The sequence below is a fragment of the Theropithecus gelada genome, chromosome 13, assembly GCF_003255815.1.
Source record: "Theropithecus gelada isolate Dixy chromosome 13, Tgel_1.0, whole genome shotgun sequence".
Classification (NCBI taxonomy): domain Eukaryota; kingdom Metazoa; phylum Chordata; class Mammalia; order Primates; family Cercopithecidae; genus Theropithecus; species Theropithecus gelada.
This window is the reverse complement of record NC_037681.1, coordinates 77778873-77923051: the sequence shown is the minus strand read 5'-3', so window position 1 is coordinate 77923051 and position 144179 is coordinate 77778873.

Here is a 144179-nt window from a genome sequence, read left to right as displayed (position 1 = left end):
ACCTCTTTCTTCATAAATTACTCAGTCTTGGGTATGTCTTTATGGCAGTGTGAAAAGGGACTAATGTAGAGAATTGGTACTGGGATTGGGGCATTGCTATAGAGATACCTGAAAATGTGGAAGTGATTTTAGAACTGGGTAATAGGCAGATGTTGAAACTATTTGGAGCTTCCTAGAGACTTGTTGAATGGTTTTGACCAAAAAGTCCAGGCTGAGCTGGTCTCAGAGGGAGAGGAAGTATTTGTTGAGAACAAAAGCAAAGGGGACTCTTGCTATGCTTCAGCAAAGAGACTGGGGGTATTTTGCCACTGCCATAAAAATCTGTGGAACTTTGAACTTGAGAGAGATAATTTAGGGTATCTGGTGGAATAAATGTCTAAGCAGCAAAGCATTCAAAACATGATCTGGCTGTTTCTAAAAGTGTATACTCATATGTGTGAAGAAAGAGATGGCCTGAAATTGGAACATATATTTAAAAGGGAAGCAGAGCATAAAAGTTTGAAATATATGCAGCCCAACCATCCATTTTCTGAGGAGAAATTCAAGCCCTATGCAGATGTTTGCATAAGTAATGAGAAGCTGAATGTTAATAGCCAAAGCAATGGGGAAAATATCTTCATGGCATTTTAGAGATCTTCATGGAGGCCCCTCCCATAACAGGCCTGAAAGCCTAGGAGAGAAAAATAGTTTTATGGACCATATCTAGGGCCCAGCTGCTTTGTGCAGCCTCAGGACATGGTGCCCTGCATCCCAGCTGCTCCAGTTCCAGCAGTGATTAGATGTGGCCAAGGTGTAGCTTGGGCTGTTGTTTCAGAGGCTACAAGCCCCACACCTTGGTTACTTCCATATGGTGTTGGGCCTGCAGGTGTGCAGAAGGCAAAAGATTGGGAGTCTCTGCCTAGATTTCAGAGGATGTGTGGAAAAGTCTGGATGTCCAGGCAGAAGTTGGCTTCAGGGGGAGAGCTCTCATGGAGAACCTCTAATAGGGCAGTAGAGAGGAAAAAGTTGGGGTTGGAGCCCCCACACAGAGTCCCCACTGGACTACTGCCTAGTGAAGCTGTGAGAAGAGGGCCAATGTCCACCAGAATGCTAGATCCACTGACAGCTTGCATTGTGCACCTGGAAAAGCTGCAGGCATTCAATGCCAGCCCTTGAGAGCAGCCATGGGAGTTGAGCCCCTGCAGAGATATATGGGCGGAGCTGCCCACATATATGGGAGCGCATTCCTTGCATTCAGTGTGCCCTGGATGTGAAACATGGAGTCAAAGAAGATTATTTTGGAGATTTAAGATTTAATGACTGCCCTGCTGGGTTTTTGGAGTTGCATGAGGCCTGGACTGTAGCCTATTTGTTTTGGTTGATATCTTCCTTTTGTAATGGGAGTATTTACCCAATGCCTGAACTCCCATTGTATCTTTAAGTCACTAACTTGGTTTTTTTTATTTTACGAGGTTATAGGCAGAAGCAAATTGCCTTGTCTCAGATGAAACATTGGACTTACTTAGACTTTTGAGTTAATGCTGAAATGATTAAGACTAAGAGACTGTTGAGGAGGGATCATTGTATTTTGCAATGTGAGGACATGACGTTTGTGAGGGACCAGGGTGGAATGATATGGTTTGAATTTATGTTCCCGCCCAAATCTCATTTTGAATTGGAGGAGGGGCCTAGTGGGAAATGTTTTGATCATGGTGGTGGATTTCCCCTTTGTTGTTATTATGATAATGAGTGAGTTCTCATGATATCTGATGGTTTACAAGTGTGTGGCACTTCCTTTTTGCTATGTCTCTCTCCTGCTTCACTGTCATTACACATGCTTACTTCCCCTTTGCCTTCTGTCATGATTGTAAGTTTTCTGAGGCCTTCCAGTCATGATTCCTTTTAAGTCTATGGAATTGTGAGTCAATTAAACCTTTTTTAAAAATAAAATGCCCAGGTTCAGGTAGTTCTTTATAGCAGTGTGAAAATGGACTAGTACACCTGATACACATATGGCTACTCCCACTCTTTTTTAGTTTTTATTTGCATAGAAGATTTCATTCATCTCTTCACTTTCAGACTATGCGTGTTGTTATAGGTGAAGTGAGTGCCTTGTAAGCAGCATATAGTCGGGTCTTTATAAAAATATCCATTCAGCTAATCTATGTCTCTTAATTGGAGAATTTAGTCAATTTACATTTAATGTTATTATTATAGATAAGGACATACTATCATTCTGTTAGTTGTTTTTTCCTTGTTTGTAGTTCCTCTCTTTCTTACTGTTGCCTTTTTTGTTAAGGGATTTTCTCTGGTAGTATGTTTTATTTTGTTGCTTTTTATTTTTAGTGTATCTATTATATGTTTTTGCTTTATGATTGCCATGAGACTTACAAAAAAAATCTTATAGATATAACAACTCATTTTAAACAGATGGTTTACAAGTGTGTGGTACTTTCCTTATCTATGACCACAAAGAAAATAAACAAAGGAAAAACTAGAAAATGTTCTACACTTAAACTCCATCCCCCTATTTTGACTTTTGTAGTCTCAATTTTCATCTTTAAATTTTGTCTGTCTTAACAGGTTGCTATGGTTGTTATTTTTTAAACAGATTTGACTTTTTCTCTTAATGTTATAGATATGAGTGGATTATACACAATTACATTATTAGAATATTCTGAGTTTGTCTACTCACTTTTACTAGTAGTTTTATACCTTCAAATGTTTTCTTTTTCTACACTAGTGTACTTTTCTTTCACACTGAAAAACTCTCTTCAGTGTTTCTTATAAGGTGTGTCTTATAAGGTGTGTCATCCATTTTGTTAAATTTAGCATTCATACTTCTTCAAATCAGTATCTCCCATGAGTTCATTTTAATAACTGCCTGCTGTAATTTCATGTTTCCAATGTTATTTTATTTATCTCAGTATATTCTTTGTCCTCTATTTGAAACCTTTCTTTGGCAGGTCATTTAATTCAACCTATTCTAAATAATCAGATTCACTTGGCCATGGTGTCTCTGAGACCCTTGACTAATTGCTCCATCATTTCAGTTGCTTTTAATGTGAGAGATTCATTATAGCCATGTTGCTTAGTGCCCAAGATGGACCATCAGCATACTAATAGTTTCTGGCTTTTCCTGACTTCTGGATTCAAGTGAAATGCTACACCTAAAGGCACGTGTTACAGATTTTTAAGCAGCTGATAAAAAGTCCAGGTAACAAAACCTTGAAGTACATGGGGAGTTGACTTTTTTTCTTTTTAGCCTTAAGTTCTGGGATATATGTGGTACACAACGTGCAGGTTTGTTACATAGACATATATGTGCCATGGTGGTTTGTTGCACTTATCAACCCATCATATAGGCTTTTAAGCCCTGCATGCATTAGGTATTTGTCCTAATGCTCTCCCTTGCATTGCCTCCCACCCCCCAACAGGCTCCAGTGTGTGTTCTTCCCACTCCGTGTCTATGTGTTCTCATTGTTCATCTCCCACTTATGAGTGAGAGCATGTGCTATTTGGTTTTTTGTTGCTATGTTAGTTTGCTAAGGATGATGGCTTCCTGCTTCATCCATGTTTCTGCAAAGGACATGATCTCATTCTTTTTTATGTCTGCATAGTATTCCATTATGTATATGTACCACATTTTCTTTATCCAGTCTACCATTGATGGGCATTTGAGTTGGTTCCAAGTCTTTGCTATTGTAAATAGTGCTGCAAAAAACATACACGTGCATGTGTTTTTATAGTAGAATGACTTATATTCCTTTGAGTATATACCTAGTAACGGGATAGCTAGGTCAAATGTTTTTCTTGTTCTAGATCCTTGAGGAATCGCCACAGTGTCTTCCACAATGGTTGAACTAACTTACATTCCCACTAACAGTGTAAAATTGTCTTATTTCTCCATAGCCTCACCAGCATCTATTGTTTCTTGACTTTTTAATAACCACCATTCTGACTGGTGTGAGATGGTATCTCATTGTGGTTTTGATTTGCATTTCTCTAATGATCAGTGACGAGCTTTTATTCATATGTTTGTTGGCTGCATAAATGTCTTCTTTTGAGAAGTGTCTGTTCATATAATTTGCCCACTTTTTGATGGTATTGTTTGTTTTTTTCTTGTAAATTTGTTTAAGTTCTTGGTAGATTCTGGATATTAGACCTTTGTCAGATGGATAGATTGCAAAAATTTTCTCCAGTTCTGTAGCTTGCCTGTTTACTGTGATTCTAGTTTCCTTTGCTGTGCAGAAGCTCCTTAGTTTAATTAGATCCCACTAGTCAATTCTGACTTTTATTGCAATTGCTTTTGGTGTTCTAGTCATGAAGTCTTTCCCCATGCCTATGTCCTGAATGGTATATCCTAGGTTTTCTTCCAGGGTTTTTATGGTTTTGGGTTTTACATTTAAGTCTTTAATCCATCTTGAGTTAATGTTTGTATAAGGTGTAAGGAAGGGATCCAGTTTCAACTTTCTGCATAAGCCTAGCCAGTTTTCCCAGCACCATTTATTAAATAGGGAATCCTTTCGCTTATCTCTGTCAGGTTTGTTGAAGATCAGATAATTACCCTCTCTCACCACTCCTATGTAACATAGTATTGGAAGTTTCTGCCATGGCAATTAGGCAAGAGAAATAAGTAAATCATATTCTAATAGGAAGAGAGGAAGTCAAATTGTCTCTGTTTCCAGACGACATGATTCTATATTTAGAAAATCCCATTATCTCTGCCTAAAAAGTTCTTAAGCTGTAAGCAACTCCAGCAGTCTCAGGATACCATAACAACGTGCAAAAGTCACCAACATTCCTACATCAACAACAAACAAGCAGAGAGCCAAATCATGGATGAACTTCCATTCACAATTACTACAAAGAGAATAAAATACCTAGCAATACAGCATAAAAGGGACAAGAAGGACCCTTGTTTCCTGGAGCAAGAGAGGATGCACATAAATGGGAAAATATTTCATGCTCATGGATAGGGAGAATCAATACAGTGAAAATGGCCATACTGCCTAAAGTAATTTTTAGATTCAATGCTATTTCCATTAAACTGCCATTGACATTCTTCAAAGAATTAGAAAAAAAAAAAAAAACTATTTTAAAATTCACACGGAAGCAAAAGAGAGCCCGTATAGCCAAGACAATCCTAAGCAAAAAGAACAAAGCTGGAGGCATCACGCTACCTGACTTCGAATTATACTACAAGGCTACAGTAACCAAAACAACATGATACTGGTACCAAACAGATATATGGACCAATGGAATAGAACAGAGACCTCAGAGTTGACTTTTTTAGGTAAACATTTTATCAATAAGAGACAGAAAAAATCTAGCACACAAATTTCCACTCCCTTCCTTTATCTGTTGGTATATTTCAAATTACAGGCTTTACATGAGCTATCTAGAAAATTAAGTAGGAGTCAAGAGCATGCCCTTTGATGGCTTGCTGTCAAACAGTGGTCAGTGCAAAGATGCACTATATTGTATTTGCTTTTCATCCTTACCTACTTTATTTCTTTTTTCTTTCTCTTCTCTCACACTGCAATGGAATTGTATTTCTCAATAAGGCTTTATCACATATATCTATAAGCCAAAAAAAAAAAAAAAAAAATGCTCTGTTTTCCTGAAAGCCTGGGCTAAATCAATGAAGTCTTTCCAGAAAGCAGAATCTCAGGTTTGGGGCATATTTTCTAATCATGCAAAAGCAATAGAAATTCCAGTTCTCTTGTAAATGGAGTGGTAATCTGGCACTCAGTAGCATTGCAATACCTTAACCTTTCACGAGTGGTTAATTCAAGTGAGATACAAAGGAAAGGGAAGGTTTTGGGGAATCAAGTAGCCATGGAATAAATATTATGGAAGCAATAACTATAAGGATTGGAAAGTAAGATAGTTCTTTTTGAGAGGATTAGAGAACTTATAAAAGAAAAATAATACAAAGATTGGTTGATTGTTTCCTAGATAGCTAGAAGCACTCTGAAAATCAGGGTGCTTCCATAGCAACTGTAAATAACCTTAACTCCTACAGATTCAGAGTTGATATGCTGGAAATTCTGATCAAGACCTTAATATAAAGGTAGCAAATATATAGTTAAAAGGTATCAAATATGTAGTTACAAAGCACACCAAGTGCATAGCCTGGACAGGTCTCTTAATACAAATGAAGAGTAAAAAAAAAAAAAACTGGATTCTGAGTTCTATGATGGGAACACTTGAGTGGCTATGTCTGGGAATATTTTAACCTGCAAATTTTCCTAAACCCTCCTGTCCATATAAGCATTCTCTTTCTCCTTGACAGAGAAGAAAAAATCCTTTGAAGTGGAAATCATATAATGATTTCAACTGAACTATATACCTTGCAATATGACACTTACTCTTTTTAAGGAGGGCCCTACACCCCTCACTGCCTACAAAGAATGCCAAGTCTGAGCATTGCTTTTGCAGCAAAAAGTAAGTTAAACACTTGTTTAGAAAAAAGAAAAAAGTCTATAGTCCAAAGGAATCATAGATTCTCAAATTATACACAAGTAGTAACTAGGAGAATACATGTGGGACCTTGAGGGGTTAGAGTAATGAGAGTTGTTAACCATTTTCATGGTGTTCAGGATGAACACAGAAATCCAGTGAACCCACTATGCATGTGAATTGAGTAAGACAAAGTAAATAGAACATAACACGAGGAAGAAGAGTATCACTGACAATCCCAACATCATGCTTTCTGTCTGAACCAGAACGTGCTTCAAAATTAGAAAGAATTCAGTAGCATTCTAAGAAACAAACGAGTACCCATGTTACTTTCCTGCATTAGCTAATTGCTTATACAGACAATGAAGACATGAAAGAAAACAGAGGCCGGGAGCGGTGGCTCATGCCTGTAATCCCTGCATTTGGGGAGGTCAAGGTGTGTGGATCACCTGAAGTCAGGAGTTCGAGACCAGCCTGGCCAAAATGGCAAAACCCTGTCTCTACTAAAAATATAAAAAATTAGCCAGATGTGGTGGCAGGCACCTGTAATCCCAGCTACTGGAGAGTCTGAGGCAGGAGAATCGCTTGAAGTCGGGAGGTGGAGGTTGCAGTGGGCCAAGATCATACCATTGCACTCCAGCCTGGGCAACAAGAGCAAAAAAAAAAAAAAAAGAAAGAAAGAAAAGAAAGAGAGAGAGAGAAGGGAAAGTTATAGCAGTCTAAGTCTATTGTTCCTTTTTCTTTTAGTCCTTTTTTCTTCACCAGTAAATCAAAATTAGAGTTATTAGAATGTACACACATAAAAAAGTAAAATAAAGTCAAGTGTGTTTTGTGCAACATTTCTAGTGTTCTAGCAAAAGAGAAACATATGCATGTATGAGCTATGCAAACATGTAATTTTGGCCTGGCATGGTGGTTCGTGTGTGTAATCCTAGCATGCTGGGAAGCCGAGGTGGATGGATTACCTGAACTCAGGAGTTGGAGACCAGCCTGGGCAACACGGTGAAACCCCATCTCTACTAAAATACAAAAATTAGCCAGGAATGGTGGCATGCATCTGTAATCCCAGCTATTCAGGAGGCTGAGGCAGGAGAATCACTTGAACCCGGGAGTAGGAGGTTGCAGTGAGCAGAGATCTCACCATTGCACTACAGCCTGGGCAAGAGAGTGAGACTGCATCTCAAAAACAAAACAACAACAACAAAAATGTGTAATTTTAGAGATTTCAAATGAGTTATATGGTCTTATATTGGAATTTAAAGCTGTCATTCCACAGTACAAAAAAAGTGTGGCAAAAATCCATTGAAAATTTTTAATTTTTAGTTTTTCCTTACTTTGAATGGCATTATATAGCAAATAACCACCATAACAAGTAAAAGTCTAGGCTGCAGAAGGCAGGAAAAAGTCTATTTAGTGGCATTATTTTCCTTAAGTAAGGTTCCCTACATTTTCATTTTGCTCAGGACATCACAAATTATATAGTTGGTCCTAACTGTGTGTATACACACACACACTTAAGATGTATACATACTTAAGCAAGATATGTGTGTGTGTGTATACTTAAGCAAGAGGTGTATATATGTGTGTGTATATATATATGTGTGTGTTTGTGTATAAATATTAAAGGAAGTACCCATTTTTTCACCACTAAGGGTGCTGTCACCACCATTTAAAATGCATTTTCTAATATTTTCATCAATATCTATGAATATCTGCAGCCACCTGAATTTGAAAACATTTTGAGGACTGTTTGATGTGAAGTCTGAGCTGACACTAACATCAGAGACATGAAAAGCCATTTTCATCTTCCTAGTAGAGAGGGAGCTTATGAAGGGTAAGTATCATCATGATTTGGTATAAAGCAGTGGCCAGCATGGCAATGCATATAGTTTCTTGCACTTCCCTGCCTCACCTCCCCATTCCATCACTCACATTGCATTGCACATTACAAAAGTATTAGAATGTAAGTTTTCCCTCGAACTCTGTTTCACAGGGGACTGTGTTATGCACTGCTAAGTTTCTTGTTTGCCCTTCATGGTGCATAAGATTTCCCTGGTGACTTACTATTTTCAACATTCGGCTCATATTTACTTGCAACTTTAAGCTGTTGTGACCAACAGTGTTATCACTGGGAAAATGCTGCACCCTATGGTGTAGCTTGAGTCTGTTCCTCATGTTTAGGAAATAGGGTGACAAGAGAGCTTCAGATAAATGATACAGAATAGAGCTTTGTTTCAACCTTACGGAGGATGTAGAAGAACAAATTATTGAGTTTGGGCCAGCTCATCTTAATTTTAGTGACGCTAGGATTCAAGGATGCCCTGGATGTTTATCTGCCAACCTGGCTATCACAGTGTGGCATTCCTGCTTTCTAATTAACCTGTAATTAGACAATAAGATAGGCAATGATTTACATAGGAAAATGTGGAATGAAACAACAGAGGACAGAAAGTGTTTCTATCCCCATTTTCCATCAGTATCATCTCTTTTTCTAAGCTACTACTTATCTTCCACATTTTGCTCCCCAAAGAGGCTTCCTTTTTTTGTTTGTTTTTCTTTTCATTTTTAATTGTTAGATTCTGGGATATCAGAGCCTTCCTCTCAGTTCTGTGGGATAACTGGGATTGTAGTATGCAGAGAGGAGAGCCCACAGAGCTTTACAACGATGTAAAGACTTACATTTAAAATGTACAAATTCCAAAAAAAGAGAAGACATCCAGATAATTTATAATGTAATGCCGAGTTTGTTTTCAATTCTGAATTTAGCTTTAAGAAAGCTTATATTAAAATAAGCCTATTTTCTTGTCGTAGCTTCTAATTTATATAATTCATGATTAATTATTAACATATTACTTATGTTATTATGGCATTAGAGCATAATTTAATATCAGCTAAAGGAATGTAGATTACTTGATGAGTGCTTAGAAAGTTAATACCTGCCATATCAATATAATATTTTAGCAGAGAGTTAAATGCCAGAGGTTAAATGCAATTCTATTTCTATGTAAAGTAACTAATTAAGAAGTAATTCTTACTATATAATATCAAAGATTGAGGGCAGAAAACTAAAATATCTGTATCTCATTTAAAAATTTCCCAAGTCTCAGCATTAATGTGTGTTATAAACTCACTGTATAGAGAAAAACCATAATAAATACAGCAATCTTAATTTATAATAGCAAACGCTAAACTTTAAAACTGTATTCTGCAGAAAAGCTGATATGATAAATAAGAAAACTTGAAACCTTAACTATTGAAAATTTGAGACATCTTCAGTATGTAATAATTTTCTTTCCAAGTATGAAGCATGCACAGGAATTATAGCATCTTTTTGAACATCGTTATAGAACCTCAGTGTGATTTCTATCAATCAAGATCTTATGTTAGAGATTATTTTAAATCTATAAACATACATAAACTTAATGTAATGATAAAATTACTATAAATGCTATTAAAATGACCCCAAAATTTTGATTCCAATTTAAACTCTCCATCCTATCTATCCAGGTCCTCTATATACATTTCCGGTAACCACTAAACTACAATATTAATTTGAAATTAAATTTTCATTTTAGTATAACAAAAGCAGTTTGGAAAGGCATTAAACTCTTAAAACATCATTTTCTGAATTTCAGTGACAGACAGATACAAAAGAAGAGATTTTGAATTCTTGATTTTGTGTTATCTACTCATTATTATCCACAATTAGCATGTGCAAGTTGACGTTGGCTTTATGAAGTGCTGAGTCATCATACTATATAGCTAAACTAGCATGCAATTCTATTTAGCAAATAACTGGTTAAATTATTTTTAACAACTCGTGTTGTCTTTAATCAAGTGAGCAGAGATTTCTAAATGGCCATTACTTTAAGATCATTTGTGGAAAATAGTCAATCTGTTAAAAGATTATATGAATATAGAAATAAGAACAGTTCAAAAATAACACTTAGCTACTATGAATTGATCTATAGCTTCTGTCTTCCTCTAATTGTTGTGATTCAAGTCTCTGAAACGAATGAAAATTTCTCTTGCATCTAGAAAATGATCTTGAAAGATTAATGGACAATAGAAAATGTCAAAGGACTCAAAGTTCCTGACTTTTCTATGCCAACCTTAAAATCATCATCATCTCCTTTACATTGTTGTGTCTTCATTAATTTCACAACAAATTATACAATGCAATTGATGAAATCTTAAATTAATATCTAACTGCTGTTCACATAAATTTAAACGTTTCAGACAAGAGAGTATTAAAGATATTAAAATAGATGGTTGCATCACGAAAAGCATGGAATAAGGATCATAACTTTTCTATTTCCCATGAATATAAATACACTGTTTAGCTTAATATAAATTAAATACAAGAAAAAACCACCAATTTTGTACACTTTCAGTTCATGTTTAGACTGTTCTCACAGTTCAGAAACACCTCTATTGTTCTTAATAATTATATAGTTATGTCACATCACTGAGTATCTTCCGTGTGAGGTCTTTCTTGACTTTCTTGGACACCTATTTAATATTTATATTATTTTATATCCTCCATGAATATTTCTTAAACATTAATGTGCATACAAATAACTTCAAGGTCTTATGAAATACCGATTCTATTTTTATAGGACTGGAATAGGTCCTGAAAGTCCTCATGTCTAACACCTTCTCTGGTGATGTTGATGTTGCTGGTTCATGGACCACAGTTTAAACACAAAGGTCCTTCAGCATTTATAGCCTGAATGACAAAATTTTTCCTTTTTTCTTTTCAGCCATTGTTTCATATCCATTAAAAAAAACCCCTCTCAATTGAAATAACAAATTATTTGTATTGAAATCGTAGAAATTGTTTTAAAAATATTCCTGCATCCACTATTGTAGTCCTGAGCATATAATATTTGCTTAATAAAATTTGTGGACAATTTGAAAATAAATCAACAAAGTTTATTTATTTCTTCATTTAACTAATAATGTGTCAAATATTGTTTGAGATGCTAGGGAAAGCTTTCTAAGGAAACAGATAGGGTCTTTGTACTCATAGAGGTAGTAGTCTGCAGTTTAAACTTGTAAGTAGATGGGTTATTAAACGGTTTTTGATTGCACCAGTAACTCAAGCATCACCCACTGTGCTGAAAACACATTAAAGTAGACATACACTTCTGGATTTCCTCAGGTTATGTTTTAGTTTCTTACAAACACCTCACCTGTAGAAGAAGCAGAGCATTTCAGCAGTAAGAGAAAAATAAACTGATCTTGGTCAAAATAAAGAGAATATGAACATAGGAGTAAAATATTTAGACAAGATTATAAAATGTTGAAGAATGTATATGAGGCTTTAAAAGGTTATATACATTAAAAATATCATACAGTCAGAAAGATTTTTAAAAACTCACCTCTTTCTAGAGGCTAAAAGTAGAAAGAGCCAATACAACTGGGAACATTAACTTTATAGAGTAAATTTCTGTTTTAAAATGAGTTGTAAGCTTTGGCACCATTAAAAACCATTATATTCAAGACAACATGCAAATAAAATAAACAAAAAACCTTAGAAGGCATTTTATTATTGTAATGTAGGCAACTGAGATATTTTATATATTATTCTGAAGTTTGTTTCTTTTATTAATAAGAACCTCTTCCCATATATTTTATTTTTTTCTATTTGTGGCACTAAATACATCTCTTTATGTATAAAGCTTATTATTTTATATTTTTTAGACATTACCCTCAAAACTCAATTGGCAATCCTAACCACATTTGTCGTTTTCCATTTTTGTAAATATTAATGAATTCCTTAAAGGAGAACATGTTTGCATTAGTTTGATAGGGGTGCCATAACAAGGTACCATAGACTAGGATACTAAAACAATATAAATTTATTTTTCACAATTCTAAATGCTGAACATCAGAAATCAAGTTATTGCCAGAGTTGACGTTTTCAGAGGCCCCTCATCCTTTTTTCTCCCTGTGTCTTCACATTATCCTCCCTCTGTGCATGTCTGTGTCCTAAACTGCTCTTGTTACCAGAACAAGGTTCATATTAAATTAAAACCTATAAATGATTACATATTAACTTATTTACCCCATTTAAAGAACCTATCTTCAAATGCAGTCACATTCTGAGGTAATAGGTGGTAGGACTCCAACACATATATTTGTATACAAAATGTATACAACATATACATTTTTAGGGCAACACAATTCAGCCCATAAAACTCTTGATCAGATGCTTTGTATAGTTTTTATTATTTGCTAAAATTTGCCAATTTTGCTTCAACGATGTGGCACACATTTTATTCCAACCAGAAGTTTTTTCAGTTATCTCCCCATCTGTTTTTTAAAGTCATTTCTTTTTTCTTTTATGCTAATTGAACATTTGAGTTTGATCTCCTACCAAGTCAAGAGTTCAGACTTTATGCTGAATGTAATAGAGAGCTATGGAACACTGTTTCCCACCTCAGGTTGTCGCATTAGAAAGATTGTTGTGGCATTATGACAGGTTTGGCTGTGTCCCCACCCAAATCTCATCTTGAATTGTAACTCCCACAATTCCCACATGTTATGGGAGGAACCTGGTGGAAGATGAATGAATTATGGGGGCAGTTCTTTCCTGCAGTGGTCTTGTGATAGTGAATGAGTCTCAGGAGATCTGATAGTTTTAAAAAAGGGAGTTTCCCTGCACAAGCTCTCCTTCACCTGTCTGACACAATGTGAAACGTGCCTTTCACCTTCTGCCATGATTGTGAGGCATCCCTAGGCACACAGAACTGTGAGTCCAATAAACCTCTTTACTTTGTAAATTGCCCAGTCTTTAGTATGTCTTTATCAGCAGTGTGAAAATCGACTAATACACATTATGTTCAGGATAAATTGTAATGAGGAGAAATTAGAAACAAATATAATCTAGTTGCATAGCAATTGTCACCATCCGTGTGTTATGTAGTGACAAAAGAGGTGGTGGCAGTAGGAATGAGAAGAAATGGACTGATGTGAAAGCAGAAAGGAAGAAAAATAGTGATAGTATAAATTACATGGAAATGGTTAATTTGTTTTCTAAAACAAATTTTGGAATACATGATGACATGTGTTTCAAGAGAGCTAAGGGCTTCTGATTGCTTATTATAAATCATTAAATCTATTATTTTACCATGTTCTTACAATATATCTAGTTAGGAGTCCTAAGAAGGCATCACTGCTATTCAGTGAAAAATAAATTGGGAGAATATGTGAAATATAAAATGTATTAGTCCATTCTCACATTGCTATAAAGAAATACTGAGACTGGGTGATTTATAAAGGAAAGAGGTTTAACTCACAGTTCAGCATTACTGAGGCCTCAGGAAACTTAGAATCATAGCAGAAGGCAAAGGCGAAGCAAGGCCCTTTCTGTACAAGGCAGCAGGAAGGAGAAGTACTGAAAAGGGGAAAGAGCTCCTTATAATACCATCAGATCTCATGATAACTCACAATCACAAGAACAGCATGGGGGAAACTTCCCCATAGTTCAGTTACCCCACCTGGTGTCTCCCTTGATATGTGGGGATTTTGGGGATTACAATTAAACATGAGATTTTGGTGAGGAGGACACAAAACCTAACCATATTATTCCTCCCCTGGGCTCTCCCAAATCTCATGTCCTCACATTTCAAAACCAATTATCCTTCCCAAAAGGTCCCCCAAAGTCTTAACTCCAGCATTAACCCAGAAGTCCAAGTCCAAAGTCTCATCCGAGATAAGGCAAGTTCCTTCCACCTATGAACCTGTAAAATCAAAAGCAAGTTAGTTACTTCCTAGATACAATGGGAGTACAGGTATTAGGTAACTATACCCATTCCAAATGGAAGAAATTGACCAAAAAGAAGGGGCTATGGGCTGTATGCAAGTCCAAAATCCAGTGTGGCAGTTAAATCTTAAAGCTCCAAAATGATCTCCTTTGACTCCATATCTCACATCCAGGTCTGATGCAAAAGGTGGGCTCCCATGGCCCTGGGCCTTTCTGTCCTGTGGCTTTGCAAGATACAGCCACACTCCCAACTTCTTGGAGTTGGGACTCCAGGACTTCATGGTCTGGCATTGAGTGTATGTGGTTTTTCCGGATGCATGGTGCAAGTTGTTGGTGGATCTACCATTCTGGGGTCTGGAGGACAGTGACTTTGTTCTCACAGCTCCATCAGGCAGTGCCACAGGGGGGACATTGTGTGGGGGGTCCAATCCCACAATTTCCCTTCTGCACTGCCTTAGCAGAAATTCTCCATGAGGTCTCTGCCTCTGAAGCAAACTTCTGCCTTGACATCTAGGTGTTTCCATACATCCTTTGAAATCTAGGGGGAGGTTCTCATACCTCAATTCTTGACTTCTGTGTACCCACAGGCCCAAGACAACATGGAAACTGCCAAAACTTGGGGCTTGCACTCTCTGAAGCAACAGTCTGAACTCTAAGTTGGCCCCTTTTAGCCAGGGCTGGAGTGGCTGGGATGCAGGGCACCAAGTCCCCAGGCTACACACAGCAGTGAGGCCTTTGTCCCATCCCAGTACACCATTCCTTTTAGGCTTCCAGGCCTATGATAGGAGAGATTGCCACAAAGGTCTCTGACATGCCCTGGAGACGTTTCCCCATTGTCTTGGCTATTAACATTAGGCTCCTCGTACTTATGCAAATTTCTGCAGCCAGCTTGAATATCTCCCTGGAAAATGGATTTTTCTTTTCTATCGCATTATCAGGCTGCAAAGTTTTCCAACTTTTATTCTCTGCTTTCCTTTTAAACATAAGTTCCAATTTAAGATCATCTCTCTCCAGTTCAAGGTTCTACAGATTTCTAGGGCAGGAGCAAAATGTTGCCAATCTCTTTGCTAAAGCCTAGCAAAAGGTGACCTTTGCTCCAGTTCCCAATGAGTTTCTCATTTCTATCTGATATGGTTTGACTGTGTTCCCACTCAAAATCTTATCTTGAATTATAATTTGAATTGTAATCCCCACGTGTTGTGGGCAGGAGCTTGTGGGAGGCGATTAGATCATGGAGGCAATTCCCCTCTGCTGTTCTTGATAGTGAGTGCGTTAGTTCTCATGAGATCTGAATGGTTTTATAAAGGGCAGTTCCCCTGCACATGCTCCATTGCCTGCAGCCATGTAAGATGTGCCTTTGCTCCTCTTTGCCTTCTTCCGTAACTGTGAGGCCTCCCTAGCCATGTGGAACTGTGAGTCCAGTAAATCTCCTTTTTAAATTAAATTCCCCAGTCTGGTATTTTTTCACAGTAGTAGGAAAATAGACTAATACAGTAAATTGGTACAAGTAGAGTGTGGTGATGCTATTAAGATACCAGAAAATGTGGAAGCGACTTTGGAAGTGGGTAACAGGCAGAGGTTGGAACAGTTTGGAGGGCTCAGAAGAAGACAGGAAGATGTGGGAAAGTTTGGAGCTTCCTAGAAATTTGTTGAATGGTTTCGACCAAAATATCCAGGCTGAGGTGGTCTCAACTGGAGATGAGGAACTTACTGGGAACTGGAGCAAAAGTCATTCTTGCTATGCATTAGCAAAAAGATGGGAGGCATTTTACCCCTGCTCTAGAGATCTGTGGAACTTTGAAATTGAGAGAGATGGTTTGCAATTGGAACTTATGTTTAAAAGGAAAGCAGAGCATACAAGTTTAGAAAATTTGCAGCCTGATAAAAAAAGAAACTGCCAAAACTTGGGGCTTGCACTCTCTGAAGCAACAGTCTGAACTCTAAGTTGGCCCCTTTTAGCCAGGGCTGGAGTGGCTAAAAGGGGTGATAAAAAAAGAAAAACCCATTTTCTGGGAGAAATTCAAGCTGGCTGCAGAAATTTGCATAAGTAACAAGAGGCCAAATTTTCATAACCAAGACAATGGGGAAAATGTCTCCAGGGCATGTCAGAGGTCTTCACGGCAGCCCTTCCCATGACAGGCCTGGAGGCCTGGGAGGAAAAAATGGTTTCGTATCCTGGGCCCAGGACTTTGCTGCTTTGTGCAGTCTTGGAACTTGGTTCGTTGCATCCCAGCCATGGCTCAAAGGAGCCAAGGTACAGCTTGGGCTGTGGCTTCAGAGGGTGCAAGCCCCAAGCACTGGCAGTATCCACGTGATGTTCATCCTGTAGGTGAGCAGAAGACAAGAAATGAGATTCTGGTACCTCCACCTAGATTTCAGAGGATGTATGGAAACACTTGACTGTCCAGGCAGAAGTTTGCTGCTAGAGCAGAGTCCTCATGGAGAACCTCTGCCAGGGCAGGCTGAAGGGAATTGTGGGGTTGGAGCCCCCAAACAGAGTCCCCACTGGGGCACTACCTAATGGAGCTATGAGAAGAGGGTCACCATCCTCCAGAACCCAGAATTGTAGATCCACAGACAGCTTGCACTGTGCACCTGGAAAAGCCATAGACACTCAACTACAACCATGAAAGCAGCCAGGAGTGGGACTGTACCTTGCAAAGCCAAAGAAGTGCAGCTGCCCAAGGCTGTGGGAGCCCACTTCTTGCATTAGCATGACCTGGATATAAGACATGAAGTCAAAAGAGATCATTTTGGAACTTTAAGGTATAATGACTGCCCTATTGGATTTCAGACTTCATGGGGCTTGTAGACACTCATTTCAGCCCATTTCTCTCATTTGAAACAGGTGTATTTACCCAATGCCTGTACCCCGATTGTATCTAGGAAGTAAATAACTTGCATTTGATTTTACAGGTTCATAGGCAGAAGGATTATGCTGTGAACTTGGACTTTTGGGTTAATGCTGGAATAAGTTAAGACTTTGGGGTACTGTTGGAAGGGCATGACTGTGTTTTGAAATGTGAGGACATGACATTTGAGAGGGGTCAGGGTGGAATGATATGGTTTGGCTGTGTCCCAACCCAAAATCTCATCTTGAATTGCAATTTGAATTGTAATTCTCACATTTTGGGGTGGGACCTCATGGGAGATGATTAAATTATGGGGGTGGTTCCCCCATGCTGTTCTTATGATATTGAGTGAGTTAGTTCTCATGAGATCTGATGGTTTTATGAGGCACAGCTCCCCTGAACATGCTTTCTTGTCTGCATCCATGTAATAAAATGGCTTTGCTCCTTTTGTGCCTTCTGCCATGGTTCTGAGGCATCTCCAGCAGTGTAAAACTATGAGTCCACTAAACTTCGTTTTCTGTATAAATACCCAGTCTTGGGTATTTCTTCATTGCAGTATAAAAATGGACTCATACACCATCTGAGACCACCTCAGCCTTGACTTTATTGTCCATATTACTATCAGAATTTTGGTCAAAGCCATTCAACAAGTCTCTAGGAAGTTCCAAACTTTCTCACAACTTCCTGTTTTCTTCTGAGCCCTCCAAACTTTTCCAATCTCTTCCTATTACCAAGTTCCAAAGTTGATTCCACATTTTTGGGTATCTTTATAGCAGCACCACACTCAATGTGGTACCAATTTACCATAGTAGTTCATTCTCACATTGCCGTAAAGAAATATCTGAGTCTGGGTAATTTAGGAGGAAAAGTGATTTAATTGACTCCTTCAGCATGGTTGGGGAGGCTTCAATCGTGAGGAAACCTACAATCGTGGCAGAAGGTGAAGAGGAAGAGGCACCTTTTTCACAAGGTGGCAGGAAGGAGAAGTGTTGAGCAAAGGGGAAAGAACCCTTTATAATGCCATCAGATCTTGTGAGAACTCGCTCACTATCATGAGAATAGCATGGGGGAAACTTCCCCCATGTACTCAATTACCTCCACCTGGTCTCTCCTTTGACATGTGGGGATTATGGGGATTACAATTCAAGATGAGATTTGGGTGGGAAATAGGAAATGATTAGGAAGATGTTTTACAGTGTTTCACCTCAAAGTGACATTATATTTTCCAAAATGTAGGAACTTAGTAAGAGTAGTCCAGAAATTATAAACCAAAGAGTAGAGAAATCAGAAGACTTAGCTCTTAATGACAGGATACTACAGAAACAAACACACTGAATCTGAATCCAAGTTCTGCAATTTATTAGCTGTGTGAATTTAGGCAAATTATTTCATTTTTTTTTTTTGAGCTTTGATTTACTCAGTTGCAAAAGAAGAATTGTAATAGGTACTTAAAGGTGTTTTTGAATTTTATTAAATATTGTTTCTGAAATATTTAGAATGCACTACATAAATGATAGCTTTTATCATTAATATCATTGTTATTGGCACTGCTTCTTTCCTCACATTACTGATTTACACAGCCTATTTTCATACCTTCATGTAAGTTCCTTCATAGCAACCTTCTCAGCTGAAGCCAGTGCACACTCCAGCCCCAATCTCAGAGCTTTGTGCATACTTATTTTCACAGTGATTATCGTGAAAGCATGTTTAGGCTATAGGTAGACAGATGGTGTGTTTAGAATGCAGGAGAAGATAGGAGAAAGCCTTTCAACTAAGAATTCAATAGTTGAATTATTTCCTTGGAAAATTATTTTTTATAAGGTAACTCCATTTTGAAATGAAATGGAAGCTATGGTAGTGTTAACAACTGTGATGACTGCTTATACACTTGCTGGAATCCTTGCTACTACTGAAATATTTTTTCTCAAGTTTCATCACTTTGCTGAATCTCCTCGAAGTTATATCACCCACCAAATGATTGATAGTAATTATAGTCCTACCAGGTATAACTGAAGATAGCAAATGTTTTAATACCTGGATATTAATATAAATTTCCCAGGAGTGTTCATACATCAAAGAATATAATTCTGTAGGCTTGTATATTTAATTTCTGTGGATTCAGAGAATGGAATGGTAACTTTTTTCAGTTCTATGATTTTAGAACATCTCCATAAAGGTCATGTGTATGTGTGTGTGTGCGCGCGTGTACATGCACTCACATCATGGATAAATACATAGAAACTAAGTTAGGGCTATTTATTTGAAGAACTGGTAATGATTACTCGAATAGTTCAAGAATAGGAATTTTATTACTTGTAATTTGCCCACTAATTCCCTATTAATGTTACCAAAAACCAAACATAAAATGCTCAGTTAAAACCACAAAAGGCAGAACAAAGAGTAGAAGACAAAGATAGAAACATAAAATATAGAAAATGAATAGAAAACAGTAAAAGGTATAATGTTAATCCCAATATAGAAAACAGTAAAAGGTATAATGTTAATCCCAATATATCAATAGTCATTTTGAATATCAATCGTTTTAATGTACCAAACAGTAAGCAGAGATTGCTAGAGCAGATTTTCTAAAAGGATCCAACTCTATGTTGTCTACAAGAAAACCACTTTAAATACAAAGATTAAAAGTAAGGAGTCAGAGAAAGATATACATTTCTAGAACTAATCAAAATAAAGAAGGAGTAGCTGTATTAATTTCAGATAGAGCGGACTTTGGAGGACAGAAAGTTATCATGGATGAAAAGGGTCATTATATAATGATAAAAGGGTCATTTTTTCAAGAAGACATAGCAATCCTTAATGTGTATGCAAGTAACAACGGAGTGTCAAATATGTGAAGCAAAAACTGATAGAACTTCAAAGTATAAATAGTATCCACTATTATAATTGGAGATCTTCATACCCTTCTATCAGAAATGAACTAATTTAGCAGTCAGGAAGCCAGTAAGGACAGAGTTGAACTCAACAACATCATTAATTAGCTGAATATAATTGGTATCTATCAACTTATTTACTCCCCAAACAACAGAATACACATTTCTGTCTAGTTCAAATTGAGCATGAAAATGGGTCACATTGTGGACCATTAAACACATCTCAAAAAATTTAAAAGACTATATTTTATACAATGTATGCTCTCAGACCACAATGGAATTAAACTAGAAACCAATAACAGAAAAATCGCTGTAAAATACCAAAATTCTGGATGATTAAACAAGACACTTCTAAATAACACATAGATCAAAGTAGAAATATTTTAAAAATAAACACATTTGGGACCACATGGAAGAGAAAACACAACTTATTAAATATTGTGTGATGCAGCAAAGTAGTGATTAAAGTTTATAATATTGAATTTATATACTTAAAACATCTAAAATTAATAATCTAAGCTTCTTCTTTAGGAAACTAGAAAAAGAAAGGTAAATCCTAAGTAAGCATATGGGAAAAGAATTAAAATATAGAGCAGAAATCAATAAAACTGAAAACAGGTAATCTATACAAAAATTAACAAATTCAAGAGCTGGTTCTTTGCAAAGACCAATAAAATATTAAGCCTTACATGTATACATACTAATAAACCTGCACCTTGTGCACACGTGCCCTAGAACATAAAGTATAATAAAAAAATAATAATTAAGACTTTATCCAGGCCAATTATGAAATAAAGACAGAATATAAATAAATAATATCAGAAATGAAAGAGGGGGATACAATGACCAATCCTATGCACATTAAAAAATAATGCAGGAATATTGTGAACAACCTTATGCCGACGAATCTGATAACCAGGATAAAATTAAACAATTCCTTGAAAGGCACAATCTGAAAAAGCTCACTGAAGAAGAAACAGGCAAACTGAATAGTATTGTGCATATTAAATAAATTGAATCAATAATAGCCTTCCAAAACAGGAAGCATCAAGACCATATGAGTTTACTGGTGAATTCTACCCAACATTTAAGAAATAAATTATACCAATTCTCTATAATCCCTTTCAGAATATAGGAGCAGAAGGAATACTTCTTTTTTTTTTTTTTTTTTTTTTTTAATTTATTTATTATTATTATACTGTAAGTTGTAGGGTACATGTGCATAACGTGCAGGTTTGTTACATATGTATACTTGTGCCTTGTTGGTGTGCTGCACCCATCAACTCGTCATTTACATCAGGTATAACTCCCAATGCAATCCCTCCCCCCTCCCCCCTCCCCATGATAGGCCCCGGTGTGTGATGTTCCCCTTCCTGAGTCCAAGTGATCTCATTGTTCAGTTCCCACCTATGAGTGAGAACATGCGGTGTTTGGTTTTCTGTTCTTGTGATAGTTTGCTAAGAATGATGGATTCCAGCTGCATCCATGTCCCTACAAAGGACACAAACTCATCCTTTTTTATGGCTGCATAGTATTCCATGGTGTATATGTGCCACATTTTCTTAATCCAGTCTGTCACTGATGGACATTTGGGTTGATTCCAAGTCTTAGCTATTGTGAATAGTGCTGCAATAAACATATATGTGCATGCGTCTTTATAGCAGCATGATTTATAATCCTTTGGGTGTATACCCAGTAATGGGATGGCTGGGTCAAATGGTATTTCTAGTTCTAGATCCTTGAGGAATCGCCACACTGTCTTCCACAATGGTTGAACTAGTTTACAGTCCCACCAACAGTGTAAAAGTGTTCCTATTTCTCCACATCCTCTCCAGCACCTGTTGTTTCCTCACTTTTTAATGATTGCCATTCTAACTGGTGTGAGATGGTATATCATTGTGGTTTTGATTTGCATTTCTCTCATTGCAAGTGAGGATGAGCATTTTTTCATGTGTCTGTTGGCTGTATGAATGTCTTCTTTTGAGAAGTGTCTGTTCATATCCTTTGCCCACTTTTTGATGGGGTTGTTTGTTTTTTTCTTGTAAATTTGTTGGAGTTCTTTGTAGGTTCTGGATATTAGCCCTTTGTCAGATGAGTAGATTGCAAAAATTTTATCCCATTCTGAAGGTTGCCTGTTCACTCTGATGGTAGTTTCTTTTGCTATGCACAAGCTCTTTAGTTTAGATCCTATTTGTCAATTTTGGCTTTTGTTGCTGTTGCTTTTGGTGTTTTAGACGTGAAGTCCTTGCCCATGCCTATGTCCTGAATGGTATTCCCTAGGTTTTCTTCTAGGGTTTTTATGGTTTTAGGTCTGACATTTAAGTCTCTAATCCATCTTGAATTAATTTTCATATAAGGAGTGAGGAAAGGATCCAGTTTCAACTTTCTACTTATGGCTAGCCAATTTTCCCAGCACCATTTATTAAATAGGGAATCCTTTCCCCATTTCTTGTTTTTCTCAGGTTTGTCAAAGATCAGATGGCTGTAGATGTGTGGTATTATTTCTGAGGACTCTGTTCTGTTCCATTGGTCTATATCTCTGTTTTGGTACCAGTACCATGCTGTTTTGGTTACTGTAGCCTTGTAGTATAGTTTGAAGTCAGGTAGCGTGATGCCTCCAGCTTTGTTCTTTGGCTTAGGATTGTCTTGGCAATGCGGGGTCTTTTTTGGTTCCATATGAACTTTAAAGCAGTTTTTTCCAATTCTGTGAAGAAGCTCATTGGTAGCTTGATGGGGATGGCATTGAATCTATAAATTACCTTGGGCAGTATGGCCATTTTCACGATATTGATTCTTCCTATCCATGAGCATGGTATGTTCTTCCATTTGTTTGTGTCCTCTTTTATTTCACTGAGCAGTGGTTTGTAGTTCTCCCTGAAGTGGTCCTTTACATCCCTTGTAAGTTGGATTCCTAGGTATTTTATTCTCCTTGAAGCAATTGTGAATGGAAGTTCATTCATGATTTGGCTCTCTGTTTGTCCGTTACTGGTGTATAAGAATGCTTGTGATTTTTACACATTGATTTTGTATCCTGAGACTTTGCTGAAGTTTCTTATCAGCTTAAGGACATTTTGGGCTGAAACAATGGGATTTTCTAAATATACAATCATGTCATCTGCAAAGAGGGACAATTTGACTTCTTCTTTTCCTAACTGAATACCCTTGATTTCTTTCTCTTGCCTGATTGCCCTAGCCAGAACTTCCAACACTATGTTGAATAGGAGTGGTGAGAGAGGGCATCCCTGTCTTGTGCCAGTTTTCAAAGGGAATTTTTCCAGTTTTTGCCCATTCAGTATGATATTGGCTGTGGGTTTGTCATAAATAGCTCTTATTATTTTGAGGTACGTTCCATCAATACCGAATTTATTGAGCATTTTTAGCATGAAGGGCTGTTGAATTTTGTCAAAAGCCTTTTCTGCATCTATTGAGATAATCATGTGGTTCTTGTCTTTGGTTCTGTTTATATGCTGGATTATGTTTATTGATTTGCGAATGTTGAACCAGCCTTGCATCCCAGGGATGAAGCCCACTTGATCATGGTGGATAAGCTTTTTGATGTGTTGCTGAATCCGGTTTGCCAGTATTTTATTGAGGATTTTTGCATCGATGTTCATCAGGGATATTGGTCTAAAATTCTCTTTTTTTGTTGTATCTCTGCCAGGCTTTGGTATCAGGATGATGTTGGCCTCATAAAATGAGTTAGGGAGGATTCCCTCTTTTTCTATTGATTGGAATAGTTTCAGAAGGAATGGTACCAACTCCTCCTTGTACCTCTGGTAGAATTCAGCTGTGAATCCATCTGGTCCTGGACTTTTTTTGGTTGGTAGGCTATTAATTATTGCCTCAATTTCAGAGCCTACTATTGGTCTATTCAGGGATTCAACTTCTTCCTGGTTTAGTCTTGGAAGAGTGTAAGTGTCCAGGAAATTATCCATTTCTTCTAGATTTTCCAGTTTATTTGCGTAGAGGTGTTTATAGTATTCTCTGATGGTAGTTTGTATTTCTGTGGGGTCGGTGGTGATATCCCCTTTATCATTTTTAATTGCGTCGATTTGATTCTTCTCTCTTTTCTTCTTTATTAGTCTTGCTAGTGGTCTGTCAATTTTGTTGATCTTTTCAAAAAACCAACTCCTGGATTCATTGATTTTTTGGAGGGTTTTTTGTGTCTCTATCTCCTTCAGTTCTGCTCTGATCTTAGTTATTTCTTGCCTTCTGCTAGCTTTCGAATGTGTTTGCTCTTGCTTCTCTAGTTCTTTTAATTGCGATGTTAGAGTGTCAATTTTAGATCTTTCCTGCTTTCTCTTGTGGGCATTTAGTGCTATAAATTTCCCTCTACACACTGCTTTAAATGTGTCCCAGAGATTCTGGTATGTTGTATCTTTGTTCTCATTGGTTTCAAAGAACATCTTTATTTCTGCCTTCATTTCGTTATGTACCCAGTAGTCATTCAGGAGCAGGTTGTTCAGTTTCCATGTAGTTGAGCGGTTTTGATTGAGTTTCTTAGTCCTGAGTTCTAGTTTGATTGCACTGTGGTCTGAGAGACAGTTTGTTATAATTTCTGTTCTTGTACATTTGCTGAGGAGTGCTTTACTTCCAATTATATGGTCAATTTTGGAATAAGTACGATGTGGTGCTGAGAAGAATGTATATTCTGTTGATTTGGGGTGGAGAGTTCTATAGATGTCTATTAGGTCTGCTTGCTGCAGAGATGAGTTCAATTCCTGGATATCCTTGTTAACTTTCTGTCTCGTTGATCTGTCTAATGTTGACAATGGAGTGTTGAAGTCTCCCATTATTATTGTATGGGAGTCTAAGTCTCTTTGTAAGTCTCTAAGGACTTGCTTTATGAATCTGGGTGCTCCTGTATTGGGTGCATATATATTTAGGATAGTTAGCTCTTCCTGTTGAATTGATCCCTTTACCATTATGTAATGGCCTTCTTTGTCTCTTTTGATCTTTGATGGTTTAAAGTCTGTTTTATCAGAGACTAGTATTGCAACCCCCGCTTTTTTTTGTTCTCCATTTGCTTGGTAAATCTTCCTCCATCCCTTTATTTTGAGCCTATGTATGTCTCTGCGTGTGAGATGGGTCTCCTGAATACAGCAGACTGATGGGTCTTGACTCTTTATCCAGCTTGCCAGTCTGTGTCTCTTAATTGGAGCATTTCGTCCATTTACATTTAAGGTTAAGATTGTTATGTGTGAACTTGATCCTGCCATTATGATATTAACTGGTTATTTTGCTCATTAGTTGATGCAGTTTCTTCCTAGCCTCGATGGTCTTTACATTTTGGCATGTTTTTGAGATGGCTGGTACCGGTTGTTCCTTTCCATGTTGAGTGCTTCCTTCAGGGTCTCTTGTAAGGCAGGCCTAGTGGTGACAAAATCTCTAAGCATTTGCTTATCTGTAAAGGATTTTATTTCTCCTTCACTTATGAAACTTAGTTTGGCTGGATATGAAATTCTGGGTTTAAAATTCTTTTCTTTAAGAATGTTGAATATTGGCCCCCACTCTCTTCTGGCTTGGAGAGTTTCTGCCGAGAGATCTGCTGTGAGTCTGATGGGCTTCCCTTTGTGGGTAACCCGACCTTTCTCTCTGGCTGCCCTTAAGATTTTTTCCTTCATTTCAACTTTGGTGAATCTGGCAATTATGTGTCTTGGAGTTGCTCTTCTCGAGGAGTATCTTTGTGGCGTTCTCTGTATTTCCTGGATTTGAATGTTGGCCTGCCCTACTAGGTTGGGGAAGTTCTCCTGGATGATATCCTGAAGAGTGTTTTCCAACTTGGTTCCATTTTCCCCCTCACTTTCAGGCACCCCAATCAGACGTAGATTTGGTCTTTTTACATAATCCCATACTTCTTGCAGGCTTTGTTCATTTCTTTTTCTTCTTTTTTCTTTTGGTTTCTCTTCTCGCTTCATTTCATTCATTTGATCCTCAATTGCTGATACTCTTTCTTCCAGTTGATCGAGTCGGTTACTGAAGCTTGTGCATTTGTCACGTATTTCTCGTGTCATGGTTTTCATCTCTTTCATTTCGTTTATGACCTTCTCTGCATTAATTAGTCTAGCCGTCAATTCTTCCACTTTTTTTTCAAGATTTTTAGTTTCTTTGCGCTGGGTACGTAATTCCTCCTTTAGCTCTGAGAAATTTGATGGACTGAAGCCTTCTTCTCTCATCTCGTCAAAGTCATTCTCCGTCCAGCTTTGATCCGTTGCTGGCGATGAGCTGCGCTCCTTTGCCGGGGGAGATGCGCTCTTATTTTTTGAATTTCCAGCTTTTCTGCCCTGCTTTTTCCCCATCTTTGTGGTTTTATCTGCCTCTGGTCTTTGATGATGGTGATGTACTGATGGGGTTTTGGTGTAGGTGTCCTTCCTGTTTGATAGTTTTCCTTCTAACAGTCAGGACCCTCAGCTGTAGGTCTGTTGGAGATTGCTTGAGGTCCACTCCAGACACTGTTTGCCTGGGTAACAGCAGCAGAGGCTGCAGAAGATAGAATATTTCTGAACAGCAAGTGTACCTGTCTGATTCTTGCTTTGGAAGCTTCCTCTCAGGGGTGTACTCCACCCTGTGAGGTGTGGGGTGTCAGACTGCCCCTAGTGGGGGATGTCTCCCAGTTAGGCTACTCAGGGGTCAGGGACCCGCTTGAGCAGGGAGTCTGTCCCTTCTCAGATCTCAACCTCCGTGTTGGGAGATCCACTGCTCTCTTCAAAGCTGTCAGACAGAGTCGTTTGCGTCTGCAGAGCTTTCTGCTGCTTTTTTGTTGTTGTTGTTGTTGTTGTGTAGCTGTGCCCTGTCCCCAGAGGTGGAGTCTACAGAGACAGGCAGGTTTCCTTGAGCTGCTGTGAGCTCCACCCAGTTCGAGCTTCCCAGCAGCTTTGTTTACCTACTTAAGCCTCAGCAATGGTGGGCGCCCCTCCCCCAGCCTCGCTGCTGCCTTGCTGGTAGATCACAGACTGCTGTAATAGCAATGAGGGAGGCTCCGTGGGTGTGGGACCCTCCCGGCCAGGTGTGGGATATGATCTCCTGGTGTGCCTGTTTGCTCAAAGCGCAGTATTGGGGTGGGAGTTACCCGATTCTCCAGGTGTTGTGTGTCTCAGTTCCCCTGGCTAGGAAAAGGGATTCCCTTCCCCCTTGCGCTTCTCAGGTGAGGCAATGCCTCGCCCTGCTTCAGCTCTCGCTGGTCGGGCTGCAGCAGCTGACCAGTACCGATCGTCCGGCACTCCCCAGTGAGATGAACCCAGTACCTCAGTTGAAAATGCCGAAATCACCGGTCTTCTGTGTTGCTGGCGCTGGGAGTTGAAGACTGGAGCTGCTCCTATTCGGCCATCTTGCTCCGCCCCCCAGGAATACTTCTTAACTCATTCTATTAGGCCACAGTTACCCTAATAATAAAACCTAACGAAATGACTAGGAAATAACTAGAAAAAATAGCTAAAGACCAGCATCTCTCATGAACACAGATGTATAAATCCTCAACACAAGATTGGTAAATCAAATACAGCAACAGTTAAAAAATTGTACACTATGACCAAATGGTATTTATTCCAGGTAAGCAAGGATGGTCCAACGTGTGAAAACAATTAATGTAATTCATCACATCAAAAGGCTAAATAATATCACATAACTTTATCAATAGGTGCAGAAAAGGCATCAGACAAAATTAAATACTCATTCAAAATAAAAACTCTTAGCAAACTAGGAATAGAGAGAAACATCCCTAATGATAAATAATGTCTGTAAAAATCTACAACTAATATCAGTCTTTTCATTAATTTTTTTTTTTTTTACTTTTAGAGATGGGGTCTTGTTCTGTCATGCAGGCTGCAGTGCAGTGGCATGATGATAGTTCACTGTAACCTAGAACTCCTGAGCTTACGCAGTCCTCCCAACTCAGCCTCTTGAATAGCTGCTAGGACTGCAGGCATGCACCACTATGCTCAGCTACTTCTTTTATTTTTATTTTGTTTTTGTACAGGCAGAGTCTCCCTGTGTTGCCCAGGCTGGTCTCAAACTCCTGACTTCAAGCAATCCTCCCATGTTGGTCTCTCAAATTCTGAGATTACAGACATGAACCACCACACCTAGTGGACATCAGTCTTGAGAAACTAGAAGTTTTCCTGCTAAGATTAGGAAAAGGGCAAGGATGTTCCTGCTTACCACTCCTTGTCAGTATTTTAGTGAAAGTTCTAGATATTGCAATAAGACAATAAAGGGAAATAAAATGTATACAAAATGAAAAGGAAGAAATAAAACTGTTTTGTTTGCAGCTGACATGACTGTCTATGCAGAAAACCACAAAGACTCAACAACAACACTAAAACTCTCCTGGGACTATTAAGTTATTATAGCAAGGTTAAAGGACAGAAGGTTAATATACATAAATCCATTACTTCCCTATATATCAGTAATCAACAATTGTAATTTGAAATTTAAAAAGAATATCATTTACATTAGCAACAAAGAATGAATACTTGAATACACCTCTAACAAAATATGTACAAGATCTATATGAAGAAAAATACAAAACACTGATGAATCGAATAAGAACTAAATAAACAGAGAGCTATTTAATGCTCATTGATAGAAAGACTGGTTATTGTCAATACATTAGTTCTTCCCAAAATGATCCACAGACTTCATACAATCCTGATAAAAATTTCAGCAAGCTATTCTGTAAATATCACCAAAATTATTCTAAAGTTCATATGGAGAAGCTGAAGACCTAGAATAGCAAACAAAATATTAAAGGAGAACAAAGTTAGAAGGCTGACGCGATCCAACTTCAAGACTTACTATAATGCTATGGTAATCAAGTGAGTGTGGTGTTGTTGAAAAAATAGACAGATCAGTAGAACAGAACACAGAGCCCAGAAATAGACTCACATAAATATAATCAAGCTAGCTTTGATAAAAGAGTAAAGTCAATACATGGAGCAAAAATAATCTTTTTAACAAATGGTACTGGCACAACTGGACATCCACATACAAAAACATGGATGTAGACATAGCTCATATACCCTTTACAAAAATTAACTCAAAGTAGATCACATCCCTATATGTAAAACACAAACGTATAAAATTTATAGAAGATAACATAGGAGAAAACCTAGATAACCTTGGTTATTGTGATGACTTTTTGGATGAAACATCAAAGGCACAATTCATGAAATAAATAATTGATAATTTTAGTTTTATTAAAATTAAAAACTTATACCCTACAAAATACTGGCAAAAGAATGAGAAGACAAACCACAGAATGGGAAAATATGCTTTTGAAAGACATTTCTGATGAACTTTTATCCAAAATGTACAAAGAATTCTTAAAATTTAATAATAATAAAATGGAAGACCTAATTAAAAATTGAGGCAGATCAGACTTCACCACTATATGATTTATCCATGTAACCAATGACCACTTGTACTCCTAAAGCCATTGAAATTTTAAAAATGGGCCAAAGGCCTAAAGAAATACATCACCAAAGATGATATGCAGATTGCAAACGAACATGTGAAAATATACTAAATATCACGTCATTAGAGAATTGTAAATTAAACCAACAATGAGATACGACTGCACATCTACTAGAATGGTCTAAATCCAAACACTAACACCACCAAATCCAAACAATAACACCACCAAATGTTTGTGAGCATATGGAAAAACAGCAACTCTCCTTCATTGCTCATGGAAATACAAACTAGTTAAGCCACTTTAGAAGATAATGGGGCAGTTTCTTCCCAAACTAAACATATTCTTACCATGTGATTCAACAGTCATGCCTCTTAATAATTTCTCAAATGATATGAAAACTTATGTCAATGCAAAGGCCTGCATGCAGATATTTATAGTAACTTTATTCATAGCTGTCAAAACTTGAAAGCAAACAAGGTGGCCGTTTGGTAGGTAATTGAATAAACTATAATGCATCCAGACAATGGAATATTATTCAGCACTAAATCAAGTATACCATCAAGCCATGAAAGACATGGAAGGACCTGAAATTCATGTTGTTAAGTGAAAGAAGCCAAATGTGAAAAGGCATATTTGTAGTTCCCATGACATGACATACTGGAAAAAGTAAAACTATAGACAGCAAAATGATCAGTGGTTGCCTGGGGTTTGAAAGGAGGGAGGAATAAGCACTGAGTATGCTTAGGGCAGAGCAGTATTCTGGTATAATACTCTAATGGCGGGCACATGTCATTAGATATTTGTCTTTTTTTAAATTTATTTTTGTATTATACTTTAAGTTCTAGGGTACATGTGCACAATGTGCAGGTTTGTTACATAGGTATACATGTGCCATGCTTGTTTGCTGCATTTGTCTTTTAAAAAAATTGACAGCTAATACTTACGAAAAATTTTCAAAAATTACAAACCTTTAGTTAGATTTACCAAGTGAAAAAAGAAAAGACTCAAATTAATAAAGTCAGAACATAAATAAGGGACATTACTCTGATATCACAGAAAGTTTTAAAAGATCATAAATACTATGAATAATCGCATGCCAATAGATTAGGTAACTCAGATGAAATAAACAGATTCATAGAAAATTTTAATTAATTGATTTAAAATTTCTCTTTGAAGTAGAGTAAATGAGAAATTATAGAAGTATGAATATGGCTATAACTTGTAGTTTTTCTTTATTTAGAATTTTAGAATTGATAATAATGAGCATGTATATGTCATATACAGTTCTACACACTTTTCGTATATTAACACATATTAATACTCAAAAGACTCAATGAAATAGACACTATTATTATGCCAACTGTATACTGAAAAGTTCATCAATGTGCATAACATCACCCAGCTAGTGAATAGCACAACCAGCTAGCCAATTGAATACAGAGCTCTTAAAGACAGTCATAATGGCACACCACTTACAGACATGTATATAGTATATTTACCCTTGTTACTGATTAAGTACCCTTACTCTCCTTATTGGTCCATTCATACTTTCCGTTTCTTTGTAACTAAATGTTGGTAGGTTTTAGGCATCCAAGATTTTATCTATTTCTTCTTATTCAATTTGTTGGCATATGATTATTAATAGTACTCTCGTAATCCTGTGTATTTATGTGGAATCAGTCGTTATATTTCTTCTTTTATTTCTGATTTTATTTATATGCATCTTCTCCCATTTCTTTACTTAGTCTAGCTAAAGGTTTGTCAATTTTCAAAAAAACCCTCAATATTGCTGATCTTTTCTATTTTTTTCCCAGCCTTTGTATTATTTATTTTTTTTCTAATCTTTACTACTTTCTTTCTTTTAATAAATTTGGGCCTAGTTTGTACTTTTTCTAGTTCCTTGAGATATAACATGAGGTGTCTTCTTTTTTGATGTGGGCACTTACTGCTATAAACTTTCATCTAAGAATTACTTTTGCTGCATCCCATAAGTTGTGGTATGTTGTGTGTCCTATTATATTTATCTCAAAAAAAAAGAAAAAGAAAAAAAAATCCCAGTGCTTTAGACAGTCTGAAACCTTAGGCTGCTGAGGCTGGCCTGGATCCTGGGTGTACCTGGAAACTGAATCTGCAGGGTTTGCCTGGCATTGGGGATGGGGATAAGGCCTAAGTGCTGGGCGTGGACACTACCCTGGGTTCACTGGCATTGGTCCGGCACCAGGACACGCTTGCATGCTCAGTCCACTAGTAGTAGCTTAGAATTTGGGACCATGAGGAACTTCCTTTTACTAGAATGGGCCCTGTGTTGTGGTTCTTTTGTCTCCTTTTCCCAAGCAGAGGGTATCTTTCTACACATTACACTGGCTGGGCTCAAGAAGGAATGAGATGGGTGATGTAAAACTGTACTTTCTAACTTCTCCAATGAGTCTTTTCTTATTTCCATGCTACACTTGGGTGCTGTAATCTCTCACCCTGTTTCATTTGCTCTTTGTGAAGGTATTTTTGTGCATGAATAGTTGTTTAAGCTAATGGTTTTTAAGAGGATAAGCAGTGAAAAGTCCTCTTCCCTGGTCTTGCTGAAGTCTCTTTATTAACAGAGTAAGAATTAGAAGGCTTCCTAAGTTTAATATGGCACCAGTTGATAGTTATATTTGGTATACATATTAGTACTATAATTTTATTTTGAAGATAAAAGCTAGTTCCTTTTTCACTTATGGGACTATTAATCAAAACATGAATTAAACAGAATTTTTAAATAAATATTTTAGAGTATCAGCTTCATGGGAAGACTAATCTTAAGCAAGGGAAATGAGATTTTGGAGACACACTTCATAATAACCTGCTGGAAAATTACTTATTATTTGTTCTTTAAAATTCTGAAAATGTCTAAGTCTGGTTTGTCAAAACTAATATATGGCTTTGTCTAGAAAACAAATGTTTCAGTGTAAGGCCTGTCATCTGAAATTGTGTGAGAAGAGAAAAATGTAAATAATATCTATGATAAATATGTTATTGTAAGATCAAGTAGCTGTTTTAAAAAACTCCTTAATGTAACTGACTCTCTTATTTAAATGCAATTCCTTATTTTTATCTTTCATACATACATGTTATTACATTACTCTTGCTATTATTCATTGGAAATTTATATTGAAATACATTCAGAATATTTATATAATGGCACAAGTATTATAAGAGCTTTAATAAAGTATATACATTTACACATAAAACTCAGAATAAGGGGTCTTTAAAATTCAATTTCTTTAATAAGAGCTTACTGTGATGGGTAATAGTTTGTGGTGACTTAAAACTGGAAATAATATTATTTCTAATTACCAAGAGTAGAAATACAGAAGGAGAAGGAGATGTGAGGGGGCAACATTTTGAACATATTGATTTTGTAATGTCTATGAAATATAAATATGGGAGTGTTCAGTAGGCAAATAAAATTATGGGTTTTGAATTATGGTCATAGTTTGACCAAGGGCTACATTTGAAATTTTTCATTTTATGGGTACTAATATGTAGATGGGTCATGTCTTTCAGGTTTGATAATTTCCAAAGTGAGTCCTGCATGAAACCCAAGATATCAAGAAAACAGGTCATACTGGATTGAGTGATTACCAATAAAAACTGAATGGATAAGTTAATATAAGAAGTAAACAGTAAGAAAACAGGCATAAAAAGGAATGAGTATTATACTGAAGAAAAGGGATAGATTAGGGTCTAAAGGGCTCAATATCATGGAAGAGTAGCTATACCAAATAAATGTAAGGAAAGGAGAATTAGGAAAGGATGTGTCACAGAGTGAAATTAGTTATGTTACTGGGAAGTGTGGGAATCATTGGTTCTTGTCTAACCTGGAATAAACAATTCAGCCAAGAGATGCATAGCAAAGGTTAAGTAGCAGAGTTAATTAAAGGATGATAAAGTACATTCCTACAGAGGAGTGGAAAAAATTTCTGGGCTGATCCAGCTGGACAAATAGTAGTAGCAGTATTTATTTAAAGAGACAGTACACTCTGCAAGATGAGACAGAAAAAAATTGGGATTGTTGCAATTCTCAAACATTAGATGTGTGAATGAAGTTGATAGACCAAAAAATAATAATAATAAAAAGTAGGAAAAATAGATGTTCTAATGTGTTTTGCGACAGTTCAACAATAAGAAAGAGGAATTCAAGCTCCACAAAACAGGAAATGAATAGACATTTATATTTCATTTATCCCATCTACCAACATTCAGTTTCATTGCCCAATTACAGAGGCCATAGGTCATTGTTAACTATTGGCAACACTGTTACACAATTTTATTACTTTGTATAGATGAGAAAAGTTATTCATCTTAAGTGCCTTGGTTTAATTTCTGCTTTAGCAAATATAGTTACTGTGCCATAAAAAAAAATACCTTTTTAGAAAAAGATATATAGATAGATAGATAGATATAGACATAGATACATGCAGTCCTCTATTTAAATGAATTTTCAATAGAAGAAAATTCTAGAGCCATTTCAAACTTGGTCAGTCTCTTACTGTACTGAAATAAATCTTGAAAGAAAAAGTATACAATAATCAATGGGTAATTAATTTCTAGAGTATTCCATAAACGAAATTCCCCAACTTGTATTAAAAAGGTTATCAAAATAACACGTACCCTAGAACTTAAAGTATAATAAAATATATATATATATTATTAAAAAAATAAAAAATTTAAAAAAAGATGGGGGAAAAAAAAAAGGTTATCAAAATAATTTGAATTCTTACTTGTAAAATAGGAACCAGAGTCCTCTTTATGGGTGTAGGAAGAGAAAAATGTGCATATTTCCTGACCTATCAAATGTTGAGTGCAAACAAGAGAAATGTAAGTAGTTTGTAAGTTGTAAGTAAGTTTTTTCCTAAGGCAAGAGCTATAGATAAAATAAAAGAAAACTTTACTTAAGATGATTTTGTGAAGTCCTTCCAGGTCTGCAACTCACTCTCAAGCAACCCTAAGACCTTGAATGTATATACTAATGTCATGCCATCAGTAGTATCAACATGACGAGGACTGAGAAGGTTGATAAACATCTATGATTTATATGCAAAGAGACAGCTATCCAGAGCAATTAGGCTATTTTAAGGAAACTTCCCCTTAACAGTTTTAGCCAGATTTGCTGGAAATGAACCTTCTATATGTCATGCAATGTTCAATGATAGTTCAAAATCACAATTTCAATGATTAAAATATTATCTCTATCTTGTGATTTTCAAATTGCTATGTCAAAAACCATAAAGGTAGAGAGAAAATTTTTTTTCTATTTTTCAAACAGATAACTGATTTTACAATTTATCGTTTAACATTTTCAAGAATATATATGAGCTCATGACAATGTGAAGAGACTTGGCTTGTTCTTTTTCCAACAGATTTTCTCCTAGTATAATTTCTCAGCTACGTTTAGCCTTTGTTGCTGTTTTTTTCCCCTCACATGCTCAAAGTTGAAAGTGTTTTCCAATGAATCACTATTTTCAAGGCAGTCTCTGAGCATTTATGGCAGTGAAGAGGAAACAATAATTGGACCGTATTCCTTCAGGCTTGATACTTTTAAAGTTACCTTTAACCTTAAGTGAGTTAAATTGGCAGGTGGGAAATATTTATTTGAAACATTTTATAATATAAAACCACTTTCTGAGAAATTCAGCTGTTAGAAATATTTGACTGCCAAAGGAAGTCATCTTTCAATCTTGTTTACCGCATACTCTGCTCATGTGTTATGGTACAAGCAAAGTGGAAGGTAGTTATTTAAAAAGCCCTTTTTTATTACACTCTTTTATATTGTAAAAAGAGCCTTATAGTATAAAAGAGAAGGTAGTTTACATTGATTGAGTAGTTATTATAGCAAGTGCTGATCTAAGCACTTTATAAATATTAATGTACTTAATCTTTATAGCAATCATTAGAGGTGAGTATTATTATTAGCCACATTTAGCAAATAAGGACAGAGAGATGAAGACATGTTAACTTGTCCATGGTTACCAGCTATATAAGCAGTTAGTAACTGTCAGGCCTCTGAGCCTAAGCTAAGCCATCACATCCCCTGTGACCTGCACATATACATCCAGATGGCCTGAAGCAACTGAAGAACCACAAAAGACGATATTCCACCACTGTGATCTGTTCCTGCCCCACCCTAACTGATCAATTGACCTTATGAAAATATACCCTCCCTGCCCTTGTGATAATGTGCTTGTGATATTCCCCCACCCTTAAGAAGGTACTTTGTAATATTCTCTATGCCCTTGAGAATGTACTTGGTGAGATCCACCCACTGCCCGCAAAACATTGCTCCTAACTCCACTACCCATACCAAACCTGTAAGATCTAATGATCATCCCACCACCTTTTGCTGACTTTCTTTTCGGACTCAGCCTGCCTGCACCCAGGTGATTAAAAAGCTTTTTTGCTCACACAAAGTCTGTTTGGTGGTCTCTTCACACGGACGCGCGTGACAGTAACCTATGAGGCTATTGAAGGGGTTTGTGAGTTAATATGTGGCACCTGTTTTCCACCATTCTAAATTGGAAACAATATGAAAAATAGATGTTATATATATAATGTTGAATATATATATATTGTATATTCAACTTGTTATTTATAATGTGTATGTTGAAGAACATAGCATCAGGTCTCTTAACCAAGTAGGGTTGCTAATATTTTAACAATACATTGGACAAACTTCCTTTTGACACATAAGACAACATATTCACAGGATTAGGATGCAGACATTTTTAAAAGGCATTATTAAGTCTAACATACCTCCCAAATGCACCAATGGAGAAATAAATGACTTCTGGGAAGGAGTACATAAAAGAGCAAAAGATTAAGATTGTTACCTCTTGCTTTACACGGTATCATAATGTCAGAGGAAGAAATTCTCTCCCTAGTCAGTCTTCTGTAGTGTATACATTTTGCTTTCCCCAATGGGTTTAGTCATTAAGCTCTTTCCCAGTCAAAACTAGTCTAGTCTTTCTCAGAACAAGAAATCATGAGTGGCTTGCACTCTATTAACCTATTTTCTAATTATTTGCTACTGTTGCTTTAGGTATCTTTTTGGGATCATTAACGTGTATTGGAGGTTTTCCAATCCCCTGGATGACTCTTTTATCTATCAGGACAGTACCTTAATTAAATAATGTAGAAGGGCACTCTATCCACAATGCTATAAATACTATTCCATTTTTTTCTCACCCCAAATTAGATTGAGATACAGTCTATTATGGTTCAACTGAAGTTATACAATATATTAAATATAAAATATACTTTAAAATTAAATAAATGTAGACATATACATAAGAATAGCAACAACAAAGATATGCTTTAGATTTGAAAATAAATCCTTTCCCATTATGAAGTTCTTGGTATATACTGAAGAGCAAAAATTAAATCCTCTTGCAAATTAATGTCTAAAGATATTAAAAATCAAACTAAATTTAAAAATTCCATTGTCTTGCTATTATGAGTTAAAATTTCTAATAGCGAAAGCTTAAAAATGTACTCCAAGCAATTATATAACCTGATTATGCTCGATTAGATGAATTATTTATGTCTGAATTGACGTAGATCTCTAATCACCTTTAGCCTGGGTTCTGTCTCAGGCTAGAATGGGTATAGGTACTTCAGATTCTATCTCAGGCCAGAATGGGTATACGTAATTCAGGATTCAGGAATCACTTTTTATTTTAGTCAGTAATTGAAAACTAGATTAATATTCATAAAAATATAAAATATAAATATATTGGATTATATTCCTGAAATTAAAAAAGGATTGTCATTGTACTAACAGATGATGATAAAAAATATGCTTTGAGACAGAGAATACTAACATGAGTTCTTCAGGCATAAATATTAGAAGAAATAGTAACACAGAAAATATGTGAGTAAACAAAAATGAATACTGAGTGAAGAAAACAATAATGTATTTTGTGTTTTACAGCATAAGTAGAATTAGAAGAGATGATAAAATAGCATGTAATTTAAGAGAATGGTAAATTGAATGACATACTCTAAAGTTCTACAATTATTGAGTACATAGGAAAGTAAATAATATATAAAGGGTTTAAATAACTTGAGAATTTGTGATTTAATTATCTTTTGGTGAAGCCATTACAATCATTGTAATCTATAACAAGTTAAAAGAGGGGAAGTATAATGGAAATAAATATTTGATTAATCCAGAGTAGTCAATACATAAAATAGGTGGAAAAAAAACACAATATATAAGAGTCAAGTAGAAAAGAAATAGCACAACAATGGGAAGTAATTACTAAATAAATCAGCAATTGTGCTAAATGTAACTAAACTAGATACTTCAATTTTTAAAAACAAGATATAGGACCAGGACAGTAGGACCAGAACTGTGATAATCTTGTAAGTTCTGTTAACACTTTGGACTCCTTAAAAAGTGAGATAGAACATTTTGCCTTTTCCTGAATATCACATAAATGGAGTTGTACAATATTACTTTTTTCAATCTAGCTTCTTTCATTTCCTGTGCTTTTGAAATGCATTCAAGTTGTTACATTTATCAGTATTACATTCTTTGTTTAATGCTGAACAATATTCCATTGTGAAGAATATCAACATTTGTTTATCCATTCATCCACTGGGGTTGTCATTTAGATACATGGTGAAGCAAACTAACATAGGAACAGAAAACCAAATACTGCATGTTCTCAGTTATAATTGGGAGCTAAATAATGAGAACACATGGACACACAGAAGGGAACACCACACACTGGGGCCTTTTAGAGGGTGGAGGGTGGAGGGTGGGAGGAAGGAGAGCATCAGGAAAAGTAATTAATTAGTACTAGGCTTAATATATGGGCAATGAAACAATCTTAAAACATAACCCCATGACACAAGCTTAGCTATGTAACAAACCTGCACTTGTACACATGAACTTAGAATAAAAGTTTAAAAAGTCTCCACCCTTTAGTTGATAATTTGTATGGTCACTCCTTTCAGTTTGAGTCACTATACTAGGTGTGTATCTCATTCTGATTTGATTTATATTTATTTAACAATCAATGATGTGTTTACCATCTATTTCTCTTTTTTGTTGAAGTATATGATCAATTACTTTCTCCATTTTATGGGGATTGTTTGTCCTAATATGGTGTGATAATATCTATCTATCTAATCTGTCCGGATATATATATATATACACACACACACATATACATACACACACACACTGGATAAAATCATGTATTACGTATGTGTTTTGCAAATATTTTCTTCCAATCAAGCCTAGTATTTTCATTTTCTTAACAGTGTTTTATAAAACCATCAGATTATAATTTTGATGATGTCCAGTTTATCAGTTTTTTCCTTTAAGGATTAGTGCTTCTTGGATTCTGAGAAAATCTTTGCTTAACTCAAGTTCATAGTGTTTTCTCCTATGATTTCTAATAGTTTTCTAGATTTAACTCATAGTTAGGCCTATGATGCATTTCTAATTAAATTTTATGTAATGAAAAATAAGGATCCAGATTCCTTCCTATGCATATAGATGTCAAAATATTCCCAAACCATTTGTAAGAGATACTACTGTGGTAGACTGGTAATAACACCCACAAATACACCAATGTCCTAATCCCAAGATCCTATGACTATTACCATATTTGAAAAAGAGTTTTTGCAGATGTAATTACATTAATGGCCTTAAAATGACAACAGTATTTAGGATTATCCAGGCGAGCCCAAAATAATATCTTAAGTTTCCTTTTAGGAGAGTTTCAGCAAGAAATTGGACACACACACACACACACACACACAGAGACACAGAGAGACAGAGAGAAAGAGAGAGAGGATGTAGTGATGTGAGAAAACTGAGAATATTGGAGTAATGCAGCCACAATCAAGGAATATTGGCAGCTATTTAGAAGCAAGAAGAAGCAAGAAACAGATTTCTCCAGAGAAAGTAAAACCCTGCCCACACTTCGATTTTGACTCACTGAAGCTAACTTCAGATATCTGGCCTCCAGAAATGTGAAAGTACATTTCTGCTGTCTTAAAACACCATAATTTATGGTAATTTCTTACAACAGCCACAGGAAACTAATATAGTATAGATATCCCATATTTTCTTTACATATTCATCTGTTGATGGACATTTGCATTGTTTTCACATTTTGATGATTATGAATAATGTTGGCATGAATTTTCATGTACAAGTATTTGTGTGAACATATGTTTTCTTGGGTAAATACCTAGGTGTAGAAATGCTAGGTCATACGATAAATGTATATATGTTGAACTTTTTGAGACATTGTCAAACTATTTCCAACAGCAGAATGTACATTCCCAAAGCAATATTCTTGGCATTACATAATTATACCTTGTGTGTACATTAACACAGATTTATAATTTTTGTTTTATGAAATTGCCTTTTAAGGCAGAAAAAGTAATTTCAGACAAAATATAATTTTTTTCTTTGTTGTATATGTAGTTAACTGTACTGACATTCTTTATTTCATTACTTTTTAGTGTGGATTCTAGTTACTATTGCCCTTTTATTTTAGCATGAAGGACTTTCTTTAGTAGTTCTTTTTAAGCTGCTCAGCAAGTCTTAAATTCTCTCAGTTTTTATGTGGAAATAACCTCATTTCTCCTTTATTTTTGAGAGAGAGTTTTTCTGGACATGTAGTTCTTGGTTGACAATTTTGCTTTTTGATTTTCTTTTTCAGCACTTTGGATGTGTCCCAGTCTCCATGGTTTATGTTGAAATATTAGCAGTTATTCTTATTTAGGATCCCTCAAAAGTTAGGGGTCAATTCTATTCCTGCTTTCAAGATTCACATTGGTCTTTGGTTTTCACAGTATCATCATGATGTGCCAAGTTGTGCCTCTCCAAGTTTATAGCATATAAAGTTAGTAGAGGCTTCTGGATGTACAGATTAGTGTTTTGGAAAGTTTTCGTCCATCCTGTGTTCAAACACTATTTCTGTTCCTTCTCTGCTTCTGAGGCCCATTCTTTTTCGGATGCTGGTATGCTTGATGGTTTCCCATAGGTCTCTGGCTGTGTTCATTTTTCTTCAGTATTTAGCATTTAGTATTTAGTCTTCTGATTGAAGAAGTTCAATTGACCATTCTTCAAGTTGCTGATTTGTTCCTCTACCTATTCAAATATGTAGTGGAGACCCTCTAATACATTTTTTTGGTTCAGTTATTGTACTTTTCAACTCCAGAATTTCTATTTGATTGTTATTTATAATTTATATCTCTTTATTGGTATGTCTTTTCTGATGGGACATCATACTCTTAATTTTCTTTAGTTATTTAGACAAAGTTTCATTTGCTCTTTGAATATATATATGAGCAGTGATTGAGAGACTTTGATGAGTAAGTATAATGTCTGTACTTCTTCAAAGAATGTTTCTATTGATTTTTTTTTCCTGTGTATAGGCTGTAGTTTTTGTTTCTTTGCATGTCTTATATTTTTTGTTGAAAGCTGGATATTTTAAATAATGAATTGTGGCAACTCTGGAAAATAACATTCTCTCCTGGGGGCTTGCTATAATTGCTACTTGTTGAACTGATGACTGTTTTTTAGTGAATTTTCTAAACTAATTTTATAAAATCTGTATTATTTATTGTGCATGACCACTGAAGTCTCTACTGTAGCGCTCAGCTAATAATTTGACATAAACTTTCTTAAATGCATGGAATCAATAAATTTCCCATTATCTTCTGAGGGACTGTTTGTGTGTACTGGTGTACATTTCAACCCTCAGTCAAGCAGTTCAGACCTCTGATGTAAACTCCACTTTCTGCATGCACAGAGTTTGAAGGTTAGCCAAAGGTGAGGACTTAGGGTCTTTTCAGGTGTTTCCTCAAAATGCACATGCAAATGATTTATAAAATCCCCACAAACATTTTGGAGCATTTCAAAGCCCCTATGATTGTCTCATTTTTATGCCTTTTCTCTGCCTTTCCTTGACATTCTGTTCTCTATTTTTTTTTGTTCCAGTTTCATGATACTAATAATAGTTATAGTTTACAGAATGCTTACAAATAATAGGTACAGTTTACAGAATGATTACTATTATGAATGTCTCATTATTAATATCGTGAAACTGGAACAAAAAAACAATAGAGAACAGAATGTCAAGGAAAGGCAGACAAAAGGCATAAAAAAGTTGCAAGACACTATAAACCAATAACCAAACTAAGATCTTGACAAAAGTGATATGGAAGAAAGAATTTGGAGAACTGATGTGACAGTACTTAATTTTTCTAAGAGGAGACCAGAAAAAAAAAAAATTAGAACCCTGGGTGGGTGTTTGTCAACAACAATTACGGACAAGTCTTTTAATGTTGTGGCTGCCTGAAGCAATGGACAATGGTTGGGGAAAACGTTTAAAAGTAAAAAGCACAGAAGGAGACAATAAGAACCATTGTTCAGTTCTCTTGCCATTGATAATTCTGAGACTATACACTGGAAAATAGGATGTGTAGTAAGGTCAAAATTTGCCAGTAAGATATTTTTCTATTTTTGACAATTTTAAGTTCTTTCAGGGGCAAAACAAATGTTTCTCACAGGATGTGATTTAGTAACAGGATTCTGGGGATGTCACTTCACCAACCTGAAACCTCCTTGCCAAGGTGCCTTTGCCTAGGTTTTGCTCTGGCCTGCTGGGCTTGTTCTGCCCACTCGGGCAGGCAGGCTGCACTTGGCGTAAGCTACTGGCCTGGATTCCACACCTGCCAAGAATGAGCCAGACACAGAGCAGCAAGGGGTATGTGAGCAAGCACGGGGTCTGGCCACTCTGCAAAGCCAGACATGCCAGCTGGGGCAGGGTGGTCAGCTCCAGGTGCCAGTATGGGTGCTGTCTCTCTGTGAGGCTGTGACTGGATCAGGTGAATCACAAGCAGCTTCCATGGCTGGCACTGGAGAACATGGTGGCTCTCAGAATCTTGGAGGTGACATCAACTGCAGAGCCCCAAAGTGGGTGTCACAGCCATCACTCAGGTAGCTCCTAGGTGTGGGCTCCCCAAAGGGTCACAGCTCTGTTTTCCTTCTCTCTTCCCTCCTTTTTGTCACCCACAATGTTGCAAGCAAGGGGTGTATTTCAGCCTGTTTGTGTTAGAGCTCTTTCAGCCCCACCATTTGGTGGGTCCTGAGTTCTTATCCTGCATCCAGGAAGAATAATGTATATGGACAAGTGGAGCAAGGCAAAGAGGAGCTTTATTGAGCAACAGATCAACTCAGAGGAGACCTACATTGGGTAGCTCCTCTCCTCAGGCAGGGTGTCCTGATGAGTGTTCAGCTCTCAGCAGAGACGAGACCCTGGGGTTGGTAGCTCCTCTCCACAGCTGGTCATCCTGTCATCTTTTCAGCTGTCAGCAGAGAAGAGGCCCTAGAGTGTGCTCCTCCTCTCCACAGCTGGTCATCCTGTCATCTCTTCATCTCTCAGCAGAGAAGAGACCTGGAGTGTGTTGCTTCTCTTTGAAGCTGGTCGTCCTGTCGTCTCTTCAGCTTTCAGCAGAAAGGAGACCCTGGAGTGGGTAACTTCTCTCCATAGCTGGTCATCCTGTTTTCTCATGTCTGGCTGAGTCCAGGGTTTTTATGGGCTTCAGAGGGGAGAAAGTGTGTGCTGATTGGTCCATGGGTAGCCATGGGAATGCCTGGAAAAAGCACCATAAGTTCCCACTCCAATCTGCAGGACTGGCAGCCTGGCCCCCAGGCTTCAGGGCTTCCCCAGCTTGAAGGTGAGACTTCACTGGGACCTGGCCCTTTCCACCAGGAGGCTGTTTGCCTCCTATCTCTGTTCATGGTTTTCAGGCTGTTAATGCTCAGGGGCACCTGCAGGCTAGTACTGAGCTGCCTTTAGCACCCCCTCAATCTCCCTCCCATGCTTGCCAGTGCCCAGAGTTCAGAGGAGGCTGAGGTGGTAGGGGGCTGGCATGTTATCACTGCCCTGAGCATGCACATACATAGCTTGGCTATGACAGCACCTGGGCTTGGCCCCAAACTTGCCCCAGGATGAGAGCAGGTGCCAGGAGGAGGGAGAGGCCAGGCAGCAGGAGCAGGCACCTCTGAGCCTGCAGGTATAGTGGGGACCTTCCTAGGCCCCCAAGAGTACAGAGATGCCCAGGTCCATAGCTGTGGCTTGGGCAGCTGCAACCATGCCTGGGGGTTGGAGCGCCTGCCTGCTGCTGGCCCCCAAGCACACAGGGAGGCCCATTCCACAGCTGTGGCTTGGGCAGCTGCAGCTGCACCTGGGAGGGTGGGGCTCCTCCTTGCTCCTGGCCTCCAAAGGAACAGGAGGCCTGGGTCTGCAGCCACAACTTGAGCAGCTGCAACTGTACCTGGGAAGGTAAGACTCCTGTCTGGTCCCAGCTCCTGTGGGCTCCATGGAGCATGCAGCCCAGCCATGCCTCCCCCACTGCAGTCTGCGGCATCTTGGGAGTGGCCACTCCAGGCAGGTCGCCTCTGCTATCAATTTTAAATTTAGTTTTATACATCTCCTAAATGAGAGACTCTTTGTTGAGAGGTTGACTATCAGATTGATTATTCCTTCACTCTTTCACAATTGTGTCTTGTTCCTTACTTTTTAAAAATTGTGTATGTTGATGGGTACTATGTGATATTTTGAACTATGTATACATTGTAGAAAGGTTTAATCAACCTAAACATATTCATCATCTGACCAATTTATCTTTTTTTGTGGGGTAAGAATGTTAAACATCTGTTCTTTTAGCAATTTTGAAATATACAATAAATTATTATTAATTGTGGTCACCATACAGTGCAATTAATCAATAAAACTTATTCCTCCAATCTGAGACTTTGTACCTTTCAATCAACATATTTTTCTCCAAACCTCTCCCTCACCCCCAGCCTCTTATCAGCACCTGTCCACTACTCTCTGTTTCTATTTTCCACATATATGTGAGATCATACAGTATTTGTCTTCCTGTGCTTGATTTATTTAACGTAACATAATGTCCAGCAGTTCCATTTTGTTGTCACAAATTACAGAATTACAGAATTTCTTTCCTTTTTAAGGATGTATATTATTCCATTATATAATTTACCAAATTTTATTTATCCGTTCAAAACCTAATGGACACTTAGATTGCTTCCATATCTTGTGTATTGTGAATGATGAAATAAATATGAGAACGCAGATATCTCTTCAACATACCAATTTTTAAATTCCTTTGGATATATACTTAGAAGTGAAATTGCTGGATCATATGGTTATTATATTTTCAGTTTTTTAAGTAACGTCCATACTATCTTCCAAAGTGGTTGTACTAATTTACATTATCATCAACAGTGTACAAGGATTCCCTTTTAACCACATACTTGCTAACTCTTGTTATCATCTATCCTTTTAATAGTAGCCACACTACCAGGTGCAAGGTGATATCTCACTGTGGTTTTAATTGGTATTTCCCTGATTATTAGAGGTGTTGAGCATTTTTTCAGATATCATGGCCACTTGCATATCATCTTTTGTGTTCTTGACATCCTTGTCAAAATCAATTGACTGTAAATATCTTGGTTTATTTCTCAACTTCCTATCCTGTTCATTGGCCAATGAGTCTGTTTTTATGCCATCACCATGTGCTTTGATTACAAGAACTTTATAATATATTTTGCAGTAAGGAAGTGTGATGACTCTGGCTTAATTCTTTTTGCTCAAGATTTCTTTGGTTATTTGAGGCTTTTTCTGGTTCCATACAAATTTTAGAATTGTTTTTTCTATTCCTGTATCAAATTACATTATAATTTTTATAGAAATTATATTGAATCTATAAATTATGTTGGATAGAATGGATACTTTAAAAATATTAATTATTTCAATCCATGAACAAAGGATGTCTTTTTATTTCTTCAACTATTTTCATCAACATTTTATAGTTTTCAATGTACAGATTTTTCACCTTTTGGCTAAATTTCTTGTGATGTATTTGAAATTTTTTCATTTTCAAGATTCTCAAATTATTAGTTTAGTATGCTCAGTTATACAATTTAATTACGTTTAATTTTGATTAGATATTTTAAGAATATGTAAATAAAAATGTGTCTGATTTACATAATTCTACATTTAGTACAGAGAGAAAAGTTCATCTCTTTTGGCAAGCAAATAAAATGCATAATTTTATGTAGACAAAATCAAGTTCATTAGTAAATTATGTTTGTTTCACCTAGACTAAGAAACTCTAAATACTTTAATTTTCCAATATTCTTTACATTAAAAAAATAATGACTTATTGCATTGTATTTCAATATACAGCTCCTGCATGTATTGTTTTGTGTTCCAGAATAATAAAATAACATTAGTCAGCAAACATTCATATGCTTGCTGCTACCTCTGTCTTCTTTTCAAGACTAAAATCAGCCAGAGATAATGGACTCCAGGGAGGAAGTAAACAAATTATAGAGGAAGAACACAATTCCTCAGAGCAAGTTGGCAGTACGGATTCTCCATCCCAGACTTGTTATACTCAGGTGAGAAATCTGTAAAGAAGCCATTATTTCTTGTCAGTGATAGCATGAGCAGCATGTAAAACGTTGATATTCAGCCCTGAGAAATTGAACTTGCTACACTGTTTAAAAATAGCATTGGTCAGAGTAAGAGTGGATTTTTACAGAGGCAATATGCAGGTCTATCATTTCGTTTTGCTGAATTTGGATAGGTAACATCTACCCTAAATGGGTTGCAGGAATGAAAAAAAATCAAACAACTTCTATTTCAATTTGTAGTCCTGGATTTGAGTCTCAGATCTTAGTTTACCATGTAGGTGGGCAAATTAATCATTTTGATAGTCATTTATCTTGGTTGAATATAGAAAATATAAATACCATATCATTGTGAAGAATTAACGATAAGCCAGAATACATAAAAACACTTGGAAACTACAAAGCAATGTATTATATTACGGCAAATCAGTATTTTATTATGTAGAGTGGTTTATAGCTGAATTCAATAGGTATTGAAATAGGGTAAAATTGCATGTACATATAGTGGGGAACACAACAAAACTGACGAGTAGTAGATTGAAAGCTTAATCAGTCTTAATTACTCTTTCTCTCTTTTACCATTTGTCTCACTCCTTCAGTGATAATATTTATATTATAACTTCTTGCATTAATGTTCACTTTTAAAAAATTCCTCCTTTGTGGCCAGGGGCGTTGGCTTATGCCTGTAATCCCAGCACTTTGGGAAGCTGAGGCAGGCAGATCATGAGGTCAGATTGAGACCATCCTGGCTAACATGGTCAAACCCCATCTCTACTAAAAATACAAAAAGTTATACAGGCGTGGTGGCAGTCACCTGTAGTCCCAGCTACTTGGGAGGCTGAGCAGGAGAATGGTGTGAACCCAGGAAGTGGAGCTTGCAGTGAGCAGAGATTGTGCCACTGCACTCCAGCCTGGGCCACAGAGCGAGGCTTCATCTCAGAAGAAAAAAAAAAAAAATTATCCTTTATAATTTTTTGGTGTTTTGCCTTGCCAATTTCTTCCCCATTAATGAAGCACATGCTGGGAAATAATTTTTGTCTGATAGTTCATTAATTCATTTATTCATTCATTGTTTATTTACTTCCTTATTTTCTTCATTCTTCAAAATATTGCCTATTTACATTTTCAATGAATATTAACATGGAGTACACATATATGAAAAGAAATGGTTTCTTCTCTGAAGTAGTTTGTAATTACATCAGGAGATGAATTAGGTACATGAGCAAGTTTAATGAAAGGGAGAAAGATGATGAGTATTGTAAGTGAAAGGTTAATTACGGGAATTACAGTGGGAAAAAAATTCCCAGATGATGAGGGATGTAAAGACTTAAGTGGCATTTGAGCTCCTAAATGAAATGGGTACCATACGGGTAGGGAGATATTGGCAGGGAGAACATACAAGAATAAATTCAAGAATATGGGCAAATTAGTCAGCATGATTAGAAGAAAGCAAATATTAGAAATTGTTTGTATTGAAGTTACAGGCAATAATCTGTAGTAAAGAAATTTGAAAAAGGATATTGCGACCCTGTCATGAGGAATCTTGCATTCTAAAAAAAAAAAAAAAAAAACAGAAAAAGAAAAAATGTGTTCAGTAAGAAATCAGAAATGGGAAGCTATTGAGTTAGAAATGAGAAGCTGTAGGTTTGCCATAAATAGCTCTTATTATTTTGAGATACGTTCCATCAATACCAAATTTATTGAGAGTTTTTAGCATAAAGGGATGTTGAATTTTGTCAAAAGCCTTTTCTGCATCTATTGAGATAATCATGTGGTTTTTGTCTTTGGTTCTGTTTATATGCTGGATTACGTTTATTGATTTGCATATGTTGAACCAAACTTGCATCCCAGGGATGAAGCCCACTTCATCATGGTGGATAAGTTTTTTGATGTGCTGCTGAATTTGGTTTGCCAGTATTTTATTGAGGATTTTTGCATCGATGTTCATCAGGGATACTGGTCTAAAATTCTCTTTTTTTGTTGTATCACTGCCAGGCTTTGGTATCAGGATGATGTTAGCCTCGTAAAATGAGTTAGGGAGGATTCCCTCTTTTTCTATTGATTGGAATAGTTTCAGAAGGAATGGTATGAACTCCTCCTTGTACCTCTGGTAGAATTCGGCTGTGAATCCATCTGGTCCTGGACTTTTTTTGGTTAGTAGGCTATTAATTATTGCGTCAATTTCAGAGCCTGCTATTGGTCTATTCACAGCCAATATCATACTGAATGGGCAAAAACTGGAAGCATTCCCTTTGAAAACTGGCACAAAACAGGGATGCCCTCTCTCACCACTCCTGTTCAACATAGTGGTGGAAGTTCTGGCTAGGGCAATCAAGCAGGAGAAAGAAATAAAGGGTATTCAGTTAGGAAAAGAAGAAGTCAAATTGTCCCTGTTTGCAGATGACATGATTGTATATTTAGAAAATCCCATTGTTTCAGCCCAAAATGTCCTTAAGCTGATAAGAAACTTCAGCAAAGTCTCAGGATACAAAATCAATGTGTAAAAATCACAAGCATTCTTATACACCAGTAACGGACAAACAGAGAGCCAAATCATGAATGAACTTCCATTCACAATTGCTTCAAGGAGAATAAAATACCTAGGAATCCAACTTACAAGGGATGTAAAGGACCACTTCAGGGAGAACTACAAACCACTGCTCAGTGAAATAAAAGAGGACACAAACAAATGGAAGAACATACCATGCTCATGGATAGGAAGAATCAATATTGTGAAAATGGCCATACTGCCCAAGGTAATTTATAGATTCAATGCCATCCCCATTAAGCTACCAATGAGTTTCTTCACAGAATTGGAAAAAACTGCTTTAAAGTTCATATGGAACCAAAAAAGACCCCGCATTGCCAAGACAATCCTAAGCCAAAGAACAAAGCTGGAGGCATCACGCTACCTGACTTCAAACTATACTACAAGGCTACAGTAACCAAAACAGCATGGTACTGGTACCAAAACAGAGATATAGATCAATGGAACAGAACAGAGCCCTCAGAAATAATGCCACACATCTACAGCCATCTGATCTTTGACAAACCTGACAAAAACAAGAAATGGGGAAAGGATTCCCTATTTAATAAATGGTGCTGGGAAAATTGGCTAGCCATAAGTAGAAAGTTGAAACTGGATCCTTTCCTCACTCCTTATATGAAAATTAATTCAAGATGGATTAGAGACTTAAATGTCAGACCTAAAACCATAAAAACCCTAGAAGAAAACCTAGGGAATACCATTCAGGACATAGGCATGGGCAAGGACTTCACGTCTAAAACACCAAAAGCAACAGCAACAAAAGCCAAAATTGACAAATAGGATCTAAACTAAAGAGCTTGTGCATAGCAAAAGAAACTACCATCAGAGTGAACAGGCAACCTTCAGAATGGGATAAAATTTTTGCAATCTACTCATCTGACAAAGGGCTAATATCCAGAACCTACAAAGAACTCAAACAAATTTACAAGAAAAAAATAAACAACCCCATCAAAAAGTGGGCAAAGGATATGAACAGACACTTCTCAAAAGAAGACATTCATACAGCCAACAGACACATGAAAAAATGCTCATCCTCACTTGCAATGAGAGAAATGCAAATCAAAACCACAATGATATACCATCTCACACCAGTTAGAATGGCAATCATTAAAAAGTGAGGAAACAACAGGTGCTGGAGAGGATGTGGAGAAATAGGAACACTTTTACACTGTTGGTGGGACTGTAAACTAGTTCAACCATTGTGGAAGACAGTGTGGCGATTCCTCAAGGATCTAGAACTAGAAATACCATTTGACCCAGCCATCCCATTACTGGGTATACACCCAAAGGATTATAAATCATGCTGCTATAAAGACGCATGCACATATATGTTTATTGCAGCACTATTCACAATAGCTAAGACTTGGAATCAACCCAAATGTCCATCAGTGACAGACTGGATTAAGAAAATGTGGCACATATACACTATGGAATACTATGCAGCCATAAAAAAGGATGAGTTCGTGTCCTTTGTAGGAACGTGGATGCAGCTGGAAACCATCATTCTCAGCAAACTATCGCAAGAACAGAAAACCAAACACCACATGTTCTCACTCGTAGGTAGGAATAGAACAATGAGATCACTTGGACACAGGAAGGGGAACATCACACACTGGGTCCTATTGTGGGGAGGGGGGAGGGGAAAGGGATAGCATTACGAGATATACCTAATGTAAATGATTAGTTAATGGGTGCAGCACACCAACATGGCACATGTATACATATGTAACAAACCTGCACCTTGTACACATGTACCCTAGAACTTAAAGTATTAAAAAAAAAAATAGAAAGAAATGAGAAGCTGTAGACTGATAAGTATGTGGTTAAGATGAAGAAAAATGGAACCAGTGAAAAGGTTATGTGTGAGACCAAAGAAGTTCTTGTTATGTTAGTACAACTGGGAATGGAGATTTGAGAAATTTGGTAGTTAAGCAGGATCATAGTTCTAATTTATTAAGTGACTACTCTGTGACAAGGGCTTCACATGCATTATTTAATCTTACCCTCATGGCAAGCTTAAGAGAAGGGATACTGGCTCTGTTTCACAGAGAGATAACTGGGGCCCAACACCACACAGCTGTGAAGCAGGGGAACTGAGATTTGAACCCAGGCAGTATGATTCCAGAGCTGGTACTCTTAGTTTTTGTGCTATTCTGGAACTTCATTACTGATAGGCAGGCATGAGAAATGTGGAATTCTGACTTGATAACGAAAGTCTTCCAGCCCTTGTGATTTGAAAAAATGCTGATAATAATCACAGAAAAAATGGCAGAGTAGAATGAAGGAAGACAAAATGAGTCCCATCTTGTATGTGTTGGGTTTTAGTCTCTATGGATCACAAAAGAAGAGATTTCCAGTAAGCAAATAGAAAAGCACGATGAACTCAGAAAATGCATTTGGAGAAACATATTTCAGAGTTCTCTCAAAAGAGAAGATGAAGGATGCTGACAAAGGGCATAAGAAGACAGGGAATATGAGCAGAGAAAAAGCGGGTCACACGCAGGACCTTAGGATAATCAGGAAGGCAAAAGCGATTTCAGCTTGAAACAGAAGCATAACTTCATCTCAGAGAGTTTAAACTTTTTCTAGAGCAGCAATTTTCTCCTACTTGGAGAAGTCACTGCACTGCAGGGTACCACGAGCCTGTAAATCAATTAAACCTAAATTACAAAGTCAAACGGCATCTGTTCCCATCCTGACATAAAACCTGCTAAGATGAAAAATCACTGGCTGGAATAAGTTAAAAATTTTATAAGTTGCTTTCCCACTGTTTCTTTCACACAATTTCAATAACACAGAAGCAGTTTTGGGGCTGGTAGCGTCCTTGGAGGTCACGTGATTTAACACCCTCATTTTATAAGCAAGAAATCCAAGGCACAGATAAGTGACCACAAATTACAGAGTTAGATTTCTCGTCAGTGGGTTCATTCATATTTATACTCAATAAATATTTAGGCACCAAGTTGTTTCTATTTCTTAATATATACCTCAGAGTATTATTGAGAAGAAATGTTTTATAACGTATGACCCTAAGTTTATTGAGACCTTACTTTGCATATATTTTACTTTCCCTTTACTAAGAACTTATCATCATTTTGTTTTGTTTTATTCCCAAGGAGATTTTGATAGCATGAATGAAAGCAGAGACTGTCCACAAACAAATGATCTTTCTGGCTTTTCAGAATATCTGAGGTCCTTGAGAGAAAAGCAGGAAAGGGAGAGGTGCCTTCATTGAAGGAAGGGAGGAAAGTAGAATGGGGAAAGAAAATAAGAGAATGCTATGGGGAAAAAGGCTTGTAGGTGCCGAAGTGTTTAGTACCTTTCTCCACCTCTTCTGAAGGCCCCATTGAGACTCTGCCCAATAAGAAAGTATTAGGCCAGGCGTGGTGACTGACTCATGCCTGTAATTCCAGCACTTTGGGGAGGCCAAGGTGGGTGGATAACGAGGTCAGGAGATCGAGACCATCCTGGCTAACATGGTGAAACCCCATCTCTACTAAAAATACAAAAAAATTAGCTGGGTGTGGTGGCGGGCACCTGTAGTCCCAACTACTTGGGAGGCTGAGGCAGGAGAATAGTGTGAACCCGGGAGGTGGAGCTTGCAGTGAGCTGAGATCGCACGACTGCACTCCAGCTTGGGCAACAGAGCAAGACTCTGTCTCAAAAAAAAAAAAAAATATATATATATATCTATATAGATAGATAGATATTTATAGATATATAGATATATCTATATATCTATCTATATAGATATATATATATAGAGAGAGAGAGAGAGAACAAAAACCCACACTCAGGAATGCAGTTACGTCTTTCTGGGGAGTATAGGAAGGCAATCCAAAATATAAGTCACTCCTTATAAGGTGCCATAGCAATGTTGTAAACCACAACTTCTGAGTTAGGCAAACTGCAATAATAGGTATAAATAATAGGTTAGCAAAAAGTCAAAAGAGAAGTAATACTTTTGATATGTTCTCCAAAGTTACACAGAGAAGATTAGAGCCAAACTAGACTTGAAAATTGATGTTTTTAACCCAAGGCATATGGGAATGCTGAGTTTCTTTTGGCATAATGAATGGGGAAAGACCTTAGTGAGAATGGTTACAATAAGAAAATAGTTAAGGGAAAACTGAATTATATTTGAATATCCTCTCTTCAGGATATCCTGAAAAGTCATGCAAGAAGAAAAGCCATGCAAGAGACTTTGAGAGTAATCGTATGGTGTATAGAAATGGTTCTTTACTTAGAATTGGTAATCTTTTGGAAAACCTAGATTCCTGAGTTGCATCTCCAAACCAATTAAATTAGAGCCTCCAGAGATGGGACCCAGGCATGGGTATTTTAAAAACTCATCACATTTTTGTAATGTGCAACAACGTTTAACACCTGCCCCTCTGCCATATTCTTTTCTTAGTCTTTCTAATTCTTTTTTTAAAAATGTGTTGGTATTTTCTGTTTATATATAAACTAAAATCCTATCTCATTCATTCTATTCTCTGTGCACTCAAAGTGATTATTTGTGTTTTTTTTTTTAATGTGCATACAAGGAAGATCTATTGAAAGAATAAATTAACAGAGGCAGGAATACAAATAAAGCCAGAGCTCTGCTGAATACCTTTGAGACTCAGCTTGGCCAAAGCTAAGCTAAGAGGAAGCCTATTGTGCAAATGAACTGGAAAAGAGTATTTGCCTTAGAGGAATCAGAAGCTCTTCACAGTTACCGGGGGAAGTAACTGGGAATGTTTTTACTGCCCAAGCATCTATTTTTCAAATACTTCTATTGTAATGTTATAGAGAAGAAAGCTTTCATTTTGGATAGGCAATGGGAATTACAAGTTTAAAGGCCGAGGAGAATCTCTGGAATTATGTATTTTAGTTATATCCGTGTGATGTAAACAGCTCTTTGGAAAAAGAGTAGAGTTGACTGTGATCTTTCACTCTTGTCAATAAATAAAGTTGATAAATAAAATAACTGTTTCTGATATCTTTTCTGATAAGGATGGAAAAGTCATTTTTTTTTTTCTATATTGAGTTGTTTAAGTCATTGTAAAGGGTCATGTTGTGGGGTGAGACAGCTGCCCATAATGGAAAATAAACATCTCCCCTCATCCTCCAAACAGTAGGTTTGGAGAAACTTATTTCTATAAAATGATCCCTCTTTGACATAAAATAAAAGGGGAACTAGTTCTCTGATGGTAATGACATGAGTTACAGATACAGCATCTGAAGAGCCAGAAAAGCATGGAGAACAGAGGGTCTTTGTATAAAGAGACAAATGGAAATGTAGACAGAGCATTGGAGAGAAAAGACAGGGAGATAAGACAATGAGTGTCAGTGTTCCCTAGTCAAATACTGGTCCAAGGGTAGATAAGCTACATAGGAAACGAAAAGTATGTTGTTTGAAAGAAGGATCATTGAGAGGGGTAATTTTTTTTTTTATTATACTTTAAGTTCTAGGGTACATGTGAGAGGGGTAATTTGAATTTCACCTAGGAGCTGGTTGAACAGCTACCATTAATAGAACATCTGGTCATCTTACACACAGGGTTTTTCATAAATCAAACTTTTAAGTTTTCTAATAAACCACCATTCTTCATGCAAGTGAGCACTTTGAATTAATTGCATCTGAAGACCTCTAAAATATTCTCAAGTGTGGGATAAATGGCAAACTAAAGGATTTTTGTATTTCAATCAGGGTGTTTTCGTACTTGATGTAGGTGGTCAAATACAGCCTGCTAGATATAGATATGTAGATACAGATATATGAATAGGTAGAGATATCTGTATAACTATATCTAGGTCTAGATGTAATAACTGTATTAAATTTATATGGTATTTATATTTACTATAATATAAATATAGTATATTTATATTATTGAATTAAATTATTTAAAACTTATATATTTACATCAAAAGTCTGATGCAGATGGTATGGTCTTTCTCCAGAAACTTCTTAGTCTATATTGTGACTCCTGTGTTACAGATTGCCATACACTCCACATGATACCTCTTTCACTACAGATACCACCTACGATTAGAGTCTACTGAATTATATGAGTCCTATTCACTGTTGGAAGCTCCCTATGCCACTGGGTGCGTCAGATGGAGCTTTTGAAAATGCCGTCATCTGTAGAATATTTTGCTGCCAAAACTCAAGAAAACTTATCAACCTATCAGGAATTGAACTTTCTTTTCTTTGAGGTGAAAGCGTGAGATGGAATAATCTATCCTGTTCTTTGAAACCAATGTCCCAGTCTGTTCTGGACCACTAGACCCCTACAAATTTATTGATAGCAAATCTGTGAATCACCATCGGACTCACTTTCCATATTCTGAATCACATGTGTCTTACCAAGGCTTTTACTGTACTTTCCATTTCCTGATTATACATGTTTACTACCATGATGCTGTCAATATAGTGAAAATGGTCTGATATTCTACATGATATAGGCATAATCCAGGTTTCTTCAGACCATATTATAACAGACAGTAGGAGAGTTAGCAAAGCTTTGATGCAAGACTGAAAATTAATACTGTTATCTATTCCAAATGAATATAACTTTTACTCATATCCTTTTCTGGTAGTGATGGAAAAGAACATTTTGGGAGATTAGTGGCTAAATACCATATACATGAAGTGATGTTCATCTTCTCTAGCCAAGATAAACACATCTTCTACAACAGCTTGATGTGGCGATACTGCTTGGCTCAGTTTGTGGTAATCTACGGTATTTTCAATGATCTCTTTGGTTTTATAGGGCCAGACTTGGTAACTGAAAGGAGATATGACAAAGATGCCATCTCTGTCTCCTTTCTATTTTTAAGGTAGTATCAGTCTCTGCAATTTTACCTGGAATATGATATTGTCACTATCGTGTCTGCATTAGTGGTGGAGGGGGATGGGGGTCTTCCTTTTGATGAGTCATGGAACCAGTAGACACACTCTAAGCTGAACTTGCACCAAGATCCCATTATTACCTGGCCTTCATATGTTCCTACCCTCACATGCAAACCATGAAGATGAGATAATTTGTGTTCATGGATATCAATGGCAACTTGGTTCTTACATGCAACAATCCTCAGAATATTAGGTTTGGGTATTCTTTTCCCAATGTGCAGTTATTTAAGCAAATGGTTACAGTGCTCTTTGGGAAAAGAAGTAATCATTATAGTGTGTAATTGCTGGAATGCTACCACGGTACTTTCTCTTGGGAACCAAGCTTGTTCTTCATTCAGTGGGTTCAGGGGTTGGAACACTGACTTGCATCTGGAAATTGAACAAGAGATTGTGACATTTTGTTAAGAGAACTGCCTTTAATCTCCTGACCAGCCTTCCTGGAGTTGTTGTTGTAAATGTTGGGCAATGCCATCATTGGATGCACATCTATCTTGACTCCAAGAAAAGTGTGTTCTATCAGCCATATCTGCAGCTCTCTGCCTGCCATGCTCCTCTGGGTACTATTTCAACTTTCAACACTAATTAAACACTAATTGAAAGTGTCTTGTTTTAAACTGTTAAAAGCCACCACCTAGACTCCATTATTGTGAAATGTTACCATCCCCACTGTTATTAAGGAGACCATTTCCCTAACATTTTCCTCCCATAAACTGTACTCCACAGTTAGGCTGTAGCTTCTAATGCTGGCAACATTTTCACTACCATTTGTTAAATGAAGTATTTTCCTGGCCCTCCTGAAAGCATAGTCATCTAGCAATTTGCCCAGGCTTACATGAGATGTCCACTCTGGCATGCCCATTTTTCGAAACTATTTCCCCTCTTTTACTACTATCTACCATAGCAATGTTGACACTTCTATTCCACTTATAGCGGGCCACATTTTCTCCAAGTTTCTAAGAAACATCGTAGCATTATCTTTTGCAGTCTTTCCCAAAGTGTTTTGCCAGAATGTTTTTAAAACAACAGTTCTTCTCTGTAAAGACAAACTCTTCCATATATAATTTCATCATCTCCCTGAATTTTGTTTTCACAGTTCCTCTGCAGGACCAGCTGTCTTGGTCCTGCAGCTCTTTGGGATATTGCTCCCTACCTCCTTTCACAAGCTTGTCACTCCCATGGCCAGATTATGGTGTGACATAACTCTGCTTATTGACTTTTTACTTAAGAGGAAAGGGAGGTTCAGATTTTGAGGAAGGCACATGATGTCTTGCAGGAGAGAGGCCTTCTTTAAGGCAAATGGGACCCTAGCCTTTAACAGAGAGAAATGTGCCACTTCTACAGCTCCAAAGAGTTCAAAGGAATTTAGAGATTCAATATTTTTAAGGGCATGTACCCATGTGACCCCATCCCTTATGACAGGGTCCCATTTTTTCCCAATCAGGACTTTGAACTTGACATATACTATGTGTCTAGGTTGAATGTTTTTTTGTTTGTTTGTTTGTTTGTTTGTTTGTTTTTTGAGATGGAGTCTTGCTCTGTCGCCCAGGCTGGAGTGCAGTGGCCGGATCTCGGCTCACTGCAAGCTCCGCCTCCCGGGTTCACGCCATTCTCCTGCCTCAGCCTCCGGAGTAGCTGGAACTACAGGCGCCCGCCACCACGCCCGGCTAGTTTTTTGTATCTTTTAGTAGAGACGGGGTTTCATCGTGTTAGCCAGGATGGTCTCGATCTCCTGACCTCGTGATCCGCCCGTCTCGGCCTCCCAAAGTGCTGGGATTACAGGCTTGAGCCACCGCGCCCGGCTAACTTGAATGTTAAACCTTTATTAGAACTGTGCTATTTCCATTTGGCTCTCTTCCTGGTCCTCAGTTTTCTCTGTCCTCAGTATGCAGGAAATAAAGGACTGTTATTTGCTGCCAAGAAGTCTCTCTGATATTCGGTTACCTTTTTAATAGACAATAACCCCCAGACTTTCCTTTTCTTTCTCCAGAGCATCAATTACCCCTAGAATAGTTATCCTTATCAATACTATTTATCCTATGTCTCTTAAGCACATGATACATTGCTCCTCCTAGTTTATGTCTCTAGTTTATCACTGATAAAAATTTTAACAATTGCACTAAAATCTTGTTACAGAACCTATCCAAGTTCCGTCTACCACCAGTGATTTGGCCTTCATTGTCAGCTGGCTGGAGAATGTTCCAATCCATCTGATTTCTCAGGCTATTACTAGAAGCAACTGTTGCAGTTCAGGTTATTGATGAAGCAGACCCTAAAATGGAGATCAGCACACAGGAGGTTTAGTAGGTAGTGCTCTTAGAATTAACACTGGGAAGAGGAAAACGAATTAGGCTTAAATGGAGGAAAAATTTGGGCCCTAGTTGAACTCTGGTGAGCTCTGAAGCTTGGGTTGATCTTCAGAGTTGTCTTGATTTGGGGTAGTTTAAACCCCAGAATTTACCAGTCACTGGATTTAAACTGTGACTTCTATGGCAATGTGACATTGTACAAGGAGGCTTTTTTTTCAGCTGAAGGCAATTTTCCAGGGTTGACTGTTGAAAGTTTTTGACAGCAGCACTCCTCAAAACTGGGTGAAAACAGCCTCAATCCTGATGGGAAGACCTGAGCAATACAGCAGTGTCCACAACACATTGCTTGGGGCAATCAAATTGAAAGCCAAAATCACAAAGCTGTATCTGTTGGGAAACGTGTGATTTCAGAACAGAGAACCAAAAATACATGGCCCTTGTCTCAGGAGAAGTATTGTTGCCATAGCAATAAAGCACAAATATGTCATCATTATTACGAGGTCTGAAATGATAAAGCCCACTTGCAAAGTGATTAGGGAGAAAAAATAAATTGGAGCAAAATTCAGTTACCTCACTGTTTTCTTATGAGCAAGACTTTATCAGAAGCTGAAATGTGAAAAGATACCTATAATTAACTTCGTAAGACTTCAAAAGAAGTAAAAACTTGCTTACGAAAAAAATATGTAGGGAAGTCACTCACCAAACAAAATAACATATGCATTTTTATTATCTATAAGTGCTGTTACTACCCTCACTACTCTCACCTCTTCCCCTCACCATCTACCCTCTGGAGCATTGAAAATTAAACTTTAAACTTAGTAAGCAGTCTTGTTGTAAATTCTGTGTTTCAATAGACTGTTTCTGAATAGCTCAATTTCTTGATTTTCAGTGTTGTTTTATGACTGTTTCCCTTCTCTTTTTACAGAGGGACTTTGGTTTATGGAGGAGCTTATAGGATCCCCACTGTCCTCTGCAGCAGTGGTATCTTTGCCTTCTTAATCACTGCTACAGCTCCCAGCATCTGCTGGTTCTCTGCACCTGGTTAACTGTTAATAATCCATCAGCCAGTCAGGCTCCAACCTAGTTCTCTTTTGCTTTGGCTTCTCTGAAGAATTGCTGGACACTTTTTTTCATCCTAAACCTGAATGTGCTACCTAGTATAGCAGAGCTTCAGGATCCCTTCTCTTGAGCCACTGTGACACTCTCTGCTAGCTGGCCAGTCAGCACCATCAGCCGGTTCCCCTAGCTCTCCACAGGACATGTGGGAACTCCTGGACTCCTTACGAGAGCTGGACGTCTCTAAAGAACTGCCATCCCAGGCCTGAAGAGTGTGGTCAATTTAGACGTTTGTCACCACATCAGCATTGTACATAGATATGGTTCCCCTCAAACTATCCAGTACACTCCTTGTCCCCCTCCAAGGCAACATCCCATAGATTAGGGGTCAAAACATCAATGTCTTCCTGCCTGTTTTCCTTCTCTCCATTTCTATTATCTTTCAAACCTACAGCCTCAGTTCCGAAAGCCTCTAATTTTTACTACCTATCCAGTAGAGACCTCCCCACATGTCATAATGTCATAGCCTCTTTCTTCTTCCCCAGGGTTATCAGCCACCCCATGTTCCCTGAATTTTTCATTGTGAATAAATGAGGAATGGCTGCAAACACACATGATTACTGGAAGACAAATTAAAAACACAATGTTTGCTATTTTATATATATATATATAGCTTTGGATCTGTATCTATATTTTCCTTTATATCAGTATGTACTTTAGCCACCTCCATTCTCATTTTTTAAAAATGTCTGCTTTTTCTATAGATTTTAAATTATACTAGCACTATTAGATTTTATAGTGACCCATTTAAAAAGAATAGTAATCTCTATATTTCCTACCTTACTTTAGATAACACCTTTAACTCATTTAAAATCAGTGAAAGTATTACATGTGACTTAATTTAAGTAGAATACACAATCAACAGTCTTAAAACTTCTTTTCGAGTGGGATTTTTTTCTTTGTTTGCCTTTCTAAGTCTTCAAAGCAAAGTTCCTAAATATAAATAATGTGTTGCTTTATTTATTTTGGCTCTATGTCTATTAGCAAGTATGTGTACTTCCTAATATTTCCTTTGCCGTGTATGTCAAATAAAACCTACTTTGCAGAGAAGCTAGCGTTCCTAAAATAATTTGCTAAACTTATAGACAAAGTACATATTTTCTCTAGTGCTTCCTCAAGAACATAGGATAAGTCACTAAACTAATTTCCATAAACAGCGATAATAGCTCAGCTATTGAAAATGTCATAAACAGGCTGGGTGTGGTGACTCGAGCCTATAATCCCAGCACGCTAGGAGGCCAAGGCGGGCAGATCACCTGAGGTCAGGAGTGCGAGACCAGCGTGGCCAATGTGGCAAAACCCCATCTCTACTAAAAATACAAAAATTAGCCTGGCATTGTGGCATGCACCTGTAGCCCCAGCTACTTGGGAGGCTGAGGCAGAAGAATTGTTTGAACCCGGGAGATGGAGGTTGCCGTGAGCCAAGATTATGCCATCTCACTCCAGCCCAGGTGACAGAGTGAGACTCCATCTTCAAAAGAAAAAAAAAAAGAAAATGTCATAAACAGAGATAATATCTCAGCTATCGAAAATGTCATCCGACAATTCTTTAATATGAAATTTGCTGAACCATTTGAACCCCTGAGCATTATAAGATGAAACAAATAATGATATTTTAGTTAATGGCCATGATGGTAAACAAAACATAACAATTCTTTTTAAATCCTGAACTTCAGCTATATATTTATTTTGTGGATGTAGCCACCCAAGCTTAAAACTAGTCTAATTTTTTAGAAGAATGTTTACAAGAATATATTCTCCCTTGTATAAAATTTAAAAGGCAATGAAATCTCAATTGCCCCAATAAGAGTGAGAAAAAATGAGATCAGTGATCTTTGACAGAAGACATGTGTTCATATATTTCATCAGGATGCATTTTTCATATATTAAACCAGTATTTCACTTAGCTAGAGATTTTGTGATTACCGTATTATAAGATGATTTTTATTACTTTAAATTTACACTCAGGCATACGTGTAATACATAAGTGTAATTTCCTTGTTAGAAATCTGCAGTTTGGGTTGTATTTTATGTCCATGAAATATTAAGACCATGAGTGTCCTCCAGTAGAGGGAAGTATATCTTAACCTTGACTGCAATTAGAATCAGAGTTGAGTTTCTTTATTTGCTTTTATTATTGATACATAGGCCACCCCCACTCGCCACCAAATTATTCTGATTCAGCTGAGCTGGGATGAGCTTAGACACTGGATTTCCTCCCAGGGTTGAGAAGCACTGGTCAAATTTACCATGGAACATAGCGTTCGGATTACCCTTATAATGTGGACAGTCAACCTCAAGTCTCAAATATTTGTTAAATTCCCAAAGTCTGATGATCGTGTATTTAAAGTCTGAATTGATAGGATAACAATGTTGCAGTCTTAGATGAACTACTACAAGTTATTAACAATCATGCAGTGTTTCTGTGTAACCCACTTTGACTATTTTTCTCAACTTATTCCTTTATCTTGAATATCAAAGTGAGTTTTCAGATGGAAATTAATCCACAGAAGATACATCCAGGCAAAAAATTCATCCTTTAAAAGGTGTGCAATTAATCTGCACAGTAATATGGAGAATATAATTTGGTTCTAGAAACTGATATGATATAGTAATGGGAAACCCACCATTTACTATGTTTAAAGAACCTAGTTCTCAAGGGGAAAATATCATCTAAAAGTTACTTGATGTAGGTTATATAGATTTCAGGAAGGAAAAATTTTATTCATGTTCAATTGTGAGATTTTAGTTTGATCAAATACGTTCAAAACAAAAAGTAGATTTATCATTTAAGAAGGTTTCAGACGATTAGTGCAGCTCTGAACTCAATTCTCATCTCAAATCCTGTACCAAAACCAAACATATTACTTCCTCTTCTTTCCTAAATGTCAAGAATAGACAAGTTAGTGAAACACATGGAACAAGAAATAGTTAATTCATAACTTTAAACAAATATGTGGGCTGTTGTCTCATTCTTTTTTCTCTTAGATCCACTTAACGAGACAACTTGACAACCACTGTCTTTATTGATAAAGTACATATCACCCAGGACAAATTTGTGGGTTTAAAAAAATGTTCTTGTCATAGGGAAATTTATCCCTGGTCTTCAAACTGTATGTTCAGTCATATTTTATGATTTTGTTTGCAAAACCTGTGGTTGCTAAAATTGATGAGCTGCACTGGTACACACAGCATGAGCATCCTATTTCTCCAACCAAAAATCTATCATATTATGAGAAGAAACAAAACGAAGCGTTGGGTATATGAACACACAGGGCCTTTTATACTCAGTTCTGGAAAAAAAGAGGAGATGTGGAGGAACTAACAAAAATACCCTCTGGACAGTGCCTAAAGAGGCAGGAGACCTTCTTGACTCTCAAAATTTCCAGATTTGCTTTAACAGTCCTTCTAGTTAGTCAGAGACTAAAGGAATGGAAAAAGGCAGAATGCTGAGACCTAATGCAGCCTTCATTTTCCCAGAGAATATGAATGTCTTCATTGGCCACGCCTCTCAAACTTTACTACGCATGTGAATCACTCAGGCATCTTTTTGAAATGCAGAATTGTTTTAATAGGTCTAAAATGAGATCTGAGATTTTATATTTCTAACTGGTGATGCCAAGGTTGCTAAGCCAATTATTCAAAGCACAGTTGCTGAATATAGTCTGGGTGTGATTTCAATTCTTTAACTCACCTTGGAACCATTCCCTTTCACAACACCAGTGGTCAAATGAAACAATAGGGAACACTGGGGAGTTACGAACTGATTGTATATTCACTTGTCCTATGAGTGGGTGCATAAGAATGAATGAGACATCCTTCACTAAGCACTTCATTGCTTCTAATTAGAGAAGAAAAAGCATTCCCTTCAAATTTCACTACCCTGTTCTACCTAGCATATGCAGGCCTTTCGACATTAAAATATTATATTTAAATTAGAAATTTCCAATAATAATCTAATGAGCTGGTGACAAAACTACTTTCAGCCATTGGAAGAGCAGTGATCAAGAGACATGAATTAAGATTTTGCCCACATTTAAAGAAATGGAGTCAGCGGCGATAATAGGTTCTGTCACTAGTGGAGCAAACTAACTGCTTTTTAAAAATTAACCTTGAACTTTATTCTCATGTTATTGTTAATGCAATTGAGAAAAGAAGTACTCCATGTACTATTTATAATACTAATAGAAAAATTCAAATAGTTATTTAAAGTCTTCATTCTCCATATTTTTAACTTTCTGCTTTTATTATTTGGAAACTGTATTGAATTTGAGAAAGAGATGGTCATAAAATCTAATTAGTAACAATAATTATGGAATGCTTAATGTGATCAAGCAGGCGATATTTTAGGTATTAATTTAATGAATCTCTGTGAGGTTTGTACAGTTACTTTTATTATTTTAAGGGTAAGGAAATTGAAAATTTAAGCAACTGATCATGCTTTCCACAGCTGGTAAGTGTCAGAGGCAGAGCTTGAAACAATGCATTCTGACTACAGTGCCCATGCAGGTAACCACTTTGTAATTCTGGCTAGTTAGGTATAAAAGTACAAGGTGTGATTTCAGAGAAACTAGAAGGTTCCTCAAACACAGCTTCTGCCCCTACACCACTCATTAGACACCAAAGCTACAGGTACTTGAATTTATCTTTCTCATTCATTGTCCTTACCGATATTTAGCACAGGTAACCTAAAAGTACTTGCCCATTGCATTCAAAGAAGAAACAACAATCTCCTATAAACTCAACTGTTCCTTTCCTCTTTTATAGCCAGATTACTAAGTCCTGGAGAAAAAAATAAATTGTCCTGAAGCCATTACATGTTCATTATCTCCAGCCTTAGTTGAACACTCCTTTTTGTTTTTTAGAAGTCCTTCCCTTCAAGCAATTTATACCTTTGCCACTCCCTTCAGCCTTGCCCAAACTCACCTTCTTCTCACCATCAGAAAATGTCCTTGGCTCTTATTTCCCAATGACTATTGAGTCCATTAAATGTTAAGTCCCTTAAACCCTCTCATTCTCACAAACTTCCCCATATACTTCCATTCAGTCATCTTTTCTCGGCTTTACTTTAGTTTCCTTGGAAATAATGCCCCTCTTGTCATTCAAAATTTATCTTGACCCTCTGCTGTGGATGACACCCATTGCCCTCCTCCAGGCTGTCTTCAGCAGTCAGTCTCTTTTCTCTGCAGCTTCTATTGCTTCTATGTGCAGAACTTTCCCAACATTAAAAGCAAAAAAAGAAAGAAAAAAACAAAAGCAACAACAAGAAACTAAACTATATTCGCTTTTTTGCTATTTTTAGCTAGTGATCCCTTTCACCTCTTACCCCTTCAGAATTTTTTAAAGAAGAATATAGACTTAAGGTCATGCATGTAATCCTATCACTTTGGGAGGCTGAGGCAGGCAGATAACTTGAGGTCAGTTCAAGACTAGCCTGGCCATCACAATGAAACCCCGTTCCTACTAAAAATGAAAAAATAATTAGCCAGGCATGGTGGTGGACTCCTGTAATCCTAGCTACTCAGGAGGCTGAAGCATGAGAATTGCTTGAACCCAGGAGGCGGAAGTTGCAGTGAGCAGAGATTGTGCCACTGCACTCCAGCCTAAGGGACAGAGCAATACTCTGTCTTAAAAAATATATATATCTATATATATTTTTATATATTATATACTATATAGTATATGATCATATACTATATATATAATATATATATAGTATATAGTATATAATATATAATATATAGATTTGCTATCTCTCTTTACATCGTTATCTCTTGTTCTCTGTTCAGTCTTGGTATTTGTTGATTTTACATACTTCTAAATCACCAATGACATCATATTGAAGTTTAATGGGCACCTGTCATTTTTTGTTTCCATTCATTTGCTCAGTTTTTGACATGATTGCTTCCTTTTATTTAAAATTCTCTGTTATTATTTTCTAGGATAAAACTACCATTTTTTTTCTTGTTAAGATTGCAAAATGGTGAAACTGGTAAACTGAAGAGACATATTTGAGGATACGAAAATGTCATATGATGTTTTAATATAGTTCTACAGCATATGAACACCTGTAGGCCCAGCATAATAGACCAGTCATTTTAATTTTGATAACAGACTGTTGCTCTGGCATCTTCCTTTAAACAGCAGAAAATGATATAAAATAATATTTTGAATTTCCTCATCCCGGTAGATATCACAAATATTGTACCCTGAGAAATAGGTCCTGAGAAAAATAACCAGAAAGAAAAAAGGTTCATCTTAGGCAAAGTAACATCTCTTTGATCATGTGTGACTTTTTTTGTGTTTACCATTCACCATTATAATCAAGGTCAGAGAATTTCACAGTGCTGTTCACAAGGTAGCACATAGCACCTCCACATTGAGCTAGCTTAAGTCAAAGGTCTTAGCCTGGAAATTAGAAGTGCCTTTCCACAAGTCATTTTTGCAATTCTGAGAAAAATCTGATATGGATGCTTTTCAGAATTGTACATGTACCCGATCTTTCACTTGTAATTTCAAGAAGCCAGACTGCTGGGTTAAATATCTGTGTCTGGAAGATTTAAATTATTCATCTAATGTGTTTTTAAATCTCCCTATTCTTGCTCAATTTACAGTTTTATTAATTTACTGCCTCACCTCTCTCATTTTTAAAATGAGGATAATAACAGTACCTACCTCAAAGGGTTACTGTGGATATTAAATTTGTAAATATATTTTAGGTGCTTAATTACTCTTGTCCTTCCTAATTTCTATCAGCTGCTCTTTGGGTCTCAGATTTATATTGAAAGCATTGAGGAACATAAACTTTCTCTGCCTTCTTCAATTGATTCATTACATTTTCAACTACAAAGAGGCAAATAAACACTTTTCATCTTACAAGTGATGAGAGGCTAGGAATCTTAAGTCACCTCGGGTTTCTCAAGATTTAAAAGCAGATAAGAAAATTGTCTAATAGAGTTGTCATGTGGATTAATAATAAATTATGTGATGTACCACGAATACATAATTGCTTCAGTATTGAATTATGGTAATTATGATAAGTAGAATCATCCTTAGTGCTATAATTTTATGTTATACTGCTTACATTAACCACAGTAGTGGTAGTGACAGGAGTAATACTAACTGTGAGAGTGATTTTTGTATTGCTCCACTCTATCAGATATAAAAAAGAAATTCAACTCAGTCTAGTTAGTGCCCTTCCTGGGTACCTGTACTTTATTTTCTTATTGATTATTCCAGCCATTCTTTTTCAGATGCTATCTCAACTTATTAATCTTCACCTCTCTGCTTCCACTCAGGCAGATATTTCACAAAATTCAAAGAAAACATTCAACCAGCTTCAAGATACAATGCTGGTTTTTTCACATATAGAATAAAAATAAATTTCTGTGGATATAAACCTTTCAGACTTTTGTTATTTTTAATGCTTAGAAAAAATACTGCCTTGTAGAGATTCTAGACTTTCTCCCATTATCTTGATGAATTTGTTATTTCCTCTCTATCACTCTGGCAGATGTAGCAGAAGAGTGTGTGTGTGTGTGTATTTAGAGGAGACAAACAGATTTTTAAGGGATAAATATTCAATATTACAGAGAAGGAAAAGAAGAAATAAATAACACCAATTAATTAAGATCAGTTTTTTAACAAAAAGAGTAGTTATCACCTTAATTCAATCATAATAATAGTCATACAATGACAACAATTTGCTAGTAGCAAATTGAAAGGTACAATAACGATATCCTTGGAGATATTTCAGATAACATATAAACTCAAAATGAAAAAGCTGATAGAAAGTAGCATTCATTAAATAAATTTAATTTTTCAGAGGAGCATAGCTTTCTGCTAAAGTTTATCTGCTCTGGAGCCAAAACCCAGGAAGTATACAAAGTACTCACTATGAGGAAAGGTGATTGAATTATTTACACCAACAGAAAAAGTGAAGTATATGCATTTATAATCTCTACTATGTACCATTGAATTATGTGAGGTAGAATAAATAATACTCTGACTGATTTTATTCTCTGTATTTACTTTCCAAAGTTATTTCAACATGAATATTCATGACATAGAACATTTATGAAAAAATTAACATTAAACTTCTGTATACATCTAAACTATTACCTCTTTATCCCCACAACATTGGCACACTGTACTACTCAGAATCTATACCAAGGTAATGTTGTTCTGATTTCGCTTTTCAAGTCTGTTCTGGGGGATTTTGAGGGTATGGTGTTATAGCCTGTAATTTTGTTAGTTTTTTTTTCACCAAGTGTACTTGGTAGAGAGAATATTTTCTTTCTTTTTAATTCTTCTAACTTCTTAATAAAAAAATTGGAAGCCAAGGTAATTACCACATTACACTAAAGCTTATTCTCAAGCACCAGTAACAGATTCCCAAGGTACATAGATAATAATATGTGGCACATAACTCTTGAGACATAGTCTTAGTGAATATTAATTTGGTGTTGTTCTTTTTCTCTTGTTTTTATTTTCTTTGCTAGTCCTCCATTTTTGTGGATGTATGTCTTCCTCTCAGCATATTAGAATCGCTAAGCTATAGACTAACTGATAATTGTTTGGTATTTGGTGGGGGGGTGCTGTTTTTTTAACATTTATTTTAGATTCAGGGAGTACATGTGCAGGTTTATTACCTGAGTATATTGTGTGCTGCTGAGGTTTGGCGTATAGGTGATCCTGTCATCCAGATAGTGAGCATAATACCCAAAAGGTAGCTTTTCAACCCTTGGCCCCTCCTTCTCTCCCACCTTTAGTAGTCCCCAGTGACTACTGTTACCATCCTTATGTCCATGAGTACCCAATGTTTAGCTCCCATTTATTAGTGAGAATGTGTGGTATTTGGTTTTTCTGTTTTTGCATTATTAACTTAGGATAATAGCTTCCAGATGCATCCATGTGACTGAGAGATCATGATTTAATTTTTTTTAATGACTGCATGCTATTCCATGGTGTTTATACCACATTTTCCTTATCCAATCCACTATTAATGAGCACCTAGGTTGAGTCCATATCTTTGCTATTGTGAATAGTGCTGTGGTTAGTACATGTGTCTTTGGTAAAATGATTCATTTTCTTTTGGATATATATCCAATAACGGGTTTGCTGGGTCAAATGTTAGTTCTGTTTTTAGTTAGAGAAATCTCCAAACCACTTTCCACAGTGGCTGAATTAATCTACATTCCCACCAACACTGTATATGTGTTCCTTTTCTCTTTATCTTCCCCAGCATCTGTTGTTCTTTGACTTTTTAGTAGTAGCAATTTTGACTGAAGTGAGATATTACCTCATTGTAATTTTATTTGCATTTGTCTTGTGGTTACTAATGTAGAACATTTTTTCATATGTTTCTTGGCACTTTGTTTTATTTTGAGAAATGTCCATTTCTTTGGCCCACTTTTTAATGAGGTTGTTTTATTTAATGGGGTTATTTATTTAAATAAGAAAACTTTATTGAGGTATAATTTCCATATAGTGATGTTCACCCTTCTTAAGTGTACAGTTGATGAATTTGACAAATGTTTACAGTCATGCAGTCACCAAAGCAATGAAGTTGTTAGATATTTTCATCATCTAAAAATTCCCTCATGCCTCTTTGTAGATAATCCCTCTCACCATTCTCAGCCTCCAACAGCTCTTACTATTATAGCTCTAGTTATTTCACTTTTGTAGTTTCAATATAGAAAATTTTAGCCCACTGAGACACTAGCCATTAAAATTATCCATAAATTTCTTAAATTGGTAGTTAAAGATGTAAACCACAGAACTGAAATAATATTGTTCAAATTTTGTGATGAGGTGGGAAGTACTAAAATGTCATCATCACAGAAAATATTACAAAATACTGTAATTTCATTTTATAAATTGCTATCTCAGATTGCAGTTTTCACCATCACTTAGAGCAATATCTAGTTTCATAGATTATTGTTTCCATTCTTCTTTCAAATGTTTCAATGCCAGTAGAGTATTAAAAAATGGAAATAGCATATGCTGCCAAATTTGTTTTTTCTTTATATACTTTGATCTATAATTGCCCAAAAATGTTATTCCCTATAGAAATAAGTGTTGAGCTTATATGTTCATGAATCTTATCTTTCATAGTCATAGAAATTGTGTTGATTTTCTTGTTCTAATTATATTATTTTTATTGAAATAATATTTGTATTCCTTTTTTTCCCATGCTGTATCTATTTAGGAAACAAATTTCTCTAAAATTTTAAAAACATTTCAATCATTTTAATAGTGAAATAATTCAGAACTGTTAGATTTTTTGCTAAGTTTTCACTGATATTATTAAAGGTAAATTAGTTTATACTCAATAATGTGGAAAATATAAATTCAATTTTAGTTTCTAAGACCACAATTCACTCTCCATTTGAAGATCACCTCTTGTTTTACCTTTTTAAAAACTGCATCTTATATATTGTATAAAATAAATCGAATTTTTTATTGTGATTATTACCTCTTAGATCCAAAATTGGAACAATAAGAGAAGCATGGAGGAAACAAATGCATGATGTGACTGGCAAAACATACCTCATTACTCAAGAATGTATTGCCTCCTTGCCATTGGAAAGAAGGATTCACAAGTTAATTTTTTTTCTTCCCTTACCCAAGTGTTTCCAAAGCTGAAAAGCTCCTTATAGTTCAAAACAGTGCCCTAAAAAAAGTTAGTAGCACAATCCAAACCCTCAAAAATTCCAAAAACAGTTGTTCTTTGTTTTGAAGATATAGGGCAAGAGATGTGGTAAGGAACTTCCTAGAGGCCTGAAAGACTCAGTCAGAATAGATGTGTGGTTTATGGGTTGAGCTGTACCGGTGTGTCTGAGTATTCTTTAACACATTTGTTTCTTGTGTATTTGAGATATTCAGGGCCTCCAAATTACATGACTCAGAGCAGGAAAGTCCCTTGAATGATTTGAAAGATGGCTACTGATTGATCTTACCTCTCATCTTTATGACAGTCCTTTAGCTTTGATGATGGCTCTTAAGGTCTTCTATTTTTATAACTGTACATTACCAGTTTCTTCAAGTCTTCTCTTAAACAGCTTGATTTACACCCTGACCTGGGATTTGAAGTAAATAATAGACAGCCATAAGTCTCCAACTGTTAGCACACAATTTAAAAGTTCTTTTTTTTTTTTTCCTTACTTCCCACTTCCTACTTTTTTCTTGGCACTTCCTCAGAGTTCATGTAATCCATCAAAGCTTGTTCAAGGAATGTCATCTCTTAGTTTACTGTTTTCCTCCGTATGACTGGTTGGCAGTGCACTGTTGCTAGCATGGTCATCCAGAGGTTGTATGTCTCAGAGGAGGAGAAACTGCATCTGTTCTGTAAATGCTGCTCTTGCTGCATGTTGCTAACCCTTCATACTAGAACACTTTGTTAGACCCTTTTTCTACATGGTAAATACGCTTAGCCATCTACAAAAGGCTTCCTGTTCTTAATACAGTTTCTTCTTTTGCCCTGACTACTCACAGTTCTCTTTCTTAATTACAGACAGGAATATTTGGATCTGAATTTTATAGATACAAATATAACTAAATAAAAAATATATAACACTTGAATACCATATATTTCATATTTGTTGTAGCACTGTTCACAATAGCTAAGATTTGGAAGCAACCTACATGTCCATCAGCAAATGAGTGGATGAAGAAAATGTGGTACATATTCACAAGGAAGTATACTATTCAGTCATAAAAAGAGAATGAGATTCTGTCATTTACAACAGCATGGAAGAAACTGGAGATCATTATGTTAAGTGAAATAAGCCAGGCATAGAAAGACAAACATTGCATGTTCTCACTTATTTGTGGAATCTAAAAACCAAAACTATTGAATTCATGAACACAGGGAGTAGAAGGATGGTTACCAGAGGCCAGGAAGGGTAGTGGGGAGCTGGCAGGGAGGTGGGGATAGTTAATGGGTACAAAAACATAGTTAGATAAAATGAATAAGACATACCACTTGATAGCACAACAGGGTGACTATAGTCAATAATAATGTAATTGTACACTGAAAAATAACTAAAAGAATGTCATTAAATTGTTTGTAACACAAAGAGTAAATGCTTGAGGTGATGGATACTCAGTCTCCATGATGTTATTATTTCACATTGCATGGGTTTATCAAAACATCTCATGTACTCTATAAGTATATACACACTTCCTCTGTACTCACAAAATTAAAAATTAAAAAAAATTAAAATAAATATTTAAAATAACATATTTCCTGTTTGACATACATGCTACATACGTCTACTACTCTCACTCTCCTCTTGTCTACATTCTTGAGGTTTTGATATCTGTTCTTTAAACTCTTCTATTTTCTTTACAATGTATGTCTATTTGGGCAGTCTCCAAAAACATTAGCTTTATTATTTGTGTTATTAAATTTGTCATAAAAAACAGGTAGAAGTTTTCATTTTCCTTTCCATACAAATTGTTATTACAGAGAGATTTATTCATTGAATGTAGGAGTGATTAAAGCAAGAATGTGGAAAGCATGATGTAAATGAATTGATATCAAAATCAGAAATGTAGATGAGTAACCATAAAGTCCTGTATTGCTTTAAAGAAGTGAATGGGATTCCTTCAACCAGAGTCCCAACGGGACATGTCTTCAATGTGAGATGCTGGGTCAATAAAGGAAAAGAAGAAGATAGATAGGGAGGGGGAGTTTGTCAATGAGGAAGAAAGGAATCCCTAGACTGAATGGAATTTAGACTGAGGAAGCACATTTTTGAAAGGGGGAAGGTAAACAGACCAGCAGTAGAAGTTTGAGAGAAGACAGCTGTCAATCATATTTCTTATGAGTAGGCTGACCAGGATGGGACTCAATTTAGGAAACTAGCAGGGAGGTTGAGCATGATAGATACATTAGCAAGAAGGGAATAATTTGTGGATCAAACTGTTCTAATCATTTTCACAGTGCCTATGGTGATATGCAAATGTATTGAATAGGCAAGTAGGCAGAGATTAAATTAGATATTCACATGATATTTTAAACTAAGACATTTTACCTTTTATCAAAAGACTTCACTTAAAGTAGACATATCCAGAAATACTTTTATAATATTGAGATTTATCATGACATCATTTCAAACAGTGAAGAAATTCATAATGTTGATTTTGCATATTATATTAACTTTTATATCATTTTGCCTTAGCTTACCAAAAGGACTTGGTTACATATGAATGGGAGAAATCCAGGTTATTAAAGCCACCAATCCAAATGTAACTCTAATATTGGCTTGTGATAAATAACACTGCATAAGTCCAAAAAGCACAAGAAGCAGGACTGAGTGCTTTGGCCTGAGGACTTTTGGATTATAGACTATCCCTAGTTTTCCTGCTGGTATGCCAAGAAAGAGTATATGCTATTACTAACATTTTCTACTAAACATATAGTAATACCACAGGGATGCCTGAATAATCCGTATGCAAATCAAAGGGAAGAGTAACTTGACTATTAAAAGTAGACACTGGGCCGGGCGCGGTGGCTCAAGCCTGTAATCCCAGCACTTTGGGAGGCCGAGGCGGGTGGATCACGAGGTCAGGAGATCGAGACCATCCTGGCTAACATGGTGAAACCCTGTCTCTACTAAAAATACAAAAAACTAGCCGGGCGAGGTGGCGGGCGCCTGTAGTCCCAGCTACTCGGAGGCTGAGGCGGGAGAATGGCGTGAACCTGGGAGGCGGAGCTTGCAGTGAGCCGAGATCGCGCCACTGCACTCCAGCCTGGGCGACACAGCGAGACTCCGTCTCAAAAAAAAAAATAAAATAAAAAAAATAAAAAAATAAAAATAAAAGTAGACACTGGAGGTCTCTGGGACCTGTTTCCTTTGTCAAGTTTGGGAGATCTCCTGTCATGGCTCTGAAGTGTCTTCTAGTCCGATCTTATATAATTGCAGTTATTCTTATTCATCTCACATCTTCAGATGTCTGGTCTGCAGACTCTGAAATGATGCTGCATAACTCCTTTCTTGTCACATGGCACAAAAACTCATTCTTCAACAAAAGTAAAATGAATTTTTTCTGCTCCACTCAGAGTAAATGCCAGAAGCTTCATAAAAATCCAGAGATTATCAGCTGATAATAATGCATATAGTGGTAAAGACAGAAATTATTAACACATGACTCACTGCTGGTTTCTTCTATATTTTAAGGGGCAATGGGGACCCATGAAAGTGGGTCGTTAAAAAAAAAAAAGTTCTTCAAGCTTCTAGCATGCACACCCAAATACCCACTATGGTATTATTCATCTTATCCTGGACCCCTGTGAGAACTATACCCTCCTTTTTGAGACGAATAATGTAAGATCATTTGTAAAAAAGGGTATACAATCTGCTTTATAAGTCAACTTAAGAATTGAACTCATAATGCCTACATTGGTGTTTTTTCTTTTTTCTGCTATTCTCTCACCCAGTAATTTTCAACCACAGGTGATTTAGCCCACAGGGGAATAATTTGCAAACATCTAGAGAGAGTTTTGATTGTCAAGCAGGGTAACAGGTATCTAGTGAGTAATGGCCAGAGACACTGCTCAGCATCCTACAATGTATGACAGTCCCACTCACCACCACACAGAGACACAACCAAGAATTACTCAGTCTGAAGTGTCAATAGTGACTGGGAGCAGTGGCTCATACCTGTAATCCCAGCACTTTGAAAGGCCAAGGTGTGTGCATCACTTGAGGTCAGGAGTTCCAGACCAGCCTGGCAACATGTGAAACCTCACATCTACTAATAATAGTTTTAAAAAATTAGCTGGGCATGGTGACTGGCACCTGTAATGCCAGTTACTCAAGAGGCTAAGGCAGGAGAATAGCTTGAATCCAGGACATGGAGGTTGCAGTGAGCCCAGATTGTGCCACTGCACTCCAGCCTGGGTGACAGAGCAAGACTCCATCTCAAAAACGAAAACAAAAAATAACAAAGCATCAATAGTGCTTCTGTTTAAAAACCAAAAGCTAGCTCTTTACATTTCTTCTCAGGGAGAACCATAAAATTTGTTTTTTAAGTGACACAGCTCCTCCTTGCTCAATAATCAACGAACACAGTTTGTTGTATTCAGTTCTGGTAGTGCATGTATAGTGATTTGGCTTGAGACATAAGCCAAAAGAATGCATGGTAAGCCATTAGTTGTTGCATCAAAATCAATCAGATTATTTAATGAAACAAGAAACTGTTTAACTGATGTGACCCATTAGCTGCATGGAAAGTTGAAACCTGTAACACCCTTTAGTGATTACATATGGTGGGACCCAGTATGAAGTGAGTTTTGGGATGTCTTTCTACTAAATATGAAACTTCTCAAGGAAGTTTAGGATCACTCTAGTCATATCCAGGATAAAGAAATCCTAGAACTACTATAACATCAAATATGTCTGAGAATCAAAGCTCTTCCATCACCATCTAGAACTTCGTGGGATTTATTTTTGAGATAAAATCTCTTTTCTGATTAAAATAATGTAAATGTATCTGTGCCAGAGTCTGTTCATCAGTTTTATTTCACCCTACCCCTGATTGTTTATTCTAAGAAAATCATTCTCCAAGGTTTCTTGTTTTTGTTTTTTCTTTATTTTCTTTACCTTTTCATCTGTTTACTTTCCAGTCTTAAAGACTTCAGCTCAAGTACACCAAATTCTCTAATCTGATACATAGTTATTTCAACATAAATGAGATTTCCGTCTTAAGCTGTTTTTACAATGGCTATCTAGTTTTGAGTAAAGGACAGGATAAGAGCCACTTGGTAGGAGGGTTGTTTACATTCAATTGTCACTCATCTTGATGTCCTGTCTCTAATCCTCTTCTGACACTACCCTCAATGAGAAACCCCCTTCCTCCGAAATGACAGCATGTAGCATTGTTTTGAGAACATGTTGTCTTATGTTCTCAACCTTTTTATGTGTATTATTGTCTTTGTAGTCATATATAAATGTCAGAACTTTATCCTATACCCCTTAATAATTTCCATATTGCCTAAGACAATCTATGTCAACTATATATTAACAATAAATACTTTGCTGAAAATTATCTAGCTAGAAAATGAAGTCCTAGTCCAAAGGAAAAAGAATATCTTGAACTCCTTAGGATGAGATTTCCAAAGTTACCTGTATGCATTTAAACAGCAAATACTTGGCTTATTTTAATAATAGAGCTTTATAGTCTGACCATGAGAAGAGGATGACTGTGAACGAAAACATTATAGGTTTGATTGCATTAATATTTTATTGGAAGCAGCCAAGCAAATTGTAGATTGATTGTAAACAGCACACAATCAGTGGCTATGGAGAATTCCAGCATCGAACAAGACTTTAGCTTCTTTAAGAAGCAGTAGAAAATTTTCAGAAAAATCATTCAAGCTTTAATTTCCTAATTTAAATGGTATGACTCACTTAAGCAGTTTAGCTGATTATAACGATAAAAACTTGCCATGTACTTAGCAGCAACTTGCACATTCTCCTATGGTCTGATAGTTACAATGATTACTAATAGTTTCAATGATATAATTTTTTCAATATTCAAGTCAAGATTTTTAATATACAAAACACTGACACTGAGATTAAGCATTTTATTTCAGGGGTAAAGCTTTCTCATTTTCTATCAATATGTCAGGTGCAAAACAGTTGTTCATGCTGTTGCTTTACTATGCTTTCAAATATATTTGCTGCTTGAATTAAGCCATCTTAAATTAATATATGCTAATTTCTTTTGTATGCAAAATGCTACCTCTTTGTGGAATGAGAGTGGATTGCTTAAGGCTCTGAGGTACTGTAGTCTGTGCTTTTACAAGAATGTAATGATTATGTCTAATTTTACCTAGCTTGGAAAGCCAGGAGATCAAGGTGAAAAGATAGGGTGCTTTCAGCTCAGTTAATATCAATATTGACTGAATGCCTTCTATATGCCAGGGATACTGCAAAGAAGGGAGAAACAAAAGATGAATGTGATGCTGCTGTTCTCAAGGAGATCAGAGTCTAGAACTGAAAAGAAGAATCAGCTGGAGTAGACATTAAGATAAGAATTGATCAGCCAGCAAGCAGGGACTAGGGTTGTTTAAAAGAGAGGCAAAGTAACTTTCTTAATTGAGGCAAAGTTAATTTTTTTCTTTACCGAAAGTCAACCATCCCAGAAAAATGCTGCTTTATTTTTAGTCGTTAAATTATTATTAATTATTAAGGGCATTAATGGATACCAAGAACAACCACAAGCATTATTGTTATTGATGTTCTTCTCGCCTTCAATACTCTGCCACCTTTAAACATAAAATAGATTATTATTTCCCTTTTGTCTCTCTAACCTCATACCCCATATTATATATTATGTATCACACTATATATCATTTAATTATATATTATATATATCATATATAATTATATATATTTTGTGGATACAAAATAGTTGTACATATTTACAGGGTATATGTGCTATTTTCATACAAGCATACAATATGTAATAATCAAATGAGGAAAATTGTGGTTGGGCGCTGTGGCTCATGCCTGTAATCCCAGCACTTTTGGAGGCCGAGGTGGGTGGATCACTGGAGGTCAGGAGTTCGTGAGCAGCCTGGCCAACATAGTGAAATCCTGTCTCTAATAAAAATGCAAAAATTATCTGAGTATGGTGGTACGTTCCTGTAATCTCAGCTACTCAGAAGCTGAGACAGGAGAATCTTTTGAACCCAGGAGATGGAGGTTGTGGTGAGCCGAGATCATGCTACTGCTCTCCACTTTCCAGCCTGGGTGATAAAGCAAGACTCCAACTCAAAAGAAAAAAGAAAAAGAAAAAAGGGCAAAATTGAGATATTCTTCACCTCCAACATTTATTATTTCTTTGTGTTGAAAACATTCCAAATCCAATCTTCTAGTTATATTGAAATATACAATAAATTATTGTTAATTATGAGAACCCTATTGTGCTACCAAACCCTGGACTTTATTCCTTCTATCTATATTTTTGTACCCATTAGTCAAACTGTTTTTCTTCCCCTGCATCTCTCTTCCTCCCTCTACCTTTCGCAGCCTCTGGTAACCATCATTCTACTCTCTACAGACATGAGATCAATATTCTAGCTCCCACATATAAGTGAGAACATGAACATGAGATACTTATCTTACAATGCTTGGCTTATTCCCCTTAACATAATATCCTGCAGTTCTATCCACATTGTTGCAAATATCAGGATATCATCCTTTTTCATGGCTGAATAATATTCCACTGTCTATATGTAACACATTGTCTTCATCCATTCATCTATCAATGGACACTTAACGCTGAATCCATGTCTTGGCTAATGTGCATTGTACTGCAGTAGACATGGGAGTGCAGATATCTCTTCAATACACTGAAGTCCATTTGTTTTGTGATAAATATCCACCTGTGGGATTGCTGGATCACGTGGTAGTTCTACTTTTAGTTGTTTTAGAACTTCCCCACTATCTTTTGCAGTGGATGTACTAACTTACATTCCCACTGACAGCTTAGTAGCATTCCCCTTTCTCCATGTCCTCACCAGTATTTATCATTCCCTTTTTGATAAAAGCCATTCTAACTAGGGTAAGATGATAGCTTATGTGGTTTTGATTTGCATTTCTCAGATGTTATTGATATTGAGGATTTTTTCAATATCAATATCTGTTTGCCATTTGTATGTATTATTTTAAGAAATGTCTATTCAGAGTTTTGTCCATTCTTACTTGGATCATTTATTTTATTTTATTTTGCTATTGTGTTGTTAGAGTTTCTTATATATCTTGGTTATTAATCACTTGTCAGTTGAATAGTTTGCAAATATTTTATCCAATTCTGTAATTTGTCTCTTCACTTTCTTGTTTCCTTTGTTGTGCAATGCTTTTTACTTGATGTGATCCCATGTGTCCATTTTTGCTTTATTTGTCTGTGCTTCTGAGATTTTCCTCAAGAAATCTTTTTCCAGTCAGTGTCCTGAAGCATTTCCCAATGTTTTCTTCTAGTAGTTTCAGAGTTTCAGGTCTTACATTTAACGTTTTAATATATTTTGATTTTTTTATATGGTGAGAGATAGAAGTTTAGTTTCATTCTTCTGCTTATGGATATCCTGTTTCCCCAGCACTATTTTTGAAGAGACTGTCCTTTCCCAAATGTATCTTCCTGATGCTGTTGTCAAAAATCAGTTGGCTGTAAGTGTGTGAATTTATTTCTGGGTTCTTTATTCTGTTCTATTGGTTTAAGTGTCTGTTTGTTTGTTTGTTTGTCTGTTTGATCACAACTCTTATTCTGAAGTTTGGTTGCTCAGATTCCTAAGTTCCCACCCATCTCCACAACTTAATCTCTGCCCCTACCCTCCTACTCACTGATGTTGTTGATTGTTGTCATGTAACACCCAGTACTCTCTTTGAAGTTTGTCTCATATTCTGAATCTTTTCTTGTATGCTATCAATTAAAATATCTCCCTGTCATGCTCTATTCCTTCATATCCTACTGTTTGCTTACTTGAAGCCTAGATAATGTGATTAACAATTGGTAGTGATATGATAATCAATGTTATCACATGACACATATCTGCTCTTCAAATTTTTCTGGAAAAAAAAATACTTTTTCCTGTCAGTAAAAATTTTCAGATTTTAGGATTTTACTTTTTTTAAGAAATGAAAGATATCTAGGCTCAGACAGCTATTGAATTCATCACATTGTCATTCCTCAGACTCAACACATTGCCACATGCCCTATATATATTTATATGTATTAAGAACATAATGTATGTATAATAGATGTCAATAAGGAACTAAATACATCTTAGTGCATGAGTGAAAATTGAGGTAAAAACTATTCAGTCTAAATCTGTTCACAAACCTCATCAGTCCAACACACACACCAGCAAAGAATATTACTTACTATCATATATCATTATTAACAAATGTTTATGTATTATACTATATCTTAGCTTCAAAAACTGTATTTGAAATGTTTGGTATCCTGTGAAATATCTTTCCTTTACGTAGTTTTTCTGTCTAGTGATTTCAAGTTTCACTAGGTCAAAATATAACGTATTTGTCTGTCTTGTTAGGGCAGTTATAATCAATTACTTTTATTACAGTGAAAACAGAAGGTGAACAGTTCTAAGTTATTAAATATTTTCTATCGACTTGAATTCTCAAGAAAAACAGTAGGTATCTTCCAGTAATTTCCCATGCTTGAAAATTAGGAATTTTATGCAAATTTTAAAAAAATTTCTTAAGGAATTCTCTAGATTCTTCTAGATTAGTGGTTCTTAATCTGTATAGCTCTTGGGGAGCTTTAAGGTGCCTAGGCCACAATCCAGATTAATTAAAGTGTCAGCACTTTTGAAAGCTCCATTGAGGTCAAGTACTCTTCTAGGGCGAAAACAAGATCAGTCATGCTGATGGATATTCTGGCTTTGGGAGTGCGAGAACCACTGACACTGAGGAATGTGCAAAGAACGATATCATCCCCACATGGAAACTGAACGGTGATTGCTCCATGTGGTTTCTAGACCCTAAGCATCTTACACTATTGTAGGAAGCAGAGAACTCTAAGAGGCCAGGTGCCAAACACAATTGCCTAGTAGCAGCTTGGTAAGTAGCCAACTCACTAACAAGCAGAGAGAACTGGTGAGTTTGAAGACAGTGACAGACAGAAAGGGCAGCCACTGTTGCTCATGATTAAAAAGCAACATTGTTGAGTACTGACTTTTAGGATTAATTCACAGAGTAATAATAGGTCAGGATCAAATGTAAAGACTTTTGACTTTTTCAAAAGATTTGAAAATTGCCATTAGCCTATAGGGGAGCAGGGGCTAATTACCCTGTTGATAAATGTAGTTAATAGTGAGATCCTGAGAGAACACAAGCAACTCATCCAAAATTACACATACAGTAAAAAGACAGCAATGGAACTAATTTACTCAATCCAAGTCCTCCTCCGTGTCTATTATGTTATTCTGACAGTGAAGGAATTGATATATTTAATATTACTATGTTGGAGGAGAAAATTTAACATACTTCACCTTAAGTGTGATTAATCAGTACCTAAATGAACATACTTGTTGGGGTAAAATCTAGATTGTCTATCTCTCTTTAATATTGGTATTTCTGTAAAAAGAGTACTACAACATCATAAAGCAAGAAGAAAAGGGTAAAGCACCGAGGCCTTGAATTGCAGGTAAATAAATGTAGCTCTTATATATCAGTGAAGTGGGGACATTAAGTTTATAAAACAGTAAATCTAGATCTAGATTTTACACTGAAGGAAATCTAAAAGCACCTGTTTATTTTCTTGAATTATGCATTAGAGATTAGGATTTCTGAAATACATAGCACTGATTATTGCTAGGGGAATGGTATAGATTTAACTGCACTATTAAGTGAGATAAATTGTGCTCAGAAGGGCAATTGCATATACCCTATACTTCTAAGCTCAATTCTTTCTTTAAATAGGTTTTGTTAAACCTATTCAACTTGAAGTTATCTACAGGTTTCTTATGCGCTGGTAGCACTTATAACAATAAATCTGCACAATCGATGGTCAGTATGAAGCGTGATGTTTTATTACTTTTATCTTTTAGATTTCTTTTATAGATGAGCTTTCCTGATAAAGAAACAGATTTTAGAGTCAAAATGGCACCAGCAGCACTAGTTAGATATCTTTGCTCTAACCTTCAAGGGATGAGTATGTTTAGGAAGTAGCCCAAATTTAATATTTCCTATGATGCTTATTTATTTTAATTATTTGTTTCTAATTAGACTCTTTATGTCATATATATGTATGCTGAACATAAAATAACATTTTCCCAGTTTCCTTCCTCTATAATTAGATGCAGATTCATTTTTCTAAAAAGTGAATAAAACATTATGAAACTACAGAATAGTATCATCATCATTGTGAGGGTAGAATGACACTGGCTGAGAGAAAACAATAATTTCAATCTCTCTCTCTCCCTTTAATTTTCAACTCTTTGACTCTTTGACTCTTTGACTCTTTGTTCTCACTGTCTATTGTAGACAAAGGAAACTCAAATGTGTAATACCATTGAGCTTGATTAGATACACAGGGAAAGTTATGTAGTATGTTTAATCTGCAACCTGTGTACATTAAAAAACAAATTGAAATGGGTTTTTGGAAGTGCATTGTCATGAATCAATGTGCTTTCTGGGTCTAAGGAACATAAGACAAGCGTCTTTTTGTTTTTGTTTTTAAGAGAAGCATAAATAGCTGAAACCTAAGTACAATCTGTTATCAATACTTATGGCTCAGGAGATGTGTTTCTTCCTCATTTGATTTAGTTTATATTCATGAAATGAAATCAAGATAATCATTTAGGCCAATTCTTTATTATTATTGTTGTTATTATTTTATTTATTTTTTTTTGTAGATGGAGTCTCTCTCTCTCACCCAGGCTGGAGTGTGCCAGCATGATCACGGCTCACTGCAACCTCCACCTCCCAGGTTCAAGTGATTCTCCTGCCTTTAAGACAGTTCTTTACTTTACTCTAGTAGTCTTAGATGTGATTTGTAGGAACACACTGGAATATATGAAAACTTTCCTAGGAGTACATGGTCATGAAGATTATTAAGAAACTTTCATTTTAAAATTTCAATTAACATATGTATTCTTTTCTAATACGGGTCTGGCTGAGAACGTGTCTGTTATTAAGTTGTCCTATGGATTTACCTTTCTGATGGCTTATCTGTTAAGTACCAAGAGAATTACAAATATGGTTGTTAGTGTTAAGAAAATGAAAAAATCAATGACTGAGTAAGAAATCATTTTGCAAGGAAGATTGTTACCAATGTCTTATTTTCAACAAAACTGACACAGGACTCAAACTAATAGCATATAGAAAGTCAAAACTAAGTGTTCATGATTACTATGTGAGATTTGGTATAGAACACCATTCTGTTCTTATTTGCTAATTTATGTTCATTAGCTTTTCAAAGTTTAAAATAATGACAGAAATAGAAAAATACATTTATCCATATGATATCCAATAAGAAATAATCTGTCCACAGATATAATAAATCAAAATTTTTTATCACTTTCTATCCACCTCATACTTATATTTCAAGTAAAATTATACTTTTATGTTTATAAATTGTTTTTAAATCTTCATATAATTATTTTTAAATCTGACATTTGGTGTTATAATATTAAACGAGACAGTTCAAAATAAAATCATTATCTTTGAAACTTTTGCTTCACACAAAACAAAGTTTATATACGGGTTATTTATTGCAAACGAGTAAGATAGGATGATCAAGAATGACTTTTAAGTTTAGATTAGAATGAAATTCTGTGAACTAAATGCAATAAAAAATGTATTAAAGAAGAAAAAAGAATGGCGTACAATAACTGATTGTTAAAAGGTTTTGCACGTGTGTATATATATATACATATATGAAAATATGTATAACAGTATGTATTTTTATGCCACTTAATATTGTTTAAAGATTGACATAGTATTCTGCCTCAAATTATTCTTTCTAACTATTTAAAATTGAAATAAAACATTTTAAGGTGACTTAATGGTGAGTACATATATATTCTACATTATTTTTAAAATACACACACAAAAAGAGGTTTCAGATGTGCGTAATGTAGCCTTCCCAAACATCTTTCTAGACTAACCAAGCATTTGTCAAACCTTCCAGAGGCTAAAATACAATTTGAAGATAGCTGAGTTGCTTGCATTGAGAGTGGAAACAAATCTCATTCCCATTTTCTTTAGCTAGATAGCTCTTGAATTCCATGGGTCCAGGTACATGAAAGATTTTTCCAGCTCATCTGGAATGATTCAGTACTAATTACAGGAGAGAATTCTGCACTATTCCCTATTGTCCACATGTTTGATGGTTTCCAAAAGTTAGATTTCAAAGGAATCAAATCTGGGGCACTAGTCAGAATATATTTCAAAATCATGGCAGCCACTAGATATTTCCCTGGTGAGGGAGTATGCTTAGTAGGAATACTGTCATTGGGGTCTAAGAGAAATTTTTTTCAGAGCTCATAAAAACTCTAGGAACAGGACTCAGTATAAGAATAAAAAGACCAGAGCTCCTGTGTTTTCATTTGAGGACGTGCTGTGCCTTAGTAACTATTTTATTAGATTATTTTACATAGTACTTTTATCCAAAGTGATAACAAAAACAGTTTTGCATAATTGCCCTGTAAATCAGATTTATTGGGTCATACTCAAGAATAAAGTTTAAAAAAAATCAACTCTATGGAAATTTCATCATATTAACTTTTACTGAGGAATGTGAATATATAAAATTAATCTTTATATTATTGCTATGACTTGTTTTATATTAATAATCTTTCAATGAAAATCTAACACAACAATTTAAATATCAAATAAGAAACCTCAAGCTATATAAAAAATGTGTTAAATAAGAAAAATGTATGTCATACTCTAAATGGGTTAAATACCATTTTTTCTTTCATGGTGTTTGAACTAAGTATTTTGGGAAGCTCATTTTAAAATATACATTTTAAAAGGAGATGTTGAATATAAATCTTTTGCAGAATTTATGCTAAATATAAATCTCCCATATGTCTCAGTTTACTCCAGGTCAGTAGTTACACAAAACTAATAACTTAGTATCTTCATAAGCAGGAAGTAGATATAAGTACATGATATGTAGCTAGTAGAGATAGATATATGATAGATGGATGGAGACAGATTCATAGATACATAGATGGATACATAGAGATTGATATATACAAATATTAGTATATAAATTATACAGTACTCAGCATATGTGGAGGGATAGAGACAGATATACACAAATATTAGTATATAAATTATACAGTGCTCAGGATATGTGGAGGGATAGAGATAGATATACACAAATATTAGTATATAAATTATACAGTACTAAGGATGGGAGGGAACTCAAGTCAGTCAGACTGAGATTTTGTTACAAAATGTGACATTTCACTAGATCCATTTACAACTGTACTTTCCCCCATGAGATTATGGAGACTCCTATGACAAGAATCGCAGTCATTTTTGAAGATACAGAGGTTTGGGTTGGAGCATTTAGTTTGATAAGGGACAGAAGGGCCTCCTGGGAGTAGATTTGTCCCAAAGTCACAAGGGAACTTCAATAAAATACAAAATCAACAACTCATTTAGTCATGACTATATTGATATAACCCAACCTTGATATTCTCTCCCAACATGCACTTGGGAGAGAATGAGCTACAGTCAACTTAGAAAAGCTTGCATCTTTGGAGCTATGCACACATTATGGTCTTAAGAAACAGTTCAAAGAAGTGAGAACTGTTTCTCTATTCAATTCCCCCAAAGAGTGAGGAGCAACAGGACTCTGGCCTGGGAACAATGGAACAGCTGAGAGAAAATGACAGATGGGAATGAATACATGATGGTCAGTGCCTTGAAAGCACAGTGTTTTTATTTTTTAATAATGGAAGGCACTGCATGATATAGACAATAAGGCCAGACAAAAATCTCAGAAGCAAATTGAAGAGACTGAAAATACTCTCAGGCATACTGAGTGCAAGAAACTTTCAAAGAGAGTATCTGAAGTATGGCCATATTAGAGGTGATTCATGAGTCCAAAAACTCCCAATTTAGGGCTCTTATAAAACTGGTTACATGGTCTAGGCTTGAAGCTTAAATGGATAACTATCTCCTCCTAACCAAAATCTAAACTGTAGGAATCCTATCCTCAGGTACAAAACTACAGCTAGGTAGAAGAAATAAGTTCTAGTGTTCTATGCCACTATAAGATGACTATAGTTAACAATAAAATATTATATACTTTCAAATAGCCGGAAGGATATTGAATGCTCCCCACATGAAGAAACAATAAATGTTTCATATGATGGATATGCTAAAATCCTGATTTGATCACTATATATTATAGATACTGAAACATCACTACGTACTCCATGAATCAGTACAATTATTATCAGTCAATTAAAAAATAAAATTAAAATAAATAAAATAATGAAAAAGAAGGTGGCCATAGAAACTCAAAAATATCAGTATATGTACCAGTGACCCTTTTGTTTTAATACTGGACAGACTGAAATGTAGAAAGAGAGATATAGATTATAAAGAAGGCTCTATCTAATTTAGCTACTTAATAATGCTCACAAGAAGGAAAATGCAAGACCTGATGTCTCTGTTCCAGGCAGCAAATAGATAATGCTATCATGAGGTATCCTCTGTAAATAACAGTACCCTCCTCAAATTTGAAAATATGTCCCAATGAATGTCATGACCTTTTTTCAATAAAACAGGCTGCTCTCTTTCCTTTGAGATTGGAGTGTATCTAAAGCAGTGAGCTGAGAATTCAGAAGTTAGAAGCTGCAAGAGAGTCCCCAGTCTCGTAAGCTGGTATTTGACAAGCACAATACTTATTCCCATCTTAACAGCCAAATCATCTAGAGAGGTTTTAAATAATTACAGATGCCCAAAGCATATCCTTTGGCCAGAGAACCAAACTTTCAAGGGGTGAAGCCTACACATCTGTATTTTCTAATAGCTCATGTGTGAATTATGATTCTACAATGAAGTTTGTAAATCACTACTCTAGAGTTTTTGAAGAATTAGGTCTTACTTTCAAATCTCTGTATTAGGCTGACATACTGGAGGAAATGTAAGAATAAGAGTTGGCCCAGGCCACTCTCTCTACTGTAAACCTTTGAAGACTAGGCAAAAGAGAGGCATATCAGCAGTTGCCTAAGGTTTTAGCAACTTGCTTGGTCGAGGTCCTGTGACAGCAGTTGCTGATTCTATCATCCTTTATTTTATAAATTAATCTAAGTTTTCATGAAATTAATAACCAAACTACACAAAGCAGAGATACTAGAAAAGAAATCTTTAGGTTTTACAAACAAAACCCTGCCTGATTGTAATATTTAATACCCTTAGTGTCAACAAGGCTGCTCAGAATAATTGTGTCCATATGCTGGCTGCACTCTGTCAGCTCTTATTTACTGTTTATGGCTGAAATTTTTTATTATGCAAATCTCTGTAAGTACAAATTTAAATCAAATTGACCCCACTTAGTATGGGTTTCTTAATTTAAAATACACTAATGTAATTATGCTCTAAATTATTTATTTTACAAATGAGCTTTAACCAAACCGACTTTACAGCTAACATTTATTATATGATATTATCTAAAAATGTACTTTAATACAAAGAAAAACCAAACTTTAAATTAGGGAATCTAAGAACTGCCGCATTTTTTAATTGCCTCTAGAGACTTATAAACCTATGGGAGCCATTTCATCACTCCAAGTCAGAATTTTTTCATCTGTAAAGTTGACATCATAGCCACACCAACCTACCTCTTAGGATTGTGTAAAAAATACAGAATTCAGTATAAAATAATATAAAGTATAATGCAGTTATAAGATAATTGGTTATAATTACTTAAATAACTAAGCTCAACTATAGGATGAGGTTGAAACAAATTTGGAACTCATGTTTGGTGAAGGAATGAATGAAAGCATAATTTCATGATGATGATATTAAGGACTTGTCTCCTACTACATCCTACCAAATGTAGAAAAAATGTATTGACAATATTCTCTTCCTCGACATATGAGATCTTTGTGTTCCTAATGAACTTGCTTAGTGTCTAGTTTGCACTAAAAGTAAATATTTGCACAAAGGTTATAATTTGCTCTATTACGACTAGGTTGAGGAAAGGAGTAGCTGTTCTTATTCAAATGTTGTGGAGTCTTTCTCTGTTTTTTTGTTTTGTTTTGTTTTGTTTAAATTCTTTGGCCTCTCTTTTGAAGGCTAAGAAAGCAAACACCTCTTTACTCTTATCGAGTAATTAGAGGTTTTTCTTTTCATTGTGATGGGAGTGCATTCCTAACAGCAACATTTTAATCAGTATGCCATTTTTTGGGTCACATTTCATTCCAGTGGTAAGGAACTAGTAAATTTTGCATAGGTAGAAACACAAATTCGTAATATATATTTTTTTCAATTCACTGACTGCACCTTTTAAGGGGTTATTAATAATTTAAATTGGTGCTCATTACCCTTGACAAGTTAGTTAACTGTGCTTTTAAATCTTTTGCTTATGCTCAAATTCTTGTATATCCTTTTCCATTTATGTAAATGTTATCTTCCCAATCATTTAGCCTTGAAAACTTCTGAGTCATTTGAATCCTGGCACTTTCTTTTCATTTCTCCCTCTCTCCCTCTTTTTATAATTCATCTGCTGGTTTGGATTCTATAGGTTTTATTTTAAGTAATTAAAATTCAATATACATATTTAGCTGTATGTATTTCTAGCATGATCCAAATTTTTTCAGGAAGCACCTTATGTTTAATCCTTTAAATGCTTCCATTGTCATTTTGCAAATCATTATTGTCTGGAGATTTGGTTCCAGTATTTTTAAAATCAGCTACAAAACGAATCATGTATTACAGTCAATAATTCCCAAAATATGTTACCGATTAATTTGCTGTTACTTACATTTCACTTCTTTGCCATGGATTTAATTTCCATGCTGCACATATCCTTGAGTAGTCCTTTCAGAGCTTACAGAACAATGCCACACATTCAGATTTCAATGGATTCCTATCTGCCTTCTATACCTAAATTCTATGAAAACTGCTACTACTAGTGTTATAACTTTCACATTATTAAAATCCAATGGACATTTTTTTAAACTCTTCTTACAGCGTTCTCAGAATCATTCACCCCATTTCTGTTTCTTCCTTTGTGAGGGCTTTTCTGCTCTAGAGTCACTACCTACTCACCATGTTTGCCTTTTCCTTTCTAGGCACTCCTCCGTTTCCTTTCAGACTCCTTATCCAACCTCTAACTGTCTTCCTCTTGCCCTTTTCATTTAAACACTTTCTAGATCATCTCATCCATTCCTTTGCCTTTAAATGTCACATAGGTATACTGATGGTGAAGATAGCTATATATATAGTGCTGATCTTTCAAAACCGTATATCTTGATCTCTCCATCTGGTTACCTTCCATTTATCTAAAATTTCACTTGTCCTAAACTGAACTCCTAATTTTTGGATCTTCCATTTATACTTCTCCTTCAAACTTCTCCATCTTTCCACATAGCACTAGCATGTGCTCTGTATTTCAAGCTGTGACCTAGTGATCAATAGCCATACCAGCATCTCTCTCTATCCTCATCAGCAAATCTCTATGATTGTAAGTAAAGTCCTATCTTAAATTTTAGCCCTTATTCCTATATCTGCTGTCACCTTCCTCACCTGTCCACCATAGCCTAATGAAGTACTTTTATTTTATTTTATTTTATTTTATTTTATTTTATTTTATTTATTTATTTGCGAAGGAGTCTCACTCTGTTACCGAGGCTAGAGTGCAGTGGCGCGCAATCTCATTGTAATCTCTGCCTCCCAGGTTCAAGTGATTCTCCTGCCTCAGCCTTCTGAGGAGCTGGGACTGCAGGCACCTGCCACCATGCCCAGCTAATTTTTCTGTATTTTTAGTAGAGACAGGGTTTCACCATGTTGGCCAGGATGGTCTCCATCTCCTGACCTCATGATCCGCCCACCTCAGCCTCCCAGAGTGCTGGGATTACAGGCTGAGCCACCGCACCCAGTCTGAATTACTTAAATGAATTTTCTACTTCCTCTTTCTCTTAGAACAACCATTGTTCACTCTATAGACAGTATGACTTTTAAAAAATACGTAAATTTGTGTATTGTCATCCCTTTGTTAAAAAGTAAAAATTATTATCTTGAGATAAATATAACATCCTTAACATGGCCAGTAAGTTACTGTTTACTCCTAATGTGAAATTTTTCAAATGCTTTTTCCTGAATCTGGGATGGTTTTTCTTCATTTATGGCCTGACTTATCACCACACTTTAGGTCTAAGTTTCAATGCCCAAATAATTTTTCACTCATTCATTTATTCAACAAGTATGTCTTGACTTCCTATTATTTACAAGGCTTTATTCCAGGTACTGGGATAGCTTAGTGACAAAGCTAGAAGAGAAAGGAAAGAAAAAAATGAGGATGAATAGGGAGGAAGATAGATACATACATATAATCTCTATCTTTGTTGTTATCAATATATGTTAAGTGCTATGAAATAATTGCTAAGAGAGGTCTTATCTAACACCAATCTAAATTGGATTTTCCTTGTTCTCCTTCCTAACAACCTGATTTATTTTTATAGAATTTATAGGAATTTATAACAGTGCATGTATTCATGTTATTTCTGTGTAGAGTATCTTTTTACTGTACTGTAAACTCCATGTGTTAGATGCCATGCTTCTTTTAGCACTAATTTATCTTTGGCGTTAAAACCCAGGGTTGGCACATAATAGGTTTTTAATAGATATTTGTGGAGCAACTACTCAATTGTTTCTTTTTAATATTCATCTTTTAAAAATTGTATCCTAAATGCTCCCAGGAGATGTCCTGGGTCAGAGACAGATTTCTTATTATCTCACAGTAAAAAATGAATGCATCGACTCCCCTTCTTTTATCCTTGCAGTGACATGATGAAAACTGATAGGGGGAAAAAAAAAACAAAACTGAGTATCCAGATACTCCATAGGAGAGAAACAAAGTACATTTTTTGTTGTTGTTGTTGTTCTCTGTTAATAAAGAGGAAAGAGGCCACTATATTCCTCCTTTCCTAAAAGGGTCTCCTTAGAGACCCTGAATCCTAATGGGCCCGAGTCCTTACTCCAATCATTTGGTATGTAAATAAAATATCTCTATGAGGCAGGTAGCCCCCTGTGTCTGAGGCATTGTTTCTTCTGCAATATCAATACTGGGGAGATAATGCTCCCGTCTCCTTGACATCCTGAAGCTTAATCTAGGGAACTATTCCAGGATATAACCATTTCGTCCTCTTGAGGAAATATTAGTTTTATTATACTTTCCTATCAGGACCATTAAGTAAACAAACAGCTAGAGATCAAATTCTTACGTATAAGAAGAATAGAATGTTCCTGTGTCTCAGGAGGCTACAGATTTCTACAGGAACACTAAAAGATACAGTAAAATTTTATTTCCCCATAAACAATGAAGTGAATACATAAATAAAAGTAGGGCACTAATAACATGACTAAGTGAACACATGAGTGAAAGTAGGACAGTCTTATATGGAATAACCTTTCAGATGTGAACTTACTTCAACAATCTCATCTATGTTTTGTTGGGTAACAGTCCTGCATGAAGTCTCATGCTCCTTAGTCTTAGTGGGTACACCAAACATGCAAGGCCCTGACAGCTCTTTTCCTTTGCCAGAGTTGTGTTTACAATGAGTAACCATGAGGTATGACATCATGTACCCCTCTAGAACAGAGTGTGCTTGCTTACTGCTTACTATAGGTTAGTCAATTATCGATGCTCAGTATTCTCCTGTAATGCAACCCACTGCATGTGCAGCAACCATCTGGGCCTTCTGCTTTAGCCCCACTGAACCAGTGGAATAAGAAAAAATAATGTAAACATGATGCTCATACTGCCATGAGTAACGAAATTCTTTACCTCTGACCCAGGAGTCTCATGTCTACTGCCAGCATCCATGAAACAGTAACAACAGGCTAACGTGTTCACAAGGAGGGTAAAATTAAATCCCAGGGCCTGACAATTATTCTTAGCATACATACAGTTGAGAGGTAGCAGGAGGTTGAGTTGACAATTTAATTTAACCATACCTTGGACGTGCACTATAGTTTCTGGATCTGCAACCAGAATAATGTTGTTCTTTCTCTTATTGGTCTCACCTACAGGTCACTCAAATTACCCCCCGTGAGGGCATGAGATGCAGCTGATATTCCAGTTTGTGTGACATATGCTTTTGGGAGATATTTGCGTTCACAGATAGTGCCTGCAGTGACTGTCAACTCAATTCCACTGATAATTTAGGGACATTCTATCAGAGTAGAAGGGTCATTGGAGTGGCCATGCAGCATGTCTAGCAGAGATGTATTATAAACCTTTACTGAAATTCTCATTATTTTCCAAACATACCATGTTCTTTTGTTTTCCTGGGATTTTGCACATTTGTTTCTTTTTATCTCAATCTATTACCATTATACTCACCTTTTATAACCAAACTGAGGATCACACTTCTATGATATATCTTCTGATTCTCCCTTGTGAAAGCCAAACTAGTTCCTCCCCTTTTGTTTGCTTATATAGTTACTATATACCTCTATAATTTACTTGTTAAGCATGAAAGGTTCCTGTCATGACGGAGAAAATAGAGTGATCAAATTATACCAAGATAAAAGCTTGGAAAACTTTCAAAAATTTATTTATGCTCATCAAAATATTATCCACTTCATATTCATTGTTACATACTGCAACAACACTTATCTCTGAATGTCACCAAATAAGTTGTTGCTTTATATTTTTCACACCTTATTTTACAGGCTAACTTGTCTAATAGATTGTATCACTGTTCATTATGTCATAGAAGTAGCTGACACAGACTCAGTCAACCTTGGAAGGACAGGGAAGGGTTAAATGAATCTGAAATATTACCCAATATACACCTAACCTATTCTAGGTTACTTTTAAATGCAGTGGTTTCTAAGACTGAGTTTATATTAAAACATATATTATGAAATTGATTCTGAAATTGAACTACTACTGGAGCCACAATTTAAAAAAAAAAAAAAAGGAAAAAAGATGAAAACTTGGAGTTGGAAAATGATAAAAATAGGTTTTAAAGAACATATTATTTACAATCTATTTTGTTTTTATTGGTTTACTTTAGTGTCACTTTCCAGCTTAACAACAAGATGAAATGATAACCTAAAGGAAAGTTTCATTATTACATTTTAGAGGAAAATATGAGCATTGAATGTTTTAGTAGAAAAGATAAAATAAGCACTAAGTGGAACATATCTATCACCAAATTCATTAATACAAAAAATTGAAACAATTTAGATAATTTCTAAATCCTTAACTAGGAAAATATCTCATTTGATCATTTTTTATCTCCCGCATTTGAAGACTTTATGCCAGTCAACAAGTTATATAATATGTTAAATAGCAGTAACCAATGTGGTTATTTATAAATCTCTATGTATATAAAGTTAAAATCTCTAACATTATCATGGTGTTGCCATTTAGTTAAAAAATAGCAATAGTTTAAAAATAATTGCAAAGAAGTCATGTCACTAAGTTTGGAAGTGCTCAGTTTTTAAGAAGAAAATGTTATCAGTCTGAAAAAGGAGAATTTCTTCTAAACCATTACAACTATGCTGGTAGAAGTCAGCAATTTCATAAAACATCCATTTGAATGATTAGTATTAAGCTAATCAGTAGCAAATCTCATGGAAAAGAGCTATGTTTTGGTTGGTATGTTTGAAGGTACTTATTACATTATTTTAAATAATTAACTAGATAAATTAAAATGGACTATGCCAGGGCAAAAGTGAGTTTGCCATTACAAATAATTATTACAATTTATTGCATATGAGATCTAAAGGACAATCAAAGGGACATAAACAATTAATTTATCCATCATCAATGAGGGAGGTAGCTATCCTTATAATTATATATTTTAGATAGCCTATTTCTTTAAGTACCTAAATATATAATCATTTAAAATGCCAATGTCTCAGAAATGTGTTACATACTTCTAAATGGAAACTAATGTCTATAATTGAGTGTCCTCTTGACACAAGATTTAGATTATGACAATCAAATATTTTACTCCCTGTAAACTGGGCTATTAGCCTCTGTTAACTTTCCTAATTCTAAATTCTACTATCTAATAAATGTGGTGTAGAATGAGAAACAAGAATGTCCAAGGTTCTTATAGTGTCTAAACAACTCAATACTTTCTGATGGATGACTTAAATTTCTGTTGACTTCTGCTTCTCTTAAGAGTATGGGTTTTGTATTTTTATATGCCATATAGTTTTGTTGAAATTTAGAAAGCTTGTATTGATTCTGAGGCAAATAATATGTTTACGTTTTATTTTTTTATATTGGACATGACTTTCCTTCTGCTTTGGCTTTAGTTCAGAGCATTGAGTCAATCCAAGTATTAATGAGTTGGTATTGGGATTTGTGGTTGCTATAGTTACCCTCTGGTGCACCACCTGTTTCAGATTCCTTGAATGTGACCTTCCCACCCTCACCTTTAGGTCTTCCCTCCATGCTGTGCCTCAAAGCAGGTCTCTCTCTATGCTCTTGCTCCTTCTCCAGCAGTATTCTGCTGTTCCTTATTATTTGATGCTTGCTCACCTGTTGGTAGCTGGGGGCTTGGGGAAGGCATTTACTGTGGTTCTGATTAAGCTTTCATCCTAGGCAAACACTGCGTTTCCTGGGTTTCGGGGTTAGGGCCTTCTAATGACCGTGCTCCTCCCTCAACAGGAGACTCTATTCAGTGCACATTTTTGCCACTTCCTCTAGGTTGGAGTGATTTTTCTGTCTCCCTCTCTCAGCTATAATCAATTTTCACCATTTCCCTAAGAAAAACGCTGCATAGTGCTCTTCAAGAACAGCTTAAGGCTTCTTTATTTCCTGTAGAAGAAAAAAAAAACAAAAAACAAAAAACAAAAAACAGGAGTGGGGTCATCGGTGAAGGAATTTGAAGCCTGTTTTGGACCTTTACTTCAGTTGCTGAGTCTCCTTTAACCCAGCATAGATTTTAAGACGATCAATAATCTTTTTGGTGAGGCTACTGAGTTCTATTAAAATATCCTGTGAGAGAAAAGTCTCCTCCTCTCAGGCTATACCCACCAGGAGTTCTACATTCCCTGCTATCCCACACTCAGGCTTTAGCATTCCGTTAAACAATTTATCCAGACTAATCTTACCAGTGTCCAATAGCATCTTCCTCAGGTAAGCAAGTACCTGAATCTCATTTTTCCAGAAGGAACTTGTTTTTGTTAAATTTTTAGTTATTTGGTTGACCTATAAACTTAAATCTATGGAGTGTTCAAAAAAATTATGAACGTGTAGATACTCTAGCTATTTTGTTGTTTTTAAGAGTAGGAGTGAAACGGTTTGGATATTTGTCCCCCCCAAATCTCATGTTAAAATGTGATTCCCAGTGTTGGAGGTGGGACCTGATGGAAGGGGATTGGCTCATGGAGGCGGATCCCTCAAGAATGGTTTATCACCATTACTTTGGTGATAAGTGAGTTCTCATTCAATTCACACAGGATCTGGTTGTTTAAAATTCTGGGACCTCTCCCCAACCCCCTTTCTCTTGCTCCTGTTCTCACCATGTTATGTGCCTGCTTCCTCTTTGCCTTCTCACATGGTTGAAAGCTTCCTCAGGCTTTCACCAGATGCTGGCACCATGCTTCTTGTATAACCTGCAGAACTGTGAGCCAATTAAACCATTTTTTCTGTATAAATTAGCCAGCCTTAGATATTTCTTTACACAATGTAAAAACAACCTAAAACAGAAAATTGGTACTCAAGAGTGGGGCACTGCTACAAAGATAACTAAAAATGTAGAAGCAGATTTAGAACTGGGTAATGGACAAAGGTTGGTAGAGTTTGGATGGCCCAGAAGAAGACAGAATGATGAGAAAAAGTCTGAAACTTCTCAGAGACTTGTTAAATGTTTGAGATAAAAATGCTGATAGAGATATGGGCAGGAATATCAGACTGAGGAGATCTCAGATGGAAATGAGAAACTTATCAGGAACGTGTATAAAGGTCACCCTTGTTATTCCCTAGCAAAGATCTTGGCTGCACTGCATCCATATCCGAGGACTTTGAGAAAGTTTGAACTTAAGAATGATGATGTAAGGTATCTGGTAAAAGAAATTCCTATAGCAATGAGTTCAATAAGTGGTCATAGCTGCTTCTAACAACCTAAGATCATATGTGGGAGCAAACGAATGGCTTAAAGTTGGAACTCATATTTAAAAGAGAAGTGGAGTGCCAAAATTTGGAAAATTTGCAGCCTGCCCATGTGGTAGAAGAGGAAAAGACATTTTCTGGAGAGAAATACAAACAGGATACCCAGGCAGTCACTTGCTAGAGAGATTAGCATGACTAAAAGGGAGTGAAGTGTTACTATCTAAGACAATGGGGAAAAAGTCTCAAAGGCATTTCAGAAATCTCTCACACAGTGCCTCTCATCACAGACCCAGAGACCTAGGAGGAAAGAATGGTTTATTTGGCAGACCCATGGCCCAGCTGCCCTGGGCAAGCCCAGGACACTGCTCCCAGAATCCTGGCTGCTCTAGCTCCAGCTTCAGCTTGATTGGACCCAGATACTACTTGGGCCACTGCTTTGGAGAGCACAGGCTACAATAAGCATTGGTGGCTTCCATGTGGTTTTAAGTCTGTTGGTGCATACAATGCAATAGTGAAGGAGGCTTGGAATCTTCCCTTTAGATTTTAAAGCATGTATGAGAAAGCCTGGGTGCTCAGGCAGACACATGCTACAGGGGCAGAGCCCTCACAGAAAACCTCTCCTAGGGTAGTGCTGAGGGGGAATGTGGGATTGGAGCCCCCAGACAAAGTCTACACCAGGGCACTGCCTAGTGGAGCTGTGGGAAGGGGGCCTCCATCCTCCAGATCTGAAAATGACAGATCCACTGGGAGCTTTTATCCTGAGCCTGGGAAAGCCACAAGCACTAAACTCCAACCTGTGATAGCAGCCACAGGGCCTGCACCCTGCAAAGCCACAGGGACAGAGCAACCCAAGGACTTGAGAACACACCCTTTGCTCTAGTATACCTTCGATGCAGGACATGGAGTCAAATGAGAATATTTTGGAGCTTTAAGATTTAATAACTGCTCTGCTAAGTTTCAGACTTGAGTGGAGCCTGTAGACCCTTTCGTTTGGTCAATTTCTCCTATTTGGAATGGGAATGTATGTACAAAACTTGTACCACCATTGTATCTAGACAGAAAATAACTTGTATTTAATCTCACAGGCTCATAGGTGGAAGTAACCCATCTCCAAATGAGACTTTGGACTTGGTACTTGAGACTTGGGACTTTTGAGTTAATGCTGGAACAAATTAAGACTTTTGGGGTTATTGCAAAGGCATGATTGTATTTTGAAATGTGAGAAGGACATGAAATTTGGGGAGGCACAGATGGAATCATATGGCTTGCATGCTTGTGCCCTGCAAATCTCATATTAAAACAGGAGTCCCAGTATTGGAGGTGGGGTGTGGTGGGTAGTGATTGGATCATGGACGTGGATCTCTCATGAATGGTTTAGCACCATCACCTTGGTAATAAGTGAGTTCTCTCTCAGTTCATGTGAAATCTGGTGGCTTAAATATCTGGAACCTCTCTCCCTTTTTCTCTTGCTCTTGCTTTCACCATGTGACATGCTGGCTCCCTGTCAACTTCACCAGGATTATAAGCTCCTTAAGGCCTCACAAGAAGTAGATGCCAGCACCATGCTTCCTGTACAACATGCAGAAGTGTGAGCCAATTAATCCTCTTTTCTTTGTAAAATGCCCAGTCTCAGATATTTCTTTCTAGCAGTGTAAGAATAGCCTAATACAGAGAGTGGTGCTTTTCTAGCTTTCTGTATACTAAGCAGATGTTGGAAGTTCAAATATGATTTTAAATCTTAATAGAAAAGCATTAATATTATTTCAGTTACAGTGAGATCCTAGAAGGACATTAACAAGTACCATTAATAATATTACTTTGGACATAAAGCAAATTATATAAAACAATATTTTTACCATATGAATGCTGTGTTGGACATGTAATAAGTACCTATCAATATTGACATATAAATTGCCTTTGATAAGATCTTTTGCCTTAACATGTAAGAAAACTGTAAACACTTAAAGTACTTAAAGTCTACCTATGGGTCATGATCCACGAAGGCCAAGGACTACTGTTCTGCAATTGTCAGCTTTCCATCACATAAGACTTTCATGACACATTACGTACATCATAGTTATGTTGAGGTTAGCATCTAATTCTCTAATTAGGATAACCACGCAAACTTGATAAGTACGTTGTCATAAAACATAGCAAAATATTCTCAAAACTAATAAAAAACTGCCTGTTTTGAAGAATAGTAAAGTAGAACTGGTTTAAAATAGTGAATTACCTTTAGCAAATAAGAAAACCCTTCAATGAAAAAAATAACATGTTTTATACACATATTGTATATGTGTTTTGTATATTTTTAATATAATGTACATAAAATTCATGTGGGAAAGATAATTTTTAATAAAAAGATATTTGCATGTCAAAATTAATAGCAATGTATGAAATACACATTACAGGCTGGGCGCAGTGGCTCAAGCCTGTAACCCCAGCACTTTGGGAGGCCGAGAAGGGTGGATCACGAGGTCAGGAGATCTAGACCATCCTGGCTAACACGGTGAAACCCCGTCTCTACTAAAAAATACAAAAAACTAGCTGGGCGAGGTGGTGGGCGCCTGTAGTCCCAGCTACTCAGGAGGCTGAGGCAGGAGAATGGCATAAACCCGGGAGGCGGAGCTTGCATACCAGTGAGAGGAAGGGCATAAAATTATAAGTATCTATCTACATGATTTCCATTTTATATTGCTTTTCTTTTAGGTCTTTCAACTTTCAAAAAATTTATCCTTAAAAGAGAACATTCTTCTCCATATTTTCAAAATTGGGAGACTGAGAGTTGATAAATTAGTTTCACTTACACAACAAATAATGTCCTTCTACATTCTGTTTGAAGACATCACTGATGTCCCAGGACCTTCCCTTGCATTGTATATATTTTGATAACATAAAGTACCTAATACTTGTAATCAAATCAGAATTTTCAAGGCCTGTGTTCTTTCTGTTGATCTTCCTGGTATTGTAAATATATTTCAATCAGTTAAAATGAAATAGAAAATGAATTAATTTTACTACAGAGTCAATTACATACTAATACAATTTATAGCAAAAATATACTTAAATTTAGCAGATGTTGAAAAATTAACAAAGCAAGTTTATTCAGTTACAAGCTAAAATAAATGCAGTAGAATGCTTTTATCACATAGCAAGATCTAATTATGTTCAGAAGACACATGCCATAAATTTCTCAGCAAGGTGCATAAAGCAGTGCATGCATGTAATCTCTTAGAACATGCATTGTCATAAAGGAGGAGGCTAACATATGCCTCAATTCAACACATCCCTTTTCTATATGAGCAGAAACCTACCACTGAGCACTCTGGCAGTTTCTCTACATTTAAAATTCAAAACTGTAAAACTACATTAATGAGTACAACCTTTATGCTTGTTATTAACTCTTATAATTGCCTAGGTTTTTATTGCCTGAGGAAAAGTTGGAAATAAATAAAATGATTAGGTTGGGTAGAGAAGTCAAGGCTTGCGGGAACATGGGAAGAAAAAAAAAAAAACTATCTGGAATTAATCATGAAGGGAGAGGAGAAGTCTGTCGTTGAATTTGATGAGTTATTTAGAAATTCCACCAAACACATGGCTCACAACCTGGTATTTATTCCAAATAAAAGATTGAGATGCACCATAGGTATGGAATTATGTAAGTATAATACTGAACAATCCAACCTCATTTCTAAAGTTGTTATAATAAGTGAATAGTCTGGCTTGTCTATTTACCTTGTTTAAATTAAACAGAAATGTTTTATGTTCTCTGACATTTGCATGCATTTGCCATTTGTGTTGTTTAGCATTGCACATTTCTTTCTTTTGTATTTATTGTAATGTTTAAGTTCTGGGGTACATGTGCAGGATGTGCAGGTTTGTTACATAGGCCAAGGTGTGCCATGGTGGTTTGCTGTGCCTATCAACACATCTCCTAGGTATTAAACCCAGCATGCATTAGCTATTTTTCCTAATGCTCTCCATGCCTCCACCCCATCCTACCATGACAGGCCCCCAGTAAGTGTTGTTCCCTTCTCTGTGTCCATGCGTTCTCATTGTTCAGCTCCCACTTAAAAGTGAGAACGTGTTGTTTGGTTTTCTGCTCCTACATTAGTTTGCTGAAGATAATAGCTTCCAGCTTCATCCATGCCCCTGCAAAGGACATGATTTAATTCCTTTTTATGACTGCATAGTATTTTGGGGTGTATATGTACCATATGTTTTTAATTCAGTCTATCATTGATGGGCATTTGATTTGATTCCATTTCTTTGCTATTGTGAATAGTGTTGCAATGACATACACGTAGATGTATCTTTATAATAGAAATATTTATATTCCTTTGGGTATATATCCAGTAATGGGATTGCTGGGTCAAATGGTATTTCTGGTTCTAAATCTTTGAGAAATTGCCACAGTGTCTTCCACAATGGTTGAACTAATTTACACTCCCACCAAAAGTGTAGAAACATTCTTATTTCTCCACCTATTCACCAGTATCTGTAGTTTCTTGACCTTTTAGTAATTGCTATTCTGAGTGGCATGAGATATTATCTCATTGTGGTTTTAATTTGCATTTCTCTAATGATCATTGATTTTCATGTTTTTTTGGCCACATGTGTGTCTTTTATTGAGAAGTGTCTGTTTATATCCTTTGCTTATTTTTTAATGGGGTTGTTTTTCCTTGTAAATTTGCTTAAGTTCCTTGTAGATTCTGACAAAGCATATTAGACCTTTGACAGATGGATAGATTGCAAATTATTTTCACATTCTGTGGGTTGTCTGTTTGTTCTGATGATAGTTTCATTTGCTGTGCTGAAGCTCTTAGTTTAATTAGATCCCATGTGTCAATTTTTGATTTTGTTGCAATTGCTATTGACGATTTCATCATAAAATCTTTGCCATGCCTATGTTCTGAATGGTATTGCCTAGATTTTCTTCTAGGGTTCTTATATTTTCGGGTTTTACACTTACGTTTTTAATTCATCTTGAGTTAATTTTTGTATAAGGTGTTAGGAAGAGGTTCAGTTTCAATTTTCTGCATATGGCTAGTCAGTTCTCCCAGCACCACTTATTAAACAGGAAGTCCTTTCCCCATTGCTTGTTTTTGTCAGGTTTGTTGAAGATCAGATGGATGTAGATGTGTGGTGTTATTTCTGAGGCCTCTGTTCTGTTTCATTGGTCTATGTGTCTGTTTTTGTACCAGTACTATGCAGTTTTGGTTACTATAGTCTTGTAGTATAGTCTGAAGTCAGGTAGTGTGATGACTCCAGCTTTGTTAATTTTGCTTAGTATTGTCTTTGCTATGTGAGCTCTTTGGGGTTCCATATGAATTTTAAAATAGTTTTTTAAAAAATATTTTTTCTAATTCGGTGAAGACTGTCAATGGTAGTTTAATGGGAATAGCAATGAATCTATAAAGTGCTTTGGGCAGTATGGCCATTTTTACAATATTGATTCTTCCTATCCATGAGCATGGAATGTTTTTCCATCTACTTGTGTCCTCTCTGATTTCCTTGAAGAGTGGTTAGTAGTTCTCCTTGAAAAGGTCCTTTACTTCCCTTGTTGGCCGTATTCCTAGGTAGTTTATTCTGTTAGTGGCCATTTTGAATGGGAGTTTATTTATGGTTTGCTCTCTGCTTGTCTGTTGTTGGTGTTTAGAAATGCTTCTGATTTCTGCACACTGATTTTGTATTTTGAGACTTTGCTGAAGATGCTTATCAGTTTAAGAAGCTTCTGGGCTCAGTTGATGGGATTTTCTAGATATATGATCATGTAATTTGCAAATAAAGACAATTTGACTTTCTCTCTTCCTATATGAATACCCTTTATTTCTTTCTGTTGGCTAATTGCTCTGGCCAGAACTTCCAACACTACGTTGAATAAGAGTGGTGAGAGAGGGCATCCTTGTCTTATGCCAGTTTTCAAGGGGAATGGTTTCAGTTTTTGACCATTCAGTATAATATTGGCTGTGGGTTTATTATAAATGACTTTTATTATTATGAGGTATGTTATTTCAACACCTAGTTTATTGAGTTTTTAACATGAAAGGATGTTGAATTTTATCAAAGGACTTTTCTGCGTCTATTGAGATAATCACGTGGTTTTTGTCTTTAGTTCTGTTTATTTGATGAATCACATTTATTGATTTGTGTATTTTGAACTGTCTTTGCATCTCAGGGAAGAAGCTGACTTGATCATGGTGGATAAGCTTTTTGATGTGCTGCTGGATTCTATTTGCCAGTATTTTATTGAGGATTTTTGCATCCACGTTCATCAGTGATATTTGATAGAAGTTTTCTTTTTTGGTGTATCTCTCCCAGGTTTGGGTATCAGGATAATTCTGACCTCATACAACGAGTTAGGGAGAAGTCCCTCCATTTCAATTGTTTGGAATGGTTTCAGAAGAAATGGTACCAACTCCTCTTTGTATTTGTGGTAGAATTCAGCTGTAAATCCAACTGGAACTGGGATTTTTTTTCTTGTTGTTGGTAGGCTATTAATTACTGCCTCAATTTCTGAACTTGATGGTCTATTCAAAGATTCAACTTCTTCCTGGTTCAGTCTTGGGAGGGTGTATGTGTCCAGGAATTTATCAATTTCTTCTAGATTTTCTAATTTATTTGCATAGAAGTGTTTATAGAATTCTCTGATGATTGTATTTCTGTGGGGTCAGTGGCCCCTTATTATTTCTGACTGTATTTATTTGAATCTTTTCTTCTTTATCAGTCTTGCCAGCAGTCTATTTTTTTATTATTATTTTTTAAATCAGCTCCTGGATTCACCAATTTTTTGAAGGTTTTTGGGTGTGTCTCTATCTACTTCAGTTTGCTCTAAGCTTGGTTATTTCTTGTCTTCTGCTAGCTCTTGGGTTTGCCCTTGGTTCTCTACTTGTTTTAGTTGTGATGTTACAGTGTTAATTTGAGATTTTTCTAGGTTTTTGATGTGGGCATTTAGTGTTATAAATTTTCCTCTTAACACTGCTTTAGCTGTATCCCAGAAATTCTGGTATGTTGTCTTTTTGTTTTCATTGGTTTCAAAGAACTTCCTGATTTCTGCCTTAAGTTATTTACCCAGGAGTCATTAAGGAGCAGGTTGTTCAGTTTCCATATAGTTGTGTTGTTTTAAGTGGGTTTCTCATTCTTGAGTTCTAATTTGATCATGTTGTGGTCTGGGAGACTATTATGATTTCAGTTCTCTGTATTTGCTGAGGAGTGTTTTACTTCCAATTATGTGATCAATTTTAGAGTAAGTGCCATGTGGCACAGAAAAAGTGTATATTCTGTTGTTTTGAGGTGGAGGGTTCTGTAGATACCTATAATGTCCACTTGGTCTAGAGCTGAGTTCAAGTCCTGAATGTCTTTGTTAATTTTCTGCCTCAGTGATCTAATACTGACAGTGAGGTATTAAATCTCCCACTATTATTGTGTGTGTGGGGGGAGGTCTAAGTATCTTAGTGGGTCCTTAAGAACTTGTTTTATGAATGTGGGTGCTCCTGTATTGGGTGCATATATATTTAGGATAGGTAGCTATTCTTGTTAAATTGAACCCTTTAACATTACATAATGCCCTTCTTTATATTTTTTGACCTTTGTTGGCTTAAAGTCTATTTTCTGAGAAACTAGGATTGCAACCCCTGATTTTTTCTGCTTTCCATTTGCTTGGTAAATTTTCCTCCATCCCTTTAAGTCTATGTGCATCTTTGCACATGAGATGTGTCTCTTGAATACACCACACCAATAGGTCTTTTGTGTTTATCCAGTTTGCCATTCTGTGTCTTTTAATTGGGGCATTTAGCCCATTTACATTTAAAGTTAATATTGTTGTATGAATTTGATCCTGTCATGATGCTGGCTGGTTAACTTTGCAAACTTATTAATGTAGTTGCTTCATAGTGTCATTGGTCTGTGTACTTCAGTGTGTTTTTGCAGTGGCTGGTAATGGATTTTCCTATCCATATTTAGTGCTTCCTTCAGAAGCTCTTGCAGTGCAGGCCTAGTAGTGACAAAATCCCTCAGCATTTCTTTGTCTGAAAAAGATTTTATTTCTCCTTTGATTACAAAGCTTAGTTTGGCAGGATATAAAATTCTGCGTTGGAATTTATTTTCTTTAAAAATGATGACTATTGGTCCTCAATCTCTTCTGGCTTGGAGGGTTTCCAGTGAGAGGTCTGCTGTTAGTCTGATGGATTTTCCTATGTAGGTGACCTGGCCTTTCTCTCTGGATGCCCTTAACATTTTGTCCTTTATTTCGACCTTGGATAATCTGATAATTATGTGCCTTAGGGTAGGTCTTTTCATGGAGTGTCTTATTGGGGTTCTCTGGATTTCCTGAATTTGAATATTGGCCTGTCTTGCTAGGTTGGGAAAGTTCTCCTGAATGATATCCTGAAGTGTGTTTTCCAACTTGGTTCAATTCTCCTTATCTTTTTCAGATACTCCAATTAGTTGTAGGTTTGATCTTTTCACATAGTCCCATAGTTCTTTGAGGTTTGTTCATTCCTTTCCATTCTGTTTTCCCTAATCTTGTCTGCCTGTTTTAATTCAGCCAGATATTCTTCAAGCTCTGATATTCTCTCTTCTGCTTGATTGATTTGACTATTGATACTATTGATACTGTGACTCATGAAGTTCTCGTGCTGTGATTTTCAGTTCCATCAAGTCATTTTTGTTCCTCTCTAAACTGGTTATTCTAGTTAACAGCTCCTGTAATCTTTTTTCATGGTGTTTAGCTTCTTCTCACTGAGTTAGAATATAATCCTTTAGCTCAGAGAAATTCATTGTTACCCACAGCCTGGCCATGATCTGCCACAGCGTCTTTGCTGCACTGTGGGAAAATTCCACTCAGTCCAAACCTCTCAGTCGTCTTTGCACTGTCAGGGGAAAACCACCAACTACAGCTGCAATAATGGCAGTTGCAACTGCCCCAGAAACTCAGTCCTCCCATGCAGACTCCAGACTGCTGTGCTGGCAGCAGGGGTCTCAAGCCAGTGGGTCTTAGCTTGCAGGGCTCCGTGGGTGTAGGACCCACTGATCAAGACCACTTGGCTCCCTGGCTTTAGCCTTTCCGCTCCTGTGAGGTTCTCCTGCCTCACTGGAGTTCCAGGTACTGCTGGACTATGTAAAAACTCCTGCTCAGTGCCAGTCTTAACAGCCACTAGCAGGAGTGGCATTGTTGGTTATCCCAGTTTTGTGCTTGGGACACAGGCCCTAGTGGTATAGACTCACAAGGGAATCTCCTGATTCACAGACTGTAAAAATCCATGAGAGAAGCATGGTATCTCTGGTGGGTAGCACAGACCCTCACTGCTTCACTTGGCTGGGGGAGGGAGGTCGCCCCACATCGTGCAGCTCCTGGGTAAAGTGATATCCCACCCTGCTTCTTGCTCTCCATGGGTCACGCCAGCTGCCTAGTCAGTCCCAATGAAATGAACTTGGTACCTCAGTTGGAGATACAGAAATCACCCACCTTCTGTGTTCATCTCCCTGGGAGTTGCAGATTGGAGCTGTTTCTCTTTGGTTGTCTTGGCCCCTTTCTCAGCATTGCAGATTTCTTTAAGCTTTCCCTGTCCCCCAAATCCATTCATCAACACAAATGAACCACCACTCAAGGTTCTGGGCAATTCACCTCTTCCCTTAAGTCATCTTGGCCATTTTAGCTAGAAATGTTCTCTTTCATACATACTTTCATTTCTTTAGAGGCCATCCATGTGCCATGAAATTAGTAGACTAATATGCCTAAAACCAAACTTTATTGTGCAACCCTTAGTGATTGTATAGCTGTAGTGGAAGCTGTAGTGAAGTTTTGCTCAGGACAGTGACATCAGGTGGGCCAATCTCAGGCCCCAGTGGTAGCAGGAATGCTAGTGTGTGTGTCCTCGGACCCCAGAGTAGTAGGCTCTGGCACTTGGTACAGGTGACTTGTTCAGGTGCTATCAGTGACAGTGGTGGTCCATGCAGGTGGGCACATCTTGGCTCCCAAAACGGTGGTGTGCTGCAGTTGCTTAGGTTTTGGCAGTGTATGAGCCTCACCATGAGCTCTCTCTGGAGTAATGCCTTTCTGTAGTCTCTAGGTAGCTTTCTATGTTGGTTTCAGGACCTGCTACTGTCAAGGGGCCCTCCTGTGGCTAGAATTGCAGGAGTCTACGTGGGGATGTGGACTGCTGGAGATGTCTGAGTTGCCCTTTTCCCACATTGCAGACCCTCCCCAGGGCTCCTGGTCAAGCCCGGCCTACCTGACTTCTCTCTCCTTCCTTGCCTTCCTTGCTTCCTGTTACTTATCTGTTGAATTCCAGTGTTCTCTCTTAGGCACTATATTTCAAGTGTGATCATCTACTCCCTATTTTGGTTCTCTGTGGACAAGGCAAATGCTAGATACCTCTAGTCAGCCACGTTGAAGCCCCTCCCTTATTGGAATTTCAGAATGACTGAAGGAACTTTTTAAATTTTGCCTTAATAGATTATGAGGTAGAGCTGTTTCCTTAGATAATCCATGATATAAATATATTTAATATTTTCTTTCAGGGGTCATTATATTTCCCAGGTAAGCACCAGGGGATCAGCCCTGCTTGCCAGTAATCTATGAGATGAGACAAAAGGGAGTTTGGAATCTCAGTACATTTTGCAATTAGTCAGCACCTCTGTTTTCAGGCTAATATCCTTCTTAACTTGTCTAGTATATCCAGATCAGAGTCCTTCAATTTTAACCTGTCAAATATTAATTCTTCAGTCTTCTATGGGTATGGAGAAGAAGAGTGCTGCTCCAACTGCACTAAGTAAGGTGGAGAAAAGGTCTTGTAGTCTATCCTGTACTCTGACCATTTCTTAAAATGGCTGAGTGTCTTCATTTACACTTACAGATTTAATGGTGTCATGAGTTCATGGTCCTTTTATGAGCACTGGGGCAAAACTCAAGTTATTTCTTGGCTTTCCCCATGGTAGCTTAGGATTCGTCTTCCATGGATTCAATGAGTAAGTTACCACTCTTCCATATCTTCTCTAACTTCTAAAATGTTGCTTACTCCTCTTTTATTCTCTTTGTATTTGCGGATTTATGTCTTTTCAAAAACCCCTTTACTATTATTTCCCATGTTCTGGTGGGAGACAAACTCAATACAGATGGTCCATAACTTATGTAGGTTTAACTTCAATTTTTTACTTTAAACTGGTACAAAAGTGATACGCATTCAGTAGAGACCATGCTTCAGTATAGTATTCAATAAATTACATGGGATTGTCAACACTTCATTATAAGATAGGTTAGATGTGTTAGATGATTGAGCTCAACTGCAGGCTCTGTAAATGCTCTGAGCTTGTTTAAGGTAGGCTAGGCTAAGCCATGACTTTCATTAGGTTAGTTGTATTCGATGCATTTTTGATTTACAATATTTTCAACTAACAATGGGTTTATTGGGACCAGGACCCCATCATAAGTCAAGGGGCATCTGTTTGTATATTTAATCTCTTTCCATGTTAATGTTTAAGACTGAAAAATATGTTAATTATTAGCAATGTTAGACAGTTTGACAGTATTATATATACAGAATTACTTATATATACACACACACACAAGTATGTTTATAACTTGTTATGTGTATTTTTAAACATATAGATATAAATATAAATAATTGGGGTTAAATTCTTAAACTTTCACAATAAGTGTGAAAGATTTTGAAGACTACTGGCCCACACAAAATGAGGGAAACATTCTTAAGTGTGTCATAAATGCTCCAGCAAGCTGTCCTGGACACATTTTTAGGGCTCCTCTTAAGCAGCTCCCCATGCTCTTCCATCTCTATGCCTCATCAAAAAGCTACTATATATTCCCTGAATATGCTAAATGAGGAGGGGATGGTAAATAATTTCCTTTGTTTTCTCTACAAAACCCACACAGTGCTTCTTCTATACATTATCTAAGATAACTTGTAAATCACCCTTGTAATCTTGAGACACCAACTCTGATTCATCTGCTAAATATTTATTGACCCTCTCTCTTTTATACATATTAATACAATGTGAGATGCAATAATGCACAGTGTCAAACTGGATAATTGTGGTAACAACTGCATGTTAGTCCAATCACATAATTTTATGTTAACTTGAGGTTATGCTCCCTTTGTGTGTATAATTATGTTGTTATGTCTGGCTCAATTTTCAGAACTAGTGTTTCGGGATTAGAGAAGTGTAGAAGCTGAAGAAATCCTGAGAAAGGACACCTAAAACAGATAATCCTTTGGTAAGCAAACAAGGTTATTGACTAGTTTCCATGTATTCATTTTTAAGGAAATATTTTATTTTCTTCCCATTTCTGTTCTTTCCCAGGAGGGACTGCCCCTAAACACATTCATGGCCTTCCTGACCTTTTCCTCAATCTGTCTCTATGGAGATGCAGTGATTGGCCTCATAGCTGCATTAGAGAAGAACAGTTCTGAACAATATATCAAAGTCTACCTTATTTCTCCTGGAGGAGGCACAAGTTGAGTTATAACTGCAGAGGTGACTCTTCACAGGGTAGCTGCCCATATTTAGTTCCCAATTCCATGCCATTTGGTTAACATGCTCTATCTCAGGCTCTAACCAAAAGAAAGATGATGTTTTGGTCTGCAATTGGGATTACTCTTTGTTTTCTTAATTTTGTTTTTGCTTATACAGCTTATTGAAAAATCTTTCAATGATTTCAACCTTTCCAATCGATTTGTTTCAGATTTCCATTTAGAGATCATGAAAATAATAAAATAATGTTTCTAAAATATTCTTCTGCTTTCAATTTGAAGTTTAAGAAGCATAAATTTTATAAAATTATTTTAGCACTTATTTATTCATAATGTTTTAGTCTAAATTTCTGGAATGTGGCCAATAGATGTATGCCTTTTTTAAATGGTATCTTCTGTTATTCTTTTATTCTTCCTGATCATTTTTATAAGTGTTGCTTAAGTATTTCTAACTTAAAATGTCATCTACTGTGCAGATTCTGGGTATCCATACCAATTTTTAGAATCAGAATTTCTGGCAGACATACCTTAGAATTATTATATTAATATATATGCCAAGTGATTCTTACCTTTTAACTGCTATGGATAGCCCTGATCTACACAATTGTCTTGCTACTAATGGTAGAGTAGATATAAGGCTGACAAAAGTCAACAGTTATTGAAATACAGATTGAATATACTGGAACAACAAATAGGTAGATTAGTAATATAAGATTCACGGATCTTTCCAGCAGAGCCATTTAGAGTAGACATTATTGCCCAACCAGAAATAAGCTGGATGTGGTGGCGCACATCTGTAGTTTCAGCTACTTGAAAGGCTGAAGCAGGAGGATCTGTTGAGCCCAGGAGTCTGAGATCAGCCTGAGCACCAAAGTCAGACCACGTCTCTAAAATAAATTAATAAATTAACTCAAATAATAAAATCATATTTTTGTTCACTGTGTTGCAGCTTGAAAAAATTCAGGCAGGAAAACAGATGAATTACTGTAGAAGTTTATGTCTATCAATACATTGTACTACCTTGTATTCCCAGAGTTTGCCTTTTTCTGGTATCTCATCATGGGAGTTTATAGATAGCTGACTTTTCTGTTTCTGCTAACTACAATCAACTGCCATGGAAACATACTTTCAGTATCTAAAAACAGAGCATGGTGATTTAAACTAATCACAGAATGAGTTTATGTGCATGTCTTCCATACACAATAACAGAAAAGAATAGAAAGGCCCACTCAAAAATGTATATGAATCTCTCCTCAAGCTTTCAAGATTTCTGAAGTAAAATATGCCTAACATTTTCAAAACTATTACAGTATTATGAAACACACATACATAAGACACTTCAGACAGTCCATGAGATAAGCCCTATTTAATTCTAAATAGAGTTCTCAACAGTTACAATAAACCAAATAACTATTTTTTCTGGCTAAACTGCAAGGTACTTTAAAAGCCATATGTCTAGAATACTAGCAAATTGGAAGTAACAATTTTATTGTAACTTAATCATAGAACATAGAACAATAATTTTTTCTGTATTCTATTTCTTCAAAGCAGGTGACTATGTCCAGCCCACACTCAAAAGGAGGCGACTGTAGAATCATGTAAATAATAGGAGACAGGGATAATTGAAACCGCCTATCACTTATCCAGCATCTATTCACTTACAAGCATAGGAATTTCTTGACTTGTCATATGTATCATTATGTAACCAAACCCAAGATTGACAGCTCACTGCTCAAAAGCCAGATTTGAGACACAAGGGTTGGTAGGGAGGAAACAGATACATTTGGAGAATCAGCAAACCAAAGAAGATGGTGGATTATTGTCCTAGAATATCAACTTAAGTCAGTTCAAAATTTAGAGCCTTTTTATGTTAAGGCCAGGGCTTGAAGAGAAGAAGATGGAGATCAAGAGGAAACCAACAACCACAGACATCTGGGCACCAGCGAGTGTCCAAGAAGGTTGGCAACTTCCCTGTCCTTCATCAGGTCACAGTGCTCCTATAAGTCTTTAACAAAACATAGTTAGTTGTTTATATACTTTTCCTTTAATTTCAGAATTAGTTTTTTAAACTACATGACTGCTGTTTTTGTATATTATTTTAGTGTTCTAAAATTATCCTGGCCTAGGTACAAGAATGGGTAAAGGTTATTTAAACAAAAATGGAGTTAGTTATGTTAGTTCTGTTGCTGTTTTACTGTTATAATCAAAAAGCCCTCATTCTGACTTTTTTTCTTATTTTTATTCTCACTTTCCTAGCAGACAGCAAGTTCCCCAATTCTTACTTTTTTGTTTATAATATATTGCAACTGCTATATTTTATTTTATTCAAGCCATTTAATTAAATTTTCTGTCTCCCTGGGGACAGAGGAGAGACTTAGATAAGACTCTTATTTGCATTGCTCACTCATTTTGTGCTGTGTTCCACAGACCATAAAACCAATTTATCCATCATGTTTAGAAAATGTGTACACAAGTTATTGGAATGCCCTCTTATATATTTAAAACATACATATTTATAATTATTCGTGAATTACTGATTTTTAAAATGGTTTAGTCTTATAGTGAATCCAAATCCTCCAATCAACTGTTAAAACTTTCTCAGTGTTGACAGAAAAAGTGTCTAATTTTTAAGCCAGTGCCTTTTCCTGTGTCATGTACTTGACATGTTACTTAATAATATTCATCATTTTGTAGTTTTTTTACTGTTTATGCAAACAACATAGTGAAGTTTCCTTTTATTAATAATGCAAACCAACATAATATACCTTCAATAAAATATCAGGAAGTATTTGGCAACAATACAACAAAAATGTGCCACTTAAAATTCTTATATTCGTGGTGAGCATTTTACAATAGGAATATCAGTTTTGAAACATGTTCCATTCAATAGTGTCTTCATAAGTATCCTCTTGTATTACATATATAAACTATATAAAGACCATACCAACATTTTTTTGTCTTGGAATAGTATATGCTATAATTCAATAGTTTTTTGATATTCCATTTTAATATAAGGCTCAGAATAATGATTCACTACAATTTCTTATTGCCACAACCAATTAACAAAATGTTTTCTTGATGAACTTAAAGTGAATAATCTTGAATACATAAAAATGAAGAACTACCTGTTTTAGCCATATGTTGTTTGCCAGAGTGACTATATTTACTTATTAGGTAAGAGATTTGAGTCAGTTGCTGCTTTGGAATTTAGAATGTCAACAAATGGAGGGTCATTGCTGATGAAAGGGGAAGATAATACAAAATGTGCATGAGAGAGGAGCAAAAGAATATTCAGAGAGGAACTGAGATTCAATTGTACAGAACGTTTAATTATAACACAGCATATGTGCTCCTAAATATCACTGCATTATGCAAATATGTGCAATAAAAAGTATGGAACTCATGAAGAAAATAGATTAGGAGCACGACGCTCAAAATGTCATCAATGACATATTAAATAATATTGATGAGAACTACATTCAAAGGAGTAACATAATTTTACATGTGTTAAATGGTTAAGAAATGCATCAACAGTTCAAAAATATGGGACTTGATCTTGAAAAGACCTAATGTTTGCTTGTGGAAGTAGTTATCAGAATGGTAGTGAATTATTGTGAGGCAATGGAAGAAGGGTTATCCAAAATATGATGAAAAGTGTTTTTTGTTTTTTGTTTTTTTAATTATACTTTAAGTTCTAGGGTACATGTGCACAATGTGGAGGTTTGTTACGTATGTATACATGTGCCATGTTGGTGTGCGGCACCGGACTTCAAACTATACTACAAGGCTACAGTAACCAAAACAGCATGGTACTGGTACCAAAACAGAGATATAGATCAATGGAACAGAACAGAGCCCTCAGAAATAATACCACACATCTACAGCCATCTGATCTTTGACAAACCTGACAAAAACAAGAAATGGGGAAAGGATTCCCTATTTAATAAATGGTGCTGGGAAAATTGGCTAGCCATAAGTAGAAAGCTGAAACTGGATCCTTTCCTTACTCCTTATACGAACATTAATTCAAGATGGATTAGAGACTTAAATGTCAGACCTAAAACCATAAAAACCCTAGAAGAAAACCTAGGTAGTACCATTCAGGACATAGGCATGGGCAAGGACTTCATGTCTAAAACACCAAAAGCAATGGCAACAAAAGCCAAAACTGACAGATGGAAAGTTTTAACACCAGAAGTGGATGGGTAAACTCATGGTCCTCTGGTCAAATATGACAGTTAAGCAATCTTTCACAGCCTTAAACCCTAGGATATATTTTTCTGTTTTTGAGATACAGTTTTGGAGGTATATGTTTATATCTGATACTTGTCCATTGAAACTGAAAAACTAAAAATCCAATATATAGTCTTTTCCTGTAATCAACTTCTGCATCACCACTGGTAATTCTTATGCAACTTTCTCATCTGTTCTCCAAGCTTTGCTCAGTAGCTGAAGGGTTTGGAAATTGAACTTGTATTTGAAACTACTACTCTTACATCCTACTAGCACTAAAAAGAAGCATTCTAGTAGAATTTGGTGCTTACCATTTAAAATTCTCATATATAAATATAGTGCTTTCTCTTTGGTTGTAAAGAGCTTGTTTCTGATTCTTTGGTTGTTTGAGTTTCAAGCCATATGGTTGATAACCTTTCCATTTCTTTAGGCTTTCTTCTTATTGACTTTGCAGCACTTGATATTGTTACAGTTATTGACGTTTCTTTGCTTTTCATTGTTTTGCCTTTCATAGTCTACCATATGGGTTCCTTTATGTCCACTGCTTGGAGACATCACATGTTCTCTCAGGTTTTGGTTTTTCTATCTTTTTAAAAACACTTTATTTTTCAAGCTTCACTTCAACACTTTAAACTTCTCTTTGCATCAACTTCATGGTATTTTTGAACCAGGACTCTTGAACATGTTTCGAATAATAAATGAGTGCTTTTACTTTTATTTTGTTTTTGTTTTTCGACTTTGAGACAAAGTCTCACTCTATTGCCCAGGCTAGAGTGCAGTGGAGCAATCGTGGCTCACTGAAACCTCCGCCTCCTGGCTTCAAACAATTCTCCTGCCTCAGCCTCCTAAGTAGCTGGGATTACAGGTGTGCACCACCATGCCTGGCTAATGCTTCTATTTTTATTAGAGACATTGTTTCACCATGTTGGCCAGGATGCTCTCAAACTCCCGACCTCAGGTTATCCACACGCCTTGGCCTCCCAAAGTGCTGGGATTACAGGCGTGAACCACCGTGCCTGGCAGTATTTTTGTGTTAATATAAAAAAAGAAAACTTCACAAATGTGAAGAATAGCAGAACACATTTTGCAGGATCCTAAATGCATTGAATTAAGAGAACTGGTATATGTTTGAAGTGTGTGCCTCTGTGTATTTTGTTTATTGTTATACAGGTTGATTTAGCTGAGTGCAATTTTCTGCTTTCACCTAATTTTACTTGAAGAAATGAATCAGGCTTAAACAAATGTGAAATACTTATTATGCTCGAACTGATCCCTAATGCATCAATACATTGAGCTAATTTACCTTTCCAAAACAAGCATAAAGCATAAGTACAAGTCTATTTCAATAAACAAGTAAATAACTTTAAAATATACCAGAATTTAGGAAAGTTTTGGTATTCTTCTTATTTCAGGAAGCCTGCAATTTATTTATTTTTTTTATATTACTTCCTGGTATAGTACTTTGTCTAACATATGTTTGGCACAAATTCTGAAATCTTTTTATTTCTACTCCTTCCTTCTTTAAGACAAGGTATATAAGCAGCAAAAATGGTAGTGTTTGTTACTGTTCTTTGATTGTTTATACTTAAAAAGGGGATTTGCAGCACTGCTAGAGCTAAATCTGTCACCCTTTCAAATGTTACCATTATAACTGAGAACAATTTCCAAACATGCAATTCTGGATTAAACATTGTTATTCCTCAACAGACAGAGTACTATATAATGAATTCCCAGTATATAATGATGCAAACATTCAAGACCCATATTGTATATTATAGTTTGCAGAAATGGTTTTCCACGTCTTTACTCTTACTGACTCTAATTTAAGATTCTTCAAACGGAGACTCTTATTTTAACAATATTTCCACTAAAGACTATAGATTAGGTGGCGAAACCCCGTCTCTACTAAATATACAAAAATTAACTGGGCATGATGGCATGTGCCTGTAATCCCAGCCACTCAGGAGGCTGAGGCAGGGGAATCCCTTGAATCCAGGAGGCAGAGGTTGCAGTGAGCCAAGATCATGCCACTGCACTCCAGCCTGGGCAAAAGAGTGAGACTCTGTCTCAAAAAAACAAAAAACCAAATAAACAAACAAAATACACGTTATAGATTAGGGATGTCCTAGTCCGAGCAAATCAAAGAGGTGACGGGGTAAGATGCCCTGGTCTGAGGCCAAGAAAATCAAATAGGTGACAAGATAAACCGATTCAGAAATTACTAGTTTAGAAATTAGCAGTGCCTTTCTTCTATTGTGTCATCATCAAAATTATAAAAGTATTTTTTTCTTTAGCACTTTCCAGGAAATAGCAATATTTCTTCCTAACAGAAATTCATACAATATATTATTTCATATCCTATTAAGGCTGAGCAGTGATGCAACTGACAATCTAATGGCTTTACAAATAATTAAATTACAGATTTAATTTGCATTTCCCTAACTAAAAGATAAATTGAAGATCTTCTTTCATGTACCTTTTTCTGATGTCTTTTTATATAATTTGCCCATTTTATTCTAATAAGTTTTATCAAATCAGTAAATTTTTATTGATACATAATGTTTCACATAAGTTATAAATATTTCATCAGTCTCTCAATTTTCTGTTTATTGTTTGCAGCATCTGTCATACACACTTTGCAGTTTGATAATACAATATGTCTATCATTTACTTCATAGATTTTGGGTTTTCTACTTTACTAAAGAAGTTATATTCTAATTTTTAATTATTAATTTTAGGATTCCAACTTTCTATTATGAGATAAGCAGCCAACCAATGGTTCCAAAATCTCTAATTAAATAAAACAGTATTTTATAAGTTGAAATGCCGTATGAGTTCTCATAGAAAAACTGTGGATTGTCTATTTTGTTCTCCTGGCATTTGTTAGTTTCTGAGCCAAGAATTGATTATATCAGTCCTATTTTAAGTTTTTAATATCTTCCAAGACTAGGTGTCCATTATTCCTAAATTTTATCATTTTTAATTTATACTCTTTTCACATATACATTTTCAAATTATATTACATTGTTAAACATATATATTTGTTTGGATTCCAACTGGAAATGCATTAATTTATGTATTAATTTAGAGATTAATAATATTGTGATGATTTTGAACCTACCGTTGTAGGAATATATTACTCTGTTTAAGTTATTATTTCCTCTCATAAAGTTGTATATATATTTTAACATTTATGTCTTTTGGATTTTCTTGTTTATCTTATACTTAGTGCTTTTATTGTTATTGTAAACAAAAAATATTTCCATCTTTATGACTAACTGGTTATTTTTAGTAGAGGCAGAAAGAGAGAGAAAGAATAAAAGACATAGAGAGAGACAGAGAGAGAAGGGAACCGTAAGTTTCTAGTTTTTGAATATCTTGTTTCTACCAGACATTAATATTTCTGGTTAATTTTTCTTCTGCTAACTTGTATAGAATTGCATAATTATATAATAACAATTTCTGTTGAGAGGTAACTGTTTAGTTTTATTTTTATAATGTAGCAATTTAATGCTTTTATAATAATTTTATTATATTTACGTATTATGTTAGAACCTCAAAATGTTAGTTAATTATGCTAGTAACTATTTTTATCATGTTTCTAATTTAATTGGTTTGACATTAGCAATTTTTGTTTATGATGCTATTTGTTGTTGGTTTGGGTTGTATATAATACTTTCATATGGGAAGCGAAATGAATGAGGAAATCTTTCCTTTATGTTAGCAGAAAGTTCAGGAATGGTTAGAACAAATATATTTGCAAATTTCTATTACTCACTTTGAACTTGAAAAGTTGAATGTGAAGAGTTTAATGTACGTGAATGAATAATACAGAGTTACAAATATACTTGAAAGTGCAGGAAGCAAGAGGAGGAAAAACAAGATTAATGAATATGTGAAGTAGGTGTCTCCACTAATATTGAATGTTGTACAGGAAGACGATAGTTTTATTTTATTAAAATAATGAGTATTCAAACAGAAGGAGTGAAATAATAAAGAAACTTTTAGAAACAACAACAGAGACTCACAGTTGCAACTCCACTAGGTGAAGAGCTTGGAAGTTATTGCTTTCGTCCTTAAAACAAGAAAAAAGCAACTTACAAAAGTGAAAATCTACGACCTTTCTGAAACCCATCAAAAAAATAAGGCTTTAGAACAAATTGACCATCATGATATCTGACGAGACAGGTTAATTGAAAGAGAGTCGAGATTTTCTTGCCTAGAGCAGAAATCACTTTAATCATAAAGCAGTATAAATATTTAAGTGGTAGTTTAATTGAATTTCTGGGAACTGACAGTGGACTAGGCCAATAAAACTTTCCAAATTCAAGTGAAAAGAGAGAGAGAGAAAAAAAACAGAGATTACAATATCAAGTAATTTAATAATTTGGGGAAAATTTCAAAGTGCATAACATACACATGATTAAAATACCAAGGAAAGAGATAACAAAGCACAAGAAATATTTGAAGTAATAATGGCCAAGGGCTTTCCAAAATCAATCATATACAAAAAACAGATGTAAGAAGTTCAGAAAACATCAAGCAAGTTTAAAAAAAAAAAAAAAAAAAAAGAGCTAGCCATATCATATTATTTAAACAGCCAAAACAAAAAACAATGAGGACATCTTGTATAATGCCAGAGAAGAAAAAATGTCTTACCTATTGTTGTGAGTTAAATGTGTCTCCCAAAAAAAGGGTATTCCAGTCTTAACTCCTGGTACCCATTAAAGTGACCTTATTTGGAACTAGGATCTTTGTGGAGATAATCAGCTTAAGATGAGGTCATAATAGATTAGGGTGAGACCTAGTCAAATGACTGATGTCCTTGTCAAGAGGGAAATTTGGGCATAGGCACAAAGAGGAAAGTACATCATACGAAGTCACTTATAGTAATTTGCTACGGCAGTCCTAGGAAACTAATACACATCAAAGAATAAGGATAGAAGTTACAGCAGGCTTGTCACAAATCATGCAAGCAAGAAGAGAGTGAAATAAAATACTTAAAGTGTTGGAAAAAGAAGTCCACCAACCTAGAATGAATGTCTAGTTAAATTATGACTGAAAAGTGATGGAGAAATAAAGACCTAACTCAGACAAACAAAAACTAGGGGGAATTTATCATTGAAGTCATTCTTTACAAGAAATGTTAAAAGAAGTTTTCTTCAAAGAGAAGAAAAATAATATAAATTGGAAACTCTGATGTCCATAAAGCAAGAGTGCTGGAGAATAAATAAATGTAAAATAAAAATTTTGATTTTCTTATTTGTGATAATTCTAAAAGTTAGCTGTTTAAAGTAATAATAAAAACAAAATTACTATTACAAAAGTGAAATGAATTATAGCAATGACAGACGAGATGGGATGAAAGATTCAGGAAATCATGTAAGATACCTGTGGTACACCTGAGACAGTATAGTGGTATTTGCAGGATGGCCTTAAATTAGTTATAAGTATATGTTAGAAATGCTAAGATTACCACTAATTCTTTTTTATAACAAATACACTTTTAATGTTAACAAAGGAGATACAATGAAACATAATATTATGCTCAAAATCAAAGAAGGAAGATCAAAGGAAGAGGAGGGTAAGGCCAATGAACAAATGCAACAAGTAGAACATTTATTAAAACATGGTAGATATTAATCTAAATACACTAACAATTATTTAAATATTAATCATCTAGTCACAGCAATTAGGCAAGAGAAGGAAATAAAAGGCATCCAAATTGGAAAAGAAGAAGTCTGGCTATCTCTGTTTGCTGATGATATGATCTCATACCTAGAAAATGCTAAATACTCCTTCAAAAGACTCCAGATGTGATAAATAAATTCCATAAATTCACAGATTACAAAATCAATATACACAAGTTAATAGCACTGCTATACAACAATTCCAGCTGAGAATAAAATAAAGAATGTAATCTCCTTTACAAGAGCTACAAAAAAATACTTAGGAATACACTTAACCAAGGAAGTGAAATATATCTGCAATGAGAACTACAAAACACTGCTGAAAGAAATCAGAGATAACACAAACAAATGGAAATACATTTCATGTTCATTGATTGGAAGAACAATATCATGAAATCCACCATACCACCCAAAGCAATCTACAGATTGCATGCATTTTCTATCAACCAACAATATTTTTCACAGAATTGGAAAAAAACTATTGCAAAATTCATATGAAACCAAAAATGTCCAGAGTAACCAAACCAATCCTAAGCAAAAAGAATCTGGAGGCAACACATTACCCAACCTCAAGTTATATTGTAAAGCTCTAGTCATTAAAATAGCATGTATTGGTATAAAAGTAGATACATAGACCAATGAAACAGAATAGAGAACCCAGAAATAAAGCCAAATTCTTACAACCAACTGATTTTTGACAAAGCATACAATTAATAAAAAGTTAGAGAAAAGACTCCCTATTCATAAATGGTGCTAGGAAAATTGGATAGCCACATGTTGAAGAATAAAACTGGATTGCTATGTCTCACCATATACAAAAATTAACTCAAGATTGATAAAATATTTCAATATAAGATCTGAAACTATAACATTTCTAGAAAAAAACCTAGGAAAATCTATTCTGGACGTTGGCCTAGGCAAAGAATTTATGACAAAGATCACAAAAGCAAATGCAACAAAACTAAAAACAGTAAGTGGGACTTAATTAAACTAAAAGGATTTTTCACAGCAAAAGAAATAATCATCAGAGTAAACTGACAACCTACAGAATGAGAGAAAATATTTGCCAATGATGCATCCAATGATGAACTAATATCTAGGATCTACAAGTAACTCAAACAAATAGGCAAGATAAAAACAAATGATCCCATTAAAAAGTGGGCAAATGCCACAAATAGCCTTTTTTAAAAGATATACAAATGGCAAAAAAAAAAAGAAAAAAATCTCAACATTACTATCATCAGGGATATGCAAATTAAAACCAAAATGATATCCCCACTTACCTCAGCTAGAATGGCCATTGTTAAAATGTCAAAAAAAAAAAAAAGATGGCACAGATATGGTGAAATGACAATGCTTATAAACTGTTGCAGGGATGTAAATTAGGACAAACTCTATGGAAAAAAAATATGGAGATTTCTCAAACAACTAAAAGATTTATCATTCAATCTAGCAATCCCACTACTGGGTATCTATCCAAAGGAAAATAAATCATTATATCAGAAAGATACCTGCATGTATATGTTTATCACAGCACAATTCACAATTGAAAAGATAAGGAATCAACCTAAGTGTTTATCAGCCCATGAAAAAAAAATATATATATATATACACACACACACATACACATACACACATACACACACACACCCACGCGCGCACGCGCGCACACACACACACCATGGAATAATACTCAGCTGTAATAAAGAATGAAATAATGTATTTGTGGGAACTTGGATAGAACTCGAGGCCATTATTCTCAGTGAAGTAAGGAATGGAAAACCAAGAATCACACGTTCTCACTTATAAGTGGGAGCTAAGCTATGGGTACACAAAGACAGGGTGGTATAGTGGACATTGGAGACTCAGAAAGGAGGAGGGTAGGAAAGGGGTTAAAGATGAGCAACTGGGTACAATATGCACTACTCAGGAGATGGGTGCACTAAAATCCCAGACTTCACCACTATACAATTCATCCATGTGACAAAAAATTAATTGTACCCCTAAAGCTATTGAAACATTAAAAAAAGTCATTGAACTGTAAAAAATAAAAATTAAAATAAATATTAACCATCTGAATACACTAATTAACTGACAATACTGTCAAAATGGATCACTAAACAGTAATAATCAACTAGATGTTTTCTACAAGAAACAAACTCTCTTTAATTACAAATACTTAGATAAGTTGAAAGGAAGAAGATGGTTAACCATATATCATCCTATCATTAATATAAAAATATCCAGAATAGTTTCACATAAATCAAAATTCAGAAAAAAGGGAAATTATCAAAGATTAAATAAGACTATTATGTGATGATAAAGGACTATTCTCCTAGAAGATACAACAATCCTAAAAATGTAGGTACTTCAACAGATCAACACACATGAGGCAAAAGCTGGTAGATCTGCAGAGAAAAATAGACATATCCAAAATTATAATGGGGGACTTCAACATATCTCTGTCAGTACTTGATATATTAAGCAGCCAAAAAGTTAGTAAAGATATAGCTGAGCTGAACAGTACTATCAATGCACTTTATCTAACTTACATTTATATAATATTCCATTCAACAACAGCTTTTCAAGTTCACTTAGGTCATTCACCAAGATGGACCATATTCTGGGCCATAAAACACACCTAAGCAAATTTAAAAAAATAGAGATCATACACAGTATTTTGCAGCTCATAGTTGAATTAAACTAGAAATTAATGATGAAAAATACCTGAATAATCCTCAAATATTCAGAAACTTTTAGAAAACTCTTTAAAATAACACATGGATAAAAGAAATCTTAAGAGAAATTTTAAAATATTTTGAACTAGATGACAATGAAAGTACAACATAGCAAAATTTGAAGAATATGGTAAAAGTAAATTAAGCCTAAAGCACAAAGAATAAAAGAAATAATAATAGTTAAAGGAGAAATCAATACAACTGTAAACATTAAAACAATAGAAAAAATAAACAAAACCATATCTTGTTCTTTGAAAATAGCACTGATTGTTAAAGCTGTAGGAAGGCTAACCAAGAGAAAAAAAGAAAAGAAAAAAAAACCCCACAAGTTCACAGTATCAGAAGTGAAGCATGGATGGACATTTGGGTTGATTCCAAGTCTTTGCTATTGTGAATAGTGCCGCAATAAACATACGTGTGCATGTGTTTATTGGGTATCTATATAACACATGCAGCATGAATTGTAATCCTTTGGGTATATACCCAGTAATGGGATGGCTGGGACTGGATTAAGAAAATGTGGCACATATACACCATGGAATACTATGCAGCCATAAAAAAGGATGAGTTTGTGTCCTTTGTAGGGACATGGATGCAGCTGGAAACCATCATTCTTAGCAAACTATTGCAAGAACAGAAAACCAAACACCGCATGTTCTCACTAATAGGTGGGAACTGAACAATGAGATCACTTGGACTCGGGAAGGGGAACATCACACACCGGGGCCTATCATGGGGAGGGGGGAGGGGGGAGGGATGGCATTGGGAGTTATACCTGATGTAAATGACGAGTTGATGGGTGCTGACGAGTTGATGGATGCAGCACACCAACATGGCACAAGTATACATATGTAACAAACCTGCACATTATGCACATGTACCCTAGAACTTAGAGTATAATTAAAAAAAAAAAAAAAAAAAGTGAAGCACGGGTCATCAGATTTCATGTACATTAAGAGGATAATAAATATGTATGATATACAACTCTATGCCTGCAAATTTGATAACTTAGATGAAATGGACCTAATTCCTTAAACAAATATCAAAACTCACCTAAGGATAAATTGGTAAGGTATGTAATCCTATATTTACTATATAAGTTGAATTAATAATTCATAACCTACCAGAACAAATTATGCCTGTATAGTTTCACTGATGAATTCTAATAAAGATTTAAGAACAAAATTACATGAATTCTATGCAAGATATTCTAGAAATTAGAAGCAGAAAGAACAATTTCTAACTCTTACCAAGAAGGAAAAATTATCATAATACCAAAACCAGATAAAGACATTAGAAGAAAACAAAAATTACAAACCAGTATCTCTTATAAACACTTAGGTAAATATTCTTATCAAAATATTAGCAAATAAAATCCAACAAAATGGAGAACAATGCATTACAAAAGTGAGATATTATAGCTATATAAGTCTGGATTCAAGGTTCAACATTTGAAAACCAATCAACGAAATTCACCATATCAAGAGACTAAAATAGGAAAATCATATGATCATATACAGACGCAGAAAAGCAATTGACAAACTCCAATACTCATGCATAATAAAACCTTCCAGCAAACTTGAAATAGAAGGAAACTTCCTCAATTTGTTAAATACCATCTACCAAAAGCTTGCAGCTCAAAGATGAAAGTCTACATGACTTTAAGTTTGAGGATAACATTTTATATATAGCAAAGCCATGATCCACGAAAAATTTAAAAAAAAATCTGAGTTTATTTTGTTTTGTTTTGTTTTGTTTTTAAGACAGTCTCACTCTATCACCCAGGCTGGAGTGAAGTGACACAATCTCGGCTCACTGCAACCTCCAGCTCCCGGGTTCAAGCAATTCTCCTGCTGCAGCTCCCCAAGTGGCTGGAATTACAGCCATGCACCACCATGCCCGGTCAATTTTTGTATTTTTAGTAGAGGTGGAGTTTTGCCATGTTGGACAGGCTGATCTCAAACTCCTGACCTCAGGTGTTCCACCCGCCTTGGCCTCCCAAAGTGCTGGGATTACAGGCGTGAGGCACCACTTCTGGCAAGATTGGAATTTTATAAAATGAAAAACTTCTGTTCTGTAAAAGACAATGAGAAAACAAGCCACAGACTGGAGGAAAATATTTTCAAAAGATACATCTGGGAAAGAGCTGTTATCCAAAACATACAGAGAATTCTTAAAACTTGACAGTAAGACAACAAACAATCCAATTTAAAAATGGGCAAAAGACCTGAACTCCTCACCAAAGGTGATATACAGATAGCAAGTAACCACATGAAAATATGTTCAACATCATATGTCATTAGGAAATTGCGAATTAAAACAATGCATTATCAATGCACACCTATGAGACTGGTGAAAATCCAAAACACTGACACCAAATGCTGGTGAGTATTTGGAACAACAAAGATTTTCATGTATTGCTTGTGGGAATGCAGGTGGCACAGCCACTTTGAAAGACAGTTTGGCTGTTTCTTACAAAACTAAACATACTCTTATCATATTATCCAGCACTGTACTTCTTGGTATTTACCTAAATGAACTAAAAACATGTACCCACCCAAAAAAAAAAACTGCACACAGATGCTTATAGCAGTTTTATTCATAATTGCCAAAACTTAGAAACAACCAAGATGTTCTTCTGTTAGGTGAAAGGATAAATAAAATGTGGTACATTCAGACAATGGAATATTATTCATGGCTGAAAAATGAGCTATCAACCCATAAAAATATGTGAAGACACTTTAAATGCATACTATTAAGTGAAATAAGTCAATCTAAAAAGGCTACATACTGTAGAATTTCAACTATATGATATTCAGGAAAAGGCAAAACTATGAAAATAGTAAAAAGATCAGTGGTTGCCTGGAGTTGGCTTAGGCTGAGGGAATAAATAAGCAGAGTACAGAGGATTTTTAGGGCGGCAAAACCACTGTTCATGATACTTTAATGGTAGATAACATGTCATTATTCATTTGTCAAAATCCAAGGAATGTGCCATATTGAGAGTGAATCCTCAACTACAGACTTTGGGTGATAATGATGTGTCAAGGTAGGTTCATCTAATATAATAAATGTCCCGCTGTGGTGCAGGATATTGAAAGCAGGAGAGGTTGTGCCATGCGGGGACAGGAATTATACAGTAACTCTCTGTACTTTCCACTTATTTCTTCTGTGAATTAAAAGCTTTCTAAAAGATAAAATTTCTTACAATACTTTTAAAATTACTTATCCACCTCATGTGCAAAACTACATTTTGTTCCAAAGAAAATGGGACTAGTATTACCTTGTGTTGTTGATGTACCTGTCAAAGGGAAATCATACAAAAGGATGTGTACATTTCAGTGTTACAGTAACACAGATATTGAGACAAAGCTCCTATCAGAGCACAGAGCAAATGCTCAATATATGGTTATTATTTTGAAACTATTCAAATGTTGGTTCTGATTATTGTCATCTGTATCTTCATTATGCCTTTCTAGTTGTTATTAATAAAAGAACAAACTAGGTAAAATTTCAATCTAGTGATAAATTGTTTATTATTCTGTTTGGTTGTTTGCAGCCTTCCTATAAGTCATTTCAGGACATGGCCCAAGGATATTTCTTGTTACAGATAACAAGAAAGGTAGCATTCCTGCCCACTCCAGAGTGGCACATGGAACTATACCTTGCATTTGGATGATTATTCTGTCTATCTTCAAATGATCGTTGATGGATTTCCTGCAATCCATCTGGGTATAACCAAGGAAAAGGATACTTTGTTGTCTCTGTTAGAGAGATAAAATTTGGCATGGAGAGACAAAGTCCTAGGTTCTATCCAGGCAAGAACACGGGGACACGGGAGGAAGATCACCTGGAGGTCCGGTATCTCCCCCTTTCCCTAGCTGATCCCTGGACAAACTCAGCTGCCAGAAAATCCACAAAGCCCATGGTAGGTGACTTTGACACTTTGGGGGGGCTCCAAAACCATCACATTAGATACAGGACATATTTTGCTACTTGCCCTGCTTCATAAATCAAAGTTTCATGAATGTATGTGTATTAACATATGTTTATATAAACATTTATATAAACATTTATGTATATTCATGTACATATATAAACTCACAATATATGGCAGAATACTGTTATCTTTGCCCCTGTATTTATGTGTTGACCCTCATTTCCATGAACCCCAAACATGCCAGGGTTCACTATGTAATTTGTGGCAGTTCAGTAAAATAATTCTCAAGACCCATGGAGGATGTTTCAGCCGTGTAAGACTACGGCCCAAACTTAGCAGACAAAGTCCCAAGTCCCACAAGCAGCACACACCAAAAGAACAACAGAAAAGACTTCATCATGATGCCTGAACAAGACTGCATTTATTCACATGAATGATCCCAGAACAGGATGCAGTGAAGGGACACACACACCTCAGTGACAGCCGCTTCCTTCTGGCTGGCGTACCACCAGAAAAGGAAGTCCAAAGCCCAGGCAGGCCACATGCTCAGGGGTCTCCTATCTCCACAACCAGGGCATGCATGTCTGAAATTCTTCTGACCTAATGCCTGCACATTCTTCCCCAAAGTCAGAGAACAATTGACTGGTTTCTTTTGCTACAAAACTCATAAAGAAGAAAGAAACACTTACTAAAAATACAGGTATAAACAATTTTTATTTTCCATATATTTTCTCCTTTTTTAATGTACTTTGTGAAACATTTCAAAAGTGAGATCTTAGCTTTTGGGTTCTATTTGTACTAGCATTTTTCAAACTGTGGGTCATGACTGATTTGTGAATTACAAATCAATTCCATGGGTTATGAGCAGCATTTTTGTAATTAAATAGAATTGAATAATAAAAACCCCTGCAGCTAACATAATATTTAGTGATGATATCTTTATTCCTAATTTTATGAAGGTATTATTTCCCAAGGAAAAGTAGAAAACTTTTTCCCAAGGAAAAGTAGAAAAAATAGAAAACATTTCCCAAGGAAAATGTAAAAACCTGTTAGATGTTTGAGATTCTGGGTAATCTTGGACATATTGACCTTTAGTTGCCCATCAGTGACAGAGATTCCTTCCCCCAATACTTGGCCTACTGATCCCAGCTTAAATACAATATTGGCTAGGAGGTGGGTAAGATGTTTTAGAAAAATAATGTTTAAAAAGTAACACATAAAGCAGTTGGTTTTATTAGTGGATGATATAATTCAATATTGATAGCATAAGATTGCTTTAAATGAAACAAAAACATATAACACATTTGGCAAAACATTTCCATACATTGTTCCAGTTTGATAACAAATAACAAATATTTAAAAAGAAACATGGATATTTGAGTACAGAAATTCCTCTGTATACTTGTATTTTTTGAATTTGTTGGAAGCAGCTTTTCCTTAATGATCCACATGTATTTAATATGGACTTAGGTGTTTAAGTTATATGAACTTTTCCATCAGTAACTAATTAGGTGCAACAAAAAATATAATATTGCATCATAACTACAACCAATAATATGTCATCTGGCTAGAGGTGGCTGGGGCAAAAAAATGTGTGTGTATATATATATTTATGTAAACATACATACATACACACATATATACATGCATATACATATATATGTATATATCTAATAAATGTTAGATAACAAGCAAGCAGAGGCATTACAGAGTATCCTGGAAAGCAGATTAACATCATGAAATCTAGTTGTAAACTGTATAAGTATTATAGATTGTAATAAAAACTAGTGAATCCAATTACAAGTTATAAAAATTTTTAATAGGATACAATTAACTCAAAAGTTTTGAAAAAAAAGTTTGCCTTAAAAATTTTATAGTTTCCAAGGCACAGTAATTTTTTTAATGGAGAACAAATAATTGAAGACAAAAGAGATGTGGTTTATAAAATTTTGTAATTTTCTCAAAATAAAAGACCTGGGTGAAAAACTCATGATTAATTCAACATCCATCAAAAATTTAAAAGCCTATTCTATTAAACTGAATTTTATTTAGGCTCTGACTTTTGTTATTCATTAACATTTTATTGGACCCACTTATATTTTAAAATAAAACCACTGTATCTACAAATAAAATATATTGAATTGCTTTTCATAAATTCAAATTTGTAATAATCACAATTGTCATGGCAGAGGAAAAAGATGAACTCTTGTACACAAAAATTTATAGACATTTAGTGTTGTTTGATTTATAACAAAGGAAACCTGAAGAATAAAAAACTATTGCTAAATAATATAAATTAAATAGTGGTACAGCTATGCAAAGTGATTATTTTAAAAATCACACAAAATTTGCCTAGATTTCTTATTTAGCTCAGAAAATGCTCACATGTGATATTAAAGAGGAAAAAAGCTTGCCTAAACCACATATATACATATGTGTATACACACACACATGCACACACAGCAGGAGGAATAAAAAGGGAAAAATAATTTTAAAATGGGGTGTGTGTGGGGGGGTGTGTGTGTAACATGTATGTATTCCAAAATGGAATTATTGTCTCCTCTGAGGCTCTCAGAGCTCTGGATTGCAGGCCGGATGATTCTTCAGGGAAGGAGACCCTCAGTCATGATTATTAGGGGCCAAGGGAGAAGCTGTGTTACAATTCAGGCTCCGTGGCAGCTCTGTGTAGCTGAGGCAGCTAGAGAAGGGGCTGAAGTACTCCCAGCAGCTAGAGTAGCAAGTCTTCCTTTGCAAGGGCATTTGGCCATCGCATGATCTTCTCCACTACACTATGTAATCTGAACCCAGCTAAGTGTATACTTGTTATGCATAATAGATTGATTGAACAATAGAGATGAAATTAAGCCAACACTATTATATCCAAAAGTCCAGTCCATTATTCACTCAGGCTTTAGAAAAACCATTTGTCCACAAGAAAAACACCAATAATATAAGACTTGTTAGAAACCCTCTCCTATAGCAGATACATTACATTATTTATATAGAAAAAAAAAAAAAATCTAGCAAACTGCATAAAAATCTGTGGAAACCTGTCTATTTTAGGTAGATTATTTGATCAGAAAGAAATTTCCCAAAATAAAGGAAAACTTCTCTCCAACTGTAACCTTATTTGCAAATTTATAATAAGGAAAACCTGAAGAATAAAACGCTATTGCTTTTTATTTTTTTTGCAATGGAACAACTTATCTTTGTTTACTAAGAAGAGATTCTTGTGATTTTACTGGAAGAATATAAAATTATTGTTTTATTATTTTTAAAGGTGCCACAAATGTATACACGTTTTATAATTTTATATGGAAAAAATCATATTTACCATGTATCAAATTATTGGTCCATTCTTCACTCAATGGTCGTCTAGGTCATTATTAACTAAGAGTGAGCAACTAAATAATCTAAGTCTATTGCCCTCTTTAATATTAAATTACATTTTGAAATCAGAGTAATATGTGCTTTTATCAAATGACTATGTTTTCTAAAATATATGGGCACTGTATGTATACATAAAATACTATTTTAATATATCAATTTTTATTAATATCCATATTAATATATTATACATTAATATTATATTCCTTAGTTTCACTCTTAATATATTATATATCATGTTTTATAATATCACATATTATATTAATGTATAAGCATAAAACTCATTTCATTGTGCTTCCCTTTATTGTACTTTGCAGACGTTGCTTCTTTTACAAATTGAAAGTTTGTAGCAACCTTGCATTGAGCAAGTCTATTAGCACCACTTTTTCAACAGCATATGCTCATTCGGTTTCTCTATGCCATGTTTTAATAATTCTCACAGTATTTCAGACTTTTTCATTATTATAGTATCTGTATGTTGATCTGTGATTAGTGATCTTTGATGTTACTTTTTTTTTTTTTTTTTTCCTGAAGCGGAGTCTCGCTATCTCCCAGGCTAGAGTGCGGTGGCGCAATCTCAGCTCACTGCAAGTTCCGCTTCGCGGGTTCACGCCATTTTCCTGCCTCAGCCTCCCGAGTAGCTGGGACTACAGGCGCCCAACAGCACGCCTGGCTAATTTTTTGTATTTTTAGTAGAGATGGGGTTTTATCATGTTAGCCAGGATGGTCTCGATCTCCTGACCTCATGATCTGCCCGCCTCAGCCTCCCCCAAAGTGCTGGGATTACAGGCGTGGGCCACCATGCCCAGCCTGATATTACTATTTTAATTGTCTTGTGGTCCCACGAACCATGCCCTTCTGAGATGAAAATAAAATTAATAAAGTTGTTTGTATTCTAACTGCTCTCCAGCTGTTTGTTTCCATCTCTTCCTCTCCTTGGGCCTCCCTATGCCTGAAGACAAAACAATATTGAAATTAAGCCAAATGGGTTAAAAATCCTACAATGGCCTCTAAGTGTTCAAGTGAAAGGAAGAGTCACATGTTTCTCACCAAATCCAAAGCTAGAAATGATTACGTTAGTAAGGAAGTCCTATCAAAGCCAAGATAGCTCAAAAGCTAGGCCTCATATCAAACAGTTAGCCAAGTTGGAATGCAAAAGAAATAGTCTTAAAGAAAATTAAAAGTGCTACTCCAATGAACACATGAATGATAAGAAAGTGAGTAAGCCTTATTGCTGATATGGAGAAAGTTTTAGTGTTCTTGATAGAAGATGAAGCCAGCTACAGCATTCCTTTAGGCTATAGCTTAATCCAGAGCCACGCCCTAACTCTTTTCAGCTCTATAAAGTCTTAGACAGGTGAGAGAGAACACAGCAGAAGAAAAGTTTAAAACTAGCAGTTTGGTTCACGAGGTTTAAGAGAAAACGTCATTTCCATAACATAAAAGTGCAATGTAGAGCAGTAAGTGTTGGTGTAGAAACTGCAGCAAGTTATCCAGAAGATCTAGCTAATATCACTGACGAAGATGACTATATTAAGCAACAGATTTCAATGTTGATAAAACAGTCTTATGATGAAAAAAGGTGCCATTTAAGACTGTCATAGTTAGAAAGGAGAAGTCAATGCATGGCTTCAAATCTTCAAAGAACAGTCTGCATCTCTTGCTAGGCACTAGAGGGCCTGGTGAGTTCAAGTTGAAGCCAATGTTTCAAATTACTGTTTTGAAAATCCTACAGCCCTTAAAATACATGCTAAATCTACTCTTCATGTAATCTATAAATCGAACAAGAAATCTGGCTTACAGAGTGGCTTACTGAATATTTTAATGACACCATTAAACCTGCTGCTCAGAAAAAATAAAAAATTCCTTTAAAAATATTACTGCTCAAGGCCGGGCGCGGTGGCTCAAGCCTGTAATCCCAGCACTTTGGGAGGCCGAGACGGGTGGATCACGAGGTCAGGAGATCGAGACCATCCTGGCTAACACAGTGAAACCCCGTCTCTACTAAAAATACAAAAAACTAGCCGGGCGAGGTGGCGGGCGCCTGTAATCCCAGCTACTCCGGAGGCTGAGGCAGGAGAATGGCGAGAACCCGGGAGGCGGAGCTTGCAGTGAGCTGAGATCCGGCCACTGCACTCCAGCCCGGGCTACAGAGCAAAACTCCGTCTCAAAAAAAAAAAAAAAAATAAAAAAAAAAAAGATTTAATGTTCTTGAGCAAAGACAGTGGAGAATATTGAACCGATGGGTAAATCGTGCTCTGGCCTTCGNGCGGTGGCTCAAGCCTGTAATCCCAGCACTATGGGAGGCCGAGACGGGTGGATCACGAGGTCAGGAGATCGAGACCATCCTGGCTAACACAGTGAAACCCCGTCTCTACTAAAAATACAAAAAACTAGCCGGGCGAGGTGGCGGGCGCCTGTAATCCCAGCTACTCCGGAGGCTGAGGCAGGAGAATGGCGAGAACCCGGGAGGCGGAGCTTGCAGTGAGCTGAGATCCGGCCACTGCACTCCAGCCCGGGCTACAGAGCAAAACTCCGTCTCAAAAAAAAAAAAAATAAAAAAAAAAATAAAAATAAAAAAATAAAAAAATAAAAATATTACTGCTCATTGACAATGCACCTGGTGACCCAAGAACTCTGATGGAGATGTACAAAGAGATTAATGTTGGTTTTATGCCTGCTATCACAACAACCATTCTACAACCCATGGATCAAGGGGTAATTTTGACTTTCAAGTACTACTATTTCAGAAACATACTTCATAAGTCAATAGCTGTCATAAATAGTGATTTATCAGGCTGATCTGGGCAAAGTAAATGGAAAACCTTCTGCAAAGAATTCACCATTTTAGATGTCATTAAGAACATTAGTGATTCACGGGAGGAGGTCAAATAGCAACATTAACAAGAGTTTAAAAGAAATTGATTTCAACCATCATGGATGACATAGAGGGGTTTATAATTTTAGCTGAGGAAGTAACTACAGATGTAGTGAAAATAGGAAGACATAGAATTAAAAGTGGAGTCTGAAGATGCAACTGAATTGCAGCCATCACGTGATAGAACTTGGAGAAGTAGTAGTTGCTTCTTACAGATAAGCAAAGAAACTGGTTTCTTAAGATAAAATCTACTCCTCATGAAGATGCTGTGTACATTATGAAGATGACAACAAACAATTTGGACTATCACATAGACTTACTTAATAAGGTTGCAGCAGAGTTAGAAAGGACCAACTCTAATTCAAGGACCAACTCCAATTCTCAAAAAGCCTCTATGTGTAAAATGTCATCAAAGAGCACTGCACACTACAGAGAAATAGTTTATGAAGAGTCAATCAATGTGGCAAACTTCATTGTTGTCTTATTTTAAGAAATTGCCACAGCCACCCTCCAAACTTTACCAACCACCACTCTGATCAGTCAGCAGCCACCAACATCAAGGCAAGACTCTAGGCCAGAAAAAAGATTATGACTTGCTGAAGGTACAGATGATTGTTAGCATTTTCTAGCAATAAAATATTTTTGATCAAGGTAAGTAATACACATTTTTAAAAACATGATGCTATTTCATACTTAATAATCTACAGTGTAAACATAGTTTTTATATGCAGTGGGAAAACAAAAAAAATCCTTTGACTTTATTGCAATATTTGCTTCATTGTGGTGGTCTAGAAGTAAACCCACAATATCTCCAAGGTATGACTGTATTATTTTATATAAAAATACTATGCTCATATGGAAAAAATAGTCATTTGCTGGAAAAGCATATATTACTCTTATTTCTGCATTACATATATGTATACATAATTGCAGTAATTACATATACATATATAATTGAAGTTATAATCATATATATGTGTGTACGTGTGTGTGTGTGTGTGTATATATATATGTAATGATTAACTGTAGGTACAGATTGAACATCCCTTATTCAAAGTGCCTAGGACCAGAATTGTTTCAGATTTCTGATTGTTTCAGATATTGGAGTGTTTGTATATACATAGTGAGATATCTTAAGGATGGGACTCAAGTCTAAACATGAAATTCATTTATGTTTAATATACACCTATGAAAACAGCCTGAGGGTAATTTCATGCAATAGTTTTAATACTTTTGTGCATGAAACAAAGCTTGTTTACGTTGATCCATCAGAAAGCAAAGCTGTCACTATGTCATGTCTGTGCTCAAATAGTTTCAGATTTTGAAGCATTTTGGGTTTTGAATTTTGGGATTAGGGATGCTCCACCAGTCTATATACATACACATACATACACACACAAACCACACATACACTTACACACATATATACTGTACATATACAAAAACAGTGTGTATACATATATACACACATACACACATACTGTATACACATACACTACTGTATACACATACACATACATATACATTTACTAATGCACACACAGTAAAGCAGTAATATTGATGGGCTCCATAAAAGTATATAGGTAGAACAATGTTGGAGATTTACTAGCTCACACAAAATTAGGACATCTCTAATGTGTAATATATATTTCAAAGCTATAAATGCCAGGTTTTAGTTTAACAGATAGAACAGATAGCAGATTTAATGTAACAGAGAGAAAATGTTTTATCTCTTAGCCCCAGGGCTTCTGTCATGCCATAAAAGCAAGTACGCTATTTAAATTATAATAAGAATCAGAGAAAAAGTAGGCTATATCAAATTTTTTTTAATTTTTATGTTTTGTTTTAATCACACCAATTTTCAAGTTAGTTGACTGTAAAACAGCAAACAGTGAGGCACTAAACTTGTGAACTCATCACACAGTATCAAGCATAGTTCCTCTCTTCTATTTAAAATATAAATTCTAATTATGTGAGAATAGTTTTTTTAACATGAATAAACAATATCCTAAATAATTTTACATAACTAAACTAATAAACTAGAGAACTTGCTATAGATTCATGTGTATAATCATTCACTAGAATCACAGAAACAAAGACATTGTTTCTTAGAAATTCTGAGTCTGTGAAACCTAAAAAAGTCATAATTGGTCTTTGTAGGTGTATTGCATATTTTTCAGCAGGTAAATCATTCAAGGTGGCAATATTTACTAAATTTCAGTCTTAGAAAAGAAGCAATATTTTAAAACATAAAACAATGAAAACTTTTTTACAGAATGGAAAGGTTTGTTACAAAGAAGGCTAAGGGAATGTGGAATAAGTCTGTCTCTTTAATAAAATGCTCCATCCATCATCCAAAGTACACAATATTTTACTTTCATGTCAACACATTTCTTTGGCAGTATCATCACATGGTGATAAGAGCACAGTCACTGAAATAAGAGACAGCTGCAACTTACAAGCTGAGTGATGCTGAGTGATATAGTTGGGTTCACCCATCTGCAATTCCTTCATCAATCAAATAGAAATAATAAGACATACTGTATAGGGTTCTTGCCTGTAAGATGTGTATCATTTCATATGATGCCAATAGCACATTCCATTTACTGTTGTTTTTATTTACATTAGTTCCCTGTACAAATACGTGCCATTTTTTTAGGGCACATGTTGTTGTGTTAATGAAAAAAAAAGGTACTTCTTAGTAGTCACCTGCCTTGCTATGTTATTTTTCCAACTCCTGGGAATATGACACCTAGTAATATCATAGCATGTTGTTATTCTCTATTTTTATCTCCCTTAATATTAGATTAAGTCACAGGCAAAGTAACTACAAATGTTTTGGAGGTTTTTGCTTCCATGATTTATTTCAAAGGAAAATCCATTTTACCTGAGATGTTGTAAATATTTGAAGAATAGTAAATCTGTTTCTGATTATTAATACCATAATTCAGGAAAACCCTACACAACATTAGTATACTTCAAGTTTTACAATTAAAAGCCTGTAAGAAAATAAGCATTATACAGATCACAAGAGTGATCTCAGATAATTCAAATAATTTGGCTGAGGTCAGGGAGCTTTTAAGGAGCCTAATCAGACATAACAAAGGCTTTCTCCTATAATCCACCTGCAGAAGCACTGAGGGTTGCAAAATTATGCATCCAGAAATATGATAATTAAAATAAAACTTCTAGCTGATTCACAATAATGAGGGAGTTAAATTTGTCAGAATATTGAACAGTATGTGTGAGTTTATGATTTCTTGTTTTGGAGCATCCTCATTCTAGAGAAACAGAAAAACCTGTCACTCAGAATGCTGTCAGACATCAACATCCTACCTGTAATTTCCTACTGTAAGGGCCTGGAAACTTTCCATACTATTTGATGTGATGTAAAACAAATTAATATCAAATTGCTCCTTCTCTTTACAGTGGCTTTCTATTAATTTTGTTCTAATAACATTTTGGGGGGTAATACAAATTAGGCAAATATTAACACAGCACCTAATGATGAAGCTTGAAGTTGTAAAAATTGACTTTAATAAATATTGGGTTATTTTATTTTTATGATGCCATAGTCACTAATATTTATAGGGTTTTTGATCAAGTATGCTTTGGGGTCCAGCTTACAGCAGAAAACTGTAACCTTCACTTATAAGATGAGGTAAAGAAGTTTGATTATGCTAAAAACCCTTGCATATATAAAGCCATACTTTTTAATAAGATGCTCTGTTAACAAGTCAATATTTATAGAATATTCTTATGTAACTCTGTTATCAAAATAGTTTAAATGAGAAAAAGCAAAGAGCTTAATGAAATGTGCGTGGTATTCAATTTTTCTATTTAGTGAGTGCACACATGAACAGAATAGATTGATACAAGCTGAATGTAACCTCATAAACTAAAAATAATACACAAATAATCTCTAGAGGTTGCTGAAATATATACACCTTAATTATTTTAGTATCTCAAGTCCTAACTAATAGCCATAAATTTCTACAATGCTTTATTTGGATAAAATAGCAGCATGAAATGGACGTTCTCACCTCACCAAATGTTGATTCAGAGCTTTAAAAAAAACATAAAAAAAGAAAGATTTAATCTCGCAGTTATTCTCAGAATAATTATTTCCTCTGCAATAGCTATCTGCCCCTAACAAATACAAAAAAAAAAGATAAAAACATAAAGTTAATTCTTTTTATGTGGGACAAGTACTAATAGACTAAGTTAGAAGTTAAAAAATTGGCAGTATACGTTAGACTCGAAATAGATGAATGTGCCAGAATTGAGCATTTTTTACTGTTACCCGGCAAAACAACCTAATACAGTTACATAAAGGTAATTGTGTGCAACACATTTTTTCCCAGAAAAATCTACCTATAATCCATTATGAAAGATCTACTCATTTCTCCCTTAATCTATGTACATACCTAATAATTTCAAGTGGAACCAGTCTCTGTAATAGTTTCCTATTGCTACTACAAACAAATGACAAACTGAGTAATTTAAATACACACACAAATATACACACATACACATACTATGCTCTGTCTTAGAGTTTTGGAGGCAGAAGTACACAATAAGTTTCACCGTGATGAAATCAAGGTGCTGGCAAGGCTAGTTCTTTCTGAAGATTCTAGGCTAGAAACTGTTTCTTGCTTTTTCCAGCTTCTAGAGCAGTGGTGTCCAAGTTTTTGGCTTCCCTGGGCCACATTGGAAGAAGAAAAATTATCTAGAGCCACACATAAAAAAATAGCTGATGAACTAAAATAAATCTTATAATGCTTTAAGAAAGTTTACGACTTTGTGTTGGAACACAGTCAAAGCCGTCCTGAGCCACATGGGGTCTGTGGGCTGCAGTTTGGACAAGTTTACTCTAGAGGATGGCAACATTTCTTGCTTGTGGTTGTACCACTATTATCTTCCTCATATGTCAGGAGCTTCATCCTATCCGACAAGAAACTCCTCTACATATCTTTTCTAGACAATTCTATCACCACTTATGGCTTCTGCTGAGATACCTTGGTGGATTTCATGCCTAAGCACATGCCTAATCTCTTCAGAGTCCCCTGTGTGATTAAATACTCTGATCGTTTGATCTCCTCCAGACAGTAGCAAAATGTTGTCAAGTCATACACTTGGCTTTTTTTTCCGAGCATGCTTTCCTGACGGTGAATCTCCTCATAGTAGCAGGTTTTGAAAGCCCTGGCTCACTTTTGAATAAGAGTTTTGCCGTCAATTTATATCTTTCCTCTTGCATTTCACATTTCATAAGAAAAAAACAAAGCCACATCTTCAACACATTGTTCAGAAATCTCCTTGGCTAAATATCCAAGTTTATCAGATACAGTCCTTTCCACACAACTAAAAAATATAATTCAGCTAAGTTTCCTGCCATTATATAACAAGGATCCCCTTTCTTTCAGATTCTAGTACCATATTTTTCATTTATTTCTGATCTCCCAACAGTAGTCCTTTTAATATCCGTATTTCTACCAATAGCCTGGATATAAGGCTATTGGTAGAAATTGGTAAAATTATAAGGATATAATTTAAATATTCTCTAAGACAATAAGTTTTTCTCCTGTGCTCCTCACTTCCTTCTGCATCCTCATTAGAAGCCCTTTTAATGCCCATAAACCTACTAACATTCTGTTCAAGACTCCCTAGGCATTTTCTATAATGTTCCTCAAACTTATTTCAGCCTCTACCCATTACCAAATTTTAAAGCCACTTCCACATATTATGGTATGTGCTACAGAAGTATCCCACTTTCTAGTACTAATATCTGTACTAGCTTCCTATTGCTGCTGTAACAAATTGCCACATAAAAAGCTACTGGCCCTGGGAGAGGGGGTGATGTATGCAAAGTGCAGAGAAACAGAGAAAGAGATAGATAGAAACAGAGAGAGAGACATTGCCTGGTGTTCAAATCATAAGGTGGCTCTCAGTGCTACTGCAAAACTAGTTATGAGACTTTTAAAAAGAATGTACAATGAGTCATGTGCTCTTGTAATTAAAAAATTCATAATTAGAGGTATTTGTGATTGTGTGTTGCAAAGGAATTCCTCAACTAGTCTTATGTACACCTGAACCCATCTCATACAAACATTAGGGAAACATTTATACCTACTAAATGATTCTATAAACTGAAAACTGAAAGGTTTTATATATATATTTTATAGATCTTTAAAAAATCCAATGTATAAAGAATAATTGGAAAATACTAAGCTGTGAGACATTCAGCAATGCTATATAGTAAGAAACTGATTCCTGAAACAATGCAGGGGAAATTGGCAGAACAACACAGTGTACATAAAAGCTAATTAGTTAAAACATAGTAATAAAACTCTAAATTTAAATTTAAATAAAAGGGCTAATTGAAATAGAGAGCAAACAAAGAAGACTGTAACTGCATACTAATTTGTCTAGCTTAATACTTTTGCTGAGGACAAAGGCATACAATTCATTAGAGATAAAAATCTGCAAGCATAACTCAAAACTAAAGTGGAAAATTTCATGAAAAAAGAAGATCTAGGGAAATGAGAAGACTGAGAGGTCATTACTGAAAAATGCCAATTTTTTCTACTTGGCGGAAAGTAAAGTGAGAGATACATTTAGGAGTTATCAATACTAATGAGCAACAAGTCACAGATTTGAGAGGTTAGAAGGCTATAATGTCCTGATGTTAACTATAATTTATCATCTCCAAAATTTTCTAAACGATGGTTAATGCTTTTGTCTAAGGTTGACTAACTCATATATAATAATACAATTTTACATAGCAACTAGAAGACTTTAAAAAATCATTTTAATTTTACTTTCAAAAAAAAAAAAACATTTTGGAAAGGTTAGGTCAGCAAAATACCTTATTTGCTTTATTTTACTTCTCTGGGTCCAATTCCACCCTGAGCAGCCCTTCCAGTCCCCATCACTGACTTTGCAATCTGCCAACACTTTTTTCATTGTTGTGTTTAAGGGAAGCTAGAAGAAGGTAAAAATCAAGATAGGGCAAACATTTATTACACTAGCACAATTTCAGATCCCAGCATTATAAAATTCCTTATGGGGAGAAGGTGTTTAACATTTACTGAATGAAAGGTTTACTTTCTGTCAACAATTTTTAGGGTACTCCATCTACTACCTAAGGTTTCAATAGGCATTCAATACATTACATAAAATATAATGGCTCATGAAACAAATTTCTCCCATCTATTTTATTCTCTGTATCTCACAACTACACCAATAATTGAGCTCCTCATCCCTGGACTGACTAGAGCAATAACCTTCTGATAAATTTCCCTGACACTAGCCACTAATTTCTTCAATATATCATCTGTATGTCAAAACAGTTAAATTCCAAAAACATGTAGCTGATAAAAATAGATTCCTTGCTATAAATATCTGAAGCCCACAGAACCATATTAAATTAATAATCATAACATAACATGGCCTACAGCTAGGCCAAACCCAGTTTTTCAGCCATGCTCTACTGTATCAACAATTCTTGAAGTTATTCAAACTTGTTCTAAAATTTAATTTACTAGGAAAAATCTCACTATTTATTTTTTTGGATCTTATCTTAATCTCATCACAGTGGAGTCAAAACAGAGCTGATGATTTATTCACCTATGTTAACATAGCTCCTTTTACGTAGCTTAATAATAATTATAGTAATAATAAAAGTGACATCAAAGGTATGTTACATATTCATCTATCATATTCTATTTACCATCATGTAAACTACTTTTGGATATCAACTGTAATCTTCAGCATTCAATTTAATGCCTAGAAAATGACAAATTTAATCAATATTTCCTACATAAATATGATTGAATGAATGAAGGAGTAAGTAAATTTACTTGTTGAAATCTCCAGAATGTTGGACTATTTTTCATAAAATATGCTCATGAAATTGATGATTTTTTTTTTTTGGTGTTTCTGACTACTTGTTTATACATATCTTTTTGGAGATAAATTAACTTAGTCAATTCATAACTTTTATTAAGTTAAAAAGTAAAACAGCAGTATATGGTTAAAATATTCATCGGTCTTCCGAAGCCTATAAGAAAAAGTACTTCCATTGTATGCTATGACAGAGGACCCTGTCCCAGACTGGGCTTCCAGCTAAAAAAACAAACAAACAAAGCACAACAACAACAACCCAAAAGTCTAAAAAATAGACACAATAAAATAAATGAGATGATCGTTTTTCAGGAATTGACAATAGGGACTTTCGTATTTAAGAGAGTGGAATACGTGAGGATCTATGATTGCCTAACTTTCTACCTGGAAGCACCTGCCTTAATGCAAGAAGATAAAACCCAAGCATATTGGCAGTCTTTCTAAACTGAGGAGGTAAATACTGGAGTTCTAGATGGCTGCAGCACTTGGAATTTTAGAGAAAAAGTAATTAAAATGATGGAATGTTTTAGAAGGTACAGGGTAGAGGGATATATTAGCTTGGAATATCAAATTAGGGTGGCTTCCATGAGCTGGCTTGTACACTGGGTGAGACTCTGCGAAGTCTAAATGAGATTGCCACTGTGGGACTGAGAACAGAACAGAACTAACCAAGATGGTACAGTGATAACAGAAGTTGGAATTCCATGTTAGGCTGAGTAGAAAAACCTCACTGAGAATGTCAGGCTTCATTATGATACCTCAGAAAGACTTTGTTTTGAGAGTTAAAACTAGGCCCAAGGACAGAGTTCAAAACTCAAATAGACCAGTAAAAAGTAAAAAGAATGATCAAACCAGCCACAAACAAGGATCTTTATTAATTTAGTGGTCTATCAGAACAAAACAAAAATTCTATAAAGCAAGACAACATAGTCTGCTCCTTCAAAAAAATAAAAACTTTACTGAACAATCTGAACACCTAAAATCTATTAGACCTGCCAATAAATAGGAAAATGTGAACTATAATCAAGAAAATAAGTACAAACAGACCTTAGATGTTGTATTTAATTGACAAGGACTTTCAAACTGCTGTTTTTTAATTTTGGAGTTTAATAACTATAAATCCATTGCATGCTATGACAGAGGACCTTGTCCCAGACCAGGCTTCCAGATAAAAAACAAACAAAGCACAACGACCACAATCCAAAAATCTAAAAATTAGAAACAATAAAATAACTGAGATTATTGTTTTTCAGGAATCAGACAATAGGGATTAGATGATATAGTTTAATAAGTATAAAAAACTATACTCAAGAATTTCAAAGAAAATGTTTTATAATGAGTGAACAAATACAGAATTAAGTAGAAAAATGGAATCTCTAGAAAAATAAAATAATGGGAAATTCAGGAATGAAAGTAAAACAAAGATATCTGCTTACTGTCCAACTTTATACTGGAGATCGTGTATAATTTAATGAGGCAAGAAAAAGAAATAAATGATTAAAAATAAAGAATTAATCTGTATCTATTTAGTGGTTATCAATGTAGACAATCTCAAACATATCTACAACTTCTATAAAAAATAAAATGATTTATCTGAACCACAGAGTACAAGTTCGCTATAAAAAATCAATTGCATTTCCATAAACTAATGACAAATTAATATACAGTAAATATTTTAAATACTACCTATAGCACTAAGAGCATAAAATACTTATGAATATATTTAATATATGTTCAGGATTACAATAATGAAAGTAAAAAATATTGTTGAGAGAGCTAAACGAAGTATTATGGATTGAATTTTATCTTCTCAAAAGATATGTTCAAATTAACCCTACCTACCTATGAACATGACCTTATTTAGAAATAGAGTCTTTGCAAATGTAAACCCAGTTTCAATTAGGTCATATTAGGTGTATTAGTTCGCTCCCACGTTGCTAATAAAGACATACCTGAGACTGCAAAATTTATAAAGAAAAGGGACTTAATTGACTCAGTTTCACAGAGCTGGGAAGGCCTCATGAAACTTACAATCATGGTGGAAGGGGAAGCAAACACATCCTTCTTCACATGGTGGCAGCAAGGGGAGGTGCCAAGCAAAAGAGAGAAGAGCCCCTTATAAAACCATCAGATCTCGTGAGAACTCACTATCATGAGAACAGCCTGAGCTTAACTGCCCCCAAGATTAAATTACCACCCATCAGGTTGCTCCCATGACGCATGGAGATTATGGGAACTCTAATTTAAGAGAGATTTGGGTGGGAACACAGCCAAACCATATCATTAGGGTAGGGTATTCTCTAATTCAATTACTGATGTTCTTATAACAAAAGGGAAATCTTGACAAAGATATACAGGAAGAATGCCATATGATGACAGATGCAGAAATTGGAAGCATGCATCTACAAGCCAAGAGTCCCCAAGGACTGATGACAGCCACGTGGAGGTAGGAGAAAGGAATGAGACAGACTCTTTTAGAGCCCTCTAGAAGAAACAAACTATTCTGTTTTTAAAAAACTGATTTATTTATGTTTAATTGACAAATAATAATTAGACATGGTTATGGGGTACAATGTGATATTTTGATTAATGTATACATTAAAGAAAGATTCAACCAAGCTGCATGAACACAGTAATAATGTATGATATATTTCAAAATTGCTAAAATAGATTTTTAACATTGTTATCATGAAAAATTATAAATCGGTGAGGTGATGGATATGTTAATTGGCTTAATCAAATGCTTCCATAATGAAACTGAATCTTTCTATACCTAGAAAACAACATTTCCAACCCCTTGATTTTAAACTTCTAACCACTAGAAATGGGAGATAATAAATTTTTGACATATTAAGCCACTCAGTTTGTGGTAGTTTGTTATAGCAGCCATGAAAAATGAATATGGTCATACCTCATTGTATGTGCTTAGATTTATTGCACTTTGCAGATATTGGATTTTTTTTTACAAATTAAAGGTTTGTCATAATCTTGATCTAGGAAGTCTCTCTCACCACTTTTCCAACAGCACATGCTAGTCCATGTCTCTGTGTCACATTGTAGTAATTCTCACAACATTTCAAATGTTAATGTTATATCTGTATGGTGATCTATGATCAGTGGTCTGTGTTGTTCCTATTTTAATTGTTTTTGGGCACCACAAACCGTGCTCATATAAGACACTGAACCTAACAGGTAAATGTCATATGTGTTTTGACTGCTCCACCAACAAGTCATTTCCCCATCTTCCATTCATCGGGCCTCCTTATTCCCTCAGGCACAACAACATTGAAATTAGGCCAAGTAACAGTCGTACAATGGCCTCTAGGTATTCAAGTGAAAGGAAGTCTCACCCTGGACGCACTTTAAATCAAAAGCTAAAAATGATTAAGCTTAGCGAGGAAGGCATGTCAAAGCTGAGACAGGCCAAAAGCTAGACCTTTTGTGTCAGTTAGTCAAGTTGTGAATACAAAGGAAAAGTTCTTGAAGGAAAAGTAAAGTGCTGCTCTAGTGAGCACAAAATGTTAAGAAAGTGAAACAGCCTTATCACTGATATGGAGAATGTTTTAGTGCTCTGTACAGAAGAACAAATTAACCACAACATCCTCTTAAGTCAAAGCTTTATCAAGAACAAAGCCCTAACTCACTTCAATTCACTGAAGGCTGAGAGAGGTGAGAATGCTGCAGAAGAAAAGTTTGAAGCTAGCAGACATTGGCTTATGAGGTTTAAGGAAATAAGCCATCTCCGTAATATAAAAGTGAAGGGTGAACCAGCAAGTGCTGGTGTAGCGGTGCAACTTATCCAGAAGATCTAGCTAAATTCATTGATGAAAGTGGCTGCACTAAACAATAGATTTTCAATGTTGATGAAACAGCCTTGTACTGGAATAAAATGTTCTCTAGGACTCTGATAGCTAGAAAGGAGAGGGCAATGCCTGGCTTCTATGCTCTACATGACAGGCTACTCTCCTGTTAGCAGTTAATGCATGCGGTAACTTAAAGATAATGCTCATTTACCATTCAAAACCTCCCAGAGCCCCTAAGAATTAGACTAAATCTATTCCGCTTGTGCTCTATAAATGGAATAACAAATCCTGGATGACAACATATCTGTTTATTTAATGGTTTACTGAATATTTTATGCTCACTGTTGAGAACTACTGCTCAGATTAAAAAAAGATTCTTTTCAAATATTACTGCTCATTGACAATGCACCTAGTCACTCAAGAACTCTCATGAAGATGTACAAAAGGATTAATGATGTTTTCATGCCTGCTAGCACAACATCCATTCTGCAGTCCAAGTTTCAAAAAGTAATTTCAACTTTCAATTATTATTATTTAAGAAATACACTTTGTAAGGTTATAGCTGCCATAGATAGTAATTTCTTTGATGGCTCTGGGCAAAGAAGAGTGAAGACCTCTGCAAAGAATTCACCATTCTAAGTGCCATTAAGAATGTCCATGATTCTTGACACTAGCTCAAAATACTAACAGGAATTTGGAAGAAGTTGAGCCCAACTCTCATGGTGACTTTTAGGGATTCAAGACTTTAATGGAGGAAGTAACTATGTATGGTGAAAACAGCAAGAGAACAAGAATTAGAAGTGGAGCCTGAAGATGGGACTGAATTTGTGCAATCTCATGATAAAACTTAGAGATTGAGTATCTTCTTCTTATGGATAAGCAAATAAAATGGTTTATTGGATGGAATCTATTTCTGGTAAAGATGCTCTGCATAGTACTCAAATGACAACAAATTTAGACTATTACATAAACCTGATTGGTAAAGCAATGGCAGGGTTGGAAAGGGTCAACCTCAATTTTGAAAAGGGTTCTAGTGTGGGTAAAATGCTACCAACGAACATAGTATGCTACAGAGAAATCTTTCATGAGAATAAGAGTCAATCAACATGGCAAACTTCATTGTTGTCTTATTTTAATAAATTGTCAAAGTCACCCAAGCTTCATCAGCCACCACCTTGGTCAGTCAACAGCCACTAACACTGAGGAATGACCCTTCATTAGCAAAAAGATTATGACACACTGAAAGATCAGATGAACATAAACCTTTTTAGTAGTAAAGTACTTTTAATTAAGGTATGTCCATTGTTTTTGAAGACATACTGCCATTGCACACTTACTAGTCTACAGCATAGAGTAAACATAACTTTTCTATGCACTGAGGATCCACAAAAATTATCTAACTGGATTTATTGCAACATTGGTTTATTGTGGAGGTCTGGAACTGAACCTGCAGTATCTCTGAGGTATGTCTGTATTTTGAGAAAATATTTGAGTACACTCTAAGTTTTATTTAAAAAGGAATTTGACTTCCAAGTTCTGAGTGATTAGTCTACTAAATATTGAAGTATATTTAAGTATTGTGTTTTCATCAGAATTAGAGTCAATAAAGATTCAGAGACAAATGAAACCTTTAAAACACATACTTTGATGTATTGAACCAAATGTTTATTCTAAAAATTTATTAGAGTCTGTCTTTGGTACCAAGAAAATAAAAGGGTGGAATATATAATAGAGTATAAGTTAATTTTTTGCCTTCTATTTTTGATGGAAGGAAAGATTATATCTGGCACATCAAAAAGATTGTGCTTTAATGCTAGTAATTAATTATTGGAGAAACTCACTTGGAGTAGTTGGTTAAAAAAAAAAAAAAGTCATATTTAACATCAAAATGCCTTAATCAGATTTCTCATTTTCAGATAATCTCTTCTCAGATGACTTTTGTTTATGTTTTCAGCATTTTGGTGACTGACTAGGGAGCTGATTGTTTTCTTTCCTGGTTGTACTTTAGCAAAATAGAAGAAATTTCCCTTTAGACGTAACTATCTACCTTGATTCCCCATAATGGTCTAATCTCCCTGTCTTTGTCTACTAAATAAGGAAATGAACTTTTTCTTTCAAGTTCATTTTCATATTCCTTCAAGAAGTGTACTAAATCTAAATTAGAGAGGTTCAGACAATGTTTCAGATAAGGGTGCTTCAAACAGGCATAACTAAGAAAACTTGGCTTGATTTGAAAGTACGAACTTTACTTCTGTTCCCATACTGCGTTTCTTTACTTCTGTTCCCATACTGCCAAGTTCTTTTCACATTCACATTTTTTCAGTATTTTTTCCAGCTATGCACTTTGCCCAGATGTCTGCATAGCTGGATTAGTTTTGTCAACAAGTCTTGAGTCAAATTTCACCTTTACTAAGATGACTTTTCCACAGTTCTGCAGTTTAATAATTATATCTCAGAGGAAGTGAAAAATATATCTGAATAATAATAACAAAATTGTAGCTCAGTATTTGTAGAATAGGCACAATTTACTAAGAGGAAAATCCATGGACTTATAAATGCTTTCC